This window comes from Peromyscus californicus, unplaced genomic scaffold (assembly GCF_007827085.1).
Source record: "Peromyscus californicus insignis strain IS unplaced genomic scaffold, ASM782708v3 Scaffold_8__1_contigs__length_139910024, whole genome shotgun sequence".
Taxonomy (NCBI): Eukaryota; Metazoa; Chordata; class Mammalia; order Rodentia; family Cricetidae; genus Peromyscus; species Peromyscus californicus.
The window spans coordinates 14,815,018-14,956,724 of record NW_026294606.1 but is presented as its reverse complement, the minus strand read 5'-3'; the positions used below and the strand labels follow the sequence as shown (position 1 = coordinate 14,956,724).

At 51.1% G+C, this 141,707-nt stretch overlaps 4 protein-coding genes across 17 annotated transcripts in view; 1 reads left to right on the top strand and 3 right to left on the bottom strand.

The window, feature by feature from the left end:
- Wnk2 (WNK lysine deficient protein kinase 2) overlaps nt 1–17,982 on the bottom strand; it is a 114,127-nt gene extending 96,145 nt beyond the window's left edge. For all 10 annotated transcript variants that reach the window (XM_052728368.1, XM_052728370.1, XM_052728361.1 and 7 more), the window contains exons 1-2: nt 17,867–17,982; nt 16,631–17,337 (exon numbers count right to left, since the gene is read on the bottom strand). In XM_052728368.1, the coding sequence (XP_052584328.1) occupies nt 16,631–17,335 (705 nt within the window). In that variant the 5' untranslated portion in view covers nt 17,336–17,337; nt 17,867–17,982. The remainder of the gene's footprint in view (nt 1–16,630; nt 17,338–17,866) is intronic.
- A 51,751-nt stretch (nt 17,983–69,733) lies between these two features.
- Nucleotides 69,734–79,284, top strand: Ninj1 (ninjurin 1). 2 transcript variants are annotated; one of them, XM_052727973.1, is made up of 4 exons: nt 69,734–69,899; nt 76,493–76,721; nt 77,877–78,048; nt 78,613–79,284. In XM_052727973.1, exons 1-3 carry the CDS (start codon nt 69,825–69,827, stop codon nt 78,029–78,031), a joined length of 459 nt encoding a protein of 152 aa, XP_052583933.1. In that variant the 5' UTR covers nt 69,734–69,824; the 3' UTR covers nt 78,032–78,048; nt 78,613–79,284. The 2 variants fall into 2 exon arrangements, with proteins under 2 accessions (XP_052583933.1, XP_052583932.1); XM_052727972.1 differs by having other exon boundaries at nt 69,736–69,899; nt 77,877–78,040.
- A 7,752-nt stretch (nt 79,285–87,036) lies between these two features.
- On the bottom strand, nt 87,037–101,784 carry Card19 (caspase recruitment domain family member 19). Of its 3 annotated transcripts, XM_052727970.1 has the most exons (6): nt 101,650–101,784; nt 93,206–93,348; nt 89,422–89,575; nt 88,112–88,171; nt 87,870–87,941; nt 87,037–87,336 (listed from the first exon to the last, which is right to left on the bottom strand). In XM_052727970.1, the coding sequence occupies exons 1-6, from the start codon at nt 101,654–101,656 to the stop codon at nt 87,221–87,223; spliced, it is 552 nt and encodes a 183-aa protein (XP_052583930.1). In that variant the 5' UTR covers nt 101,657–101,784; the 3' UTR covers nt 87,037–87,220. The 3 variants fall into 3 exon arrangements, with proteins under 3 accessions (XP_052583930.1, XP_052583929.1, XP_052583931.1); XM_052727969.1 differs by lacking the exon at nt 88,112–88,171 and having other exon boundaries at nt 87,870–88,069; nt 93,196–93,348; XM_052727971.1 differs by lacking the exon at nt 88,112–88,171.
- Nucleotides 101,785–113,477: 11,693 nt separating this feature from the next.
- On the bottom strand, nt 113,478–131,559 carry Susd3 (sushi domain containing 3). 2 transcript variants are annotated; one of them, XM_052729202.1, is made up of 5 exons: nt 131,453–131,559; nt 123,944–124,132; nt 122,328–122,475; nt 120,848–121,093; nt 113,478–113,982 (listed from the first exon to the last, which is right to left on the bottom strand). In XM_052729202.1, exons 1-5 carry the CDS (start codon nt 131,538–131,540, stop codon nt 113,787–113,789), a joined length of 867 nt encoding a protein of 288 aa, XP_052585162.1. In that variant the 5' UTR covers nt 131,541–131,559; the 3' UTR covers nt 113,478–113,786. The 2 variants fall into 2 exon arrangements, with proteins under 2 accessions (XP_052585162.1, XP_052585161.1); XM_052729201.1 differs by lacking the exon at nt 131,453–131,559 and adding an exon at nt 126,162–126,280.
- Nucleotides 131,560–141,707: the final 10,148 nt, after the last annotated feature.

The following is a 141,707-nucleotide window of genomic DNA, read 5'->3' as shown; positions in this document are numbered from 1 at the left end:
GGTGCCTCTTTTCACCAATATGCACCCATTTCTAGTGTCACCCAGGTCCTCTGACATATCTGGGGCCCAAGACCTGCTCTCCAAAATACACCCGTATCAACCTTGGAGGCCAGGTCTTCACAGGTGCCACAAAAAAGGACTCTAAGACCAGGTGCCTCAAAATCAAGATGCCTCCAGCACTGCCCCAGCTCTGTGGCACTCAGAGTAAAAGTCAACACCAAAGATAAAATAAAATCCCTCAGCAGTGCCAAAAATACCTCCCCACGGGATGAGACTCAGCGGGCGCCAGCTTCCACAGCAGCAACTGTTGCTATGGAGACCAGGCTCCAGACAGGCCGAAGGGAGGGCCAGAGGGACAGAGAGGAGGCTAGGGAGGGACAGAGAAGGACTGGTCAGAGCAGTTAGGGAATAGAGGGGGAGGAGAGTCAGCAGGCCTGACAGGGGCCGGAGAGGCCTGGACTCCGTAGCTGAAGAGGGTCAGAGAGGATGTCAATGGAGCACTATATGGAAAGGGAGCTAAAGGGTACAGAGGAGGCTGGCCCTCGGGCAGTCTCCCCAAGTGACAAGGGTTCTAGGCAGATCCTGAGTGTCAGCCTTGGTCCATCACAGTCGTCCTCTCTTCTTACAGAGGGCTTTGTCCACTCCATCTTCATCACAGCTACCCCACCTCCAGCCCCGGCAAGGCCAATGGGTGCAGTGGTCAGCCTGCACAACATGCTGAGAGCCTCTGACCCTGGAGAGGGTAGTCCTCACAGTGCCCCCTCAACCATGGCTCATATCTATCCCCTAAACACTGGCATAAATGATCTGCCAATGAAGCCATGGGGAATTGGCTCAGTATTAAATCCGATGGCCAAGTAGCAGGAGGGAGGAAGGATCTGGGGCTGGAGGGACCAGCACAATGTTCATCTGTCAGCACACTTCAGGCTGTAGCCTAGCAGGTCAGGCTTCTCTCAGACAGCCCTGCTTCCCTTACCCACCAAGCCTGGCCTAACCTATCCTGACCTGCTCCGATTTAACCTCAGCCTGAGGCAGGATCACAGCTCTGCAGCCCTGGGAGAGCTGCAAGGAAGGTGGGCTAAGCCAGCCAGCTCCTCAGCCCTGCAGCCCTGCTACCCTGGCCAGACAGACATAGCTGACACATGCCATGCCCTCCTGGTGGCACTCTCTGGGCCCTGACGTGCTGCCACTCGCAGCCCATGTCACAGAGCACATGCCGTCACCCACCATCACCTTCTCTGCTACACTCAGAGAAGGTACCTGCCTGCCTTCTGGGAGGTTACCTTGCTCTTGCAGCTTCCCCGTGCCAGGCCTTTGGTGCTTCCCACATACTTGATGGGCTAACAGGACTTTGTGCGCATTTATGTAGAGCCCTGAATCCTCAGGGAGCTAAGTTAGCAAAGGCCACTCTAGGCTCCCACCCCGAGTCAGATGGAAGCCCTGTACCCAACTACCCACCAGGGATACTGCTGCCCATGACCAGGCTGGGAAGACTTACGCCTCAGCCCCCACTCTAGCACTGTGCACTAGGACGTGGCCCTGACAGCTGCCATTTGAACACCAGCTTGGACACCTGGCAAATGCCATCAGAAACGGTCCTTGGAGACAAGGGCATAGTCTCCACAGGAACCCCACAAGGGCAGACCAGCCAAGAACTGTCCCTACCATAAGCCCCAACACTACTCAGCCTGCAGAATTGCAGCACTCCCTCCAACTGTGAGTGTCTGCCAAGAATAGCTTGCAAGCACCTTGATGTTCCCCAAACCCCAGGAAATCTTCCTGCCGGCTGCAGTGACCATTCACAATCACAGCTTTGACTCTTGTGATGCAGCCTCCACCAGGAAGCCTGCCAAAGCCCCACCCCCAGACGAGAGAAAATACGCAGAGGCTTTTGTCTAAAGGCTGTCAGCCGTGCAAATGTTCACCCTCCCATCACACAGCCCCAGGGCCCCCAAGTAGTTCCTGCTCCTCCCAAACACAGTGTCCCCTGGGCCCATGGGACAGGTGGCCCCTCCATAAAGCCTCCTCATTACCACGGAAGCACCCCAAGGCAGGACTGTTCCCAAGGAAGCTAAGCAGAGGATGTATACGTACATGTGTGCACATGTGCCCAAGCAGGGTTGTCTACACCCACAGGCACACAGGAGGCCAGGACAGGCCACAGAGCAAGGCGCCAAGGCCCCTGTATATCGCCAAGGGCCTGTGCTATGCTCAGGTCACCACTTCTTTTCCTAAGCCTGGCCCGGTGGCCAAGGTCAGACAGAGTCAGAGGGATGAGACCCCGAGCCAGACCCAGTCCCTCACCACCCAGTCAGCACTCCAGGTGGGAAGCTGGCAGCCACCACTGTTCACCCTGGCAGGCAGAGGGGCTCTCCTCTGTCCTGGAGTGAACAGACACAAAGAACCTGCCTGAAAACCATCCGCAAGCCATCGGGGAAGCAGCCAATGGGGCTGGAACGCTCCAATGTCACCATCTCCCTCTCCTGCAGGGAACAGAGCAGGTCTTTGTCTTCTATCACTGCGGTCATCAAATATTTACAGAGGCTGACAGGCCATTTCAGACAGGCCAGAAGTGAGCCTCACGGGCTCTTCCTAGGGCAAGGGGAGACCGAGCTGGGGGAGATGGGGAGCAGTAAACACAGAGATGCAGGCAGCCACTGGGAGGAGAAGGGGGGACTCCAGCAGGTGCTGGCTCTGGGCCTCAGCCAACATCTCACCTGGGGCTTAGGTCCTAGTTATCAGGAGAAGGTACTCAGGGCTATCAGCCAGCTGGGCAGGTATTCTGGCCCTGCTCCTGTGAGTTCTGCCACAGAACGGAAGTGACAAGGACATGAGCCACCTGCAGAGAGCACTCAGAGGGAGCACCCCAAAGGTTCCTGCAGCGCTTGCTCCCAATCTGTTACAGATGCCCTTTCTCTTCTAGGGAGGACCACCCTAGGGACACTTTTTTGGGGGGGGAGGGGAGAAGAGAGGGTCTTGTGTATCCCAAGTTGGCCTCATACTCATCATGTAGCCAAGAATGACCTTGAACTTCTGTCCACCTCTTAGGTGCTAGGATTACAGGTATATACACCACACCTGGTTTATTCCATGCTAGGAAATGAGCTCAGGGCTTCTCACATGCTAGCCAAACACTCTATCATCTGAATTATAGCCCCAGCACCTACCATTCACTTTCACCTTGAACTTCTAAAGATGAATTTTCACTTCCAGATGGGATAGGTTATGGGCCACCACCACACCTGTCTCCCCAACTCCACAAAGATGGGCAAATGGTATAGAAACCCCAGGACTTTAAACCCTTGATGGTGTCACAGTGAATAATACCTCCCAATACCTACCCCTACTACCTTAACTTGTCCACATGAGACTACCTATAAAATGCAGTATCACCTCCACTCCTGGACAGAGGCCCCTACACAGCACCTACCACACCCACTGGGCCAGTACAGCAGGCCACCAAGCAAAAAGAGGACCCTCTTCCCACCTCCAAGCACAGTGTTAGTGGACCCTGGCTTTCTGGAGACAAAGGTGCCCACACGGGCCCAGCAGGCAGCAGTCCTCAGCTTTCTTAGCCCAACAGCCTCTCGGTAGCTGCAGCAACCTCACTCAGCAATGACCTGTCTCCTCGGGCACTTGGCCAGCCCCTGACCCTGTGCCAGAGGCTTGGGGATCACAGGGCTTCTGAAACCCTACCCCAAGAGTGAGGAGGGCAGTGGCATATGCCCCTCCCCACCCCCTGCACAGCCTTGTGTTTTCCACGCTTCTTCCAAAAAGGCCAAACTCTCTCCTCTGCTGAAACTAACTACTGAAGAGAAGAAACACCCAGGCCTGTCTGAAGCGATGCTGGCACCTCGCTGCTGACTGGCCCAGCAAGATGGTCTCCTAATGTAAAGATGGAATGTCACCCCAAAATACTCTGACTGCTAGAAGTACAAACCCTGCTGCCAAAAGGGGGTGATGGGGCCCAAGGGTTAGGCTCAGACAGGAGAACAGGAGACACATTGAGACCCTGAAGGCATGAGAACAGCTGGGAGACACCTCACCCCAAACTCTAGACATCAGCCATCTTCTTGGAGGCATAGCCAGGTGGAAACCGTATGCCAGGACATGAGGAAATCCTCCTAGAGTCTCAGACTCAGACAAAGACAGTAGCTCCAGGCCCAGCCTGGAAGAGGACAGAAGTTTGGGCCAACTGGGAGGGCAGAGGTAGGGGCTAAGCAGAGTCTCTGCCCAACCCTGGCCCCCAGCAAAGTGACAACAGGTCAGGGGGGCCCAGGCACAATTTCCAATGCAGTGGACCCGCGCTCACATTGCTCAGCCAACCTCAGGTGGGAGGTGGGGCTAGGGTGGGTGGAGATGGCCCTGGGTAGTTTGTGAGACCTCCGCGTACATCAGCAAAGATGCAGTAAGCATGAACCTGAACCTGACAGACTTCCCAGGAGGATGACATCAGACAAACGGTCACCTCCGGGCAGGGGAGGAGGTCGTAGGCTCCATTCTATATCCCTCCCTAGAGAGAGCCCCTCTTGGTTGTCACCCCGTTAGGGTGTCATCCCAATGAAGCAGGTCCAGGGATGACAGAAGAGGAACAGCTCAGACATACTCTGCCCTGATTCAGGCAGGCCAGGCATCCTGTGAAGTCACAGGGGTTCTACCAGGAGTCAGTGGACAGGGGAGGGAGGGGGATAGGTGGATCTCTTATGCAGGCCTCCCAACCAGCAGCTCAGAGTGACAGGGGGCCAGGGAGTCCCTAGCAGCTCCAAGTCAACTTAGAACAGAATGGCCCCGGGACAGCAGCAGCCTACTGCCCAGTATCTTCAGGCTTCATCACAGTCCTGGGCTCGAGGCAGGTGCCTGAAGTAAGCCTGAGCAACCATCCCGATATCCCTCTGCTTCCTCCTCAGAAGGGAAAATGGAAGCCCTCCCTGATGGGAGCTGCTCAGTCTCCAGAGTACAGGGCGTCCAGGGGTGTCAGTCTATTTCTGGGCTAGAAGTACTCATGTCTCCGCAGGGACAGCAGCTTGGCCAGCCCTGTGACCTGCACGTGCAGCACCCCGTGGCAGCTGCTCCAGAGACGTACAATCCAATCCCACTGGGCAGAAACACCAGACAGAACCAGCGAAGTCTCTCTACAGACCACCGTCCGGAGTCTTGGAAGACAACACTGAAAGGTTAACTGCTGTTAATAAAGGGGCAAAGGGCTGTTCTACACCAGTGGTTCTCAATCTGTGAGTCGTGACCCTTTAGGGGTCAAACACCTTTCCACGGGGGCCACATATCAGCTATCATGCATATCAAACACTTACATTACAATTCATAACAGTGACAAAATTACAGTTATCAAGTAGCAACAAAATAATTTTATGGTTAGGGTCACCACACCACGAGGAACTGTATTGAAGGGTCGCAACATTAGGAAAGTTGAGGACCCCTGCTCTAGATTAAAATAGAGGCAACAAGGCAACAGTTCATTCACTGACAAGGTTCCAGGTGCAAACAGGGAACCCAGGGAGAACAATCGTGGGAATCACAAAGCCACACATCAGACACATCCAACAGATCCACCCACCGGGGCCCTGGGCGTGACCCTGCAGAGGCTCTGTGGGGACCTGTCCCTGTTCCTGTCAGGAGATGCTTGTTGAAGTATTCAGGGAGGAACCCAAAGTGGGTCAGATAAAACGCACACAAATGTAGCGATGGAGACAGAGCACTCAGCTCCTAACTCCACCCTGCTACCAACAAGGGATTTTCAAAAATTAAAAGTTTGAGGGAAGTGGAACCTGGACTGCTGGGAGGAGGAAAAAGCTGTAATGGGGCCCATATGGGGGTGAAGAGCAAGGAGCAGGACATTCGGGAAGGAGCAGCAGCCTCAGAGCCTGCAGATACCCACCCAGACCAGACGTGGATCAGGACAGACAGGCAAGCTAGCAGGTGGGCTGCTCTGTTTGGGACCTACCCAGGCAGATGAGGGCTCCTTTGCACATAGCACCAACACTCCCCTAGAGGGAGAAATTACTCCTGTCCCCCCCCCCCCCCATCCTGAGCATCCAGGGTACTCAGCCTCAGGTAAGAGATCAAAAGCAGTTATGTAAATCAAGCCTTTCCCAGACACCCCTGGAGCAGTGAAGGCTACAGATCCTCTTGCAGCCAGAAAGCTCAAAGAAAGTACCTATAAATATTTTCTTTCCAGAATTAAAACACAAGCCAGGCGTAGTGGCATGTGTGGTGGTGCACACCTTAAACCCCAGCACTCTGGAAGCAGAGGCAGGTGGAGCTCTGTAAGTTCAAGGCCAGCCTGGTCTACAAATCGAGTTCCAGGACAGCCAGGGCTGTTATGCAGAAAAACCCTGTCTCGAAAAACAAAAACAAAACAAAACAAAACAAAAAATGAATAGGGTCAACTTTCAAAGTGGATGAGGAGAGCTAAAGAGAAAAAAAAAAAAGTCTTAACCCCCTTCCAACACTGGTGAGCTGCCCCGGGACTCTTAATGTGGCTGTCTCTAGATTTCAGATTCCGGGCATGACCTCGGATTGGCACAGCTCACCACAGGTGGCTCACAGTTGAAAGTCTTCCCAACCCATTCACAAGCATACACACTGAGAGGCAGGCATGAAGGGACAGTGGAGGGAGGTGGTCCTTCCAGGACATCTGGCCTGAGACACCCAGCTTTCCACATCTAGCTTCACACACTGTTAACAGCACCACTGGCTTGTGCAGGACGACCCACCCTTGCAGAGATGCAGGGAAATAGCACAAGAATACCTCCAACACCAGCCCCCTCCACCAGTGCATACCTCCCCACCCTGGCCACGAGACACCCTACAGGGAAAGGAAAGCTTTCTCTGTAAAGGTAAGGTAAGCCACACTCTCCCACACAGCCCAGCACTTCAAAGCCCAGCAGGCATCTTAAAGGCTCTGAGAAGTTCCACAGTAGCCATGCCTGGCCGACCCAACACTTCCCAGGCCTCTCTCTGCAGCTGCACTTTGAACACATGCAAGACATTCAGGCAACAAAGATACCACGGGCCATGCCATCCAACACGGCTTTGCCAAATGACCTTTCACAGGATCCTTCCAGCTGAGCCTTTCTCTTCTCTGAAAAGAGAGTTTTCATGATTGATGGGCTCACAGGTGGGTCTCAGCACCCGAGGAAGTTCCCACCAAACCCAAGCCTTTCCTTCCTGACTATGGTATGTCCAGGTCCTGTAGGGCTGAGGCCTGGGCCAAGGGCTCCCTGCTAAAGAAACCCCTGGAGCTACCCTGAGCAACGCTTCCAGGACTGCGGGCCCTGAGCCTCTCATACCTTCTCTCACCCTCCAGTAGGGACTGTGCTCCTGGCCATAATAAGATGTCCAGAGCCTCTAGGACACAGCTGGCCCTCAAATATCGGGGTGAGGGTCACAGCTGCTTGAGAGCACCCCTGACCCAGGGCTGCCCTGCTGGTCCAAGGGGCCCAATCCTGTCCTTCCCTACCTCCCCAGAGAAGAGCTGAGCTACCCTCTCCGGAAACATCTCCTCAGGACTAGGACAGCATCCCTGAGCCAGGTGGAACCATGGAACGTCAGAAGCCCTTGACAGCAGCAAATCAAGAGGTACTTAACAGCTGTTACACCTGTATGCATGCAGGTAAAACACACAATCAAGGCAGTTGTGTTGGCTGGATAGTAGATGGCTTTTTATTTTTAGGACCTTTTTTTGGTGGAATGAGGCTCCTCTCTCTTCATAAGCCCTGTTTTGTGGAGAAGTTCTGGGTTCCAGAAGGATAGAGATCCCTGTGCTGGAAAATTTCACAGGTGTGGTACACTTACTGCAAGCAACAAGCCAAAATAGACATGTCATTATTCCCTGGAGACAATGGTCAAGGCTGCCAGTTCCCTTGGTACCGTACACCCTAGACGCTCGGCCAAGTGAAAGCCACCCACAGCCATCAGTGTCACACGGAATGGCCTGTGTTCTGGATGTCCCTCCCCAGCCCTGCTTTACATTTTTATTTTACCTCCATCCTCCATGACTTTGCCCTTTTTTTAAGTTTATATTTTTAATTGTATTTATTTATTTACTAGGCGGGGGCACACAGGAAGAATTCAGAGGTCAGAACTTTCAGGGGTCAGTTTTCTCCCTACATTTGGATGCCTTCACCTGCCGAGCCATCCTGCCAGCCTTGGTTTCACCTTTTAGAGCATGCATGCGGTTGATTCATTGAGCACAGCCACACCTACACTGGTGTGGCATATTCCTTAGATGTCAGTTTCTTCATTACTCATGTGCATTCAAGGTTCTTCCCTGTCTTTCACGGCTTGACGGCTCTGTTCTGTTTAGTGCGGAGTTATACTCCATTTTCTGGACGTACCATAAAATCCACTCGTCCACTGGAGGGTATCTCGGGTGCTTCTGTGTTTTAACCAACGTTCACGAGCAGGTTTTTAATGCGGGTGTGTAACTGTCAATGCTTCCAGGTAGAGTCGAGGCTAAGAGAAAGATTGCTGACCACCACTTTCCATTACCAGTCGTGACGAGGGGGCCCTCCAGCTGCCCCATGTCCTCATTAGCATGTGGTGGCGTCAGCTGTTCTGGCTTTGGCCGCTCTAATAGGGGTTCGGTGTGTTCTCACTGGGGCTTAAGTTTACATCTCCCTGGCCACACATGATGCTAAGCATAATCTCATGCTTACTGGCTACATGAACATCCTCTCAGGCAAGGTGTCTATTTAGACCTTTAGCCTACTTTTTCTTAGTTTTATTAATTCTTTAAGTTTATTTATTTATTTATTTTTTTTTTTTTTTTTTTGGTTTTTTGAGATAGAGTTTCTCTGTGTAGCCCTGGCTGTCCTGGAACTCACTCTGTAGACCAGGCTGGCCTTGAACTCACAGAGACCAGCCTGCCTCTCCCTCCGGAGTGCACCACCAACACCTGGCTATTACTTTTTTAAATCTGGTTATTTTCTTACTGCTGAGTTCTGAAACCATCTCTGTGTGCTTTGGATTCCTTTATCAGAGGTATTGGTCAATACTGTCCTCTTCCAGTCTGTGGCTGCTCTCTTCATCCTCTTGACTGTCTTTCACAGACAGGATTTTAACGTTAATGAAGCTCGGCTTATCAATTAGTTGGCATGGGCTGTGCCTTAGGTGCTGCATCTAAAAGGTCATCGTCAAAACCAAGGTCGCCTGGGTTTCTGCCTAGCTTCTGAGCATTTTAGACTTAGATGTGATCCTTTGTAGGTTATTCTCCAGAAGGGCATGTGTTCTGGGTCCTGCGTGGTCTGCTGTCGGTCTGAAAGGTGTGTGCTCTTTACCTTCTGTTTGTTTGTGTCTTTCTGCAGAGTGGAGAGGGATCCTAGCATGCGCTGTGCTGAGCCACGGCCCTGGGTTTGAAGGTCCACCTGTCCCACACTCTGTTGAAAAGCCTCTCACTCCTCCACTAAAAGAGCTCTCACCAGAGCCATGCCTTTCTTTGTGGGGGTCTTCTGGGCTCTCACCTCTATTCTTTTAACCTGTCTGCCCTTCTCCCAATACCACACTATCTTGATCACTTCTCTTTTATTCTTTTCCACAGTTCTAATGTATATTCGTTGTGGGACATTTGCACACTGGGTGAAGGTGTATTGCTGTGATTGGTGTAATAAAAAGCTAAACGGTCAATAGCTAGGCAGGAGGTATAGGCAGGACTTCCAGGCAGAGAGAGAAATGGGGAAGAATCATCTAAGCACGTGAGTTATACAAGCAAGACACCAACGAGCCATGGGAGTCGGACATACAGAATGAAAGAAAGGTAAAAAGCCACATGGTAAAACATAGATTAATAGAAGCAGGTTAATTTAAGTTAGAAGAGCTAGTGGGACAAGCCTAAGCTAAGGCCGGGCTTTCGTAATTAATAATAAGTCTCTGTGTCATTATTTGGGAGCTGGCTGGTGGGACAGAGAAAGACTTGCTACATATATTTAATGAATGCTCGCTTGGAAGTAGTAATCCAATAGTCTGGGAACCAGGAACAAAGCTGGACTTCAAAACACTGGGAAGCAGAAGTTTGCAACCATCCTCTACTCATCAAACCCTACCACCCCGCCTCTTAGGCAGAAGCCTTCAGCCCTGGGGTATCAGTGGCCATATCCAGGTCCTGACTTGCCTCTTCAAACTCCAGCTGCTGTGCTTCATGCCCTGGCCCTTATCTGCAACTTGGATGATAAGGCTGGTACAGCCCAGCGCCCCAGGCTCTGCTGCTCCCCTACCCCAAGGTGGGAACTGGGGCTCAGCCCTGCCAGCATCAACTCGCTCTCCACAACTACAAACTATTGTTTACTATGCAGGCGGAAAGATGGCCACTTCAGGTCCATCCGTATGCTCTATGGGATGCAATTCTGAGAGCTGGCATCCCCCTACCCCAAGGTAAAAACACTAAGGCTCTCAGTAGCAGGTACCCACCAGATGGCAGGGTCCCCCCCACATACACACGCAGTATCTATGTGTACAGGGCCAGAATCTTTGGCGGCATATCTTACCTGGCTATACATTCCCAAAGACCCCCTTGTACCACTGCTCAGTATAGCCCTTGCTGAGGCCCTAGAATCCACCTCAGCTCTTCAAAACAGACACAAGGGTTTTACCACAGCTGCTGGCCCAGCACAGACCACAAAGGAGACCAGACACACAGCCGAAACCTCCACTGGACCAGGTCAAGTTCTCCTCTATTACTGCAGTAACCTGGGCTCTGTGCACTCACATTGGACACATTGCAGCCTCGGCCCAAAGCCAGGTCCCAGCCACAAGTCCTGAGAGACACCCACAGGGCACAGAGGAACCACAAGTAAGACTGAGCTTTCTGGAAGGTGAGCAATCGGCTCTGAACACGCCAAACAGCCCAATACTGCTCAGACTGTGAACTTGTCTTGGACAGCTGGCTGGCAAAACAGAAGATACGAGAATGACAAGAGAGGTCACAGTATACTTCCTTATTGTGACTTAGCACATGAAGAGAGGAAACACTTTTCCCCACCTGACCTGGGGGAGCCACCTGGGGCTCTAGGGACCTCCCCTCTGGCCTGGCCTCCACTAGAACTCAGACCCCCCGACCTCACGCTCCGTGGGTGCATCCACACCTGAACTTCCCAAAGGCAAGTTCTGCCAGCAAAACTCTGTCCTGTGTCCTGCGGGCCCAAGTCCCTGTCATGCTCTTCTCCACCCTCAGATCGTGCACGCTCTAACACAATCAAGTACACCAGAGTTGACCCTCCTTCCCGCCCTTCTCTCCCAGCTGGCTCCCTGCCATGTACTCTTGTCCTCTCGTCTGCTCAGAACACCCCAGACAAAAGTCCTGACCACACCTCCAGGCTGCCCTTGAGGCCCATCTAACCACCTCACCATTGATACGAGGACTCCTCCACGCCGTTCTGGCTCCAACCTCAGGGCCTTTCCACAGGTGTCCAGTCCAAACGAGTCAGCTCCCTCCCACAAATCTTCTAAGTCCCCACCACAGCATTCTCAGATCTGCAGACATTTCTCTGTGTCTCCTAGGCTCATAACCTGATCCTTTCGCTGGAGTGCTCCCAGGCCTGGAACCAGGGGCCAGGCCGAACAATAGTCCATCTGACCAGTGCGTATGGTTACTTGCACTGCTGACCAGGGTCATCCAGACCCTTTAGAACAGTAGCTCTCAACCTTCCTAGTGCTGCAACCCTTTAATACAGTTAAAGGTTCGTGTTATGGTGAGCCCCAACCATAAAATTATTTCACTGCTATTTCGTAACTGCAATTTTGCTACTGTTATGAATCGTAACATAAATATCTGTTGTGTGACGGGGATCACAACCCACAGGCTGAGAACCACTGTTCTTGATCATCACCTTCCCTTTTCTTGATACTACCTTCTGGGTAGCAACTCATCCTCAGAGCTCTGCCCTACCTGGCACCCTAGAAACATGGACATTCAAAGCCTGCCCAGTCCTCACCCAGCCAAGTACTCAGGAGTCATCCTTGCCTAAGATGTCTCTCGACCCTGAAGCCACCAGCCTGATCCTTCACCACCAGCACACCCCCACCCAGGCTCTGGCTGTCTCCAGTCCAGGGCCCAGCCAATCTCACGTACCTTGAACTCCTCCAGCCCTCGGTGCCCCCTCCCCAAGTCCCCATCTGGCCTGTCTGCTACCCCAGTAACTACCCTTAAGTTACCTGGGCCTCAGTCTTACGCTCTGGACACCCTGCCCATGTTTAACATGAGGAAAATCCAGGGTGCGAGTGCTCAGCAAATGTCCTGCAGGGCTCATGCAGATAGAACATGGAGAGAGATGTGGCTATCTTCACAGAAAGTTCCAGGCCAACGCCATGGGAAGTAGATCTAGCTGCCTCACAGGCATCCGGGGAACCAGAGCTGTAGAAACACCAGCTCAAGGACAGCAGGTCAAACAAACCGCCTGTGTCACTTTCCCCTCATGTGTGAGACGGGTCCTCAATGGGGACTGGGAAAAGAAACGGCCGTCGTGCCTCAGTCACATGGAGATCTGGCCTTAAATCAGACTCAGCTGGGCACCTCCAAAGCCCTGGGCCTGTGAGAACACCCCTCAGGCTCACATTCATCTGTATGTAGAAGCACCTGCCTCTACGGGTGCCTGGCCTCCCCACACTCCAGGAGTGATAGCCGCAGCCTGGACAGCTACTCACCGTAGCCGACCACATGGCTCACCACACACACCTCACGACACCACTCAGGAGTGAGGATGGGGGGAGGGGCCCAAGTGCGGGTGCCCACATTCCTACACCTGATGGGAAAGCCATACCCACAGGCCACTCAGGCAGCCGGAGCCAACCTTTCCCACCAAGCAAACCAAGACTGTGGTCAGCATGCATGGAGGAGGAGAGCTCAGCGCTAACACGGACCAGTTGTCAATTATAGCTCTTTGAACGAAATTAGGCACTCAGGGGATTAAAAAACAAAAAGAGGAAGAAGGCCAGGTGACCGCCAGCCAAATCAGGCCACGCTGTCTCAGAGTGTCCTCTCCCCACAAGCACCATTGCCTGCTGGGACAGTGGCTCACTGCCTCCTGTCCCCACACCACAGGGCCAGGGATGAGAGCAGTAAGGTAGCAGCCAGGCTTTCTGCACAAGGTGATCACAGCCTGACTCCGGGGGCTCTCCCAGCCCTGGGCCTGGGACGTCCACCTCACCGAGATGCCACGAAGGCAGAGAGGACCCTCTGAAAAGTCTCAGGGGCGCTTGAGTTGCCTTCCAAGGCACAAGTCACACAGGATGACCCCTTGGGTGACACCTGCTCCCAGCACTGGCGGGGCACTGTACATCTGGCTAGAGCATGAGGTGGGAAGATCACTGCGCCCACAACACAGCAGCAGGACCCACTTAGTGACGGGAGGACCCTGAGGCTGTCTCCTCCGTGCTTAGCAAACAAGGCTTAGGCAGGGCTGAGACATGAAGCCTCCACCCACCACACTTCCTCCTTAGGCCTCATACCATTCTGCTAGGGGCAAGCTGGGCTTGCGGAGGATCAAGGACTGAGCACCTCCACCTCTTGGATGGACTCATCCCTGGCTGAGGGCCCCGCCTTGGAGACAGTCCCCTCCCTGCAACAGCAGCATGCAGCAGAACTTCTGTGGCAGACAGGCACAGAGCGGGGGACAGTGAGTCCCCTGAAAGCAGGGAGAAAGGATGAGGACGGAGGATTCTGGGCACGCTTTTGCTTCCTCTGTTGCCACTGTACGGAGCTCTGCTAGCAGGAGTTAACAGTGCGTTCAAAGGACAGAGGACAGGATGAAGTATTTTTAAATACCCCCCCTCACCCCCAGTTAAAAAAATAATAATAATCCAAGCTCCAGCTGGGCATGGCTACAATTGAGAAGGTGGGCCATCTTCCTGCCCTTGATGTGGAACCAGCACATACCGCTCTCCCTGTCAAACCCTTTCAACACAAGTCACTAAAGGGAACCCAGTGTCCTCTAAGCTGCTCACAAGGCCTGTGACTGTGTTGATTCTGCCCCTTGGCACAGAACCCTGGAAAGAGACTTCAAGCAGTTTACCACTGTGGAGGCCACACCAGGCCCACCACCGAGGGTGAGAAAAGGAAGGAGCCACTCAACAGGCACCTGAGTAAACAGACCAAAACTCTCTGGGTGTCCAGGGAGGGCAGTGGAGGCTAACTTCCCCCAGAGGAAAACCAAGTCCTGACAGACCCTCCCTTCACCATGCCATCCAGAATCCAGGAACCCTCCCCAACAGTTGGAAACACTGGAGACTGCAGAAGTTCGAGGGAACCCAGTCATGGTGGATAAACAAGGCTCCCTCTTGGATTCAAAGCCAGGAAATCTATAGCCCATACCCTGCTGGGGCCCTCTGCATACAATGGATGGGGATCACACCCCTACCCAGGACAAGGACTCTGGTTCCCCTCTCCTAGCCTGTGCCCTGATCTGGGTATCTATAGAATCCCTACTGCCTCACTATATCCTCAGCTCAGGACACCACATAGGGGCCTCTGGGTGGGCTTCTCCCAGGACCCAGTCAGGCTTCTGCCATCCTCCCAGATCCTGTGACATCCAGCCACCTCCTGGTTGGTATCAAGCAGTCACTCAATGATCCCATCATCAATATGACTTATGATGAGGAGGCACTCACCCAGAGGGCTCTAAGCTGGTCCAGGCCCCTGTCACGTGAACCTTCCCAGGGTGGACCAGATAGAGGAAGGTAACCCCATGTAATGCATTGCAGCCTGAGCCAAACATGAACAGCAGAACCTTTCAATGAAGGAGGTGTGAGGACAGTTTCTCTACCTACTGGGGGGTTCCAGTCTCCCCAAGCAAGAAACAGCACTAAAGTCCAGAAGCTACCCCATTTTTACCTAGAGCCAAGTATCCAAAGACCCCTGGCCACGTGCCAGGTCCCACCCTCTGCTGCCCCGCCCACAACAAGGTCAGACTGACTTGTCTTGCCTTAAAGGGAAGGGGAATTAATAAGAGTCCCAGGCCTCTGCAATGCCTCAGCCAGATAGACAGGCTTGAAAACTACGGAAGTCTATCTCACATCCAGCCTGCTGTAGCACCCCTGCTCTGTCCTCTACCCTCAGTGACATTCCATAGTAGCAGTACCAGCAGGTGCTCAGAGAGCCACACTGGTCATCTGGCAAGAGCAGGAAAGTGGGGAGCCAAGAATCGTGCCATTCCCCAGAATGGAGAATCATCTCCCCTTCCCAGATCCTCTCTCCTCTGTGCCTCTTCAGGTAGCAGGGGCACTGGGCACACTCCAGGATCCTGGGCCAGAAACCTTGCTCTTCGCCATCCACACCCATTCTGCACCATCAAGGCTGCCTCTCTGCAAGGTCTAGGACATGCCAGGCAAAAGACAGAGGTAATTCTCATAGGAACCATGAGGGAGAAAGAAAGTCAACTCCTGTTGAAAGTCCCCAAAAGACACCACTGACCCTCTCATGCAAAGCCACATTTTCATGACAGAACCAAAGGGCAGTGAGGAGACAAGACCTTTGTAGCTCTTTGTCTCAGGGCTGATGACAGGTCAACACCTCAGAAATGAGCCCAGCTGGTACACACATGCAGAGCACCCGGGAGGTGCAGAGAACACAGCATCTGAATCCCATTTCTGGGCCCAAAGTGCAGGCATCCCGCAGTAGATGGGAGCCCTGGCACCCAGTTCACCCAGGCTCGCCCAGGATGCATCAGCTCTGGAAGGCCAGCTAACTTTACAGGCCGATGGGGTAGGCTTACACCTCCAGCCAGCACTCTCCCAGTTGGCCCCTGCCTGACAGCTGCCCCTCCCTCCCAGCAAGGGAGGGCCTGTAAGCACCCCGGTGACAGGAGCTGCCTCCTCTTCCAAGGCTGGCCCCAGGACGGCTAGGGTTGCGGTTTATATAATCTTCAGGGCCAGGGCTGACACAGCGAACGTGAGGGCAAGGCTATGAAAAATGCATGCTGAGCCTCTGCTTCCAAAATGAAAGGGAAAAGAGAAGCAGAAACAGAGATAGAGACGGAAGGAATAAAGGGGGGTGGGGACGAGGGGGAGGGGGAAGGAGAGAGAGAAAAGACAGGCATTTTTCATGGTTTTCACTCACACACCTAATTCGTGAACAAACCGGGCTCTTAGAACACAAGGAGGCTGCCGACAGGGCTTCCAGGCCTTGGCAAGCAGGGCCCCGAGGGCCCACGAAGCACCACCACTCCTGAGTCAGAGGAAGCCCTTGCAGGCATCTGCAGCTATCACACCTACATCTCACAGGGCACAGGAAGATGCTAATTTGAGGACAGCTGGGAGCTTCCAAGCCACCTAGAAAAGGGCTCAGACACATTCTTCTCTCTCATAAGTGGGTTCTGAGGACCGACAAGGAGCAGGGGCTGACAGACACTGCCCACTCCGGTGCCTTTGTCACCGTGGGCACAACTGGGCACAGCACATACCCAGCCTTGACCTCCAAGATAACAAGCCTCAACCTGTGCACAGATCCAGGAACAGCACCGACAGGGTATCCATACACACGGCACACGTCCTGCGGGACACCCACACAGAGGGTGACACATCCCAGCCACCACCATCCCCAGGGCTGCCTAAAGCCCTGCGCAAGAGCAAGGACACACCCAAGGACGCATTTGCTGACAGCCCACCTGTGGGCACCGACCCTCACCTGCAGTTCACACCATGCCACCTCCACCCAGGTCTCCGTGTCCAGCCCCTTGTAGACCGTCTTGAAGGAGCCTCGGCCCAGCTCGATGTCGAACTTGAGAAAGCGGCCGTCCAGGGAGGTGGCCACGGCCTTGAGGTCGTCCTCATCGTCCTCCTCCACCTCAGGCTCATCCTTGCGTGCGCGCCCGGGCTCGGGCTTCGCCTCGCTGGCTCCAGCGTCCTCCGGTGTTGGGGCTGGCGCCTCCTCCTGCCGCGGGCCGCCGTCGGGGAGCGGCTCGGCTGCGGCTGAGGCGGTGGTGGGATCTGGGCTGGGCTCCTGCGTGCCAGCTCGCTCCGGACCGGGGTCCGAGGGGGCACCCGGAGAGCCGGGAGGCGCTGCGGGTGCGGCAGGCGCGGGCGCGGCGGCGGCGGCGGCGGCGGCGGCGGCGGGGCGGCCCCGGGCGCGCTCCGCGATGAGGCGGCGCGTCTTGCAGAGTAGAAGCACCCGGCGCTGCAGGGGCTGTGGGGGCTGCGCGCTCGGCGTCTCGGCCGCCTCCAGGCCCGGCGGCTCCTCCTGGTCCGACTCCACCACGCTGCGCCGCAGGAAGCGCTGGGGCCCGAGCCGCGCCGCCCTCGCCCGCGGCTCCGCCATGCCGGCCGACCCCGTGCCGCGCCCGGCCTCCATCAGCGCGCCGGGGGCGTCTCGGCGGCCGCCATCGCCGTCCATCTCTGCGGGCCAAGGACACACGGGCCCCGCGTGAGCGCCAGCCCCGCCGCACCTGCCTGGGCCCCGGGATGAGACAGCGCCGCCCCTGGGCTTGCGCCCTGCCCAGCCCCGCCGCAGAAGTGGCCTGCCGGGCGGTCCCCCGTGGGCTCCGAGGAGAGGGGCTGCAGACGGGACCCCGAGGCGAGGATGGCAAAGGGATGCCCTGCTCTTCTCAGCCTCGAGCCGCGAACATGGCCTGTTCCGAGCTATCCCGGGGACTCCAAGGGGGACGACCTGCTAGGTGTCCCTGAGGGCCCACAGGAGCTACAGAAGGGCTACGGAGGCTGGAGAAAGGGGTCAAGGCCAGCCTGGGAGCGACCCTGCAGAGGTGTCCCGCGGGCCGCTGCGGAGGGGACAGGGAGGCCCGGGGCGGGGGAAAGCACCGGATAAGAGCCGACTCCACAAAGGACGCGGGCCCGGGGCGCGCGGGGAGGGGGCTGCGGCGGCGCAGCGCGCACACAAAGGCGGCGGGCGGGAGGGCTCGATACTCACAGGGCGAGCGGGCGCTGTCCATGCCCGCAGCCCGGGGATCCGGGCGAGCGAGGCGGGCGAGGCCGCGCTCCGGGGCCGGAGTCCGCTCTCGAGGCCGCGTTGCGCTGGGGCGGGGTCCTCGCTAGGGCGGGGGTCGCCAGGCCGCTCTGCTCCTGCGTGCTGCTCCCTCGGGCCGGGCCGCTGCGGGGCCGCGCTCCCGCGTGCTCCTGCCGGCTCCGCGCGCCTCCGCTCCCGCACCGGCTCCGACCAAGAGCGCGGGGAGGGCGGGGCTTCCGTTCGTCCCACCCTCCCCAAGACCAGCGCGCGGGGCGGGGCCTGACACGCCCACCTGGCTGCGGCTGTGCGCCGCCACCTGCGGGATGCTCCCCATGGCCTCCACCTGCGGCTCCCGCCCCAGGCAGGCGCCTGGCCCTGGAGATCTTTGGAAATGGTCCGCAGGACTGTGGGCCTTGAGGGGCCCTATTCTCTCCGAAGGTGTCAGGCCACAGGCACTGTGACTTAGAGCGCCGAACCCTGGAACAGAACCAGGACTGAGCAGCCAGGCTCCAGAGTACCCTACTCTCAGGTACCAAGCCTCTGCTAAGTACGGTCACAAAACTGGAGTGTCTTCCTGGCCTTTCTGTACTTCCAGAATATGGGAGAGCCTCAAGTATCACTCACGGAGGCTGGTGCCAGTAAGCACTGTGTCCATTTTTTTTTCGATTAAGCAAATCCAGATCCCAAAGACAGAAGTTCTCTGCCCTGACCAGCGTGGTGACCCAAGCCTATAATCCCAACACCAGGAAAAGGAGGCAGGAGGATACTTGATCAGGGAGTTGCACCACCTTGAGCAACAAAGGACCTGTCTCAAAGATAGACGATAGACAGACAGATAGATAGATAAAAATAGAAAGGACTTCTCTGTCCTAAATCTCAGAGATCCGGAGTCCGTCCTGAGATGCCTCAGATGGAGACTTGAAGAGGTTTCCAGAAACCCCTTGACTCACCTCGCTGGTTGCCGCCTCTCCCGAGGAGTACACTGCTTCTTTCTCAGCCCCCTGAGCTAACTCAATTCCCAGGGACAAGCCTCTCTCCTGGGCACTTCTAAACATGACTGTAGGGGCCCTGTACTCAGAAATAACCTGATTTCTGAGCCCATGCCCTCTGCCTGCTTGAACCCACGGCTCACCTGCGCCCACTCTCCCGTGATGCGCAGTCATTGGGCCCACTTCACCTGAGGAAGCCAGTACAAAGGAAGACACCAGAAAGTTCCGACCTCTGTCCTCACCCTGCTGGTGTGGTACCCAGTCAGAGATGCATGTTACAAATACGAGGGGACGCCCAAAAGCTGCTGGCCCTGGAACCTTTGACACCAACCGCTCATGTGACATAAAAGTCAACAGAGGCCACGCCAGCCTTCGCCATTAGAAGGAAGCAAATGTTGACAATACTGTTACCCCCGTGGCAGGATGTCCTGGGCCCTGCTGGGGGCTGGCAGTGGGTGCCGAATCCAGTAACTTAGAAAGGCTTATGTTCAATCTCTTCTTAGCTGAGTTGGGTGGTGGCACACTGTCTCCTGAAATGGGGAATACTGGGACTACTTACACTATGAAAACTGAGAGCCATCTAAAGTCAGGACTCCACACGTATACCCCAGAGACCCACTGGTTAAATCATGTGCTTGGCACTAGGCTAGGCATTTGGCAGATGCCTGTTAATTTATATTATCTCATTTCTCATCTACCTTGGGAGTCAGGCATGAACACAAAGCCCACTCAACCCAAGTGGAAGCAGAGCGGCAGGTGCAAGCTCTGCAGGTCTGTGTCCCTGGAGATGGAGACCCAAGCTTCACCTGCCAGGCTGGTGCAGAGGGTGGATGAGGGCCTTTGCATCTTCCCTAAGGAGCCTTCCCTAAGGCTAAAGACCCCAGCATTGCCTCCCCTAACCTGAGCCTGCAGAATGGACTGGCCAATTCCTCCTGGACTGGGTTTATCCAGCAAAGGCCCTCTGGGTCCTGGCCTGTGCATAGAAGGTATATGCAAGGACTATGCAAGAGAAATCATGGTAGAAGGAGCTCAGCACACGCCAGGGTCAATGCTCACTAGTCTGCCTGTCTCCTGCTTCCAAAAGAACATAGGGAAAGCCTGTGGCATGTACCTGCTCAGTGACTAGCAATGAATGCAACCAGTCATTTACAACACGCAGTAAAAGCATAGTGGTGCATGCCTATAACCCTAGCACTCAGAAGGCAGAGACAGGAAGATCACTGCAAGTTTGAGGCCAGCCTGGGCTTCAGAGAGAGACCTTGGCCATACCTACAGCTGCTGCTCACACACACTCACAGGTGTATGTGAAGAATTATGACCCTACCCACAAACCTGGGGCCCAATCCAGGCTGAGACTGATCAGGGAGAGCCTGTGTCTGACTGGGCACCATGTGCTTTCTAACTCCTGAAGGTATTTTCACACAGCCCTGTTTATATACCTCCGATGATGAAGAACTCACTCCCTATGCCAGCCCTTGGTCTTCAGAGTCCATAGCTATGAAACTACTGGATAAAGCCATTAACCTCTTTGCAAGGAATCTCCAACTAGTGTGACTAAAAGGTCCTGGAATTCCAGCATACAGAACCAAGGAGTCCCCTGTATAGCATTTGGAAGCCAGGGACTCTCTTTGTGCCCTTATTCAGGTCACTGGACATTTCCGAGTCTCTGTCTCCCTGATCCTGAGCACTTCCCACTGCATGACCTGATTTCCTAAGGCTCACAAGCCAAGGCCATGAGGACACCCTGCAAAAACCATCAACCCAGGGCCCTAGATACAGCCTCTGCTTTCAGTGTTCAATAAAACTGTATCCAAGGTTCCCTCCACTTGGAGATGAGGATGCAGAGGCTGATCCCAGGCAGTATTCCACCTTTAGTCACTGCTCAAGACCCAAGAAGAATAGTGACTCTTCTCTGTAGTCCTCACCTAAGCCTCCTTAGGCCTCGCCTCCTCAGTACCTAAGAGCCTTCCGTGTGACCAGAGTCCCCAAGGCCATCACCTGAAGATGTATCTGCCCCATGCAGAAGACATATAATTTGCTCACCCATGGAAGAGTGCAGTGGTCATGTCCTACAATGTCAGCACACAGTAAGTGCTCTCAACAAACTTCAAAGAAGGGAAGGAGTGTAGGAGGACAGGCCAATCCGGCTGCCCTTTTCATGCCAGAGCCCATGAAGCCTTAGTTAGAAAGAGGAGTTGGTATTGCCAGTGGGAAGCTGGGCCCCAAGTACTGCTGTCTAGGTCAGGTCTCACTCTGCAGATGTAGCAGTTTGTCTAGAACTCAGGTCTAGCATAGGCAATTCTCATCACTAAGTCTTCCTTGGGACCATCCCAGAGGACACCCTGGTAGTTGCAGCAGATGGAAAGAGATAGTTCTGGAGAACAGATCCCAGAGAGGCAAAGCAATTGGCCAGGGATCACAGGAAGTCCTCCGTAGGATCTGAGGAAGGATGAAGCAGGACAAAGAACAGCCAACATTGAGTGGCCCCAAATGGGGGCAGGTAGGGGCCTCTCGGGAGGTGATAGCAGGGGCATGCTCAGACCACGGTGTTGTTCAGTCCTGCATCTCACTCTCCATGACAGGCATTCTTCCTGGGAAGAGCCTGGGGACATGGATCGGGTAGTACAGGGTGACCTAACACTTCTGGAATGATCTTACCATGTTACAGGAAGGAGGAAGGAATCGTGCTTCCTCTCAACAATGAGCACCCTTAGAATTCTCTGAACCGTGGGTTGAGGATGTGGCTCAGTTGGTAGATTGCTCACCTAACAGGAAACAAAGCAGTGATGGCTCATTTTGGTAGTCCACGGTGGGCAGTATCACTCCTGGGCAGCTAGTCCTGGGTTGTAGAAAGCAGGCTGAGCAAACAAGTGTTCCTTTGTGGCCTCTGCTTCGGTTCCTGCCTCCAGGTTTCCCCCTTGAGCTCCTGCCTTGGCTTCCCTCAATGTTGGACTGTGACCTATAAACCAGATAAACCGTTTCTTCCCCAGGTTGCTTTTTGATGGTGTTTGACGACTGCTGCAGAAAGCAACCTACTACTGCATTAACAGGTGACGCACACCTGTAATCCCAGCACTCAGGAGATGGAGGCACAGACCATCAGAAGTTCAAGGCTATTCTTTTTTTTTTTTTTTTTGGTTTTTCGAGACAGGGTTTCTCTGTGTAGCTTTGTGCCTTTCCTGGAACTCACTTGGTAGCCCAGGCCGACCTCGAACTCACAGAGGTCCGCCTGCCTCTGCCTCCTGAGTGCTGGGATTAAAGGCGTGCGCCACCACCGCCCGGCTCAAGGCTATTCTTAACTAACATAGCAAGTTGGAGAGCAGCCTGAGCTAAATGAGACCCCCTTCTCAAAAATCCAAAAAGAAACAGAGACAAAGAAAAATAAAGTTCTAGAATAAGACACATAAATCAGGAATTGACCCTAAAGTCTCCTGAGTAAATACTGATTACCGGGTAGAGCTGTCTTTGTGATCCTAGGGGCAAGTGAGTTTCAGATAACAGTTCTGGGAAGGCAGATGATACAGTTTAAAAGATAACTGTCAGGCATGGGGTGGAGCTCGGTGGTAGAATGCTTAGTTAATAAGCACAGGACCTGGGCTTGCTTGCTAGCACTGCAAAAACAATGAAGTGTACTGAACATGCTGAGAAAGAAATAGAAAAAGAATCCCATTCACAGTAGCCCCAAAGAAATAAAATACCTAGAAATGAACCCAACCAAGGAGGTGAAAGAATTCTATAATGCAAGCTTTAAAACATTGAAAAAAATGGCTATATTATCAAGGGACATCTACAGATTCAACATGATCCTCATCAAGGTTCCAGTGACATCCTTTCTTCACAGCAGTAGAAAAAAACACTCTTAAAGTTCATATAGAAGCATACTCACAAGCCAAAGCAATCCTAAGCAAAAAAAAATAATAGTGGGGATATCTTCAGACTTGATTTCAAACTATACCATAGAGCCAGAGTAACAAAAAAACAGCACAGTGCTGACATAAAACCAGAAATACAGACCAATGGAATAGAACAGAGGATCAGGAAACAAAGCCACATGGCCACAGTCACCCCATCATCTATAAAGTTGTCACAGGCATACACTGGAGAAAAAACAGTCTCTTCAACAAATGATACTGGGCAAATGGGATAGCCGCATGCAAAAAATAAATAAATAAAACTAGGTCTTTATCTTCCATCCTGTGTAAAAAATCAACTCAAAATGGATCAGAGACCTTACTCTGAGATGTGAAACTTTGAAACTACTACTGGAAAGTATATGGAAAGCACTTCAAGATACAAGCATAAGCCAAGGGCGGTGTACATGCCTCTAATCCCAGCATTCCAGAGGCTGAGGCAAAAGAGCTGTGTCTGAGCCTGGAGGAAAGAGTGAGCCCCAGAAGAAAGCAAGCTCTAGATGTATCACAGGGGAAAAGGATGTAAACCTGGCTTGGACTGGTTCTTGTGGATAGGGCAGCCGGTGGGTGGAGCCAGTGACTGGAGTCTAGAGGGAGAGAGAACATTCTAGAACAGGGGCTCATTTTTCTCCTTTTAAATGTAATTTAAAAAAAAAAAACGGGAGGGTTGGTAGAGTACTTATCTAGTATACACGTCTGATCCCCAGCAATGCATGGACCAGGTATACTGGTATACACCTGGGACCCCAGCATTCAGTAAGATCCGTAGTTCATAGTGAGTTGGAGGCTATCTTGGCTGCTGAAGACCATACCATCTCCCCCCCCCCAAACAAAAAAAATGAATGTCTTGGGAACTAGGAAAATGGCTCAGTGGTTAAAGCATTTGTTCTTCTTCCCAGCACTTACATGATGTCTCATAACCATCTGTAACTTCAGGTCTAGGGAATCTGATGCCCTCTTCTAGACTTCTGTGGGCACCAGGTATGCCCATGCTACACACACATACATTCAGGCAAAAGACTCACACACATAAAATAAATAAATCTAAAAAGAAGAATTTCCTCTTAACACATTAATTTTTTAAAGTAAGAGTATTATTCGGTGGGGGAGGGGGGAGAATGTGAAAGGGAAGGGAGATGTGTTAGGGGTGCCTGAGAAGAGTGGGAGGGAAGTGTTGGGGGTTCTCGGGGATTTGGAAGGGACTTCAGGGTACATGTGATCAAGATGCATTGTTTACATGTATGAAATTATAAAAACATAAGATTCTATTAAGAAAATAGCATCATTGACACACATGGTGCTTATGCATATACACATATAAAATAAGTAAAAATAAATACATAAATAATTTTAAAATAACATTATTGAGATATCATTCAGATACTACAAAGTTCACTCTTCATGCTTATACTTCAGTGGCTTTTAGTATATTTACAACGTCGAGTAGCCATACCCTGTTAGTAGTTGCCCTGTCCTACGCTACCTCCAGCCCTCAGCAACTTCAGCAAAGGCTGTCTCGAGGGATTTCTCTATTCTGGATACTTTAAATGGAATCACAAACATTTGGCCTCTTGCCCTTCCTTCGCTGAGCACGAAGTCATCAGGCTCATTAGTGTTGCAGTACTCATGGGCCCCCCTCTTTCCTTCCTGCTTGAACAGTACCCCGGGATAGTACTGTTCCAGTACCTAGGAACAGGTTGATTTTTAAAGATATTTATTTATTATTGCTGTGTATGTGTGTGTGTGGTGGTGGAGGCTCACATGCCAAAAGCACATGTATGGAGGTCAGGGGCACCACTCTGTGGCGTCCATTCTCTCTCCTTCCACCTTTAGGTAGGTTCCAGAGATGGAGTTCAGTTTGTCAGTGTCTTTATCCACTGAGCCATGTCGATGGCCCTCTGTTGATTTCCTTAAAAATGCATTCTGCTTATGTGTGTGTGCACATGCATGTGTGTACCCACCACGGCACACATGTAAGTGTCAGGGGAACAAGTTATGGAAGCCACGTCTCTTCTTCCACTACGAGTTAGTTCCACAGCTGGAACTCGGGCCCCCAGGATTGTTCTACAAGTGCCTGCTGGGCCATCTTTGTAATATATGTGTGGTGTGCCGATGTGGGGAGTATGTACACGTGAGTGAATGTGCCCTCAGAGCCCAGAAGAGGATGTCAGATCCCCTGGAACTGACAAGCAGCCCCATGAGGATGCTGGGAAGATCAGTGAGCACTCTTAACCACTGAGACATCCCTCCAGCCCTTGTCTAGATTTTTGTTTTTAAGAGCACATGCTCATTTATAGAAAATAAATAAAATAAAATGTTGTGGGGGGTGAAGTATAGTGGTAGACTATTAGCATGTGTGAAGTTCTGGGCTCCATTCCCCAGCACTTCGAAAATTTAAAAAAAAAAATAAAACATTTAAGTTGTGCACAGTGTCACTCTCCCCAAAGTGATCCCCACTGCATGGGCTCTGGTGGCCAGGGCACCTGAGGTATGGAGGGTACCATGGCCCCATCCCTCCACTTACTGTTCCCAGGATGCACCAGGCAGCTTCTTTTCCCAGGAACTGAATCCAGAGATCTTGAGCACAGGGAAGTGCTGAGAACCTAGTGGGTTCTCAGGGAATTCTGGAATTCAGGGAATTCTGCAGGGAATGAATAAATACAGCCAACATTTCCCAGGGCACTCAGACATACCAGGTGATGAACCAGTTTTTCTTTCTTTCTTTCTCTCTTTCTTTCTTTCTTTCTTTCTTTCTTTCTTTCTTTCTTTCTTTCTTTCTTTCTTTCTTTCTTTCTTTCCCCCCCCACCCCTCAGGAAAGCCCTCATGTCACCTTGAGGGTCACTTAGAGATGACATAGATATAAGGAGGGAGCAAGGCACTGAGTAGGTACCCAAGTACAAAGCACACCACCCCAGCAGGTGTGTACAGGACATGAGGGCTGAGGGCTTGCCACAATACCCTGAAGCTGTCAACGGGGCCATCCCCAGGCCTCTGAGAGAAAGCCTTAGCTCCCTGGAGGCTTTGAATTTGGTGCTCTGTCCTGCAGATAGGCAGATGAACCATGGCCCTCCCTCAGTCCCACCCTGAGCCCGAGGCAGCTCCATCTGCTCACTGCCCTTGAGAGCAAAGCACTGGTTTTATGTAAGTTTCCCCTTGTCCCTGATGCCTTACGCAGACCTAGCTTGTCATGTGGCCTCTGTCTTGTCCCCCACTGCCCTTAAAATGGAGGCAGCCGTGCAGACTGGCACAGGCTTTCTGGAAAACAGTTTATAGCTGGGGCAGCAGTCCATCTGAATACAGCTCTTACCGTTTAAGTCCGTAATTCCTTTTGCAGGATTTGCTCCAATGGAGTGACCTGTGATGCACAGTGATGTATGAAGGTATTCACAGGAGGATTATTTATAATAAGCACTAGAAATCACCAGGAGCCACAATCGGAAAATGGTTCACACGATCAAGTATATCCAAGTCCTATAAATGCTATCGGTGGATTTTTGTGATGGCAAGAGAAACTGGGAAGTGATCAGCATGGGATGGGAAGCCAGGAGGGATTCCAACAGCACACTGCCCACCAATGCTTCCGATCACCGCAGCTTTCCACACTTTGGGCCAAAGCAGCACTAGTCTGTGTCTTGAGAAAAGGAGGATTTGACCTCTCACTGGATGTGAGATGAAGTAGGGTGGTCTATAAGGAGCAGCAGATGCAGAGAAGACTGGAGTGGAGGCTCATGGATCAGATACTACTGGGCACCTCCCCTTGGCTGTGACTCTGGATTTATTCATTAATTTCTCTGAACTTCTGTTTTCCTCATTAATCAGGAGGACAACTGAGGTACCTGCCTTACAGAGTTGTGAGTGGTCCTACCCCAACCCCCTGGAATTCTGACCTGCTCCTAAAGTGGTCAAACATGATGGAGGGACTGACTGGGGTATGTGACTTTGTTGGTAAGTGCTTACCTTGCAAGTGCAAGGACCTGAGTTCAACTCCCCAGCACCCCCATAAAATGCCAGACGTGGTGGTTTATTATCCCAGTGCCGGGAGGTGGAGAGAAGAGGATCCCTTGAACTCACTGGCCAGTCAGTCTAGCCTAAACGGTGAGCTCCAAGCCAATGAGAGGTCCTTTCTCAAAGAGGTAGGCAATGTTTCTTTATGTTGTATCTCTGATTTCCACATGTGCAAACACACACACATGCACTCATTCCCAGCCCCCTACGCACAAAGAAAGAAAGAATAATTTTTACTGTTGCTGAGAAGGCATCCTGTGTGAGGGGGACAGCATGGAGGCTCACAGCAGCAGGCTTTCTTTTGGGCACCAACCAGCTCCCAAATCATGACACAGATATGTTAATAGTTATGAATGCTTCTCTCATCTACATTTTGCATCAGAGCTTTTTACCTTTCTTTCATTCTGTATGTCTCACTTTCCTGTTTCCTCCACATCTAGCTTCTGGCAGCTGCTTGGCTTCTGGCCCAAGTGTCTCCCTCTTTTTCTCCCTCATTCTCTCTTCTCCTCTCCCCCTCTCCCCTCTTCTCCTCCCCTCTCCTCCCCTCCCCTCTCCCCTCTTCTCCTCTCCTCTCCCCTCCCCTCCCCTCTCCTCTCCTCCCCTCCCCTCCCCTCTCTCTCCCCTCCCCCTCCCCTCCCCCTCTCACCTCTCCTCCCCTCCCCTCCCCTCCCCCTCCCCTCCCCCCTCACCCCTCCCCCTCTCACCTCTCCTCCCTCTCCTCCTCCCTCTCCTCCCCTCCCCTCTCTCCCTCCCCTCCCCTCTCCTCTCCTCCCCTCCCCTCCTCCCCTCTCCTCCCCTCTCCTCTCCTCCCCTCCCCTCTCCCCTCCCCTCCCCTCTCCTCCCCTCCCCCTCCCCTCTCCTCCCCTCCCCTCTCACCTCTCCTCCCCTCCCCTCCCCTCTCCTCCCCTCCCCTCCTCTCCCCTCCCCTCCCCCTCTCCTCTCCTCCCCTCCCCTCTCCTCCCCTCCCCTCTCACCTCTCCTCCCGTCCCCTCCCCTCTCCTCTCCTCCCCTCCCCTCTCCCCTCACCCCCGCCCCCCTCTCTCCCCTCTCTCCCTCCCTCCCCTCCCTCTCTCTCTCTCTCTCTCTCTCTCTCTCTCTCTCTCTCTCTCCCTCCTAGCTTCCCCCTCCTATTTATTCTCTCTGCCAGCCAGCCCTGCCTATCCCTTCACTGCCTAGCTATTGGCTGTTCAGCTTTTTATTAGATCAATCAGGTGCCTTAGACAGGCAAGGTGAAACAGCAACACATCTTTACATAATTAAACAAATGCAGCATAAACAAATGTAACACGCCCTCTACATAGTTAAAGTAATATTCCACAGCAGACCATGTTTACTGAGTTGAACTCATTTGACCTATCAAACTCCTACCTTGGCAAGGCACGCTGGTTCTCTTCCCCTCATCTTGTTGGCCAGGTCTACTCACGGAGGATTAGTCACCAATTGAAAAGAACTATCTAATATGCCAGGGACAAATCTTTATCTTCCTTGTTCTGGAAGATGTGGAGGTCCATGGAGACTCGGTGGTAGGCATGGTCATCACAAAGCCACAGTGTGTATGCACAAAGTAGAAAAGGCCAGGCAGCAGCTAGTCTCCACACCTCCTACATGGCAATGACAAGGTCTGTTAATCCCACCGGGCAAGAATAAGATCACTACCACAAGTTTTGAGCCAAATTTGAAGCAAGCTTTATTAAAAACTAGCCAGGATGATGGACACTGAGCAGGTCCATACTCGGGATTCCCAGAGAATGGTCATGAATTACAATTAGTCTGGTGCTTATAAATGTAAAACCCACAAGGCTATGTATTCCCTGCCTTCATCCAATCAAGGCAAGCATACATGCTGACATACTTCCTGCAAATGTACCCCCCACTCCCACCCCCCCCACCCCCACTCCATGTGATCAAGCACATCCTGTACACCTGGGGCAACCAACCTTGTTTACAGAAATGAAAACATGTGACTTGTTATCTTACATGAGCAACAGCCCCCAACATTGCAGGAAGTTATCTGTCCTTGGGCAAGTGGGGCTTACAGGTTAAAGGCATTTTTGTTTTATAAATATCTTTTTGTTTTGTTTTGGTTTTGGTTTTTCGAGACAAGGTTTCTCTGTGTAGCTTTGTGCCTTTCCTGGACCTCACTCTGTAGACCAAGCTAGCCTCGAACTCACAGAGATCCGCCTGCCTCTTGCCTCCCGAGTGCTGGGATTAAAGGCGTACGCCACCACCGCCCGGCTATAAATCTCTTAAGCACAGTAGTAAAACTTAAAACATAACTTTAGCCCTCACAGGTCCTCTAAGCATAGCCTGTGCTTACTGTCCAGGGCAGTTTTGCTCAGGGCCACAGACAAGCTGTCACCCCAGCTGTGAAAGGCTGATTCAGACCTGTACCAGCAGGAGTTTCTCAACCCAAGTTTCCAATTTGCATCCAGCAGGGCCCTGGTCTGTCTAAAGTCCCCATGAGACCTCCGAGGGCTGCATCCTCCTCCTTAAGAAAGCAGAGGGGTTTTTCCACTTAGCATGTGTGCAGTTTGCCTGGCTTCTGGTGTTTTTCCAGCAGGCTCACTTGGAGTGCCTGTGCCTCTCTCTGGGAGCACCCAGCTCCCTCAGCTAAAGATGTGTGAACACCAGGCCCTTGTCAGACACCAACAGGCCTCCGATGCACCTGACCCAGAGCTCACAAAAGTAAATGAATGGGTCACATGACTAATTACTCAATGGCCATCCTTTGCCTGGGGCAGCAGAGGTGCTGCCCAGAGGAGATCTGGGGGCCCCAGATTAGGAGACAGCGGACGATACAAAAAGTTGTCCTTTTCTAAAGGATCTAAGTGCAAAGATGGAGGAAATGGCTCAGCAGTTAAGAGCACTGGCTGCTCTTCCAGAGGACCTGGGACCCACATGGCAGCTCACAACCATTTGTAACTCTAGTTCTAGGGGGCCTATCACTCTTTTTTGGCCTCCAAGGGCACTGCACATGTTTGGTGTACAGGCATACATGCAGGCAAGTACTAATAAAACAAATAATAATTAAAAAATGTGGAGGATGTGACTCAGTCAGTAGAATGTTTTGCTAGCACATGTGAAGCCCTGAGTTTGATCCCTGGTAAATGCATGGGGTAAATGGGGAGAGCACACAGCTGTATCATACAGCATGTGGGAGATGGAGGCAGAAAGATCAAGAATTCAAGGTCATCCTCAGCTACACAGGTAGTTACAGGCCAATCTGAACTATGGCTAAAGTTATGTTTTAAGTTTTTTGTTTTTGGGGTTTTTTTTTTTAATGGTTTTTCGAGACAGGGTTTCTCTGTGTAGCTTTGCGCCTTTCCTGAAACTCATTTTGTAGACCAGGCTGGCCTCGAACTCACAGAGATCCACCTGGCTCTGCCTCCCGAGTGCTGGGATTAAAGGCGTGCACCACCAACGCCCAGCTATGTTTTAAGTTTTAATTACTATGCTTAAGAGACTTGTAAAACAAAAATACCTCTACGCATCTCTGTGAGTTCTAGGCCAGTCTGGTCTACAGAGCGAGTTCCAGGAGCTACACAGAGAAACCTTGTCTTGAACTACCCCCCACCCCTACCCCCCAAAAAGGTGAAAAATGCCTCTAACCTGTAAGCCCCACTTGCCCAAGGACAGATAACTTCCTGCAATGTTGGGAGCTGTTGTTCACATAAGATAACAAGCCCAGTATTTTCACTTCTGTAGACAAGGTTGGTTGCCCCAACTGCAGAGGATGTGCTTGATCACATGTAGGCTCAAGAGGTACATGGGCAGGAAGTATGTCAGGATGTGTGCTTGCTCTCGATTGGATGAAGGCAGGAAATACGTAACCTTGTGGGTTTTACCTTTATAAGCACTGGACTAATGTAATTCAAGGCCATTCTCTGGGAATCCCAGGTATGGGCCTGGCCAGTGTCAATTGTCCTGGCAAGTATTTAATAAAGCTTGCTTCAAACTTGACTCAAAAATTGTGGTAGTGGTCTTACTCTCACCCAGTGAGATTAACACTGTCTCAGAGAGTTAGATAGGATGGAGAGAGAGAATTGATGGGATATGAGAGGCTCCTAAATGTGGACGTTTTAAAAAGTACAACTTTAATCATGAAAGGAAAGTTACACACTAAAACTATAGTGGGTGTCTCTGTGATGCTGTGTTCTAACTGTAGTGTTGAGCAGAAAGAGCACACTGGGAGACCTGGCTGGGAGATGCCCATCCTTTACTGGGAGTGATGAGGGGCAGGAGTCACCCATGAATGTTGAAAGTCACAAATGCACCTGGCCTTCAAGGGTCCCATCGTTGAAAAGTATGCTCTGGAATCTGCATATCTGGGCTCAGTGGAGTATTCTACTCCAAATCTTTCCCTGCCTCATCTTGTCCCAGGCCTCATCTGGTTCTTTGAGTTCTACATTTGGGGCTTACCTGGTTTTCAGATCTCACTCTCCATGCTCTGCTCCATTCTCAGTGACAAAATACCCAAACTGGGGTACTTTAAAAGGAAGTATACTTACCTCACAGTTTTGGAGGCAGGGATATTAGAGGGCATGACACCCAGAGATGCTAGCCTTGCTGTGTCAAAACATGTGGCAAGACTGAGCAAGCTGGCAAAGGAGAGAGTGCTTTTCTAACAAAGCCACACCTCTGGCAACCCAGTCGCCATTAATCCCAGAGTGATTAAACCTCATGTAAACCAAAGCCCTCAGGATCCTTTCCATCCGGAAAGCCCCATTCTTCCCGATGCACTGGAGACTAAGTTTCCAGCTCCCAGACTTTGGGGACACATGCTAACTTTGGTGTCTGGGCAGCAAGGTCCCCAGCATTTGACTTGTGGGGTAGAGCTAACACATTCCCCTCAGACAGCCTTACCCACCCATCTGGGAGTCTCTAGTGGAGAGTGGGGTCCAATGACCCCGAGGGAACCACAGGTGCGGGGGTGGGACTGGTTCCAGAAAGAGGCTTTTTCACTATGAGCTCATTGCCCTGAGGCCGGGGTAGGGTGTGCCCTTTTCCAACCAAATGCAGAGTGATAGGATCTAACTCCTCCCACCTAGCTCTGCATGTTCATCAGGGAGAGTTCATACAGGTGCTCTGCCACCCAACCTGGAGGTCTCAGTCAGATGCCAGGTCGTAGGGGGTGTTCTTCTAATGTCCAGCAGGTCCTGACCAGCACCATCTGGTCCAGGACAGCCCAGATCTGGCTCCTGGGCTGACCTAAAGTCCCACAAAACCCACATGAAGTAGAACCTCATCTCTGCATTCTAGATGTGACAACAAGGCCAGATTATGTGACAACCCATCACCACCCAGGTCACCTGCTGGCACCCGGGGAGCAGACAAAAGCTGAGGGCATGGCTCTGGGCCAGGCTCTACAGGTCACCTAGCTCCTTGGGCCTCACAGGTTGGGGAACTGAGCTCTGACAAGCCAGGGCTGCTTAAGGGTGGCTGGCAGTATGGAGGAGGGCTGCTGGAATAGCAGCACCCCGGCACCCAACAAGATTCTGTACTGTTAGCCAAGATGAGACGGAGCCACAGAACTGATGCTTTACTTCTGTTTTCCTCAGCCTTCATTTGGAAGTGTTTCAAACCCACAAGAAAAGTTGCAGGTTGGGAAGAGATGGCTCACTGCTTAAGAGTGTGCGCTGTTCTTGTTTCCCAGCACCCACTCAGGTTGTTCACAATTGTCTGCAACTCCAGCTCCAGGGGATCCAATGCCCTCTTCTGGACTCTGCAGACACCTGCATGTGCGCACACACACACCCACACACACACCCACACACACACACACACACACACACACACACACACACACAGAGTAATAATAATAATAATAATAATAATAATAATAATAATAATAATAATAATTGTTGTTGTGGAATATTACTTTAGGCAAAGATGTGTTATATTTGTTTATGCTGCATTTGTTTAACTATGTAAAGATATGTTGCTTTGCCTGCCTAAGGCACCTGATTGGCCTAATAAAAGCTGAATGGCCAGTAGCTAGGCAGTAGAGGGATAGATAGGCAGGGCTGGCAGGCAGAGAGAATAAGTAGGAGGAATCTAGGCTCAGGGGGGAGAGAACAAGAGACAGGGAGAGAGGGAGATGTCAGGGGCAAGCCAGACGGACAGACATGGAGAAAGCAGGAAAGCAGGACATACAGAATGAAAGAAAGGTAAAAAAGCCCTGAGGCAAAACGTAGTTGAAGAGAAACAGGTTATAAGGTTTAAGTTATAAGAGTTAGTGGGATAAGCATAAGGTAAGGCTTAGCATTCATAACTAATAATAAGTCTCCATGTCTTTATTTGGGAGCTGGCTGGTGGTCCAAGAGAAAGTCTGCTACAAATAATAATAATAAATTTCTTTTCAAGAGATTTTGCAAGATATTTAGCCCTTTTGCTTTCTTTTTCCAAGTTACTCTGTATCCTGCAATATTGTAGCAGCCTACTGAACTATAGTTACGCTGTCTCATGGAAGAATTCCTAAGAATACCTTAAGCACTAAGACTGTCTTGGGTAAAACTGATCTCTGGTCACTTAGCCCAGCCCTAAATTCCTAAGGTAAACTGGTCTAGTTCCTGTGCAATGTGGCCCTGAGCTAAAGGTTAACTGCCTGACCATGGAAGTGTTATCTTTCAGCTTCAGTAAATAACACTTGCCTGTTGCAATTGTCCAGAGCTGCCTTTCTGTACATGTTACAATTACATCTTTTTCTTTTTTTCTTTTCCTTTTCCCCTTAAAAACTAAAACAAACTGGAGGTCCAAGCTACTCCTGCTAATCTGCTTGGGACAGCCCCTCCGCTGCCAGTTAATAAAGACTCCATTCAACTTACTCAGGCCTCTTGGGAGTTTTTCTCTTTAGGAACCCTGTCACAATATCATGACTACTTTCGGGTGTCTCTGCCTCTGTCCACTTGTGTCTCCAGCTGGCCTCGGTTGTTCCTCCGATGGAGACGATGGAGACGTGACTGAGTCAATGTTGTGCCCTTCTTCAAAGGGCTTTCGTCTCGGGATACTCACTTGCATATGACAAAATACTGGCCCAAACCAGCCGAAGCTAAAAGGGAAAGTTACTGACTCATAGAGTAATGCCTCTAGGAAGCTGCACTTTCAGGAATAGCTGGATCCAGGCACCTAAGTGTAGCTCCCGTAGTTCCTAGATTCTGCCTTTCCTTCTCTCTGCTCCAGTTTCTTTTGCAAAAGGGTTCTGTCCCATTGACTCTTCCTAGAGACAAGTCTCACAAATGCCCCTCGATTGGTCATGCAGCAGAGTAGCCCTGACAGAGTTCTTCCACTGACTTAGATTAAGTGACCATCCCTGAGTCAATCAAAATAAGCAAGTGTCCACTACTTTGATTGGAAGACTGGCTCATGTGTGCTGAGATGGCTCAGGGCTCAAGAGTGGATATTGCTCTTGCAGAGGATCCAAGCAGTTCTCAGGACCCACATTGCTTGTCTCACAACTATATGTGACTTCAGTTCCAGAGGGATCTGATGCTCCTTTCTGGCCTCTGCAGGGGAAGGAAGGGGTGGGAAAGGGTAAGCAATACTACAGGCCTATAGTTTAGGTGAATCCATGGAAAATGGAATGCCCGATGAAGGACATGCACGGACAAGTCCCACAGCCACGGTGTCCTGGAGACAGCACTGAGGTCTCACAGCCCTATGGTCTCACCAGGTGCTGCTCTGGGGCCAGGCAGCTCCTCGGTGTCTTCACCTATGGACCCAGCATCTTGTTCTAACAGGGCCAGGAGCTACCTCAGGCATGCAAGTTCATTAGGAGAGCCTTTTGGCAACAGCCACACCTTCTGCTCTTTCCTTCATCTTTAGAAATTTACCTCAGAGAAGGCAAAGATGTAATCGTAAGGTGGTGAAACTAAGTTATTCAAAAGGCTGGAAGGGTGGGAGTTGTTCCTGCTCCAGGGAAAGGGCGGGTTGTCACATTCCATATCAGCTGGAACACAGGACCTCTTTGAGAAGTTCTAACGGCCGGAAAAAATGGTCAGAGCACAAGCGGTTTGTGATTTAAAGAGAGGTAACATGTTGTACTTTCTGCTCACTGAGGTAGGTCATAGAGTGGCTGACTGCCCTGCCTCCAGGGGCTTATTTATTCTACCTTGTCATCTACCCCTAAGCTGTGCTTCTCTGAGGAAGATGTTCCTCACCCCCCCCACACACACACACTATTAATACCCTCTCCGTCCTCTATGATCTGACCATCGGAGGCTGCGCACCCAGCCTACAACAGCTTCTGACATCATTGGCGTTTATCTCGGCCCCTGTACTCAGACTGGGCTCTGGGGGGGGACGGTACGAGGACAGAGGGTGGCTGTCACACTGACCCCTCAGTAAACTGTTCTCGTCCTCATCCTAAGTCGTGTGGTGTGTGTGTGTGTGTGTGTGTGTGTGTGTGTGTGTGTGTGTGTGTGTGTGTGTGGTGTGTGTGTGTGTGTGTGGTGTGTGTGTGTGTGTGTGTGGTGTGTGTGTGTGTGTGTGTGTGTGGTGTGTGTGTGTGTGGTATGTGTTAGTTTTTCGGCTGCGTTGTGTTCTTACCCTGCAAGGAAATGCCACGAAACACGACAGAATCCGCTAACAAGAGTTTTATTAAAGGGACAGAGAGTGAACAGGCCTGCGGGAAACACGTGTGTGGAGAAGAAGGAGGAAGAAGAAGAAGAAGGAACCGGGAACATGGCGCTGGATTTTAAAGGCTGGGCGTGGACAGATCAGCGTCACTACTACACGCAAGCGCGTAGATCACATGGCCACGTTGCGCGCCTACGTAGCCAATGGAACGTCACGGATCTTGGTCACGCGAGATGCCCTGACCCGGAAATGGCTATCCTGACCTGGAACTGGCTAGGTGGAAGTGTCTGTTGGGCATATGAGAACACGCCCGACCGTGGGGGCGTGTTGTAAACCTTTCATCCCTGACTCTTCCTTTTTTAAAAAAGAAAAAAATTGTGGTTGCCTGGGTATGGGGGCGACGTTTCTCTCAAAGACTGCTTCCAGCTGAATAGTGGGCGTTGGTTGGCTCTTGGGGGGCAGGGGGATGAGAGGGTATCTTGTGAAGTCCTGGGATGTTGGTGGGCAGGTCCTGGAATGAAGTTCTGCCGTCCCCTCGTTCTGCGGCTGTCCATCCGTGCTGTGGCTGGGAACCCTCCGTGCTGTGGCTAAGAACCTTCTGTTTGACAAGATACTGTTGACATAGAAAAGGCGCCTGGATATTTTTGATGGTCCTTTTTGCCTCCGGCTCTGTGTGTCTACCTGAGAGACTGTGTCTACCTGAGAGACTGGTAGGGGAAAGGAATTGTTAGAGTCAGGAGAGTGAGTGGCTAGGAGGAGAAGTAAAGGAGCTGCTGGCGCGTCTGGGATGAGGCGAATGTGTGGAGCGAAAGAAATGGACGCTCCTACCTTAGCTAGAAGATCCCTCCCCATTAAAGGTACAGGGCAGCTTGGCACCACTAAGAACGTGTGTGTGAGAGGGATGCCTCTGAAAATGCAATTGAGTGGTGGTGTCTGATGAGGTAGATAAGGCTGTCCCCAACCCCGACAATAGGGAGACGAGCAGGAGAGGTGGGCCTCCAAAACTCTCTCAGGACAGAGTAGGTAGCTCCGGTGTCCAAAAGGAACGAGATGGGTCACCCATTGACCTTTATAATTACCCTAGGTTCCCTGTGTGAGATGGGAGTGGCCGGGGCAGAAACCAGGCAGCAGCAGTCCTCACTGTAAGCCAAGCCTACAAAGTCAGCTGGAGGGTGATCTTCATCTGGCATTCCTATGTCGCTTGGGACATTAGGACAGTCAGCTGACCAGTGACCCTTTCGGCAACACTTTGGACAAGGCTTTGTCGGTGCCCTTCATGGGCCGGTGGTGCAAGCCTGGGCCCAATGGCCTTCTCTCCCACACTTGAAGCAGGGACCAGATGGCTTTCGGGGAGCCGGTCGGGCAGTGCTTGCCAGCATCTGGCAGCTCCTTTTATGGGCTTTTTCATCTCTACCATGGAACACCTTAAACGCTATCACCAGCACATCTGCCTGTGGAGTCAGAGGGCCGTTCTCCAAACGTTTAAGTTTATCCCTAATGTTAGGGAAGCTCTGTGAGACAAACTGGGTTATTAGCAGCTGCCTGCCCTCAGGGCTCTCTGGGTCTAAGCTAGTGAACTGAAGTAGAGCCTTGGTGAGCTGCTCTAGGAAATGAGACGGATTTTCGTCCTTATCTTGATTAACCATTTTTAGTTTTTCATAGTTTACTGGTTTTAGGGCAGCCTTACGGAGACCTGTCAGGAGACAGATAATAAACCTATCTCTGGCTAGACAGCCACCCTGGGTGTTATAATCCCAGTGTGGCTCTCGGTCAGGAACCGCCTCAGCTCCTGGAGGGTGTGAGAGGTTAGTTTGATGAATTTTGTCTGTGTGAATCCTAGCCTGCTCCCAAACCCACCTGCGCTCCTCAGGAAGTAAGTTATTAGAAAGTATCATGAATATATCATGAAAGGTGAGACTATAAGATTGAGTTATATATTGAAACTGTTTAATAAAGGCAGCAGAATTAAAAGTATAAGAACCCAGCTTACTTTCTATCTGAGAGAGTTCTGCTAGAGAGAATGGAACATGAACTTTAATCAGTCCATCCACACCAGCCACCTCTCGCAAAGGGAGAACAGTGGAAGGTTTTGGATGGCTGGTATCCGGCAATTTAGCAGCCCGAGAGTGGGTGGTAGGAGGAGTGAAGTTTGGAGCTAGGGCAGGGCCTTTGGAACCGGCCGCTGCCGAGGAAGGAGCAGCTTTAGAAGAAGAAGAATCCGGAAGGGGAGCGGAAGGAACGGTTTTCTAGGAGTTGGAGCTGGAGGTCGAATAGGTGGAGGTTCGTTAGCAGGATCTAGAGTCAGAGATTCCGGAGTCAGAGACTCCTCCGGTTCAGGCATAGCCAGGAGCATATGAGCAGGAGAGAAGGAATCCAGAAGAGACGGTTTAGCACTGAGAAAGAAAAATGCTATGACATAGGGCAACTCTTTCCATCTGCCTGAGCGCTGACAGTAATTAGATAACTCCCGTAAGATATCGGGATCTAAGGAGCCGCTCGGCGGCCATTTTTTGTTGTTTTCTAAAGCATACTTTGGCCATTTTTTAGAACATAGACGAGTTATCTTAGGAATCTTTATGTAAGGCATTAAACTAAGAGGTTTTAAAGCTTCAACAAGACAGCCTAACGGAGAGGAAGGACTAACAGGGTTGGAAGCCTTGTTTCCCATGTCTGCAGCGGAGAGGCAGAAAAATAAAAAAGATAAAAAAACAAACTTGATCCGGAGCCAAGGCCCCAGGCGTCCCCAAGGCCAAGGACGGATCCCGGGCACAAGCCGCTCCTTGGCTCGTCAGCCACAGAAGCGGGGGCCCCTGCCACGTGAGGAAAGGATTCCCCGGGAATCGGGACAGCGTCTGCCGCTTCGTCAAGTCGGATGAACGTGTCGGCCCCACGTGGCCCCCAGGACGCACCCAACGGCGGTGGTCCCAACGCGAGAAATATCTCAGGCTGCAGACGTGGGAGAGGGCTAGAAATCTGAGGCCTGCGATAGGGGCCGACTGTAGCCAATGAAGACCGTGGCCGGGGGTTCCCCCGGTCTCAAGAATACTTGTGAGGTACCGGTTGTTCTCACAGATCCAGGAAACCGTTTACACTGGCCGAAAAATGGGGGGACTCACCAATCGGAGAAAGCGGTGTTGCATGGAATTTCTGCGGTCAGGCAAAATGGAGAGCGGTCTGTCGCGTACGGAGCAGAGTGTTGCAGTCCCCGGTTTACGGGTTTCCAGGCGCAGGGTGCCCAGAAGCGCCCGCTCGGTTTCGGCACCAAAATGTTAGTTTTTCGGCTGCGTTGTGTTCTTACCCTGCAAGGAAATGCCACGAAACACGACAGAATCCGCTAACAAGAGTTTTATTAAAGGTAAAGGGACAGAGAGTGAACAGGCCTGCAGGAAACACGTGTGTGGAGAAGAAGGAGGAAGAAGAAGAAGAAGGAACCGGGAACATGGCGCTGGATTTTAAAGGCTGGGCGTGGACAGATCAGCGTCACTACTACACGCAAGCGCGTAGATCACATGGCCACGTTGCGCGCCTACGTAGCCAATGGAACGTCACGGATCTTGGTCACGCGAGATGCCCTGACCCGGAAATGGCTATCCTGACCTGGAACTGGCTAGGTGGAAGTGTCTGTTGGGCATATGAGAACACGCCCGACCGTGGGGGCGTGTTGTAAACCTTTCAGTATGTGTGTGTATGGTGTGTGTGTGGTGTGTATAATGTATGTGTGTGTGGTGTGTGTGTGTAGTGTGTGTATGGTGTGTGTCTGTGTGTGGTGTGTGTATGGTGTGTGCGGTGTGTGTGTGTGGTGTGTGTATGGTGTGTGCGGTGTGTGTGTGTGGTGTGTGTATGGTGTGGTGTGTGTATGGTGTATGTGGTGTGTGTGTGGTGTATGTGGTGTGTGTGTGACATTTATTACACAGCGAACACTAACTGATACACTCTGAGGCTCCACGCGCTACAAGAAAAGCTCCATGGATGGAAAAAAAATCAAAGGGGCAGATGAAACAAAAATGATCTCAGGCCAGTTGTAGTGGTGCACACTTTTCATCCCAGCACTCAGGAGGCAGAGGCAGGTGGACCTCTGAGTTCAAGGCCAGCCTGGTCTACAGAGTGAGTCCCAGAACAGCCAAGACTACATAGTGAGTGAGACCCTGTCTTGAAAAAACAAAAAATAAAAGAAATAAAATGACCTCAAGGCTGGAAAGTTCGCTCAGCTGTTCAGGGTGTTTACTGCTCTTTCAGTGGACAGGAGCTCAGACCCCAGCACTCACATCAGGTATGTAGATGCCTGTTAGTCTTGTTTCTGGGATTTGACACTCTTCTGGCTTCCATGGGTACCTGCACACAGGCATGGCATATACAGACACAGATGAAATAAAATGAATATTTTAAAAAGGAATGATCTCCGAGAAAAGCGCTATAAGACAATGCACTGGGCGTCCTGTTTGTGTGGATTCTATTTCCTTCCCGTGTGCTATTCTGGTATTGACAGTCAGACTGCACAGCTGCACTTGGTGCTGTGTGCTAATAAACGGCACTGAACATCTGCTACACGACTTCCCAGAGTCCAAGAGAGGCTGTAAGAATCTTCCAATTATTACTTTCACTGACGTTAAATTTCTAATAGACATTGATAGCTCCTATGACTCAAAGACAATGTATAAAAAAGTGTAATAGAGATTTCTTTCTGGCACCCTCCACCCAGCTTGCCACTATATATCCATTGGCAGACAGCACCAATTCTGTTTTTTTGTTTGTTTTTGTTTGTTTGTTTTTTGCTTTTCGAGGCAGGGTTTCTCTGTGTAGCTTTGTGCCTTTCCTGGAACTCACTCTGTAGTCCAGGCTGGCTTTGAACTCACAGAGATCCGCCTGGCTCTGCCTCCCGAGTGCTGGGATTAAAGGCGTGCACCACCACCACCCGCAATTCTGTTTTTTTGTTGTTGCTTTGTTTGTTTGTTTGTTTGTTTAAGACTTTTTTGTGGTTACTGGGTCTCACTTTGTAAGCTGCCTGTCCTAAAACTCTGTATGTAGACCAGGCTGGCCTTGAACTCACAGAGATCTGCCTACCTCTGCCTCCGGAGTGCCTACCAGGACTTACATTATTTTTTTGTAGGAGAGGGCGTCAGATTCCCTGGAACAGGAGTTACAGACAGTTGAGGGCTGCCTCACACGGATGCTGGGAACTGAACTCCAGTCCTCTGCAAGGGTAGCAAGTTCTCTTTTCGGCCCCCACCTCTGGTTCTTAATTGCCTCCTTTTGTTTATGTGAGAAACAGGCAGAATCCTTGGCTTGTCCTCATGTTATGTTCTCCGCTGTAGATCTCAGTTCTTTGGATGACAGAGAACATTCTGCTGTCCAGAAAGACAGTGGATTAAGTCACCTGCTGTCTGCAGTGATTCTGTGGCTTGGTTTAAGTCACCTGCCTGTCTGCAGTGACTCTGTGGCTTACTTGTGCTGAGCCTGCTGAAGAATTCTCAGAGACAGGGTTATTGAGCTGAAAGCAGAGCAGCATGAGTGACATACTGAGATGCATCTGTAATTTTGATAGATTTCCCCAAATCGCCCTTTGGGAGAGGTTATACCAATTGACACTTGTGCCAGCGAGGCAGGGAGTATCCGTCCCCACAGTACTGCCCACAGAACTCGATAATTGAATTTGGGATTAGGAGAGGAGCGGCAATTTCCACACCAGGGTCCACCGCAAGCAATTTCCCGGTCAGGGGCTCTTCCTACATCCCTTCCCAGCCAACTGCTCATGCAAACTAACCTGTCTCCACCCTGCCCTGAGCTCTGGACTCCAGCAAAAGTCCCCGCCATATCAGGGGAGGGTAACCACTAGAACGCAGAAGTTCACACTGGACAGCATCTTCCCACAGGACAGGTGGCAGCTGTAAATGAAGGTCATGCTCCCTCCTCAGGTGCTGAGGATGCAACCCATGGTCACTCCTGATTGGAGGAGGGGGGAAGGGAGGTTTTGGGGTACATATGGCTAGTCTTGGCCTCCCATCTCTCCACACCGGATGGGCCCCTTTCCCGCCCCTGTTATGTGGTACAGGAAAGCTAGACACTAAGGGTGTTGCTTGAACCTTGAACCTATCCCTCTCTCTCCTCTCAAAGCCCTCCCTGCTTGTTGCCTCAAAAGCTACCTCCCACAAAGAAGTTCCCTCAAGGATCCCCTGTGACCTCTTTGGACAAAGCCTTGATCCCATCCCCTCACCACTACCACAGAAACACGATGGTGCCCCGGGCCAAGCCAAATCAAGACAGAGCACCTAAACCCAGATACTTGAGCCAACCAAAGGCAAATCGCTCTGGGTCCACCTCCCTGGGTCTCAGATATGTGGAGACCTGGCTGGCTTTTCAGATGGCCCCTGAGCCTAAGTCAGGGTCAAGGGGTGGCCATCCATCATGTGCCCTCCCTCTGGGACCAATGGCCCTGATCTAAGTCCTAACTTGGAGCCAGGCCAAGCTAGGAAGAGATGCCAGTTTACCCTCTGTTTGTAGGGCCTGGGCTCTGCTCACACACAAAGAGCAAAGCAATGTCTGCAGAGCTCGGGGGCCAGTGACTCAGGCCAGGCTATAGCCTCAGCCATCGCATCTCCATGGAGCCAGGACCCCAGTTCCTTGGCAGTTCCTCCCTACTCTGTACCCAGACAGCTGAGTACGTGAGCTGTGTTGACCACTCCTTCCTTCCTTGTCCTCTGGGCCACAGTGATGGAAGAGGACTTGAGGGCCTCTTAGTCCCCATCGGCCACCGCCCTGCTCTACTGGCTACCAGGCACTTTCTAAGGGTCCAACACCAAGCAGCAGGCAGCAGGGGACTCAAGCGTGCCTGCATCCATCTCCATGTTCCTCAAGGCCAGCACTAGTGGCAGAGACCACAGGCTCTCCCATCTCATGGACCAGTGCCAATGGAGAGTACATATGGGTCCAGGTATTCTCAGGGTATCTCAAGGCTCCTGTGGGTGCTGGGGGCTAGCCTAGTGTCATGGTGCAATAATACCACAGTTCCCAGAATGCATGGTCCGCAACTGTCCTCTCATGGTAGCCTTTAAAGCGGCGGGGGGGGGGGGGGGGGGGCGCAGGCATTATTGCCCCATAGGAGATGAGTAGCTAGCTATCTTAGACAACACACCAGAGACAGTGTGCTGGCCACTTTGTGTGTCAACTTGATGTAAGCTAGAGTCATCAGAGAGAAAGGAATCTCAGTATCTCAGTTGAGGAAATGCCTCCATGATTCCCAGCTGTAAGACATTTTCTCAATTAGTGATCAATTGCGGAGGACCCAGCCCATGGTGAGTAGTGCCATCCCTGGACCGGTGGTCCTGGGTTCTGTATGAAAGCAGGTTGAGCAAGCCAGGTGAAGCAAGCCAGTAAGCAGCACCCCTCCATGGCCTCTGCATCAGCTCCTGCCTCCAGGTTCCTGCCCTGTTTGAGTTCCTGTCCTGACTTTCTTTGGTGATGAACAGCAATGCTGAAGTGTAAGCAGAATAAACCCTTTCCTCCCCAACTTACTTTTTGGTCATGGTGTTTTGCCGCAGCATCAGAAACCCTAACTAAATAGACAGTCCTGGCCATGCTAAAGCATGAACTCGGGAGCTGGGGGGATGGCTGAGGGTGCTGTGCTGAAGGAGGCAGGGGCATGGATGTTTCAGTTACCACAGTTACACGGTCTGACCGTGCAGCCCAGGCCATCTCATAGTTACGTTCCCAACTTGCTGCCTGACCGCTCTAGAACAAAACGGGAGAGCTGACCCAGCCCCCTGTACTCATACCTCCCTGAGTGGGGAGGCCTCACCCACCACAATGGGGAGAGCCCCTCCTCATGCGCAGGGCAGGACCTGACAGAATGAAAGGGACCAGTAGCCTGCTGAGGGACAGAAGACAGAGAGAAGAGGGGAGGGGAGGGACCAGAGCAGCATGAGTGACACACTGAGATGCGCTGGGGGCCCAGCCCAGATGCCAGCAACTTCTCTCATCTCCTTCCTCCACCTGTGAGGCTCGAGCCCTGGAACACTATTACAGCATGCTATCTTCATGGCCTCGGTCCCCAGGACTAGTCTTCACAGGCTTCTCTTTGCCATGGAGAGGGTCATGCCAGCGATGAGGCAAAACCCAGCAAAGCTGCTGAAAGCTGGTATCTTGGGTGGGCCTGCAGAAGGGCAGGCTGCAACATGGGGCTTCATTCCTTTTTGGGGTTTGCTTTTTCCGGCAGTGCTCAAGCATGCATATGCACTCTGCCGCTGAGCCCCCACCCTAGGCTGTTAGTCAGTGGAGTATAGTCATGCTCCAAGGCACGCTCTGAAATGCTGGAGTTCTAAGAACCTGCCCATGTTGGGCTGAGGAGACGGTGCAGTGGGTAAAAGAACTTTCTGTGAGAGTGCGAGGACCTGAGCTCGAATCCCCAGACCCATGGAAAAGCTGGGTACCGAAGCATGTATCTGATCCAAGCACCCATGCATGGAAATGTTAGGCAAAAACAGGAGAATTCCTGAAGTGCCAGGGTCAGCTAGCCTGAACTACACAGCACAGCAGCAGAACAGCCGAGAGACCCTGCTTCAAACAAGGCGCAAGGGGAGGACCGCCACCCACGGTTGACCTCTGACCTCCACAAGCATGCCATGGCACACATACCTACCCCTTCCCAACACACACACACACACACACACACACACCACACACACACACACACACACACAGTGACAGAGACAGAGACAGAGAATGAACATGCCTGTGTCATGTGAGCATGGTGGAGGTTTTCAACCTGTGAGTTGTGACCCCTTTGGGGGTTGAATGGCCCTTTCACAGGGGCCACCTAAGACCATTGGAAAACACAGATATTTACACTATGATTCATAACCATAGCAAAATTAGTTTTGAGGTAACAACGAAATAATTTTATGGTTGGGGTCACCACAACATGAGGAACTGCGTTAAAGGGTCGCAGCATCAGGAAGGTTGAGAACCACTGCTCTAACAGGTATGGGAAGCCCCTCTCAGACCCTAACACACAACTGCCCAGATGATCTTCCTGTGTGACTATCCCACATCACAGCCCTAAGACAGGGAATGACCCCGTTCCAGATGCCCTACCAGCCCCTGGCCGCAGCCTCGCACACTGCAGAGAACAGGCGTCAGCTGGGAAGAGGAACAGGTCTGGAAATTGGGCAGAAATGCTGACCATCGTACTAGAGTTTGCCAGAAGTCCAGTGTGGCCAGGAAATGAGCCAACATGCTCTCACGTTAAACAAGTCTTTTTAGAATTGTGACATAATTCAGACATCATAAAATATACCTGACAGTGAAGACTTGCTATGTAGGCCAGGCTGGTCTCTAAACCAAAATCCTCTTGTCTCAGTCTCCCAATCCCTGGGATTATAAACATGCACAGCCACACCTGGCAGGCTGTGTCTTTCAAATAAAGCAATTCACTGGGTTGTATGACATTCACAATGTTGAGCAACTATCACCACTTTTTAAGACCAAAGCACGTCATCACCCCAAAAGAAGACCCTGTAACTAGTAGGCCTCCCTCCCCTCTGACAGCCATCTCCTACTTCCTTAATGGAACTCCCAGTCTTGAACATTCCTCTAAACAGACCACACAACATAGTTTTTTGTGTCTGGTTTCTGCTAGGTCTCAGACCCAGGACAAATGGTTAATGGAGGTACCATTAACATATCAAAGTGGACACTGGCCACCAGGTTCTCCCAACATCCCTCAGCCCCTACCTGTTACAGGGTACGGCTGGCATATCCCATCCTCTACCCTAAACTTCTCCAGCCCAGGGGCCCGACTGCCCTTCCCTACAAAATCCAGCCATTTTGGTTACCTGGCCTTTGTCTACCCTTCCTTAGCCCTCCTCCTCTCCCTCCTCGCCACTCTCCTCACCCAGCTCCAGGTCATGAACACTCTGGACTCTCCCAGATGTCCCTGCCTCTGGCTATGTGCTCCTTCATATCTACATTAAACCTTCTCCTCCACCACACCTAGGAGCAGTCGTGCACTTCCTTTATTTATTTATTTATTTTTATTCAGTTTCTTTCAGCTCACGTGGTTTCAAGACACCCATATTCACCAATAAAACATCAGAATATTTGTATTTTTCATGGTCGAATAATATTTTAAGGACTGGATATGCCACAGTTTGTGCATCCATTCACCAGAGGACGGAGATTTTGAGTTGTTCCTATTCCTTTCATGATGCCTTATGAACAAAGCTGCAATAATTTTTTGCTTTTGTTTTTCGAGATGGGGTTTCTTTGTGTAGCCCTGGCTGTCCTGGAACTTGCCCAGTAGACCAGGCTGGCCTCGAACTCAGAGATCCACCTGCCTCTGGCTCCCAAGTGCTGGGATTAAAGGTGTGTGCCACCACTGCCCGGCTGCAATGAATATTTTCATACCTTGTTTTTGTGTAAACTTAAGCAGATACTTGAAGCATTTGAGGAACTTGCAGGCTGTATTACATACTGTGAAGCTGCACCATTGTACGCCCACACAGCAATGCCAAGGGCTGTTTCCTCTCACTCTCACCAGCACACACTTTTATTTATTTTTTTTGTTTTGTTTTTGATTTTGATTTTTTTGAGACAGGGTTTTTCTGTGTAACAGACCTGGCTGTCCTGGAACTCCCTTTGTAAACTAGGCTGGCCTCGAACTCACAGAGATCCACTTGCCTCTGCCTCCTGAGTGCTGGGATTAAAGGCACACGCCACCACTGCCTGGCTTTATTTACATTTTTATTCTGGCCACTCTGCCATCTATGAAGTGGTAGCATTGTGGTTTTGTGTTGTTTGTTCTGTGACTAATGATACCCAGCTTCTTCTTTCCACTACACCCTAAGCTGATTCAATTCACATATCTTTACTGGAGCCATTTTTATTCAGATCCTCTGTTCACAAGTAGATTTGGTTCTTGAAGGGTATGTGTGCGCACATGTGTCTGTATGTATGTGCATGAGTGTGTATGCATGTATGAGTGTGTGTGTGTGCATGAGTGTGTGTGCATGTGCATGAGTATGTGTGTATGTGTACATGTGCATGAATGTATGTGTATGTGTGCATGTGCATCAGTGTGTGTGTGTGTGTTTCCATGCACGAATTGCGTGTTTCATTAGTTCAGATACCATTAGTTTATTATGAGAGGAATGGAAGTTATTTACATGATGAAAGATTTCAGAACGTCAGCAGAATGAGCAGCTTCCTATGATGCCATTTCAACAGTGAACTCTGTCTACATACTCTCCGACAATGTCCCCAGCTCTAAATGAGAGACAGTCCCTGTATGGTTGGTCAGATGACTCAGCAGCGAAAGGTGCTTGCTGCCAAACCTAAAGACCTGCGTTTGATCCCTGGGACCCACATAGTGGAAGAAGTGAAGTGGCCCTGCAAATTGTCTTCTGGCAGTCACATGTGCACCAAGTGGCATGCAATGTGGCCCCATCCCTCAAAAAAGAAATGCCTTTTTTTTTTGGATCTCACTCTGTAGACCAGGCAGGCCTCGAACTCACAGAGATCCTCCTGGCTCTGCCTCCTGAGTGCTGGGATTAAAGGCGTGTGCTACTGCCTCCCGGCAAGAAATGTCATTTTTAATTTAAAAAAAAAAAATGTCATTTAGGAACACTCAGGCACCTCTCTGTTCTGGAAGAACTTTGCCTCCAGCTCTACAGTAACAGATTAACTTGCTCCACCTTCCCTTTGAGGCTGATCCATGGTTACAATGTTGCTTGTGATACTTTCCTGACAACTTTCCCGGAATCACAAAGCCAGCTTGGCCACAGTTTCTGTTGCACTCTTATATTCAACCAATATTCGGTCAAACAGCGAAGAAACTTTGTAACCGCTCCTGTGCCCTTCAACTCTGCTGCCCAGCTATCCAGGTGTTGAGTCTTCTGAGTTCCTTGTAAACCCTGCTTTGAATCCCTTATCGGATATTAGATTTGCAAATACTGTCACCCTTCTGTGGGTTTCTCTTTTAAACGTCTTGAGTTTTGATGGCGTTCAGTTTATTCCCCCCACTGTGATTGCTTGTGCTTGATCAGCCTTTGGCCTCATTTCTCCCGCCCCTCTGCCCTTCCTCCTTTTCAAACTTAGGCTGAGGCCGCCCGCCCGTGAGTCCTCAGGGCCCGATGCGCCGCGACCCCTGCTGGCAGTTACGGGTATCGCAGACCCTGCCGTCACATCCTCGGAGGTGGGGCCTGGCCTCCTGCCCCAGCCAGTCTATAACAGGGCCGCCTAGCTTAAGGCCATTCAGGTTAGGACTTGACAATGTGGCCTCTGTGCTCCCAGATGGGAAAGAAAAGAAACAGTGTGAACTGTATGCGACGCCCCCAGGCCACCCCCAGGCCGTTTCGCATATCATGTCCCCATTCTACAGAGGAAGCTAAGACTCAGGAAAGTTAAATGCCTACAGTCCCAGAAGTACTAAATGGGACTGAGGGTTTCATTCACTTATCCACTCAACAAACGTTTGTGAGGATGCACACAGACAGACCTCTGCTGAGGAAAGAAAGACGGAGACACTGCCCTAGTGGGTTCCTGGGCTGGGTCAGACAGAGTCCAGCCTGAGACCCTCACTCCGACATGTGGGTCAGGGGTTTGAAGGATCAAGGGAGGGGAAATGGCAGTCACCCTTCTACAGCAGCCAGCTGGGAGCTGAAAGCTAAGGAAAACGGAAGAGGGGGCTAGGAGCCACCTGGTCCCATCCCAGTGAGCAGGACCTGCAGGGTCCACCCAGGTAGCCATGAAACCAGAGGCATACAGGAAGGATGCAAAATTCAGGAGTGTGAGGAAGGCCTTCCCTTCATCCATGCACATGGAAAGAACATTCCTCTGTGTGTTTGATTCACACATTTGCAAAGAGAGACTCGGGAAGAAACAGACCTGAGTACAAAAATAAGAGTGCTTGCATGGGGGAGGTGGGGGTGAGCAGGTGGAGCCATTTTAGAATCTAAACAGTCACTTGACATGGCTTATTCCAAAAATGAAATTGAATCGGAAGATGCTGAACACATCCTGCAACTACTGACAGACACAGCTCAGTGGGAACGCTGAAAACCATGAAAATGGACGCTCTTCGTGGGTGGACTGTGTGCCATGTGAATTCTACTGCAACTCCGCTATTAGAGAAAAAGGAAGGGGTGGGAGCATGGCTCAGTGGTAGAGCACCTGCTTAAAAGCCCCCAGTGAGGGGCTGGCTATGCCTCGGCAATAGGGTATCTGCCCAGAAACCCCCGCCTCCAGAGAGGAATTGGGGTGTAGTTCAGTGGTAGAGCACCTACCTAAAATCACTCAGTGAGGGGCTGGGGTATGGTTCCACAGTAGGGTGCTTCCCTAGTATGCACCACTGGGTCCCCAATACTGCAAGCAGGAAAGAGAAGGAAGAAAGAGAGATAAGGCAGGGAGGGGAGGGGGACCCCTTTGGGCTGAGTGTTATTTAGTGGGACAGTTGAGGCAGATGGCAATGGATCCCATGGTGTGATGGGAACAGAGACCTGGAGGATGGATCAGATTGGCCCTGGGCAGACCAGAGTTCTCAAGCATCAGTCAGAGCTGGAGCCCCTGAAGACCACTGCTGAGCACACACCCAGCTTTCCAAATCCAGATTTCTGGGGCAGAACACATTTTGAACACACTCCCAGCGCTGGTAACCCCGGGTCCACTTGGTGACCCACTGCCCTCCACAGCCTCTGGTAGCACTGGGGACATCAGGAGCAGGGTGACAGTTTCACAATACACCACTGAATTTCATGCTGTATAATTACACTATAATGGTATATATGTAAGATACAGGCTTTAGAAGTTACTAGAACTTGTTAAAAACAGCTCTATGTCATAGAGATGATTCAATGGCTTTCCCTCATCTTGATTCTTCCCAATATATAGAAAACCTAAACTTTATTTGAAAACATGACTGTAATAGAAACATCTCCCAAATCCTCCTGCAGCTAGGTGGAACCACCAGGGGACAGTCTGGCCATTGGATGTAAGTAAAGTCCTCTAGAAAGTTCCAAGAAGCTCCAAGAGTGGGGGTGTGCCCTTCCTTCTGAAAGTTTGATGGCTGGAACAGAAGCAGCTATGTGGGGGCAGGAGGTGAGGGCTATGTATTGAGACTAGCCAAGCAGAAAGAACAGAGGAAAGTGGGTTCATGAGGATGTGGAGTTCCCACCCAGGCCTGTTCTGAACCTAAGAATGGTGTTCATGCCGGGGAAGAAATGCCTGTCATACAAAGAACCGGTGCTTTGGGTCTGTGGGACCTACAGTCACACTTGGCCCTCAGTGGCAAAATGTATGCAGTACAATGTATTCCTGGGCTGGGGCCTGGCTTGTCCAGTGTGCCAGCTGAGCATCTGGCCAAGTCACACAGCTATGACCCGGGCTGGGGAGGGTTGAATTTAGGCTGCATCTCTGGGACTCCTGGGAGCCCAGGACACAAAGTGACAAGGAAACATAAAATCCTACATGGCCCCAGCTGCAGCCCGGGCCTTGTGGGGTCATGGGCTATCGACCTTCAAAGGCCACGCTGCCCACACAACGACAGTCTCAGCTGGCACAGGGTATTACCTAGCAAGATGCCATGTGTCAGCCACACGCCTTTCTGACCACAGAGTCTGCCAATTGCCTTGGTTTTTCCTGTGGTGATGTGAGCACCAGCCCCCCTTTCCTGGCCATCTGCTGTTTGGGTGGCAGGCAAGCCCTCTGGGTGCCAACGGAATGGCAGCCAGTGATGGGAACAGCTCCACAGGAAAATGGGCTATGTGTGGGAGGCCCATGTTGGATGGCTGCCTCCAGGGTAGACAAGGTGCCTGGTGTGGGGACTGGAGGCCCCCCAGCTTCCCAGACCAGGGTCTGAGCCTTAGACGGGCTCTTAGAGTGAGTTCTTTGTAAAAATAGGTTTATACCAACCAGGAATGGAGAGACATTTGAGAGAGGAGATAGGAGCCTGGAGCACAGAGGCACAGCCTGATGCCACCCCAGGCCAGCACCAGCAACCTTCAAACCAAAGCCCATGGCTTCTAAATATGTGTGTACAGGCTCTGGAAGGTTCCATTCCCAGTCACTCTGTCGTATGCCGAGTAGGTGCCAGGCAGTAAGCCCTCACTGTCACCTCTGCACTCACTGAAATATCATGTCTTGTCCACCCATGTTCACAGACTCACGTGCCCATCAGCCCACGACGAGGTGAGCAATACGTCTATCCATGTGACAGAAAGCTACTTATCCCTGAACAGGATGGAAGCTCAGGCATCCACTCTGACATGATGGCTGTGAAGACGCTGCAGGGGTTGAGGAGAGTAAGTCAGTTCCAGGAGGACCACACTGATGCGAAACCTGGAGTGCTCAGAACCAGGGAAACAGAAGGTAGATTGGGGCTGTTGCCTGCTTCTGATTAACGGGGAAGATGAAAGGGTCTAGAGATTGGCTTCATAAAAATGGTTAAAATGGTAAAATCAATCAATCAATCAATCAATCACTGATAAGTGGCAAAGCGCATCCGACATGGAGCCTCACGGAGAGGCCACTTAGGGGCAGGCAGGCTGTGGAGGTGTCGTCCCCCCCCCCCGTCCCCCCCCCCCCCCCCCCCCCCCCCCGCCCCCGAGGTTCCCAGCCAGAGGAGGCTGCAGCCAGCCAGGAAGTCACCGAGCATCTCTGAGCATGGAAGACCTGGGAAAGGCCCCAGCCTAGCGTCCCGCAGCGCCCCAGCGCCCTCTGCTGGTTGAGCCTTGCGAAGCTCTCAGCAGGAAGAAACTGTGGTACCCTGGAGCCTCCAGCCTCCGGAAGGGACTTGGGCCAAGAGGCCTGGAACTGAGCCACCAGCGGGGGAAAGAGGCCTCTGGAAAGTGCAATTTTGAACTGTGGTTAACTGGACGTCATAAAATTCAAGCCTCAGGTTATCAAAAACCACCATTAAGAAAATGAGAGAAGGGAGGCAAGCCTGTGTCAGCCTCTGGGGAAAGGAGGGTGGGATTAGGAAGGATACAGAACTGGAAAAAGACATGTCCGTAATGTAAAGGCTTGAAAAAAACATCAACACAGAAAAGATGGAAAACCAAGCTTTTAGACTTAGGCACCACAAAGAGATGTGAAAGTTAGGCCTGTGGCAAACACCTGTAATCCCAGCTACAAGAAAGCAGGAAGATGATGAGCTCAAGAGAGACCTGGACAATTTGATAAGAACTGCCTCAAAACAAGAGTTGGGAGGTGGACTGGGGATATAGCTCAGTGATACAGCCCTTGTCTAGCACATAGGAGACTCTGGGTTCAATCCCTAGTACCAAAAAGGAGGGAGTGGATGGGGGGAGAGGAAAAAGAAGAGAGAGAAAAGGAGAAAAATGAGGAGGAGTAGAGAAAGAAGAGGAAGAGGAGAGATGCAGCAGCTGTAAGAACAGCTAATGGGGCCGAGAGCACTGGCTGCTCTTCCAGAGGACCCAGGTTCAGTTCCCAGCACCCACATGTCAGCTTACAGCCATCTATAACTCCAGTTCCAGGGGATCCAATGCTCTCTCAAGGGTGTTGCAGGCACTAGAAATGCACGGGTTGCAAAGACTTGCATACAGACAAAACACTCACATACACTAAAACAAACAAATCTAATGACCAAGGCTTGGTGTTGCCCTCATCAGGGAAGTGCTAACTGATGCTCAGCTCCTCGTGCCAACCACATTCTAAGGAGATGTCAATGTCATGTACAGCAATGGGGACATGCCTTCCTTGAGGCTTTACATTGGTGTGGCCACTTTGGAAAGTGGCCTGACAATTTTTTATAAAACTAAAGACTTATTTCCTATTTAACCAAGAACTGTTACTCCATTTACCCAGGAGAAATGGAAATCTATGTGGTGTGACTGTGAAATGTGCCCCTGGGACATGGAACCTTTAGGCAGTGGAGGAAGTGTCACCAGGGACAGGCCTTACGGTGTGATAGCCAGGCCTCACTTCCTGCCCATTCTCTGCATGTGGCCATGATGTCCAGCCACAATGGACTGTATACTTAAGCTGTAGGCTTAAATTAACCCTCCCTCTCTTGAGTTGCTTGTCTGGTACTAATACACTGTTTGCATATGCACTTACACACAGGTGTCTTAAAACATGATGTTGGGACTGGCCTTACATGCATGATGACCTGAGTTTGGTTCCCAGCAGGCATGTAAAAAGCTGAGCATAGTGGCACATTCTTGCTCACATGGAGGTCTGAGCAAGAACCGCAGCCATCTCCCAGGAAGTCACTGAGCCCAGGTTCCTTCCACCTTGTTGCTCTGCCTCCTATCTCACAGCTTCTATCTCATTGTCCCAGATGGCTGGCTTTGATCCTGTGCTGCATCTTCCTGGCAGTCAAAGAAAGAAGGAAGGGCAATGAAGGTTGGACATCATTTCTGTTCACATGTATTAGCAGAATTTAGTCACATGTACATGCCTGGCTGAAATAGAGACAAAGAAATGTCGTATGAATTTGGGGCAACCATCAACACAGATAAATTTTAGAATATAGTTAGTAAAATCAAGAGAGGAAGATGATCAAGGGGTTGTGGGAGAATCCACTGCCACAGGAGTGTCTGCAGGAGCCATCTCCAGCCCTTCACTATGGAGGGCAATGGACCAGTCCAGGAGGCCTCATTTGCTTGGGAGTTTGTGGCCACCAGGAAGGAGGCAAACACTATTCTACAGAGTAACGGGTCCCTACCTGAGGAGGAGGTGACCTAGACCCTCCTGTCCTTTTCTCTTCCCTCTTCCCCTCCCCAACTCCACATTTTCTTATTTTCATTCTCCTCCACAAAAACTTCACAGATCCTTTTTGTCTTAGACCAAGAAGATGGCTTGATGGGTAGAGATGCTTGTGATCAAGTCTGGTGACCTAAGTTCCATCCCCAGCTCTTACACGGTGGAAGGAGAAAATGACTCCACAGAGCTGTCTTCTGATCTCCACACCCACTCTGTGGTATGAGTACACTCACGAAGGTGCACATACATACATGGATAGATAGATAGATAGATAGATAGATAGATAGATAGATAGATAGATACATGGGATGTCTTAGGGTTTTATTGCTGTGAAGAGACACTATAACTATGGCAACTCTTAGAAAGGAAAACATTTAATTGGGGCTGGCTTACAGTTCCAAAGGTTTAGTCCATTATCATGGTGGGAGGCATGGTGGCATGCAGGCAGACACGGTGCCGGAGAAGGAACTGAGGGTTCTACATCCTGATCAGCAGGCAGCAGGATGAGATTGAGACACACTGGCTAGGCTTGAGTATCTGAGACCTCAAAGGCCACCCCTAGTGACACACTTCCTCTAACAAGGCCATGCCTCCTGATAGTGCTACTCCCTCTGGGCCTATGGGGGACATTTTCTTGCAAACCACCACCTGGAACAAATAAAAGATCTATTTTCTTAGCGTCCTTGACAGCAAATGCAGGTAGTGACAGAGGTGGTAACAACAGTTGTGTGTGTGTGTGTGTGTGTGTGTGTGTGTGTGTGTGTGTGTGTGCAGGGGACATGTAGACACCTGCCTACGCAGTGAGCAGGTTATGGACACAACCCAGCAGGAAAAGGGTCCAGCCGCTGATGGAAGGCCCTGAGCAGGAGGTCCACCTCTGCCTCCAGCTTCCCCTGGGGATGGGGGCAAGTTCAGAGAGCTGCTGCACAGTCACCAGTCTGCACCCGCTCCCACCCCTCAGCTACCTGGGCAGAGCTGCTAGTTAGCAGAGACAGCTCTTCACCCCAGCCTGTCTCTCTGGGTCCTTCCCAGGATGCTGCAATGGCCGGAATCCCACCAGCAGCAGCAGCCACAGGGCAGTAGCGAGTGTCTGGACTCCAGGCTACTGAGGGAGCATACATATCCACGTTGAAGTCTTAAGGATGAGCAAGGAAGCCCTCTCACACATGCTATGACCCACGGGTCACATGGCCCTTGCCATTTCACTCACCAAGAGTCTAGATTTGCTGGCACCACAGCTGACTTGGCTTCCTTCCACCCCCACACCCACTGCTTTCATTATCTATTGCTGAACACTCTTTGAAACCATAATCAATTACCACCTCTAACCCTTTCTGTGGGTTGGGAGTTTTGGAGAGACTCGGTTCAATAGCTTTGGCTGGAGTCCCACGGAGGCCGCAGTCAGACAGCGCTGGGCTGAGCACCTGCCTCCACAGGAACTCTTCATCAGGATAAGTTAGTGCTGCTGCTGGTCCCCGCTCCTGTTCTACCCAGGAGTGCCTCCTCAGGGCTGCCTGAGTCTCTTCCCAACATGCCAACTCATCCTGCCAGCTCCAGTGACTCAGTAAAGGAAAGCAGACACTGCAGTGCCCTTCACGGCCCAGCCTCATGGGTCACTCATGGGCACCTCTGTTGTAATGTGTTGACCACACAGACCAGCCCCGAGTTACCCCAAGGGGAGATGCTCCTGGGTGTGAACACAGTAGCAAGGACACTGATCACCCATTCAAAAATCTGCTGTTAGAAATTAATTCTTAAAACAGTCAAGGATGTGCACAAAGAGTTAGCTACCAGAAGAAGATGGCCACTACATCATTTTCAAAAGACAAACAAGATACAAAGAGACGCTAACAATGACAATCAGGTTGGATAAGCCAGGAAATGACCATAAAATAGAGTCGTCTGTGGTTGTACGTCACAAAAGAGTCCCTCTGAGAGGATGAGGCCAGTGGGTTGGATCTTGAGTTTGACGTCTGCTTTGGCTACATAGTGAGATCCTGTCTCAAAAAATAAATGTTATGGCTTGGAAAGGTGCAGCCATATGACGTGGTTTAGGAGACAGGGGCATCTACGGAAGGACTCTGGTGCTGCAACAGATCCTCATAGGAAGGCATAGGAAATGGGTGGGAAAACGTGTTTCCGGGTTTGGTGGCAGATCAGCCAGTGTCCATACCCTGCCCCTTGCCCTATGGGGAATGGCTTTCTCAGCTCACTGGTCTTTCTGTATCAGCTGAAAGTGGGCAACAGTGTTTGTGGCTGGTCCCCAGCTGTGACTACACACATGCTCTGCTATGTTTCTGGGAGCTTCTGTTCCCCACTGTGGGCAGAACATGGCTGGGATGCTGTGGTACCAGGAGCAGGAGGAGCCACCTGAAAAGCAGCAACCAAGCGAACAAGCGGCGTGGGGCCTGGTGCACCAAGATCAGCCCCATGCTGGCCAAGCCACAGTGCAGGAGTCAGACGTAAACATTGCCGAGGATGCCTCCCAGGCCCAGGTGGTGGTTACTGAATGAGGACATTTGTTATTTCTGGGCAGGAGTATTCTTTTTCCCTCATTCACTTCTGTTTTCTAAATATAAATCAAGCTCCAGGAAAGTTTATAAAGAAGAGAAGGCGGGGGTGGGAGCTGAGGAGAGACAGCTCGAGTGGATGAAGCAGTCGACTCACAAGTGTCGCGATCTGTGGTTGGATCTCCAGAATCCATCTAAGGTCAGCAGGCTGCAGCTCAAGTCTGTGATCCTAGTGCTACTATGGCAAGACGGGACGCAGAGGTGAGACTCCCAGGAAGGTCAAGAGCCTGCTAGCCCGATGTGTGCAGCAATAAACATGCAACAGACCTCGCCTCAAGCAAGTTAAAGGTGAGGACCAACATTCAAGGTTTTCCTCTTATGCTCTGTGGTGTACATGGGCCCCCAAACACACACACATGTTATAAAAATACACACAAATAGAAAGAACGAAAACTTGGCCAGGTTTGGTAGAAAGAGGCTGAGGCAGGAGGATGGTGAGTTTGAGGCCAGCCTAGGCCACATAATGAGATCCCATCTCAAAAAAGATAGATGGATAAACAGTCCATTGATAGGTAAATGACAGATAGGTGGAACATATAGATAGGTGATAGACAGATAGACAGATGATAGATAGATAGATAGATAGATAGATAGATAGATAGATAGATAGATGATAGATAGACAGATGATAGATAGATGATTGATAGGTACATGATGGATGGATGGAGTAGGTAGATAGATAGACAGACAGACAGATAGATAGGTAGATGCTAGGTAGATGGATAGATAGTAGACAGACAGATAGATGGATGATCTATTGAAAACCCTTGTCCTGCCCATTCTCAGCCTCACACAGACATTCTGTAACGCAGCAATAACCACAGGAGCGTGCATAGCCGTCTTTTCTCTGGAGCCTTTTTGTAAACAGTCATCTACATTGGCACTTGTCCTCAGTGGCCAGCATTTACAGTGACTGTCATAACATCCCACTGAGGGACTATAACATATAATTCAGGGTGCTTGTGTCACGCCCACCCTTGGAAACCTAAATTATTCCTTGGTTGTTATGCCTAAGGCTGCCCTGAGGGCAGAAGTTAGACTCTACAGAAGCAGAGAGAAGAGCCCAAACTTGGAAGAGGCTTATCACAAACATCGGTTTGTGTTGAAGAAAAAGACAATCTGTCCAGCTAAGCCTTTAAGTTTTCAATCTCTGTTTCTAACGACGTGGTAACTTACTCTTTTCTCAGGGCACTGTACTGGGGCACTGTATCAGGACACACACTGCATCAGGACACTGTATCAGGACACACACTGCATCAGGACACACACTGCATCAGGACACACACTGCATCAGGACACACACTGCATCAGGACACTGTATCAGGACACACACTGCATCAGGACACACACTGCATCAGGACACTGTATCAGGACACACACTGCATCAGGACACACACTGCATCAGGACACACACTACACTGGGACACACACTACATCGGGACACACACTACATCAGGGCATACACTGCATCAGGACACTGTATCAGAACACACACTGCATCAGGACACTGTATTAGGACACACACTGTATCAGGACACACACTGCATCAGGACACTGTATCAGGACACACACTGCATCAGGAACACTGTATCAGGACACACACTGCATCAGGACACACACTGCATCAGGACACACACTGCATCAGGACACTGTATTAGGACACACACATTACATCAGGACATACATTGTATCAGGACACACACATTACATCAGGACATACACTGTATCAGGACACACACATTACATCAGGACATACACTGTATCAGGACACTGCATCAGGACACACACATTGCATCAGGACATACACTGTATCAGGACACACACTGTATCAGGACACACACTGTACCAGGACACTGCATCAGGACACACACATTGCATCAGGACACACACTGCATCAGGAAACACACATTGCATCAGGACACACACTGCATCAGGACACATACTGCATCAGGACACACACACTGCATCAGGACACATACTGTATCAGGACACACACACCGTATCAGGACACATGCTGTATCAGGACACACACTGCATCAGGACACACATTGCATCAAGACCTGTTTCATCACACAGGTGTTACAAAATTCCTACAGATGGACTATGGCTATGGTTGGAATGTGTTCCTGGGTTGTGTGTGTTGAGATCTAATTGTCATTGTGTGGTATTATTAAGAGTGGAAAGGAGCCTGGGGACATAGTTCAGTTGGTAAAGTGCTTGCCTTGTGAGAACCGGGACCTGAGTTTGATCCCCAGAACCCAAGTAAAAAAAGCCAGTGGTGGTAGGATGGATTTATAATCCCAGCATTGAGGAGGCAGAGACATATGGATCCCTGGCTCAATGGTCAGCCAGCCTAGCTCCTCAGCAAGGTCCAGGCAAGTGAGAGATCTTTCTCAAAATAATAATAATAATAATAATAATAATAATAATAATAATAATAATGTGGATAGCTCCTGAGCAATGACACATGAATTTGACCTCTGGCCTCCATAAGCATGTTCACACATATGTATACATGCACATACATACGTCCACATAAATATACACATAGGGGGTGGAAACTCAATCCAACCCTAGTGGCTAGAGGCATGGCCTTTGAGAAGTGATGATCAGTCTGGAAGTTCATCAGAGTGGAGTCTCGTCTCCCACACACACACACCAAATAATCTTGGTAGTTTCTAAGAAGAGGACAGAGGACAGAATACACACACACACACACACACACACACACACACACACACACACACACACACCTGCTTCCTGCCTCTACTGTGATGTCCCAGCCTCCTCAGAACTCTACTAGCAAGAAAGCCACCACCAGAGGCATCCCTATGACCTTGAACCAGAACCTTGAACCCCTTTTCTGAACCCCATTTCTTCCCAGCTTTCTAAGTCTGTGGCATTGTTACCAATAGATGGCATTAAAGAGAACGTCATTCTTTTGGGATGTGCTCAGAGGGACAATAGATGTAGAAGAGGTAACCCAGGCCAAGTTGGACCTCTAGAGAAGCTAGCACTATCAGGGACTCAGAAGTCACACCGACTGTGAAACACCCATTCCCAGTTTAGTGAGAGGAGAGGTGAAGTAAGGCAGAGGCCCTCTGTCACAGGCCAGACCAAAGTGATTTGTGTCATGAGGAACCACTGAAGCATAGTGTCTCAGAAGAGATGTGACCTGGGTCCTGTCCCTCTCCCCTCCCTTTCTCTCATTTGTTTCCTCTATCCCCCTCCTTTCTCTGCACCCTCCCCCATTCCAGCAGATGATGTCCTGGAGTCCCCTGCCCAGGGCCAGGTATCTCACGAGTGACCCCAGACAGGCTGTTCAGCCTGGAGAAGGAGCTGGAAATCTGCCCCTGTCCAGGGCAGGCGAGCCCAGCCTTGCTGCTGCTCTGTGAAAGGCTATTTCTGTCCTCCCTGTGTTCACGTGGAGACATGCCATCCCTGTCCATAAATGCCCCTTTGTGCTAGAAGGTTCTTATCCACTCGGGAGATGCCCAGCAACAGGCCTGCTGGGCCAGGCTCCCTGCCAGCCGACGCCATCTGAGCCAAGGACAGGAAACGTGGTCTTTGGGGAGCCGCCCAGTGGCAGCGGGTTCTACAGAGCACAGGCAACACCCACAGGCTGGATGGGCAGTGCTCAGGCCTGCTCTGTACCCTCCTGAGCTGCAGGGGTACACCTTGCCTCCTCTCTGGGAACTCTTTCTTAAGGCCTGGGGCCCCAAAGCCTCCGTTCGTATTCACTTCTTCCGAGCTGGTCAACTCCCAAGTCTTCTTTTAGCCTTGGGGTGAGGGAAAAAAAAATGAGACAGGAACTACTGAGCTATGAGCATTCAGACTATAGTGAGCAGGCCAGTTGTGATACCAAGGTCACTGGGCAGAGGGCACAGTGACAATCAAGCTCCCTGTTCCTCGCCCATCCGGCCGGCATGTTCTCAATCCATACAGTATTCCAGGATGGCTCCCCCCACCCATGACAGGGCAGTCACTGCCTGTTGACTAGACTAAATGTCCCATCAGCCTGAGACGTAACACCACTGCAGACTCGTCCTGGTTACACCAACTTGCCTTCAAGGTGCCAGTCAACCTGTGTCGCTTAGGATGGGGGCCTTTCCTTAGGCTTTCCCCCTTCTCAAATCTAACGCAGTAAGGGAATCAAAAATGGCACTTTCACAGCTGTTCATCTAGAACAGGCCACACCCACGAATCCTGACTGTCCTGTAAACACCTGCCTCCTCTACAGCATCAGACAAGGATGGTCTGCTGCATAGAGCACAGCCCTGCCCAAGCCATAGAACCAGAGATGACCCTTCCCCCACTCGGTCCCTGGGCCCTGCCTCCACTTTGGGGCTGCTGAGGCCTTGCACTTGCTCCAAGTGACAGTTCCAACCTGGACTGAGTATGACTGCTGGGCTGGGCCTGGTGTGCAGCCACCACCCCCGGCAGTGTGGGGTCTTCTGCTTCTGATGTACGTCTGAGTTTAGAAACCGCAGACCACATCAGAGGCAGGTTAAGAAAGATACAGCCTGCAGGCAAAGGGCTGATGCTGTTCCCATGGTGCATAAAACACACAGCTCACCCCTACCTTGTCCTTGCCACAGCACAGGGTGGAGGGTGGCAGTAGGGGTCCACAGCCTTGGATCAAAGCCCTATCTTACTGGGGGCTCTGTGGGAGCATGAAACTGGACGTCCTCAGGGCTGAGATGGGTTTCAGGTCATCAGGGGAGGCAGAAAGAACTGGAAGGTGGATCCAAGCAACTGAATATGGTAGGCAGGGAATGCCCAGAATAGACTGAAGGCACTGGTCTCAATCTCGGTCTCAGGTCTCAGTTTCCCCCTTCTATAGGCATAACCATCCCAAGCAAAGGATCTGACCTTGTGATCATCCCAACCCCTCCATGGCGAGGGACACAGGCCAGGCCTGGACCTCTCACCTCTCGTTCATTTTGCAGGGGAAGGCTGTTATAGTGTGGACACTCCGCAGCTGCAGCCAGGCAAGAACATGTCCCTTCATCCTCCTGCATATCTGTGGAAGGGGTCTCAGTGATACAGGATTGATGGAAAAATAGGTGCTTTGAGAGCTGAAGGACCTGAGTTTGGGGAGTACAGAATGCAGAGAGGCAAGCCCAGGTACCCACACTTCTCTGGGAATGTTCTTGGGGACAGCTGACTAAGGCTTCCCTATTGGTGTCTGACACAGCTCTTGTGGGTCCCCAGTGACTGGGTCATCCCTGAACACTTACTTAGACGCTGTTTACTAAGGAGACACTACCTCCTCATGGCCCATCTGGGCCCCCAGGCTGGCCAGCTCCCAGACAGGCTGACTCCAACGGCTAACACCCAGCTCAACCTGCACCATTGGAAGGTGCAGGGAGAGATGACCTGCCTGAAGATATCCTTTGCCAAGCCACAGACCACCTACCCCAGCCGGCCTGCTTGCCCTCACTCCCCACACTCGGACCAGTGGCTTGGTGACCTGAGTACAGTCCATGTCAGGGCCAAGAATAAGGAGCCCAGGCAGGCCGTCATTAGTGGTTTGCTGATCACAGCCTGGGCCAAGGGACACCTGGCGCCATGCCTGGGGGCTGAACGGAGGATGTAGCAAGGCCATGCCCTAGGCAGACACCAGACGGTGGACAGTCAGCATCTGAACTCTTAGATGCCTTCCCTCCCAGGCTGTGGCCAGACACTGGCTGGCCAGGATGGGACACACACAACACTTGCACAACACACAGATACAGTGTTTTCAGGCCCATACCCAGGTGCAGGGCGGTCCCCAGGGAACAGGTGCATGGCCGTCAGGTGACAGCCAGCCATTGGAGACTGGGCAGGAGAACAATGGCCCTCAGGTTGAAAGGTCTCAAAGGAACAAAAGGAAGAGCAGGGAGAGGAGGGCATACTCAGAGGTGAAGGCCTTCCCAGCAAGCCTTCAGAGGGCGCTGACTTGTCTTTTTGGTTTTTATTTGTTTTTTAAGACAAGATCTCATGTATCCCAGACTGGCCTTTATAATCTTCCTGCCTGTGCCTTCTGGGATTACAGGCATGAACTATTGGTTTTAACCACTACTCCTGGTTTTAATGATGCTAGGATCGAACTCAAGGCCTCATGCATGCTAAGGACGTACTCTACCATCCCAAGCCAGTGTTAAGATTTTAAAACTATAGTTGAGTTCAGTCAATGAGTGTCAAAAGAAGACTAAATCACAGTAGCTTCAAAACAAGATAATGTTTTTTTCTCCATACAGTAAGAAGTCTGGAAAGGGGAAGCCCAGAAGAGCCTGCGCTCCAATTTTTGAGAACACAGGCTGCTTCCCTCTTTTTTTTTTTTTTTTTTTTTGAGACAGGGTTTCTCCTTGTAGCCCTGCCTGTCCTGGAACTCACTCTGTAGACCAGGCTGGCCTCGAACTCAGAGATCCCTGGCCTCTGCCTCCTGAATGCTGGGGTTAAAGGCATGTACCACCACTGTCCGATGCTGCTTCCATCTTCTCTGCTATCCAAGGCTCCCCTGCTCAAGACATACTCAAGGTCCCACATGGCTGTTATTAAGTTCATTTCTCAGTTGGCAGGAAGGAAGAGTTCATGAATGATGTTAAATTCAGCAGTGTGGGGCTGAGGACCAAGCGATACTCCCCTGCCTCTGTGCCCTGACAGCCTCAGCAGGGGCAGAAACAGTACCACTAGGGCACGCCACATCCACTCTTGACCTCGTTCTCTCCCTGTGAGATGGAATGGCACTCCTGCTCTTGGAGACTGGAGTGTGGGGGTGCTTCCCAGTCTCCCTGCTGTGGAGACATGGCCTGTCCCACAGATGTCTTCACTGTGCCCTCACTAGTCAAGCCACACCTCTATCCTCCATGGGGGCCTAGAACACAGCATTTCACCCGGGTTCCTGGGGTACGTGATTAAGAGGGAAGGCCCCAACTTTCCCTGAAAAGGCCTCTGTGGCGTAGTGCAGTGACATGTAAGGCCTGTGGGTGGGCTACCCATCTCCCCCATGTTATTTGGCCCAAATAACATGGGGGAGATGGGTAGCCCACCCACAGCTAGCATGGTGGGACCTTGGCCTTAGCATGGTGGTCTCTGGACCACCAAGGATAACAGCCATCCTATTTCCACATTGCAATGTCACCCCTGGGCTTGTTCATTGTGACAATGCCTGTGCCTAGGGCCTCAGGTGCCAGCAACCTTTATGTTGAGATGGGATTTCTCACCAGCCTAAAGCTCATCAAGTAGGCCAGATTGACAGGCTACCTAGGGACCCCAGGAACCCACATGTCACCACATCTCCAGTGCGGGGATTACAAATGTAACTGTGCCCGGTTTTGTTTTTTTTTTTACCTTTTTTTTTTTTTTTGATGATTCCTTTCTATTTTTTATGTCCACTGATGTTTTCCTTGCATGTATGTATGTGTGAGGGTATTGGATCCCCTGGAACTGGAGTTACAGACAGTTGTGAGCTGCCATGTGGGTGCTGGGAATTGAACTTGGGTCCTCTGGAAGAGCAGCCAGTACTCTTTACCTCTGAGCCATCTCTCCAGCCCCCTGTGCCCAGCTTTTAAAATGTGGATTCTGGGGACTGAACTCAGGTCCTCATGTTGGCAAGGAGAGCATTTTACTGAAGGAACCATCACCCCAGCCCTGAGGCCCCTTTTTCAGGTAGGAGGATAGAGCTGCTAGCTGGAAGGAGTACCATTGGGAGGGGCTGAAAACAAAACCTTCAGGGCCCACACATGCCCTCTTCAGGGCATTTCTGCTTTACAGACCACGATAGAACCCTAAACTCCACAGTTCAGAGTGGGGGTGTGTAAACTGGACTCAACACGGACTCTCCTGCTTCTACCGGCCCTGAGTGACACAGGAGAGTCTCCCAGCACTAGGGATATAGCCTGAGACACTGGCCTTGAACTACTTGGCAAAGACTCAATGCCCTCATGCAAACAAATGCAGATGTGTTTCTGTGTGGGGCTCTTGTATACACAGGGCTCAGTCACGTTTCTCTGGGTCCCTTTCCTGTTCTGATTCTCTCCTGAAGACACTTCCAATGGTCACTTTCAGATGGACCATCAGCTCAGGGCAGCATCTAGGAAATGGCTGTGGATTTCTTACCCACTTAGCATTTCCAGCAGACCTTGAAAGCAGATGGGGAACAGAGGCACAATGGATGCTGTCCCTTTAAGACTTGTCCTGGGTCAGATCCAGCAGAGAAAAGTCTGGTAAACATCCCTGAGCCCAGAGGGAAGAGCAACATGTTATAGGCATGAAAGGATGACACAGCAGACATGGAAACCCCTCTTCAGACTCACTTAGAAGGGCAGCCAGCTAACAAAGCTCTGCATGTCTCAGCCTTTCCTCTACCCCACTGACAGATGAGGAAACTGAGGCTGAGGGAGAAGAAGCCCCGCCCAAGGCCATGGGTGGCTCACTGACTAACTGCACAAACACAGAGAGATTGCTCAAATGCCCTACCACAGTCCTCCTGTATTCCTCTGCAATAGGACTCAGGACCCTCAGCTGGAGTTGCCCAGGGGGCTCGAAGGACAGAACAGGTTCCAATGGTGCCTCGGAGGCCTGCCTGCCTGCCTGCCACCTGCAGCCTGCCAGAACACATACCCCACCCCACCCTGCCTCCTGGAGGGCCACAAAGGTAGGAAGGGGCTGGTCCCATACACTGACTAGAGATGGCTGCTCATGGCTGGTGTCCACATTATAGATTTGGATTTCCAGCAGGGCTGGCCATATAATCCAATGCAGAGTACTTGCCGAACACCCACAAGGCTGCAGGTTTGCTCCGTGTGTGTGCACACACACTGCAGATTTTCAGTACTAGCGGACATTCAGTGAGGTGTCAGTGACCTCAGTGGTGAGCAGTAACCTGAGAGAACACCTCAGGCAATACTGAGACTGTAACAATCAATCTCTCCGGACTTTAATATACCCAGCTATAAAGTAAGTATGGTGATGTGGTATGGAATGTCCCTCAGGAACTCCATTGTTGAAGTACTGGTCCCCAGATGGTGGATCTAAGCACTGAGAGGTGACTGGATCCCAGGACTCTGATTTAATCAATGGATTCATAATCTGAGGGCATTACTCGGAGGTGGCAGAAATTATATAAGGCCTAGTTAGAGGAGGTGGGCCTCTGGAGTGTGCCTCTGAAGGTTACACCTTTCCCTAGACCCTTTATTTGTCTGTCTGTCTGCTTCCTGGCCACTATAAGGTGAGCAGCTTTCCCCTACCATACCCTTCTGTCTTTAGCCTCACCTCAGGCCTACCATGATGGAGCCAAATGAAGCCAGCTGGCCACAGACTAAAACCTCTGAAACAGTGAGCCTCCAGATTCTCTCCTTGAAGCTGCTTTGCTTGGTTTCTCTGTCATAGAAACAAACTGTCCAACACAATGGGCCAAAATGGCCTCCATGGTTTTGTCCCATGAGGCATGCCAGGGTGTTGGCTAGGGTACCATAGCCAAGCACTGTCCTGGCTGCCCTTTCATGCCCTCCCTTCCCACCTCCTGATCCAGTGTTGGGTCCAGCCCAACAGGGACTCGGCAGGATGACCTGTGGGCTGAGGAACTTCTAAGCTGTAGTCAGTGTATGAGCCCCTTGCCTCCCAGGGCAGGCGCTGTGCTGTTAAACTCCAGGACTCCCAGACGGGCAAAGCATTGAGAAGGCAACATATGGGAGAGCCAGATGCCAAGCAATCAGCCTCAGTCAGGGAACCAGAGAGGGTCGAGTTAGAGTCTGCCCCCCCGCCCCCCGTGCTGCCCTCCGTCTCTGCCCTCAGCCCCCCTCCCCCGTGACCTCAGGTGACACAGGGGTACAGAGCGTCAAGCGCAGGGCCTGCAGCTGGGTGAGTGGGAAACCTCACGTTCTAATAAACACCTTGGGCTGACTCACACTCTCTCTGCCTGCAGCTTCACTTCCTAAACTCACCGGAAGAGTTGAGCATCCTGGTTCCTGCATGTGGAGCAAGCACTGGTCTCCAATGCCCTTGGGAAGAACACTGTTCAGCTTGGAAATATTCCCTGAGGCAGGGGACAGGGCAGACAGGCCACTACATTTGTGCCCCTAGGAGTTCCAAGTATGGCCTGCTGGTCTGAGAGCTCTTGACTGAACCTTTCCCAGGAGTGGAGGAAATATGCCTCCCAGGGCTGTTCCTGTGCGTGCGCAGACGCCCAAGTATGAAGAGGACAAAAAACAAGCCTAGGTGTCATTCCTTGGGTACTGTACACCTTTTTGTTTGTTTTGTTTTTGTTTTTTGAGATAGGGTTTCTCTGTATAGTGTGGTGATATTGTGTTCCCCAAAATATTGTGTACCCTAATAAACTTATCTGGGGTCAGAGAACAGAACAGCCACTAGATTTAGAGGCCACATACTTTTAATCCTAACACTTGGGAGGCAGAGATCCATCTGGATCTCTGTGAGTTTAAAGCCACACTGGAAACAGCCAGGCATGGTGACTCACACCTTTAATCCCAGGAAGTGAGCCTTTAATCCCAGGAAGTGATGGCAGAAAGCAGAAAGGTATAGAAGGCGTGAAAACCAGGAACTAGAGCTGGTTAAGCTTTTATGTTTTTGAGCAGCAGTTCAGCTGAGATTCATTCTGGACGAGGACTCAGAGGCTTCCAGTCTGAGGAAACAGGAACAGCTGAGGAACTGATAAGGTGAGGTAGCTGTGGCTTATTCTACTTCTCTGGTCTTCCAGCATTCACCCCAAAACCTGGACCCAGGTTTGTTTTTATTAATAAGACCTTTTAAGATTCATGCAACAGTATAGTTTTGGTGCCTGTCCTGGATCTCGCTCTGTAGACCAGGCTGGTCTCGAACTCACAGAGATCTGCCTGGCTCTGCCTCCCAAGTGCTGGGATTAAAGGTGTGCACCACCACTGCCCGGCACACCTTTTGTTTGAGACAGGGGCTCTTATTTGCCTGAAATTCATCAAGGTTAGGCTAGCTAGCCATGAGCTCCAGGGATACACCTGTTTCTCTGCTCCTATCTTGCCATCACTGGAATCACAAACACACATCTGAGTGCAGGCATTTTAGGTGGTTTCGGAAGATCAAAATCAGGTCCTCACACTTGAAGCATTTACTTCCCCACCTGGGTTGTCTCTGCAGCCTCTTCTTACGTATGTATGTATAAAGTTGTGCCAGGCATGGCGGCTCATGCCTTTAGTGCCAGCACTCAGGAGGCAGGTGGATCTCTGAGTATGAGGCCAACCTGATGTACATAGTGAGTTCCAAGATTGACAGAGCTACACAGTGAGACCCTGTGTCAAAAAAAAAAGTAAATAAATTGTTAAATAATTGTTATTTATTAAATAAGTAAATAAATCGCACATCAATGCATGTGCAAAAGAAGGTGTTGGATCCCTTGGAGTTGGAATTACTGGTGTTTGTGAGCCATCCAATGTGGTGCTGGAAACCAAACTGGTCCTCTGTAAGAACAACAGGGTTCTTAACTACTGAGCCATCTCTCTAGCTCTCCTCATCCCTTAGTCCTGTTCTTACGAAGTAATGGTACCAGGCTTCACAAAGTGCTGTCCTCTACACCTCTTACTTAGTGTCTGACTCCATCTGCGCCCCAGGGGAGGTAGGCTTCCACCGCACCTGCACCAGGACCTGGCATACTGGCAACCTTGGACACCATTTCCTTCTTTCTCTTCTTAAATAATTTTTAAATTTTAATTTTACTTTATGTGGATGGGTGTTTTGCCTGCATGTATGTCCATGCATCACATTGTCACACACACACACACACACACACACACACACACACACACACACACCCCGCACCACCAGAAGGAAGATGAGGGTTGGAGAAGTTAAGAAATGGTGCTTGGCCTGTGGTGGTGGCACAGGCCTTTATTTTTTATTTTTGGGTTTGTTTGTTTGTTTGTTTGTTTGTACCCACAGAAGCCAGAAGAGAATGTTGGACCCCATGGACCAGGAATTAGAGATGGTTGTGAGCTATCATTGTGTGTGCTGGGAATCAAACTCTGGTCCTCTGGAAGAGCAGCCAACGATCTTGACTACTGACCCATCTCTTCAGCATAAACACCATTTCCTTTTCTTTTTTCTTTTTCAGTTTTCCCAGTCAGGGTTTTTCCATGTAGCCCTAGCTGTCCTGGAACTCACTCTGTAGACCAGGCTGGTCTCGAACTCAACAGTGATCCGCCTGCCTCAGCTGGGATTAAAGGCCTGCGCCAAGCTGGGCGGTGGTGGTGCACGCCTTTAATCCCAGCACTCGGGAGGCAGAGGCAGGCAGATCTCTGCGAGTTCGAGGCCAGCCTGGGCTATAGAGCGAGATTCGGGACAAGCACCAAAACGCCACCACCACCACAGGCCAAGCACCATTTCTTAACCTCTCCAACCCTCATCTTCCTTCTGGTGGTGCGGGGTGTGTGTGTGTGTGTGTGTGTGTGTGTGTGTGTGTGTGTGTGTGTGTGTCGGACAACAACAGGACAATGACCAACAGGCTTACTTGGCCTTGAGCAAACTCCAGCCTTATGCTACAACACAAGCTGGAAGGTGCATAGAGAGGGGGAGCCACTCCGCCGCAGAATGCTAGTTCTGGGCCCACCACTCTTTCCCAAGAGTCCCATGGCCTGCTTACTCCTTCTGAGAGGCCAGGGGAGGGAGGTATCAACAAACACTAGTCGAGAATGCAAAGAGAAGTGGGGCCTGAGAACAAGGTCAAGGTCAGGAGAAAGAAGAAACAGCAGCTGGCCATTAACCTCAACTCCCTCATCTGGTGTCTCCTTGGAAGACAACATTCTCTCACCTCCACACTCCACCTGGCTTCCTAGGCTAGGAGAACTCTCAGGACATGCTGCTAGGACACAAGGATCCACTCAGCCAAAGCCTGAAGTAGTCTAACAGCTCCTTCTACCCTTGGAGGACACAGTGCCAGGTCCAGGCAGGACCATGATGCCAGCTCCCTCTGGACACTGAGGCTGCTACATTACTGATCCCCTCTGCTTCCTGAAAGGACCAAGCAGACGCCATAATAGGCTGCTCAGTCTTCTCTCAGAGATCAGGCCTCAATTTCAGTTTCCTAAGACTTGAGCAAGCAGTTTCTGGGAGGGCTGTGAACAAAAGACAGTCCTTACAGTAGCTTCCTATCTGCTCAAGGTTCAGCCAGTTGTCTCACCAATTAGAGCTACGTGCATGGGTCAATGTGTTCATGGGTCAGTGTGAACGTGCAAGGCCAGCCAGCCCCCACGGCAGCTCAAGGACAAAGCCTCAAAGCCTGGGACTTGTCCAGGCCCGCTCAAAAATGATAACTGTAACCCCCTACCAGTAAATTCAAAAGTTATACACCCTCACACAATCATATGATGCCAAGGCTTGTACCACCCTGCTTACGGTTTTTCCCTTTAAAAACCCCTCACCCCGAGAGCTCAGGGCCGTCCTCCTTCACCTAGTTAGCCAATGTGTTGGACACGGATCAAGCCGGGGCTTGCTTGTTATCAATAAACCCCTTTGTGTTTTGCATCAGATATCGGCTCTGTGGTGGTCTTGCTGGGGGGGGGGGGGGTGTCTCTTGACCCGGCCACAACACTTCCCTTGGGCCTTTAGAATGTGCAGAAGGCACTTACTCATATGTCCATGCTCCAGGCAAAAAAAAGCTGAGGCCCCTGGAGTGGAAAGTGCTAAGGTGGCCTAGAGTAACTGTTGACACCCTTTTCCTGGGTTGAGTGCTTAGCAAATACTGGGACTTTACTGCCTCAGGGAGCGCCCTGCCCAGGGGAAAACCAGTGGGGCAGCAACGGGCGCGCCTTTAGCCCCCACTTTATAAAGATGAAGTGCTCACGTTCAAAGCTCAGAGCGGGGGGCGGCTTGATCAGAGGCGTTGAGACGGGGGTCCCTGGGGACTCTCTGATGCCATCGCGAGGACAGACGCCGGGCTACCTGCCTCAGCCATCCAGAAAGAGCCTGAGAATTGGGGACATCAAGACCAGAGAGGGATTATCCTGGACCAACGCGATCGCATCATCAGGCTTCTAGGCCCGGGCCCGCCCCGGTGGAGGGCGGAGTCTGGGGGCGGCCGAGCTCGGGGGGGCGTGTCGGGGCGGGCCGGGGGCGGGCGCTCAACCCTAGCCCGCGGCGGAGGCGCAGGGCGCGCTCAGGCCGTGTGCTAGGCGGCCCGGTGGCCGCACCATGGAGTCGGGCGCCGAGGAGCATGAGCTCAACGGCGACCTGCGCCCGGACTTCCCCGGTTCCCCCGACGCCTCGGTAAGATCCCAGCACCCCCGGCCCCGCCGCTGTGTGACCTTGGCCGGCGCCGCCCTCTCTGGGCCCGGCTCAGCAGCGAGCACCTGTGGGTGTCGGGCCGGGTGTGCGCGGCGTCCGCACTGCGGGGTGGTGGTGGTGGTGGTGGCCGCTGCTCCCGGGTAAAGTCGTGCTTGACCTGTCCCGAGAGCAAGTGGTGGGTCTGGGGCCAGTACAGCAGGTGGGCAGAGGCGCCAGGAGGTCTAGCGTGCTGCCGTCGCCCCGCTGTACAGAGTCCGCGTCTGGCTGGCACCACTCCTCGGGTGGAGGTGGTTGGCATCCCCCTCTCCCGGACTCTCCTTCCTCCCACACCACCCTCCAACTTCCAGCGCCCCGGAGCTGTCTCCTGCGTGCCCTGGGGTGGGCGGGAGAGGGAGTCACCGCCTCCTGGTTGGAGGCCAGCACCAGGCAGACAGCTACGTCACCACACGGTGACCACACAGTTGCATGCAGCAGTGATAGGGGAAACCCGAGGCTGTGCCCCTGCTGCGGTCACCTGCCTATGAAAAACAGAACGTCACCCTCTCAGCCTTCAGGGTGTCCACTCTAGGACTGAAAGGACCTGCTCAGAGTTTGCTCTGCCAAGGCCACAGCAGTGGTCGGATACCCATGTTGAGGGATCATCCTTCCTCACCCCTCACCTCATAGTCTACCTCCAGGGCAAGGACTGAGCATGCCAGGGCCCAGCCTTCACTAGTACCACCCCGCATGGCCCTCTGGCCCTCTGTGACTTGTTGACTTTGGACATTCCTTCTTTTTCCGAACACCCCCCCCCATCCCCCCCGCTCGGGGATGGGGGTGGGGAATTGCACCAGGCTGGGATTTTCCACAAGACCTCATGATGCAAAATAGACTGGAACAGAGACTTTCTGCCCAGATCCAGGCCCATACCGTGGGAACAGGGTTGTTCAGGGAGTAGGGACCAGAGGAGCAAGAGGTGGAAGCATGGGTGTCTGTCCCTGGATGAGAGGAGAAAACAGCACTAGAAGAGCCTTGGACTCGTTCAGGTGTGCCAGCTGAGACCTGTGGGCTCTGTCAAAGTCTGTGAGCACTCTGGAAGCAGTGGGCAAGGGACACCCTGGCTGTGTTCTTGGGGAGGGCTCTCCATCTCTCTGAGCCTTTTTTTTTTTTTTTTTTTAATGTCGTTTTAAAAGGAAGAACCAATGATCTCTCTCGGCCTTTAAGGACAGGGGATGCAGATCAGGAGCAGATGGGCAGGTGGTTTAGAAGCTGGTCTGAAGCGGGACTCTGCCTGTCTCCAGCCCTTGGCCTTGCCTAGCTGTGTCTTTCCTTCAGTACTGTCTGTTCAGCTCTGCAGACAGCTGGATGAGTTGTGCCTCCCAAGGGAAGTCTGAGCATATCCACAGGAGAGATTGGGGGTGTGTGGGGGGGGGGTGTGTGTGGCGGGGGGGGGGGGGTGCTCAGGAGTCACTGTCTTGGCTCTGGGAACAAGAGAGAGGGAGATTGATCCCCACCACTTCTTTGAAGATCACGGGTAGGAGAATGAAAGCAACAATGTAGGCTTCTCAGGGGTATGCAGGGTTGCCTGACGTGGTGGTTGGTAGTGAGCAGAGGCCAGGGAAGGCTCCTCTGTGGTGGAGTTGTTTGCATTGGCTTGATGGAGGGACACGGATCTGGCCCTCTGGTTGAGTGGGAGAACACCAAGGCAGAGGAAACCGTGCAAGTGGAGACCAGAGGCTGGACTACTGAGGACATCCAGGGCTGGGTGGGAGGTTTTGTCTAGGGTCACTGGGGACAGCGTGCTTCCCTGGGGTGTGGCCAGCCTTGAAGGCTGCCCTGCTCAATGCCCAGCCCCCCTTCCCAACCTTCAACTTTCTATGGCATGGCACGTCAGCACTCTGTGCCTCAGTTTATCATCTGTGAAATGCTGTGGTAACAGTGCTTCTAAGTTAAAACTATGGCTGCTGTAAAGGAAATGCTTGCAGCAGAGTACAGTACAGGGTGGTGTTCGCTATGGAGACACTCTCATGGTGACACCCACAGAGGTTTGGGAAGGACAGCACCGTCCCCAGGGTGGAACCCCAAGGGAAACTCAGTTAACCCTCTGGAAAAGGGGGCGCCACAACCTCCCAGGTGGCTGAGGCTCAGCAGAGTTGCCCTGCTGGGTCCTCTTAAGCACAGCACGAGGGAAGCTCTCTCTGCCCATGCCCTCCAAATGCTAGGTGCCCCAGAGCCGATTATCTAAAGGCCTCGCTAATGTCCACAGACTGAGGCGGTTTTTGTGAGTCGGCCCACTTTTACCTGGCAGCTGAGAAACAGTAAACACCAGTTCAGTGTGGAAATGCCGTGCCCGTGTGATGATGCTGGGCTTCATGTCAGGCACTGCAGGAGGGAGGTGGCTGAGATGGAGCTGGGCCATAGCCCTGTGGTGCCTGCCCTGCTCTCTTAACTCTCACTGAACCCAGGCTGAGGTATCAGTGGTCATATCTTAGGTCTCCAGGCCATGACATTGTACACTGCTATTCCCTCTGCCCGGCCTCAGCTGCTTGGGGAAGCTTCCTATTTTCCTCATTTCTGCTTGCCTGGCAGATCCTGGGACAGTCAGATCTTAGCCAAGTTCTAAAGGCCACCCTAGTGGGCCTCAGGGTCACTCCTGGTCAGTTCTGAGCCACAAGAAGTGAGTCTGCTGTGGGGACCCCGCCTCCCATGCTTCCTGCTGCCTCACTGGGGTTTCCTGCCTGGAATGCATATGTGGAACCAGGAGACACTTCTGTCTTGCTTCTTAGGCTCCCTGGGCAAGGGCAGTGTAGCCTGGGGCACAGAAGTCTGGACTTTAGATTCCGACAGGGACAGGTGGCGTCCTGCTGGAGCTGGCCTAGGGGTGGGTCCCCAGCTCCTGCCCCCATGCCACAGTAACCCCCACCGTCTACTGGTGTGTGACAGGGCCTCTGAGCAGTGCAGGTTGGGGCCATCCAGGATCTACCTAGACTTGGACCTCTGGGTCACCTAGGACAGCATTTTGGCCTCATGGAGAGTCTGTGTGCCTGGCCTGGCCTTTCTTGTTTCTGTTTTTGTTCGTATGCTGATATTGCTCATTGACTGAAGTCTGTCACTGGGGAGAGCCATACATTGAGTAAAGGTACATCCTGGCACTGCCACTAGATGCAGCATGTCCCAACAGGTCACAGGCCTCTGAAACCATGGTATGAAATTCCCTGAATTTTCCTGTTTATTTTCCTGATAAGCAGTCACCCTGCTGGCCATTGGTGTGGTGAGATTGGGAATGTCAGGGTGTGTGTATAAAGGACAGCATCTTGCTCTATGGGTCAAGCTGATGGGCATAGATCCCCATCCAAGCTTTGGGGGGTCCGTAGTACCCATTGTGCTATGACTAAGCCAGCCCTTAGGTACCCTCTCCCTTCCCACCTCAGCCACGAACCATCAGGTGACCCCAGGCCATTTGACCAGGCCCTCACTAGTACAGCCCCTGTACGTGCTGACTACTCCACAATGTTCCTTCTTGGTGTTTAGAGGAAAACAGCCTGTTTCATGTCAGTCCCCAGCTGCCGCTGAGGTTTCAGGGAACTCCTGCCAGCCTTGGGACATATTAACCAGTATGTTTTCTCCCTGATCTGCCCAGGTCACTGGCACAGGCATGGAAGGGTTTCCTAGCATGCTCAGGCAGCTAGTTAGGGCCACAGGGCTCCCTGATCTGTGGCTTGTGGCCCAGCAACCCTTGGATCCATCCTACTGTACGTCCTGGGAGAGGCCTGTGTAGCAGTCACCAGCATAACTTAGGATCAGACCCCAGGAGTAGGCTCCTTCCCAGTTGCGTGAAACCTCAGAGGCCCTTGCCAGAGTGGACACCAATGGTATGTGTGCAGGTACAGCCCTAGGTGTAGAGCTTACATCCTGGGTTTGAATTTGAATCTCCCTCTCCCTGGAGGTATCCTACAAGGCCCCTGAAACCTCCATATCCTGATCCCCAGAGAATAGTGTATCCTATTACTTAGTGGCAGACAGGTTTCCAGAGGGCATCCCCAGATGTGAAGGTGGGGAGACCTGCAGCTTGTGGGGGACACAGTGCCAGGCTGTGGGAAGTAGAGTTTAACACCAGGCAAAGGCCTGCTTTGCCCGTGGGCCTGTCCCTCGGCCTGAGGCCCTTATCATCATCTTACAGGCTGAGAGGGAAGCAGATGGCTGGTGGGTTGTAGCCTCTGTTCGTCCCAAGGGCTCTGAGCCATCTCAGGGTATTAAGTCCACAAGCCCTATGGCATATTCAAGATAAAGACTGAGCAAGACTAGCTGTCCTGAACTAGAGAGAGAGAGAGAGAGAGAGAGAGAGAGAGAGAGAGAGAGAGAGAGAGAGAGAGAGCCCCCTTGAGAACTGTCTCCTTGGAGTGTCAGCTGCCAGGGCTCTGAGCCCCAAAGCATGAGTTCAAATTGTCGCCCAGCTCCCACTTGCTGTGTGGCTTTGGAAAGGAGCTTCCGACACAGAGCCTAGGTCGCCCTTTGAGTGAGGCCAGCAGGGGCTTAGGCATTTGTGACTCAGTGCTGAGGGCAGAGAGTGAGGTTAGGGACGTGAGGCAGTTCATTCATATCTGGTCCTTGTGACCATGTGGTCACGAAGTATTTAAATGGTTCAGAATCAAAAGAAATTCTTCCTGCTGCTCAGCAAGCTTAGCCTGGGGTTATTTATGGCTTCACCTCATCCATTCTCTGGAGTTGGTGGAGTTCTCTCCTCCACCAACTAAGTGATCAAAAGTTCCACTTTCTGTGTTTATGTATGCGTACATGCGTAGGCATATTTATCTGTATGTGTTTATGTGAAGATACTTATATGTATGTGTTATATGGCATGCGGGCTTGTGCACACACATGCATGCACAGTACTTTGATCATGTAAGCATACCTATGTACATCCATGCATTTGTAACTTCTACAATACATACAACTTCATATACACATAAAATTATACACAAATACCCACACACAGTCTCACACACTAGGAATGTGCTCTTGAGTAAGAATTTTGACCAAAGGGAGCTTGCTATTCAAAGTGCAGTTTACGTTGAAAGCAGGGGTCAGGGTGGGGGTTGGTATGTTCCAGCCCAGGTTCAGGCAGCAGAGTGCACCTGTGCCTCCCACCCACCACACTGCCTTCCTTCTTGAATACATGACTTCAGAAGAAATTTCAGGTTAAAGATACACACACCGTCCAAGTGAAGGCCTGCCCTCTGTCAGCTCAGTGGCCCCTGCTTTGGGCTTTCCAGCCTGCAACAGTCACCTGAGTACAGTGGACGCCTTCCCCGCAGCCCTGCAGCACAGCCTCCATTCCCTGCATCTTTCATGAGTCTAGAAACAGGATCTTGCAAGGTGGCCCCAGGTGGCTGGCCGCCAATAGCCGGCCCTGGTCACCTCTTTCAGCTCCATGCCCACTCCCTGGAGGCTATAATTCAGGACTTGATGGCTCAGGGGCACCAGTGGACAAAGGGCTGAGCCTAGATCTGCTGAGATTTTCCTAGGTAGCTGAGAAGGGGCCCAACCAGGGCAGCTTGAGAGAGCTGACTGGCTCTGTGGAAAGAGAAAACCAGCCACTTAGAGTGAAGCAAGCCAGCTAGAGAGGTGACCTCTTGTGACAGGAGGAGCCAGGTCCTACCAGGGGGACCAGGGGAGGTACACTGGAAGCAGAGGCCTCCAGAAAGAACCTCAGAGCATGGGGGTATCTGGAAGGGGAAGACCCTGTGGGTAGAGAGACCTACAGGGTCCCTTGTGACTGGCAATGTAAGAGGTGGGTGGTGACCTAGGAAGTCGCCTCCAGGGAGGGGCAGGGACTGAGACTAGCCCTAAGAGAAGAGAGGATGCCATCAAGGGTTGCCTACCCTGAAAAGAGCTTGGAATTATATCTCTGTCATTACTATGAAAATTCAGGAAACAGACATCCTGCTCTACTGCATACAGGATGGTGGGACATCTATTGAGCACCTGCTGTGTGCTCTTGGTGACACATATCCATGAGTAGCTGCAGCTAAACAGGGTGACCAGACCATCCTGTAGGGTGATGCTGAAGCTGGAGGTGTTGTCTGTGTGTGGGGTCCCACTAAGGGGGGTGAGGCTGGGGCTGGGAGGTGAGCCAAGGCAGGGTTGACCAGACCTTTGGGCTCAGCCCAGGGAAGGTTAGTTCAAGCCCGGGCCAGCATGCAGGGACCTGTCTACTCCCACCTCATTCCTCTTCCTGATACCAGGCAGGAACCTAGACTCTGGGGGAGGGGAGGCCCAGGGTTCACAGGCAAGGAGGACTACCTTCTGCACGGGATAGTGAGGGCCATGGTCTTTCTCAGCTGGAGGCCCATATGTATGTGTGTGTGTGCTGAGGTTGGTGTTCTGGTTTCCTTCTCTCCAGAACTTTACCCCAGGGAATTTCCTTAGAGTAACAAGCACTTGCCAGGGTTGGGGCATCAGAAGCCCTACCTGCAGGGGCCTTGACAACTCCCTGCAGCCCCAGGGAGACCCAGAATCCCTTCCTGACCTCTCCCTGTAGCTCTCTCCAGAGCCCCAAGTTGACCCTGCCCTACTGATCACTTTGCTCCCCACAGCCACCTCGCTGGGGCTGGAGGAACCGGCCCATCAATGTAAACCATTATGCCAACAAGAAGAGCGCGGCGGAGAGCATGCTGGACATCGCGCTGCTCATGGCCAACGCATCGCAGCTGAAGGCCGTGGTGGAGCAGGGTCATGACTTTGCCTTCTTCGTGCCCCTCGTGGCCCTCATCTCCATCTCTCTCGTGCTGCAGATCGGAGTGGGCGTGCTTCTCATCTTCCTGGGTAGGGCCCATGGCTGCTCGAACAGCCCCAAGGATGGACAGGGAGATACGTGGGGGGTGGGGGTTGGGGGGTGGGGGGGTTTGTAGTGGTTTTACCTCAAATACTTGGCCCTCAGGTAGCCAGGCTTGTGGTCCAGGCTGTGGCTCCTCCCCTCTGACCCTGCCCCTTGAAAGCAGAGCTTTGGGTCCTCAGGGTCTGGAAGGTGGGGTAGTGCAAGGGAAGGAGGAATCGGGTACCTGCTTCCTTGGGTCCCTGTGGTAGCTTCTGCTAGCCAGTCCTCCCTGCTTAGACCAGTTCAGGCCTGACTCTGCTGCCTGTGTCCAGTGACAAAGAGCAGCCAAGTTCCCTAGGTGACAAAGAAGAAACCCTTATCTAGGAAGCAAGGAGGAGACCTTGGGTCAAGATGTGATGAGGGGGATCCTGGGGCAGGAGGTAAAGAGGGGACTCTGGAATAAAGAATGGAGAGACTCAGCAGTTCTGGAGATAAGATGATTCTGGGTCCAGAAGGTGACCTTGGACCTGGACCACTGTCTCCATGGACAGGATGCCCAACTCTTCCTTCTGATTCCGAGTGAAAATCCAAAATGTTGGGATATAACCACTAATTCCCAAACTGAGTCACTGTCCCCTCAGCAGATGACCCACTGCCTTGGGTAGGCATAGATGGATGGTAGATGGGAACGTGGGCTGGGGTTGCCAGGGCAACCTTGGTGCCTGTTCAGAGTGGAAGATGCCATCAGGAACAGGGAGGGCCCAGATTTTCTTTCTGGCAATATGACCTTGGGCTAATGAGGGGACCCTCTGGGACTTCACGGTCTGTACCTGTGAAATGGGTATAGTAGCAGAGCCTAAGGTATAGCGGAGGGTCTGTAAACTAAAGCTCTGGAGTTCAGCACTTTTGCCTTTGTAACGAAACCTGGCCTGACTCAGCATCCAGAAGTGCTGTCACCTCTGCACATAGCCTGCCTGGAGAAAGTGGAGCATATAGAAGGTAGGGACACCCATGCTTAATTTGAGCAAAACAGGCAATTTTTCAATGGGGAACAAAATCCTAAATATGGCCAAGAACCCTATACGTTCCACTCAGCACACTGCCTAGACACTTTCATCCAGGCCAGGCTTCTCTGGGCAGCATCTTCTCCCTCTCGCCCACAGTCAGGTACGACCTTAACAACCCAGCCAAGCATGCCAAGCTGGACTTCCTTAACAACCTGGCCACAGGACTAGTATTCATCATCGTGGTGGTCAACATCTTCATTACGGCCTTTGGGGTCCAGAAGCCTGTAATGGACGTGGCACCCCGGCAGTAGGACACCCAGGTGAGTTGGTAAGGGAGGCTGAGACCTGCTGCTGTCACCACTGTGGGAGGCTCATTGGGTGTGGTGGGTTCTGGGCTGGCTATCCCCTCACATGTGGCATGACCAGCCCACTTACTATACCTAAATGTAGTCCTTGATGCTTCCTGAGTACGTAGGTCATCTGGCCAGGAAGAGGGTACCAGGGCCTGTGGGAACATAGTCCCAGCCCTCCCGGCCTCAACTCTTCATGAGTGTCTCCAGAGCTGCCTCCAGAGGCTTCAAGTATTTGGTGATGGCATGGTCTGCTGCTGCTGACAGCTGGAGTAGTGGCTTTTACTAGGTGGGTGGCCATGGTCACTACTGACTGGCTCTTGACACCATGATGGGCCTGGCCTTTAAGTCCTGACAGAGACCCAGGAATATTGTATTCAGTGTGACAGGGGCTATAGCCCCTTGTCCATGGTGGACAGTTCCCTACACCTGACTGAGTAGCCCTGATGCCCACGAGCCCCGGCATGGCCTCAGCACCCACTCTAGCCTGGGGCCCTGTTAGTTGGCCTAGCAGCACTCACATGTCTCTTGTGTCTTTCCAGAGTCCTTAAAGTTACCTGATCACAGCCCAGCTGTCCAGACCCCTGCAACTGCCGTGCCCTTAAGGCATCTCTCTCCTTGTGCATCACTCCCCTAAACCACCAGAGCCCATGCTGGCCACCGCTGGACCATGGTCAGAGATGGACTTCCATCCAACTGTGACTATTGTGTGGGTGGCTGCTTGAGGCATGTGGGAACTGGATGCAAGACTATGAAGATTAGAACTGGACAGCCCCACAGAAACCCATGCCCAGAGAACGGTCACTGCCCACCAAGGACATGCAGCAAGTCCATGATTGGGCTCAATGAGGGGCCAGCGCTGGCCGACGTCTCAGGACATTCCAGAAGGACCAGGATCTGCGCCTCCCTTTGCTGATACATCAGTGTCTCTATTTCCTATGGAGCCTGCACGGGTCACCCTGGAGACTGCCTCTGCTGTTTCCTAGCCCAGGGACCTTGGACAGCTGTCAGTGCCTGTCAGCTCCAGTAGTGGCCACTGGTTCCAGCCTCAGTGCCTAGGCTTGGCAGCCAGTAAGAGGCAGCCATGCCCATGGGGGCCACAGGTCATGCCGATACCTTCTGCCAGCAGTGACCTGGGAAGAGCCCTAGCCCCCTACCCAGGGGTTTAGGCCCCACTTTTCTAATCAGGAATGACAATAAAGCTTATGTGCTTCCCTGCTGGGCTCCATGTGCCACCCTCCTCCTGGGCACCATCCTCCACTCCCAGGCATCTCCTCCCTGCAGGGGCATCAGCACATTCTAGCCAGGGCACCCTCTTTGGAATACCTGATTGAACTCTCAGCCTTCCTTCTGTCCAGGGGTAGGTTTTAAGGCAGAAGTTGGCATCTGAGGCTCAACAGCCTTTATGCATAGAGAAGTTTCAAGAGAGGCTGGCAAGATGGCTCAGTGGTAAAGTCTTACAAGTCGCACAAGTACAAGGACCCAAATTTAAATCCCCAGCACCCACGTAAAATTCCAGGTGCAGTGGATTATCAGTGCTGGGGTGGACGGTGGGGTGGCCAGTGGGGTGGCTTGAAGAGCCCTGTTGTTCACTGGCCAGCTAGCTAGAAGTAAGACCTGGTTTTGACCTCTGGCCTCTACACATGCATGCCACACAATGCCATACGTATATATTGCACATACGCACACACAAGTTGCAAGAATAGTTCAGAGAACTCCCTTACATACTGAATGTCTTACCAGGCATGTTCTGTGCTGTACTGGAGCCTGCCCTGTTGGCCTCCTCAGGATTTGGGAGGAATACAGGTTCCTGGGCCCCAGCCGCTACGTGATGAGAGACTGGGGTGTGCCATCCTCCTGGGTACAAGGTTGGAAGGATACTGCAACTCTCTGTACTTCGACCGCCCAGTGTTGGCATGCCAAGTACTGGAAACCGCTGGCCTTCCGAAACCCGCACAGCATCCCGATGTAGCCAATGACTGCACTGCAGACCTCAGTCCCATGCCCAGGGCCTCTGCCATTTGTAGCAAAATAAGACAAAACCCCACTCGGGACTCCACATGCCCCTGCTACCTCTCCAAGTTCAGGGGGTGTCCCTCAGGCCTGCTCAAGCGAAGGAGCTCACCTAGGTACCACTTGCAGGGCTGGAAGGCGGCATGCACCGAGGCCGCCCAAGCATTTGTTAATGGCATCTGTGAGGCTGTCTCTGGCTGTGCTGTACCGGGGAAAGGCAGCTTGTGTGAGGCTGGGAAGCAGCCATGTTCTTGTCTCTAGTTGCCAGCTGTGGCCTCGATGGGGTCACATGTACTCTCTACCCACTCTAGCACTTCCTGTTTGAAGCTGGCCCACCCGGCTGGCACTTAGACACATCTCTGTCCTGACTGTTGGACCCTGTGCGAGTCCAGCTCCCACCTTTTGAAGGGTTCTCAGCTGGAGGAGAGAGGAATTAAGAAATGATAGATAGAGAGACCTAGATGACGAGAAGAAACACAGGATAGCTTCGGAGGGCCTGGGTCAATACCCAACAGCTAGTCCTTTATTGAAAAGGGCTTTTTATAACAGTGCCAAGTGGAGGGGCAAAAGACCTCCCCCTTGCAAGATCAAAGCACACCGCACAGCCAAGTGCAGACCCTTCCAAACACCTGGTAACCACGCCCGTGGTTAGATCATCCCCTTATGCAGCCCCGCTGGGTAAAGCAAGCTCAGATTCTCTGACCCTGAGTAAATTCTCACTAGGAAGCCTCTGTGGGTTCCCACAGGACACCTTCTCCAAAGTGGCATCCGGCTCTGCCCATGGTCAGCAGGGACCCTCTCATTGGGAGGAGATGACCTGAGAGTCTGTCTTACCTAGAGGTCTCCCTCCCAGCAGATGCTCCTCCCAGGCCGTCCTCTCCTCTGCTTTGTTCTCACTGTACCTTCCAAGCCCCAGCCCTCCATCTGTCCCACTTCCTCCCATTGGGCCTGTGCTCTGAGGCGTAAGACCCACCCATACATGATCCCCTCCAGCCAACCTCTGCCCGCTCTAAGCATCCTTCCCAATTCAGAGAATGAGGGACCAGGGCTTCCCTCAAAACCCCCACTTCCTATCTGTCCCTCACTTATATGACCAGTATGCCCCTTTAGAAACTAGGGCCCTAAGACATCCCAGAAGCCCCTGCAACCTTGGGTGCAGCTGACCAGTCAGGAACCCAAAGTGATGGATGAGAGAAAGCACCCGTGGGGGGAAATGGTCAGATCCCTTTTAAATACTCCAGGAAAAACAGTGTTATGATGCATGCCTGTAGTTCCACTTAGCCAGTTTCCTCCACCCTCTGGGCCTGTCCTACTACAAGCAGGAAGATCAGAAGTCCAAGGTTATCCTCAGCTACCTAGTTAGTTTGAGGTTAGCTTGTGTTATAGGAAACTCTGTCTTTAAGAAAAAAGCTCCAGGGGAAATCTGGGTACAGGGGTACATGTTTAGTCACAGCTATTCAAGAAATTGAGGCAAGAAGATTGAGTCCAGAACTTAAACTCGAAACTGTGGGGCACACAAAGTAAAGGGCTGCTGAGTGTAAACAATAGAGTCCTGTGCAGATGGCCTGGGTCTGACCAGACCTGGCTTAGGGCCATGCCTCCTGGCACTGTCCCTAGTGTGCCCTCCAACTTGTGGACTGGCCAGCAGCCACCTGCATGCCTGGACTCAGCAGCCGGATGTTGACCAACACATGGTTTAGTTCCTTCTTCATCAAAAGAGGAAACCCCCAGATGGGACTAGAGGGGCTCAGAAGTGGCCTCACTGAGGCTAGGCTGTTATCCAAGCCAGATTCCCTGGTCAGGGTGGCTCAGAGTGAGCATGTAGCTCTCTCCACCATGGACCTGTGCTCAGAGCTCACCTTTGATCACCTTGACGCCCATGGTAGAAGAGGACCCCTCACAGCCTGATCTCCTGATGGGTGTGTCCCTGTCCCCCAGCCCCATCCCTTGGTGTGTGCTTCCTGTTCCCCACAGCTCTGTCCTCAGATGACTCCCTCACACTCAGACACCCATGCCAACTGCCCCCACCAGCACTTAACCTGATGCAATGCCAACATTGGCACCCAGAGAATGAGTCCTGCTGCCTGCTGGGTCTCCTGAGGGCCACGGGGCTCTGCTGGAGCTGGGAGAAATGGGTATACCCAGTTCTGTGCTTTTTACTCTGTGTGTGTGTGTGTGTGTGTGTGTGTGTGTGTGTGTGTGTGTGTGTGTGTGTATACACACACATGTGGAGGTCAGAGGTTCACATTGGGTGTCTTCTTCAACCACTCTCCACCTTATTTTTTGAGACAGAGTTCCTCAGTGATCCCAGAACTCACTGATTCCATTAGACTGGCCATCAGGCTCCGGGGATCCTCCTGTCTCCACCTTCTCAGCGCTGGAATCCTAGGCACACCCAGCCATGCCAAGCTTTGCATGGGGTTTTGGGGATCGGGTCCTCATGCTTGCACAACTGAGCATCTCCCCAGCTCCCTTGCTTCTCTTGTTGATGAAGCCTTGGTCTGGCCCAGCCCTCCACCCGCCATTGCCCACTAGAGCCAGTGGCAAAAGCTGGCTGTGTCTAAGCTTTGCTAGGTTTACAAGCTGTTGCTGCAGCATTTCTGTCCCCACCATGTGTCCTTTAAGAACCGCTGTGGGCAGTGGGGCTGGGCTGGGAGGAGCGCCTGTTCGGAATGTTGAGATGGTCCTGGACTACATGTGTCTCCTTCTCCCCACACCCGTCACACTCAGCCTACCCCGTGTCCAATTTCCCAGATACCTTCTCTTCCCTCCTGATTTCATTAGGGACACATTTCCATTTCCAACCTCCCTGCTTTCATGACTTTCTGTTATTCCTTCCAAAATACTGAATTTTGGGAAAACACTGACTTTGGTGCTACTGATCTGGGAGGGTCTCCAGGAAGGACTCTAGCTGCTGACTTCTGCCAGTGGGTGCCACCACCCACTCTCAGGCCAGGGTAAACCTCCATCACACTCATGGTACCTGCCAGGTCGACTGTAAAGTGGGACTTGAGGGTCCTTGAAACACAACCTCACTCATTGTTGTCCACAAAACCCCCTTGCTGCCCTGGATCCCCAGCAAGATAGTACCAGAATCTTGATTTGTTGTCAGATTAAGCCGGGTGGTGGTGGCACACACCTTTGGTCCCAATACTTGGGAGGCAGAGGCAGGCAGATCTCAATGAGTTCAATGCCAACCTGGTCTACATAGCAAATTCCAGGCCTACACAGTGAGACCCTGTCTCAAAATACCAAAAAACAAAACAACAAAAACCAAAAACTACAAAAAACAAACCTCGACAAAAACAAAACAAAACAAAAACCCTGTAGGGCACGACAGTGATTTAATCAGTGCCTCCCTGAGCTAGGCCATGTCCTAAAACCCTCCTGCTGTCTAAATGGGCTCCCATTCTCTCACCCACCGTAGAGACAGACAGAGAATTGAGCAGTGATGGGATAGAGCAGCGTCCCTCAGCTCTCCATCTCCCTGCGTGTCCTTCAGGTGCTAAAGCCAGTGGGAAGTACACAGGTCTACCTGTCCCACATCCTCATCTGGTCAGGACCCACCCACGTGAGCCATGGTCTGTGGCTGATTGGGCTTGTGGCTAAGGGACCTTGGCAGGGCCCCACAAGCCATCTGCAAAGGGGAGATGGCCTAGCCCGCAGGTGCTGACCCAGCAGAACTAGAAATAATGACACCACACAAAAGCAGAGTCAGCGCACCCCAAAATCATCAGCTTGGGTTGTGTAAGATGCAGATGTATTTCTGGGCTCCAACTTCATGTGTCCCTGTGTCCCCACTGGCCTGTGTGCAGCTTGCTCAGCACTCCATCACATTCTATCCACTCTGCTCCAGAAACCCCTCCACTGGCTCCTTCACCTCAAACTTCTTGTGTTGGGGGGCTCCTCCATTCTCCACTACTCCCACTAGCCCCTTCCCTTCTGGGGATACTGCCCAAGGAGCAGACCCTGTTTTCACTTGAGCGTCCAAGACAGCCTAGAGGAGTCAGTGACATCCTACCTAGGACCCAAAGGATGCATTGGAGGATAGATGACAAGGGGCGCTCACAGACCCAGCTGTCCTGTGTTGCAAGGGGCAACAGTGAGTGAGTGGCCAGTTGTGGCCCTTGCCCCTTGTGGACTTAACTCATTCCAGGTCACAAGCACCAGGTGACGAGATGGCTGGAAGGAAGGACAGGGCCTGATGGGGATACTGAGGTCCAGGCAGGGAGTTCCTGAACTTTCTCCTCCATGGGATTCAGCTTGAGAAGTCCTGTGGAGAACCAGCCTGGCAGAAGCCAGCAGCTAAAATCCAGGATGTTGAAAACCTCAGCCACAGGCTTTGAATTCAGCTACAGAATAGGGCTCAGGTGGCTGGGACACTCTTGGAGGGGCATTCATGGACAGCCTGTGTCCAGGGGTTGTCAGGCTAAGGGCCTCAGGGTAGGCCCTAAGAAGTCATGGGTAGAAGTCAGCAATCCTGGGAGGTTGAGCAGGCCTACATAAGGGTATTGAACTCCTGTACAGCCAGAGGACCGGGGCTCACAGGTCTTCGAGGCATCTCTAAGGAAGGCCATCAGCAGGGGTGTCAAATGGGGACCAGGCCCAGGACCTTCCCAGACACCATTCCCAGCCTTTGCTGACAGGAGCTAGGATTCCAGTGCCCCTTGAGACCCTCCTTCACTTTCTAGGGCCAAGTTGAGCCTGCCCACACAATTGACTCGTCTGCCACTTCTGCCCAGGTATCTGTCACCTTTACTGTGTCACGTATTGGGCAACCCTCCAACAAAGTAGTCAGTTCATCCAACACTCTCTGTGGCCATGGTTCTTGAGCAGGGGGTTCATCCATGGAGCTGGGCTCATAATGGGTGCCCAGAGTAGGGCTCCTGTGTTTACAGGGTGCAAACTGAGCTTGGACACTAGTAAGTTCATTCTTGCTCCTGCAGCTCTGAGGTGGGGCAGTGAGATGGTAATTGGGCACTGTCCCCAAAGCCACACGTTCTCACTGGGCACAGTGTGTCCTGGAAGATGGAAAGGCCCTGAAGAAACAGCTTTCCTTCGCCTTCGCCTGCAGGTCTCCAGTGGAGTGTGGCACTATGCCTGCAAGGCACCCAGCCTGAGGGCCGGGGTGAGCCGGTCAGCAGGGTGGCGACCAGAGCCCTCTTTATGGTTGCTGTCCTCACGTCCTCTACGAGCCTGGGACTTGAATGGAACCTCTCCCTGGGAGTCACGCCCACCTCATCTCACGTTTGGGTCACCTCAGCCTGAGCCTGCCTGGGTAATTTCCAAGATATCACATGTGACTCCAGAAGCTCAAAGACTCCAGAAAACACAGACTCATGATGACTCTGTGAGTTGACAATGTTGTTTCCTCAAAAAAGCCTGGTTTTGAGGAACTGGTTGGGAGGAGGACACTCAACAACAAGCCCTTCTAACACCCTGACCCAGGCCCATCAGGTGTCCTGGCTCACATCTTGTGCCTGGTGTCTTGCGTGTGTGAGTATGAATGCAAATGGACCTGCGTATCTGCACATGCAGTATACATGTGAGTGCATATGTACACAGCATGAGTATCTATGTACATGTATGTAAGTTTGTATGTATGTATGTTGCTGTACAGGACTATCTTCTGAGCCAATCTGCCCCCATCTTCAATAGTCTGGCTGAGCCTGCTCACAAAGGATCAGCTGGGCTTGTTGACTGTTCACTTCCCTCACGGAAGGGGCGAGAAGAGTCACGGTACCCACCCCTGAGTACACAGCCACCCCTCCCAACCAGATGTATGCAATTCTGCCTAATTGCCGGTGGTCTCAGGTGGGCTGGGTGTGGCTGGAGACCAGTGCCGAGGACCTCAAATGTACCATGGCTTTTTTCATCTCTAACAGACCTAGAAAGTTCTATGAACCACTTGTTTTCAGTCTAGATGCTCTTCCACCTGGGCAGGGTGGCTCCTGTGGGTCAGTGACAAGGACTGTGTTTCCTATAGTGTCACACACAGCTGAGGCCTGGTCTCCGGCCACACCCAGCCCATCTGTGGCAGTACTGACCCCATCCCCACACTTGATATTGAATAGTATCTGGGCTCAAGGGCCCAGCTCCATTAAGACTTTACTTTCCAGGGCATGGAGGAGCTGAGACTTGGTGGCTGGACAGTGACCACCAGCCAGGCAGAGGGCAGGAACCATGGGGAGGGTGGGACCATGGAGCTTCCTTAGCCACAGGAAAGGACAAGGTGGACTGAGCTCAGACCTGACCTAATGCCCATCTCCCTTTCTCCTGGCTGGGTTATAATGGCCAATGGCTCACTTCCTTAAGGGAAAAGTGAGGATAAAGGTCTACACTTTCTGAGGCTTTCAATGGAAGTGGTGTTTCTGAGTGCTGGCGCTCCTGGACTCTCGTCACCTACCGCTATCCCAACCACCAGTGGCTAGGCCGGGATTCAGTCAGCAACAGAGAGAGACTGCCATTTTCCCCACAGTGGCCTGTGGGCCTGAGAGCAAGACCAGGTGATGGGGCCACCAAGGGCATCCAGACAGGAAGAACCAGGGAGGCTGAGATACGGCAAGGGAGGGACTGTGCAGAGGAGCGTGTGTGGTAAAGGGGTGGGGTGGGACATCTTGAGAAGATGATGGTTGACTCAAAGAGAAGGAATGGTGGGGATGTGGGGAGAGGATGGTGTGGGACATCTCCAGTGTGTGGATGATGGGGCAGAGGGCACAACGGTAGGACATCTGATGCTGGAGGGATGGGGGGACGTGGAGGAGGCACTCAGCCAAGGCTGGACTCAAGCCAGGAAGGAGCATCTGGGCCAGTCCTAGGTGAACAGTCATTGTTAGAACATTAACACACACACACACACACACACACACACACACACACACACACACACACACACACAAATACACACACACACACACCAACACACACACAGAAAACCAACTCAAGAAGAGGACTTCAGAGAGGCAGAGACAGCCGGGACATTTAATATTAAGCACCTTGTAGAGTGAAGGTGATGTGTTCTCGTAGAAATTATAAATAATGAAAAATAGGTATTTAGAAAAAGAAGTGTGGACCCCGCAGTGGGCGGCCAGGGGGTTCTTTGGTTAAGCAGCAGGTAAGGCCCAGGGTCTGGGTTCGTCAGAACCCTCCGAGGTCCTCTGCCAGGAAGGCCAACAGGTAGCGGCTGACATGCCTGTCAATGATGACGGGCGAGAAGGCAAGGACGCGACGAGTCCCGGGCAGCACTTTGGGGTCTAGGAGACAAAGGCGAGAAGTGACAACCCAAGGACCAGCCATGAAGGGGAACCCAGTTCTGGGAGAGCTGGGGCAGGCGGGACACGGCCCTGTCCCTACCTCCTACTCACACACAGTCTTCGTTTTCAGGTTGAAAGATCCGCACGGGGTCTGACCCCAGAGACCACTAGCTCCTGCCTGGGTGACCCCCAAGCTTCAGTGTATACGGCTGTACGAGCCCATACCCGGCCCTATCCCCAAAGGCCTTCCCGGATGGCAGACTCAGGCATCGTGAGGGGGTGGAGAGGGGGGGGGTGGGGGTGGAGGGGTAGAGCAGGCGAGGCTGGCTGCAAGCCCCAGGCCTCAGTGGGTTTAGGCTTGTAAGGCCTGTGATACCACAGGGGGAGACCAAGTCTCTCGAGAGACGACTCCAAGAGACAGACGTGGCAGGGCTCTCTGACTTTGGACTCTGCTGGCTGCCCACTACATTGATGAGCTGTCACTCTCCAGTTCCCACAATCTGCTCAGGGCCCTGGGGGCAGCCCGCACTCACCTGGAGGGCAGCAGTAGAGGAGGAGGGCCAGGCCCGCGGCCAGGCCTAGGCCTGCCAGGAAGCTCATGGGTCCTGGAGAGAAAGGAGGGGGGGGTGGCCTGTAACAGCTGGCGAGCACTACAGGGGGCCTGCCCCCCAACAGAAAGCCAGGAAGAAACCCCGATGTGGGATGGAGAAGCCCCCGGGACACAGACAGAGCCCTGAGGGAAAAGGGAGAGAGAAAGGAGGTGGCGGGGTGTTACCCCTGTCACTCAGCTCACGGCTGTCACTGTCCCAGTCCAGCTCTCTGCAATCTGAGTTTTCTGGAAACAAAATTACAGAGCATGGTTAGTAGAGGGCTGAGCTGAGCGCGGGGTTGTCCCCGCCTCTGCCTCCTGAAGGTGCTGGGCTCACACGTTTCCTCAATGGCCACTGCAGTGGGTGCCCTGGGCGGGCCCAGTGGGTCACATAGTGAGGTCAACTCTCCAGAGAACACTGCATAAATTTGGGGTTCCTTTGGTCTAGTTTCTGTGATGTCACAGGTGTGGAGTAGGCCACTGAGTCCTGTTTGCCACAAGTCATCAAAGCCAGGACAAACATCCACTATCAAGACTCAACTGCTCACATCACCGGGGCTGCCATACCAGACGCAGCAGGCCAGAGCTTTTCCCTAGACTCCCCCATGGGGTTAGCAGGCAGCTGGCGTGCCACACGGACCCCGGGGCACCTCTGAACCACAGAAGGTGCTTCATTTCCTGTAGGGATGTGGCTTGGATCCAGCTGGGTGCTAAAGGACTCAGTGAAGCAGTTTCTGTAGAGCTGAGGAAGAAAGCCTTTTCACTCTGTCCTCAACTGTCCACACTGTGTTCTGTGAGGTTTGGGGAAGACTCCTTGGGATCAGAGACACCAGCGCAGAGTCCAAGCACAGCGCATGGACAGAGTCACCTCATCTTCCTGTCTGCAGCAACAGAACCTCCTCTCAGGCCCCTAAGCACAGAACCTTGGAACTGAGTCGCCACACTGGCCTTACTGTGACCTTCCAGATCCCAGCAGCCCCAGTGACCCCAGACCTTTGGGACCTACCTATCACCTACAGCTCTAGATCACATCTCTCACCAACCATCCACACCGACACCCAAGGACGCCCTACAGAAGCCCCACATGAGCAGACTGGTGATAGAAAAAGTAGACACGGCCTTAGGGTCCACTGTGGGCTTGGTAACTCCCTGCTGGGATGACCCAGGCGCAGCACTGGGCTGTGAGAATGAAGCTGCTATGTACTGAGCCGTGGGAAACGAGGGGAGGCAGGCGGGATACGTGGGGCGCCGGCTTCTGTACGAAAACTGGCCCGGGGAAGGGAAGCGACAGAGAGGGAGAGGGATAGACTGATATGCCAGCCTGTGCTAGTCTCTCTGGGCGGTCTCTGAGGAGGGACCAGATGGAAGAGATGCCCAGGCTGGGCTGCTGTAGACTCAGATGGGCACAGAGGTCCGCCACGCTGCTAGCAGTTGGCGCCCTCCCTGGTGAGTGTGGGGTGCTGCACGGGGCGGGGGCGGGGGGGGGCAGGACTTACGAAGGGTGTAGCGGCTGGGCAGGTGGTTGTGCAGGGGCTGGGCATGGATGTAGAGCGCTCGGTAGAATTCCTGACAGTGCCGCTCCCCACGCTGCTGTAGGTGGCTCAGGAGGTCGCAGAGCCGCACACGCAGGGACGCCTTGGGGTTCCGGAACTGGGGGCAGAAGGAAGGGTGGGCTGGAGGGGGCAGCTGTGACGTGGTGCGCTCAGGACCCCAGCCTCAGTGCCACAGACTTCAGAACCCTCACCACCTCTCACACAGCCGTGTGGCACCCAACCCTGGAGCAGTTAGTAGCCGGCTAAGTCTTGGCTAATACTTGTGTTTCCAGGACAACAGGCTGGGAGAGGTCACCAAGGAAGCAGGGCGTGAGGGACATCACCCTAAGTGTAGCTTCTCCCCGTGTGGCCTCAGTGAGTCACTTCAGCCCTCTGAGACACGGGTTTTGTAAAAAGGAAATAATCCCACGTGGTGGGGTTGTTACAGAGCGCGAATGACGGCATACGTGATAGTTGCTATTACTTTTCAGTCTGTGGGAACATGAGGCTAGTATCTCAAAAGCCACTGAGAAAAGAACAGTTTCTTCCGACGTGGTTGTGAAGGTCAGTGGACAGACCACTTGGCACTGAGTCCAGACCCAGGAGGCTGTGGTCTGGTGCTGCCCCCTGGTGGCTACGGGAGAAAACTGACCAGAGATAACAGAAGCCTGGGGGGCCTGTGCGAGGACATCCCCCTCGGGGTATAAACATCTCAAGTTTATGTATTAGACTTCTTACTGCAACACGGGGGCGAATTTGAGCCTGTCTCTTTTTCAGATCACACTGTGGGGCTCACACTGTGTCTGAGCTGACTCTGCTTCTCTTCCGCCCAACTCTGCCGGCTCTGAGACGACCTCCCAGAAAGGGAATCATCTGTGGTACCCAGAAGAGGTGACCAGGAGCAGGATCTGAAATGGACCCTCAAAGGTCTAGTGGGTCTCTGTCACTCACTGTCCTATCCAGTACCTCCAATCTTGGTGACACTGCCAGGGGCCTGTGCTGAAACTTGGGGAAGGCCAGGCCCAACTCATCCTTGTCCCCGAAACCTGGGGCTTGTTGGGGTCCCCTTCTCAGGCCTGGAGGAATTAGGCAGGATTAACCTTTGTGACACAAAGCCCAGGGACTACATCTGAAGTGCCATCTCCGGAGAACTGTTATGGTGTCTGCAGCTGTGAGGCCTTTCAGGCCTCAGTAGTCCCCTCTGTAAAATGGGGTGATGACTTCAGCTATTTGTAGGGCTGTGGGTGAGAACCCGAGATGTCCAGAGTTCACCTAGCTCAGGTGGACCAGGCCACATTCCAGTCTCTGAGCCAAGTGGGATAGCATGCTTGTTTCACAGACGCTGAAGCTCCCAGTGGGACCGGCCTCCATCAAGTCTGCTGAGCAGGCAGGCCAAGCTGGGCTGTGGGTTAGGGGCAGCCTCCACTGCTCATCTATTATAGGTTGGCCTTTTGGCCTTATAAACACAAGGAAGAATGACAAGGAAAAAGCAGTGAACCTTCACTTACTTTGACCCTCTGGAAGAGCCATAGTTCCAGGGTACCAACAGGTCCAGACTTCTGGTGTGTGTGTATGTATGTGTGTGTATGGTCTGTGTGTCTGCATGTCTACATATGTGTAGTGTGGTGTGTGTGCATGTGTGTGGTGTGTGTGTGTGTCTGCATGTCTACACATGTGTAGTGTGGTGTGTGTGTATGGTATAGTGTGAATGTGCATATGTGTCTGTGTCTATGTGCATATGGTGTAGGTGTGTGTGTGTGGTATGTGTCTGTGTGTCTACATGTCTACATATGTGTGGTGTGGTATGTATGTGTGTGTGTGTGTGTGTGAGTGTGCATATGTGTCTGTGTCTGTGTGTATATGGTATAGGGGTGTGTGTGTGTGTCTGTGTGTCTGTGTGTGAGGGTGTGTGGGGGGGGGGGGGTGCCCATGCACGTGGGTGCACGTAGAGGCCAGGGGTTGATATCAGGATTCTTTCCTCAATGGCTCTGTACTGTGGTGGTATTGTGTCCCCCAAAATATTGTGCACCCTAATAAACTTATCTGGGATCAGAGAACAGAACAGCCACTAGATACAAAGGCTAGAAAATGGTGGCACTCACACCTTTAATCCTAGCACTCCCTCTGGATCTCTGTGAGTTCAAGGCCACATTGGAAACAGCCAGGCATGGTGACTCACGCCTTTAATCCCAAGAAGTGAGCCTTTAATCCCAGGAAGTGATGGCAAAAACAGAAAGATATATAAGGCACGAGGACTAGAAACTAGAAGCATTTGGCTGATTAAGCTTTTAGGTTTTGAGCAGCACAGTTCAGCTGAGAGCCATTCGGATATGAGGACACAGAGGCTTCCAGTCTGAGGAAACAAGATCATCTGAGAAGTTGGCCAGGTGAGATTAGCTGTGGCTTGTTCTGTCTCTCTGATCTTCTAGTGTTCACCCCAATAACTGGCCTCAGATTTGATTTAATTAATAAGACCCTTTAAGATTCCTGCTACACTGTACCCTACTTTTTTGAGGCAGAGTCTCTCACTGAACCTGGAGTTCACCATTTTGGCTAAACTGGTTGGCCAGCAAGGCCCTGGGATCTACTGTCTCCGTGTCTGCTGAGGTTACAGTTGGGGATCCAACTCAAGTCTCATATTCACACAGAAAGCATTTTACCAACTGAGCTATATACCCAAATTCCAGGTCTGGACTTCTGATCTCGCCTTCCTCGGCCCTCCTTTTATTCTTGTGTTGTGTGTTGTCATGTGTGATGGCTAATTTTATGTCAACTTGACACATTTAGAGTCATCTGAGAGGAGGGAATCTCAGTTAAGAAAATGCCTCTATAAGAGTGGGCTGTAGGCAACCCTGTAGAGCACTGATGGGGAAGGCCCTGTTCATTGTGGGTAGTGCCATCCCTGGGCTGATGGTCCTGGATTCTGTAAGAAACCAGGTCGAGCAAACCATGATGATCAAGCCAGTAAGCAGCACTCCTCGATGGCCTCTGCATCAGCTCCTTCCTCTAGGTTTCTGCCCTGTTTGGATTCTTGTCCTGACTTCCTTCAGTTACGGACTATGGATGTGGAAGCATAAGCCAAATAAACCCTTTCTTCCCCAATTTGACTTTGGTCATGGTGTTTTATCCTAGCAATAGTAACTCTAACTAAGACACCATGTATCACCTCCTGCAATCTTCTCATAATTCTGGAAGGGGCTAGCAGCCACAAGAACATTTGGAGAAACTGAGGCATAAAGATCTGATGATGTAAGGCCATGTGGATCTGCCCAAGTCCAGGTGTGACTCCCATTCCTGAGAAGACAACTCAAGGCCTATGACAGCTTCTTCCAGTTCAGAGAGGGGTCTTGTGAGATATTTGATTACACTGTGTAAAAATAAACCACTGTGATTGGTTTAATAAAAAGCTAAATGGCCAATAGCTAGGCAGGAGGTATGGGCAGGACTTCCAGACAGAGAGAGAACTCTAGGAAAAAGAAAGGGGGAGTCGCCAGCTGGACACAGAGGAAGCAGGACATGTAGGAGAGGTAAAAGTCACAAGCCACATGGCAGCATGTAGATGAACAGAAATGAGCTAATTTAAGTTATAAGAGCTAATTAGAAACAGCCTAAGCTAAGGCTGAGCTTTCATAATTAATAAAAAGTCTCTGTGTTATTATTTGAGAGCTGGCTAGAGGGACAGAGAAAGACTCTAATTACAGAGGGGAGACACCCAAGAGGTACCCTTGCCCTGCTCACCCCTCAGCACCTTTTCGGCCTCCTTGTTGGTAAGGATTTGTGGGTAGTAGCGGTTCAGCTGGAGGATGATCCTGTCCACTTGTTGCTCGCTCAGGCGACCCTGTCCTGTCAGGAAAGGTGTGTCCTGTACCAGCCGGTCACAGTAGGTCTGATCTGGAACACATGTGGATAGCATGAGGGGTAAGCCGGCACAGCCTCCAAAGGGACCCAAGATGGCACCCCTGTGCTGACCACAGGAGACCACACCTGCTGGAAGGGCAAGAGTCTCTCTGGAGGGTGCATCTGGAATTTCCATGTTAACCATGAAGACGGTATCTATAGACTACACATAAAGTAAATAAAAGAATCAAAATGTTACCACAAAAATATTAACTATATACAAAGGAAATCAGCCAAGGTAGAAACAAGGGCTGAAAAAGCTAAAAGACCTACAAAACACAAACAGCAGAGACAAATCTTTCTTTCTCAACAATTACTTTAAATGTAAGTAGGATAAACTCTCTAATCAAAAGGCAGAGATTGGAAGAAGGGCATAAAAAAAATATGCCCCAACTAACTACTCCAAGACACTCACTAAAGAGCTAAAGACACAAATAGGTTGAAACTGAGAGGGGGAAAAGGGCAGTCCACTTAGGTGTGTCCAGTCTTCTGACATTTGAGCATGGGAAGTTGTCATCTACAAATGTTATGTTCAAGAACAGTTTCATAATGTTTTAAGTAAGTTTACAGTTCTGTGTTGGGCTACATTCACAGCTGTCCTCAGTCCCATCCAGCCCCATGTGGCCCACAGGCAGCAGGTTGAACACACTTGATTGTAAACAGAAACCAAACCAGAAACAGGAGTGGCTGGATTAGTATTAGACAAAATAGACCTTAAGTCAAAACTGGTACAAGAGATTTAAAAAAACAAAAACAAAACAGCATATGTAAATAAAAGGTTTATTCATCAGGAACATGTAACAACTATAAACACATCTGCACCAAGTATCAGAGCCCCAGATGAGGAAATATTGGTGGAACTGAAGGGAGGCAGACAGCTCTATAACATTTAAAGATGTTAATGCACCACTTTAAACAACAGACCAGCTGTAAGATCAATAAGGAAATGCAAGACTTGAGCAATACTTTAAACTGTACCTAAAAGTCACACACAAAACACACTACCCAGTAACAAAAAAAAGCCCCACACTTTTCCCAAGTGCACATGAACATACTCTAGATCACAAAACATGCAGATCCTCAGTCACAAATAAGTCTCAATATATTTACAAGCATTTAAATCAAAGGCTCTTTTTGGATCATGTTACATGAACCTAGAGATCAATACCACCAGAGTTCACAAATCTGTAGGAATCAAACAACTAATACAGCGGTTCTCAACCGTCCTAATGCTGTGGCTCTTTTAATACAGTTCCTCATTTTGTGGTGACCCCCTAAGCATAAATTATTTTCATTGCTACTTCATAACTGTAATTTTGCTACTGCCATGAATAGTAATACAGATATCTGTGTTTTCTGATGGTCTTAGGCGACCCCTGCGAAAGGGTAGTTTGACCCGCAAAGGGGTCACACCCCACAGGTTGAGAACCACTAAACTAACAGGTCAAAATGAAACCACAAAATAAACCGAAAACAACCTTGAGTCAAATGAGAAACAAACACACCAAAATCTAAGGGATGGAGCCAGCACACCTCTGAGAGGCAGAAGCAAGAGCCATAAACTCACACACTTTAAAAAAGAGCGAGCTTGGGTCCAGTGTGGCACATGCTTTACTCCTACCACTCTGGAGGAGAGGCAGGGAGAGTTCTATGGGTCTGAGGACACCCTGATCCATGTAGAGTCCAGGCTCGCTGGAGTTACACAGTGCATAGTGAAACCTTGTCTCAAAAAAAAAAAAAAAAAAAAAAAAAAGCTAAAATGAATGGCCTAACACGACCGACACCTCCCCAACTTTTACAAAGGCAGCTCACTTGGAAGGGAAGGAAGGAGAGAGGGGCTAGAAGAACCAGACAAGTCAGACACAAAGCTAACGGAAAGAGGGGACTGGCGCAGAGTAGAGTGGAGATAACCCGGAGAAGACAACAGTTACAAAAGAGAAAAGTCAACAAAACCCAAGTGTATTCACTGAAAAGGTCAGCAAAATTAACAGGGACTTAAACAGACTGACAAAAATGACTCAAATTCCTAACATCAGAAATGACAACAGGGTGGCCGAGTACGGTGATGTACATCTGTAATTTTAGCACTCGGAATGCTGAGGCAGGAGGATTATAAGTTCAAGCACTCGGAATGCTGAGGCAGGAGGATTATAAGTTCAAGGCAAGTCTAGGCTACATAATGTGAGACCAAAAAACAAAAACAAAACAAAAATAAACAAATAAATAAAACAAACACACCGGGTGTTGGTGGCGCACGCCTTTAATCCCAGCTCTTGGGAGGCAGAGGCAGGTGGATCTTTGTGAGTTCAAGGCCAGCCTGGTCTACAGAGCGAGATCCAGGAAAGCTACACAGAGAAACCCTATCCCGAAAAACCAAAATAAATAAATAAATAAATAAAATAAAATAAAAAATAAAACAAACACAAAAGAGGTCAGGAAGAAGATGGCTCAGTCAGGCTTGGAGCTGTGCACAGGTGTGGGGACCTGAGAAATTCCTCTGAACTCACACAAACCAAGGAGCATCGGCATAGCCCTGTAATCCCAGCACTGAGGTTAAGGCGGGCAGATCCCTAGAGCTTCCTAGACAGAGAGTCTAGCTGAACTGGTGAACTCTAGGGACCCTGCCTCAAGAACTGAGGTGGGGACAGGAATCCCCAGCCGCTCATGAGCCGCTAGCTTGGCATACATGTCACAGTAAACAAGAGAAGAGAGACCGTCTCAAACAAGGTAGGTGAGGACTGACACCTGAGGCTGTCCTCTGATTTCTGGATGTGTGCTATGGCATGTGCTCACCCTCACACACACATGCACACACATCACAAGATATGGGTGGAAAGATGAGCCAAGCTGAGACAGAAGGACCCCAGCTTCAAGGCCTATTGGAGCAACTTAGTGAGGCCTTGTATCAAAATAAAAATTTTAAAGATACATTTCAGTGGTATCTTTCCTAGCATGCACAAGGTCCTAGGTTCAGTCCTCAGTACTGCAAAGGATAAATAAACTAGTGACATGAAAAGCTGTGGAGGAGCCTTCAACACACAGTACTAAGTGAAAGAGCCTGTCTGAAAAAGCCCCATACCGTATGGGTCTAATTACACCACAGTGCAGAAAAGGCAATACCAAGGAGACAATAAAATCAGGGGTTGCCAGGCATGGGGAGGGAGGGAGGGATGAGTAAGCAGGCACAGAGGAGTGTTAGGCACTGAAACTATTCTGTGTTATGGCATAAAGCATTTGTCAAAGCTCACTGAATGTCCAATACAAGGAGGGAATGCTAATGCAGATTCTGGGCTCCAGCTACTAACAAATTGATAGAAAATGGTAATGATATAAGGGAGGGAAGGGGAGTCCATTTCCTCAATCTCTGCACTATCTGTTCAATCTCCAGGCAGTTGTTCCCCAAATAAAGGCCAGAGCCAGGCAGTATACACCAGGCAGTATACACCCAGGCAGTATACACCAGACAGTATACACTCAGGGAGTATACACTCAGGCAGTATACACTTAGGGAGTATACACCCAGGCAATATACAAGCAGTATACACCAGGCAGTATACACCCAGGCAGTATACACCCAGGCAGTATACACCCAGGCAGTATACACCAGGCAGTATATACCAGGCAGTATACACCCAGGCAGTATACACCAGACAGTATACACTCAGGGAGTATACACTCAGGCAGTATACACCCAGGCAGTATACACCTAGGCAGTATACACCAGGCAGTAAACACCCAGGCAGTAAACACCAGGCAGTAAACACCCAGGCAGTAAACACCAGGCAGTAAACACCCAGGTAGTATACACCCAGGCAGTATACACCAGGCAGTATATACCCAGGCAGTATACACCAGGAAGGAAGTATACACCAAGGCAGTATACACTTGAAGTCCTAGCTACTGGAAAGGCTGCAGCTGCTGGACAACAAAGAGAGACTTTGACTCAAAATAAATTAAACAAATAAGTAAAGTCTATTAAAAAAACTTATTTGGAAATTTCCATTGTTGATGTTTATGGGAAAACTGGGGGCAGGATGGGGAATTCTGGAAAGCAGAGCAACCCTGAGTAGGAATAGATTACTTGAGAAGGAGCCCAAAGAATCTTCCTGAGTCACAGAAATGTCTAGATGCTATCTGGTTTGTGCTTACACAGGTGCAGGCATTTGTCAGAATGTATCAAACTGTTTTTTAAAAGCAAATGCAGGGGCCGGAGAGACAGCTTAGAGGTTAAGGCACATGTTGCTCTTGGAGGACATAAGGTCACTCTCAATGGTCTGTAACTCCAAATCCAATGGGTTGCGATGGCTTCTTCTGACCTTCTTGGCACCAGGCACACACACGGTGCACATATATGCATGTATGCAAAATATTCGTAGACAGAAAATAAATCTAAAAGCAAGTGTATCTGCTTGCAATTGGATTAGACCTCTATAAGGTAGGTTGGCTTTTTACAAAATAGGGTCATCATGTTGAGAAAAGTGAGCTGGGTCCCTGGCTTGGTCCCTGGCTTCATCCCTGGGTATGGAATCAACAGGCTACCTTCCTCACACCTCCTGGCTGGTCTGTCTTCTGACTCCTGTTGGGGAATATTATTTTAAGGTTTGTTACTTTTATTTATTTATTTATTTTTTTGGTTTTTCGAGACAGGGTTTCTCTGTGTAGCTTTGCGCCTTTCCTGGAACTCACTTGGTAGTCCAGGCTGGCCTCGAACTCACAGAGATCCGCCTGGCTCTGCCTCCCGAGTGCTGGGATTAAAGGCATGCACCACCACCACCGCCCGGCTAAGGTTTGTTACTTTTGTTTATATTGTATTTGCTTATTTAACTCTGTGAAGCTGTGATACTGTGCCTATCTAAAACACCTGATGGTCTAATAAAGAGCTGAACGGCCAATAGTGAGGCAGGAGAAAGGATAGGCAGGGCTGGCAGGCAGAGAGAATATATAGAAGGAGGAATTTGGAAGAAGAGGAGAATTAGGAGCCAGAGGAGGAGGAGGGTATCATGGGCCAGCCACCCAGCTAGCTACACAGTAAGAGTAAGATTTACAGAAGTAAGAGAACGGGAAAAGCCCAGAGGCAAAAGATAGACAGGATAATTTAAGTTAAGGAAAGCTGGCAAGAAAAAAGCCAAGCTTAAGGCCAGGCATTCCTAATTAAGAATAAGCCTCCGTGAGTGATTTATTTGAGAGCTGGGTGGTGGGTCCCCAGAAAGACCAAAGACCAACCAACAACAGACTCCTTCACCCTCTCTTCCCTGATGGTGGCTTTGGGGAGTCCTTCCTTACGCAGGTGGGCACAGCCTATCAGCATGCCCACCCTATGCCAGGAACTTGGGGTGTCTTCCAGTTCAGTGTAACAGTGGGGCTGCATTCACCAAGGACCCATAAACACATCCTCAGCCCAGAAGCCTGCTCTCAGAGACTAGGGATAGGCCTGTCCTGGTTGACAGACATTGCTCCCCCAAGGCCCATACTTCGGCTCATCAGCCATTCCACCCCTGTCTGAGGCCATCAGCACCACCCAGTCATGGCAGCTGGGGACTGGGAATATTGGCCGAGCCCCTGACAATCTACATAGAAGACAGACTTACCAACAGCCCAGGGATACCCAGTGACTTGCCACATTACCAGGTGCATTAGGTAGAGGCTGGCTTCAGTACCTGCAGCATCTTATTAAAGAGTTCAGATGAACACTGAGCCAACGCACAAAACAATCCACAGGCCAGACACTTTGTGGTTCTATTTACACCTACCTACAACCTCCATCCTCCCACCAGCTCTGCAGCTGCCACGCTCTCAGATAGGGAAATGAAGGCATGGTAAAGTTACAAGACTGCCATCAGCCTGGAGGTAACATAGCCATGCTGCAGCTGCCTGTTCTGTCATTAACACATGGATCACTGTGAATTCAGGGGTCTGCTCTCTTCCAGACAGGAGCAGGCCAAGGCTGTCTGTCTCCATATTGTGCCAATGTATACAGGGCTGCACATACAGTAGGCACTCATTAAAGAGTTCTGGAATGAATGGGCTCCAGTCCAAGGTCCAAAGGCGAGGTCTGCTGGTAGACAGTGGCCAGTGCCTCATAGCGGCCTCCTCCCACCCTGAGAGCCGCTAGCAAGATGGGCCTCTGCTGCCCACAGGCATGAGTCACAGGAGCCCTGAGTCACCTGGCACGGATGGCCCAGCCCAGGAGCTGAAGCCAGCAGCTCTAGAGCAAGGCACTTCCTGTGCTTCCTGTGGCTCTTGTAAGCTATGCATGCAACCACAAACAGGCAGCCACTGGGTATCATGCAGACTCGGGCAAGGCTCTGCCTGGATACCCTGTAAACAAGGCCAGGAATGCCTTTACTAGATAAAAGAAGATGAATCACTCTGTGCAGAGTCCATGAGCCTTTGCCTGTATTTCCCTCCCTGCCAGCTGGTACCAGGAGCATGGCCCTGTCACCTCATCTTGAACTTCTGCAGCCCAGACCTAAGTCCTTATTCTGGCATTTGGGACCCTGAAGCAGTGGGCCCCACCTGCCCTTACTCTGCCCATAGGGGTCCCAAAGCCTTCCTGTCTGCAGCTCACAACCATGGAGTCAGAACCCGGGCAATAGACTGAGAAAATCGAGTTGATTCATGCCCAGCTTACTTAGGCCCCTTACAAGAATTCACCAATCACTCTCCTGGGGTGTACAACTTGGGCATCAACTCCCCCCTGAATCTCTCCCAGAAGCTCTTGTCATCACTCCACGGTACCTGTTCGTGAAGAGACACTCTCAGTGTTCTATAGCCATACACACAGAGGCAGCAAAGATTAATCTGTATGGCAGACCCCCAGCTGGTGCACTAGGGCACTGAGCCAAGAACCGAGGCCCCAGGGCTGTCCATCCAACCCTGTCAGGCTTCTACTGTCTCCATCTCCTACCAGAAAAAGGAAGGGTGCTGAGGTGTCCAAAAGTCAGCAAGTAGACGGCAGATAGAAAAGAGTGTGTGTTGTTGCCACAGTCGGGGGCTGGCTGTGTCCTCCCAGCTAAAAGTGACTACCCACCTGCCGCCCCCCCCCCCACTGCCTGTTTTCCTGGAGCTGGGATGCCCCATTGTCCCCGAGTATCCTGTCTTTGCAATGGGCCCTTGGAGACCAACACAGCTGAGATCTGTCCCACACATCCTGATGAGCTTACCAGAGGATCTGGAAAGTCAGAGTCAGAGGCAGGGCAGGGCGCAGCATGAATACTGAGACCACGCCTCCCATTCTGCTCCTACCTCTGACCAGCAGAGTGGTCTGGGGGCACTTACCCAACCTAAGATTTTATCCTACACAGGCATAATAATCCTTATGTCTCCACACAGACATTCTGAACAAGAGTGCATATTAGGGACTCATTCAGGGCTCTACACATAGGTAGTGCTCAGAAATTGCAGCCACAAACAAGAAGGGCCTGGAGGGACTACAAAGGAGAAAGTGGTAGCTGAGGTTTCCTCTAGCCTGTTTTGGAAGTCCCCAGGTTCTAGCTCATAAGGTCTTATTTTTGTGCACCACCAATGCTGACTCCAATTTAGAAACCCTTGGGTACTTCTGGGGCTATCCTAACTTCCCTGGGCCATCCCAGATGACCTCTGCCACATGATGCTTAAGAAAGAGTGAGACTCCCAGAAACCGAGTGCGGCATCTGGGAGCCACCACATTCCCCGGGCTCTCTGCCAGAGGGGGTCCCTCGCTGACTCATCCTATGGCATTCTTTCACAGGGAAAACTCAGCACAGCAATGTCACTGTGTCCGGCTGGGATCAGAAATGAAGCGGGCGAGTCCCCAGAGCAAAGGGTTGGGCTGGGGCTACCAAGCCTAGAGAACAGGAATCCAGTTGCTGGCTCCGAATTCCCTAGACTCATCTAGTAAGGGGACGTCGCTGGAGTCTCGCAGGCCCCCCGGAGCAAGCGGGAAGCATGGGCGTCTCACTGGTACCACAGGCTGCCCAGGAGCGCAGCGCTGGTCCCGCCTCCGAGGGGGTGAGTGCAATCGCCGCTCTAGAGTGGCGGTGAGCACCATTTCCCTCTCTCAGATCCATCCCGCCCCGGGACGCCGCCCCGCTCCGCAGGTGCAGCCTGTGCGGTGCACCGCGTGGGCGCTCACCTGCTGTTCTGTCTCCTCAGTCCACGACGGCCCCCCACTCTGCACCCGAGACCCCCAGCGCCCCCGGCCCGCCACGCAGAGCCCGGGACACCCCGCCACCGCGCGCCGCTACGCCCGCGTCATCGGCGCCAGCTAACGCCAAGGTCACTCGGCTCCCGTCGCCCGCCTGGCCCTGCGCCCACCTGTCATGGCGGAGGACACGGCGCCGCCCCGCGGTCCTCGGCTGTCCGCCGCCCGGCCCGACGGCTCCGGTGACCGCCGCCGCAGGCCGGGCCCTAAGCCCCGCCTCTTCCCTCTAGGCCCCGCCCAGCGACGGCGACAGCGTCTCCGGCCCCAAGCCCATCCCTCCAACTAGCCACGCCCCCTTCCCGTACGGAGCTCTGGGGCTGCGTCAGCAGTGGGCGGGGCTGGGGCGCTAAACACTACCCACTACTATAAGCCACGCCCCTCACCGAAACCCGCCCTCTGTCATCCTAAACTCAGGCTTTCCCTGGAGCTCTAAACTACGCGCCCCAGTGAGCCCCGCCCCTGGGGAGTTTAGGCTGTAGCGGTGACCAGAGTCCCGCCCCCTCCAGCTTAAGCGACCCAGCCGAGGAGCCCAGTACTGCCCGGGCCCCAGTACGGACCTGAGAACTCGAGCCCCGCCCCACGCACACCCTCTCCAATAGTTCCTGGGGTCTGCGCCCCTTAGTTTAGACCCCGCCCTTCCTCTGGGCCGGGTGCCTGCTGTTCTCCGAGGTTAGTAAGTAGGTGTGTGCTTCTCGGCTCAGTTTTCCTTTGCTGCGCCCTGGCCGCCCCACCCCCATCTCCGGGATGAAGAAACTGAGTCTTAAAAGAGACGTGAATTACCCAGAGTCACGTAGCAGGTCAGGCCTGGCAAAAAAGGCCGGTAGGCGTTCACTGGCACCCAGGAATTGAGACTTAACAGGAAGCTTGGTTGGACAACTTTTTATCAAGTCCCCTATTTACAAAAGGGGACAAGTGCCTGGCATTGCAACCTAATTAGGGAAGTCATTTAGTCTGATTAAGCCTCAGTTTCCCTAATTATAAAATGCGCAGCCTCAGGCAAATCTTTCCACCTCCTCACTTGTTTCTCTTCTGTTGTAGGTAGGCATGGCTCTTCCAGCTCAGTGCTCACCACAGGAAGCCCAGCTAGGAAATGGAGGTCTGTGGGGGTGAGAGAAGCAGACCCTCACAACCAGCAATGGCTGCAGGCACCAGATTTTACCTGTCTCTGCTGGTGTGCTAGTGGAGCAAATTTTAGAGCTGTAACTTGAGACATTGGAACCAGACCGGGAATGAGGGCCCCGGGACAGTCCCTGGATCCCTGAGCCCTCCATCTCTGCCTCAGTTCCCCCCAGGGGTGCAACCTCTGCTCTAGGAGATGGGAGGCTCAAAAGGCATCTGGAGATTGACTTGCAAGGTCACTGGGAATTGGGAACTCTTGGTTGGACCCAGTAGAAGTGGTCGATACACTCCGGCCCCTTGCTAAACACCGCAGAAAGTGAAGTTTGCTCAGTTTCCCCAGGCCAGGCAGGTGGAGAACAGGTTGGCAGTTGCCCTCAGCACCAGTCTGCACAGGCAGAGAGACAGACAGCATGGACAGACCTTGTTCCAGGGCAGTGGAGAATGTGCACTTGACCTACATGTGTGCTTGGGCAAGTGTGGGCTAAATCCAGGAGTTACATCCTGCAGAAGCCCTGCTAGGACCACACTGGGACCGTTCTGAAGGGCCTCTGAGGTATAGCTTAACCACATCAGGAAGGCCAGCATTCCACCTTTACATCTCCTGCACCCGACCTCACTTGGTCCCATGAGGGAAACTGAGGCCCAGAGCAGAGTTCCTCACCCCAGGTCTAGCAGCCTGATGTGGCCTTCCAACTGCAGACTGTTTGCTCCTTGGCACTTCAGAGTTTGTACAACATTCGGTCCAAGGACGCCACCCACCTCACAGGAGTTCTACATCCTAGACCATACAGGAGGCACCCCCACCCCCAAGCCTGCAGGGACAGAAGGCCTTAGTCTATGGCAGGACAGCTACAGGTACACAAGGGGCTACAAACCACACCTGATGTCCACACCAGGATCTGCAAGAGATGCAAGGCACTCCCTAGGCCTAGGGATAGGCCCTGAGTACTCCCACCTCTTCCCTAGGGCAGGGAGGGGGAGATGGGCACAGGCTGCTGCTCCCCCTCTGGCAGGACCTGTGGACTTGAGATATTTGAATGTGGAAAGTCTGTGCAGACTTCTAGGGTGCCAACTGATGTTACACCTGGCCTCCTGCAAAGCAGCTGGAATCCCTTTTTCTTAGACATAGCCAGAGCAAAGCCAGAGCTGGCCAGAGTCTCAGCCTGGGAGACCAGAGTTACTCAGGACCATTGTAGTAGATGGAAAGAATAAAAGCTAGGTGCAGAAGATAACTATTCTGAATATGGTAAGAACAGTATGGGGTTTACAGCCAAGGAGCAGGTGGTAGAGGATTGGCAGATAAAAAGTTGAGAGACACCAAGAGGCTGAGGCTCAGTTGGTAGAGTACTTGCTTGCCTGGCACACACGAAGCCCTGAGTTAGATCTCCAGCACAAATAAAATAGGCATGACAGTGCACACCTGTAACCTCAGTACTCAGGGGGCAGAGGCAGGTAGGTCAGAAATTCAAAGTCGTTCTTGGCTACATAGTTCAAGGTTAGCCTGGGATAGATGAGACTCTCTCAAAAATTAAAATAAAAAGGCAACATCTGGCGTAAGGGAAGGAATGGGACTGGGGAGATGGGATTAGTCAGCCTGTCCCACAAGCATGAGGACCTGAGTTCAGATCCACAGCACACATATAAGAGGCTGGGAACAGCAGCAGGTGCCTGTAACCCGAATGCAAATTCTGGTCTCCACCTGCACCCATAGACTCACATAAGTACATACACAAACATGTACACACACAAACCCGAAAAGCATAAGGGAGACTCTGACTAAACCAACTGCTAGGGTTTGAATTTCACAGCTCAAACTCATGCAGATTAAGCCACACAATGAGGTGTGACCAGGTTGGACTGCCAGGAGGTGATTAGGGCTCTGCCCTCTCAAATGGATTAATCCATGTGTGAATTAATGGATTAGGGGATTTGTGGGTTATGGGGAATGGCTTTGTAATGAAGGAAAGCTTGCTGCCTCTCACTGTGTCCTCCACTGAGCCGCCCAGCAGGAAGATCCTTGCCAGGGGCCCGGGAGATGCTGGCACCATGCGCTAGACATGTAAACTAAATTCATTCTTCATCAGCTCTTCCATCTGCGGTGTACAGTTGCAGCAAGAGAAAGCGGGCTGAGACCTTGACCTGCAGTATTCTTGCTGAGGGCCGGCCAGGGTGATCAGACAGCACAGGGGTGGGGCAGGGATGGGGAGCTCGGCCTCTCCTAACTGAACCAAGCAGCTGATGTAACTCTCCTAAGGTATGGATCGTTCGCTTCGGCTGCCTTCTGACACCACCATATCCAACTCCAAATATTAGAGTCTGCCTCCTCAGCTGCTGCTTCTGTCCATCTTCTCTTTCCTGGTACTCGAGTGTCACCTTGGAGTCGCCTGCTCTGGCTCTGTTGGCTTCTGGAAACTACTACTGCTGCAGGAGTTGCCCCGGTACAGCAGGCAGTACCCACCACATGGAAAGGGAGGCCTCTCCTTTGTGATGTGAGACATTTCTCTCTGACAAGTCTCTTGGTTTGCTTGGGGACATCCCAGATTGGAATTCTTGTCACCAGGACACTTACTCTTCTCTCTCCTATCCTTGATCTTCCTCTCCTCGTTCACTCCTGGAGCTCACTCTGCTCTTGGCTGCTTCCTCGGTAGCCCCGTCTCTCAGTTCCCTCCTGGAACTTTCTCTGCCCCTGACCAGGGCTAACCACGAGTTTCTCTTCACCTCCCTCTGTCTCCCTAAATGGCTCCCCGGAGCCTGCTGTTTAAGTCCCCCAGGTACATCAGGCAACTTCTCTACGCCCTCCTGGGTCTCGAAGATGTTGCTTCCTCCCTCTGGCAGAGTTCCTGTTTGTGGCCCTTTTCCCTAAACCTCTCCCACCTCCTCTTCACTTTTTTTTTTTTTTTTTTTGGTTTGTTTGTTTGTTTTCCGAGACAGGGTTTCTCTGTGTAGTTTTGGAGCCTGTCCTGGATCTCGCTCTGTAGACCACGCTGGCCTCAAACTCACAGAGATCCGCCTGCCTCTGCCTCCCGAGTGCTGGGATTACCGCGTGCGCCACCACCGCCCGACTCTTCACTCTTTTTCTAAAGGATGTCTTGCTCCATTCTCAGTTGACTCCTGTCTGTAACCATGGGCTCTTCCCATTCATAATACTCACCTGTCTTCTCTAATCTCTTTTCCTCTTTGGACTCAGAGGCTCCATTAAGTCTCACTGTCTTACTGTAAATGGCTTGGCTTCAGTACAGCCCAGTGGCCAGAGACGGCACACTAGATTTCCAAATTCTCACAGACTGTAACAACTTCTACGCAAATGATCCCAAAGTCTCTTCTCTCTAAATTTTATCTGCTCTCCACTCTGAAAAATGTCTTATCTCTAAAGCCTCCGTGCTCTGCTTGCTCATTTCTCCCTCTGATTGTTAAACTCAGTTCTACAGAGATTCAAATGTAGATAATATTAAAATTTCATTTTATGTTGTTCTATAAAAAAGTGGGGGGGGGGGCGCTGGAGAGATGGCTCAGCAGTCAAGAGCACTGACTGCTCTTCCAGAGGACCTGAGTTCAATTCCCAGCAACCACATGGTGGCTCACAACCATCTGTAATGAGATCTGGCGCCCTCTTCTGGCCTGCAGGGACACATGCAGGCAGAACACTGTATAAATAATAAATAAATAAATCTTAAAAAAAAAAAAAAGAAAAAGAACGAAAGTTGGGTTATGGCCTTCTCTCTCCAGACCCAAGCATGCTTGTTTCAAAGTTTCCTCCAAAAATCTCTGTCCTGTATCAGGTGGGTCACCTGACTCTTTGCAGGGAGGAGAACAAAAGGTAACATCACAGGAAAAGACAGTATGTACTTAAAACAGCTCAAAAGTAAACTGTTCCCAATAGGAATCACAGCTGCTTGTCCCACACTCCTTTTCTTGGTTCTGTCTAATTCTCTAAATACTCCCCTTTCTAAAACTTTTGCTAAAGTATAAACCTTATCTCAAGATTTGTAAGATTATTGTGTAAATTCTCTTTATATCAAGATTTGTAAATTGGGTGTGGATTAAAAATATCTGTAAAATCTAACAAAAAAGTCATCTTAAATCTTGTAACAAAAATGTTAATAGTTTTTTTTTAAATCTTCACATGGGTAATCTTAATTTGCTACAGTATACTGTATATGTAACTTGAATTCAACTCTTGTTTATGGAAAATAGAATTTAAACAAATGTCTGATTAAAGTTTGTAAATTCCTAAGGTTATAAACATCTACTAAGGTTACAGAAACTGACTTAAAGATGTATGTCTAACCACTTATGTCTTTGCTAACTGTGGTCAACACCAGGCTTCTAGAAAATTTTAGATAAGGAACAATGTATGTTTGATGAATAAGATATGTTTGATAAATATGGTTTATAAATTCCTAAGGTCTATTCAGAGCTGGCAGAAATTGACTTGAAAATGTACATATAGCCTCTTTGTCTTTGCTAACTTTGTTAAGCTTTAGCTATTTGAGTAAACTAAGTTATACAAGAAACTGATATTCTATAATGGTACATTATGAAAGGATCAGGAAATTTAAGGTTCCCTGTCTCTCAGTGGACTATATTTATGGTTTAAAGCTTTATCTTGATGCTAAAGGATCTTCAACTCAAAAATTTAAAACTCGGCTGGGCGGTGGTGGCGCACGCCTTTAATCCCAGCACTCGGGAGGCAGAGCCAGGCGGATCTCTGTGAGTTCACGGCCAGCCTGGGCTACCAAGTGAGTCCCAGGAAAGGCACAAAGCTACACAGAGAAACCCTGTCTCGAAAAACCAAAAAAAAAAAAAAAAAATTTAAAACTCTTAACAGGGATAAAACTGTAAAATCCTAATCTTATAAAAGCTACCAACTTGTTGTAAACTGTTAGCATGTAAGTTAATGGTCAGTCACCTTATAAATGATCAAATTCTTTAACGTGCTCAGAACTATGCTTGTAGTTGTGCTAAGTACAAATGTAATTCATTTACAGGGACAAACTTTAGCCTTCTGTATATGCTGTCAAGGTTAAGCCTGAAGAAGGTAACTAAAAACAAAGATTTGTTTAAAACTAGGTATACTTAATAGATTAGATGATGTCCCTCAAGCCCCCCAGAGAATATGATGAATATGGCATTTAAAGTGTTTAATGACCAAGGCTTCCCCTAACAGACAGAATTACCAGCTTCTGGTAGCAGCAGCTGAGGCCATCTTCAAAGAAGATGGGCAGCAATGGACTCTACCTGGAGTTTACTTCAATTGTGGTAATGCTGACCACCGGGCAAAGAACTGCCCCATGCCTCGTCTGCTGCAAGGGCCCTGCCCAAACTGTGGACACACTGGATTTACTGCTTTACTCTACCTTACCAAGGTAGGTCAGTTTTCCCAAGTTCCTCCTCCAGAGAAAACTCCCTCAGACCTTCTGGGTCTGGTGGCTGAAGGCTGATGCTGTGATGGTGCTGATGGTGAGCTGTAGCTTTATCAGTTTAGCAGCAGCAAGCAGACTTTAGCCAGATGGTTTCTCCCGCAAAGGCTGCAGCTGCCCGCAAAGGTCCATTTCATATGTAAAACTCAGGCCTTGTTCTTTCTAGAGCTACTACGAGATCTCCTGAGAAAGGCAGACTCAGACAGGTTTACCGGGCGGTGGAGGCGCACGCCTTTAAACCCAGCACTTGGGAGACAGAGGCAGGTGGATCTCTGTGAGTTTGAGGCCAGCCTGGGCTACAGAGCAAGTTCCAGGACAGGCTCCAAAGCTACACAGAGAAACCCTGTCTCGAAAAATCAAAAAAAAAAAAAAAAAAAAAACAAAAAACAAAAGCCAGACAGGTTTACCTTGCTAACAGGCCTCACACTGAAAAAGAAACACGTAAAATGGGTTTCAATGTAAAAACAAACTGAAGCTATTATGCTGCTATCACTAACTAAAATTTTATTTTTTACTATTCCTTTATTGAAAGGAACTTGCTTTTCAATGACTTCTCTCAATAACCAACTGCTTATGTCTTTGAGGTAAATGATTGAATGGAAGAAAGGTTTAAAGTTTATGTAAGTTGTGAGGGTCTAAGAAAGTGGTTAAGGTATGTGGGGAAGAAAGAGACTTAAAGATGATACATGATATTAAGACTTCAAAAGTTCAGAGTTTAACATATTAATCAATGTAGTGCTGATAAACTATTCATCTAGCCTTGGTAAAGTTCTGTCTACTATTATCATAATCACAGGCTCAAATTTTTAAATTTCCTTTAGTTGCTTTCTAAATACAGACTTAAAAGTCCTTCCCATGATGCTGAAAACATATATCCAGCCCTCTATACAGAGCAAAGAGTGTTCATGCTTTTAACCCAGAACCATCATTTTGGGGCCTCAAGCTTTTGCCACCTCAAAGGTGTGAGTCTATTCCAGCTGTTTACAGACATTGTTAACTGCCTTTTCTACAACGAGGATTTCAGTGCAGATTACAGACAGTGGTCATGCTAATATGTCTAAAACTTTCATCTTCTTTTGTAAACATTAAAATCTCATACAAGCTTCAGGGAGTCATGACTTGGATCCACCTGTCACGGGTCAAATGACTCCAGGGAAGTTCTTCTGTCAGCAGTGTAAGCTTTCCCACCTACTGCCTGTCCCTGAGGGGACCCTTTCATACCCGCAACTACTGGAACCACAGTACACACCTGAGATAAAGATTTTCCTCTAAGGCGCTGGAGAGATAGCTCAGTGGTTAAGAACACTGACTGCTCTTCCAGAGGGCCCAGGTTCAATTCCCAGCACCCACATGGCAGCTCAAAACTTCTCCAAATCCAAGATCTGACACCCTCATACAGACATACATGTAGGCAAAACACCAATGCAAATACAATAAACTAAAAAAAAAAAAAATTCCCCCTAAGCTCCTTAACTTTACCTTCAGTCCCTATAGTGTATGTCTATCCCAGCAAATTTCCACTCAGCTGACAGACAGCATCCAGGAATCTACTGTGGCCTAAAAACTGTTCCAAAATGGCCTGCCCGCAGCATGTCAGCCCCAGGCGTGAACTGACAACCCCTGGACTTGCTGAAAGCCTGTGTGAAAACCAGTCTAGCCAATGCGACGGTTCCCTATCTCCTCAGATTGGGTTCTCTTCAGGTTGGGTCAGCAAATGAGATGCTTCTGACCAATGTCCCCTGCCATAGCCTGCATCCCCTCCCCCTACCAGCCTTTGACTCCCATTCCAGCCTTCCTGGGCCCCAACACCGTCCTAATTTCAGCTATGAAGCAGTTGCAGAAGAGACTACATCACCCCTTTTCATTAACAAAAGGCTAGAATGGTTGTACCAAAGGAAACTCCAGACTCTAACAGGTAGCCAGCCCAGTTAACTTAACCTGGACTATAGGAGGATTTTTGATGGTGAGATAAAAGCCAGCATTTCTCAGGAACTTGTGCAGCTAGTTCCCATCTACCAAAAGGAGCCATCTCCCTTACCTCTGGCAGAAGGAAGATATGGCTATCCATGGTGCCTATTAGCATCTCGAAGCTCCTGCTGGCCTCCAGGCTCCTTCAGTACCATAAGTGCCTGTTACACATTTCAAAGTCCTTGCCAGTTAGTATCCTAGCCCTTCTCTCCCCCTACCCTGCTCAAAACTCCATCCAGCTCATGGGCTTCCCTCCCACAGCTCCTCATCCTCCATATGAGCCTTCTATTTCTCACTATGGGCACACGTTCACAGCAGCATCGCACGCAGTAACGGAGGCTGAGGGCCATTTACAGGTAATCAGTGGATGACGGCAGCTCACACCAGTGTTCACAGCAGCAACGGAGGCTGAGGCCATTCACAGGTAATCAGTGGATGACGGCAGCTCACACCGGTGTTCACAGCAGTAACTGAGGCTGAGGCCATTCACAGGTAACCAGTGGATGACAGCGGCTCATCCAGATGGTGTGATATTTTCAGCCTTTAAAGGGAAGCAGAGAGCTGAGGATGTATGTGGCCCATTAACAGAGTGTTTGCCGGGCTGGAGAGATGGTTCAGAGGTTAAGGGCACTGCTTATTCTTTCAAAGGTCCTGAGTTCAATTCCCAGCAACCACATGGTGGCTCACAACCATCTGTAATGAGATCTGATGCCCTCTTCTGGCCTGCAGGTATATGTGCAGGCAGAACACTATACATAATAAATAAATAACTCTTTAAAAAAACAAACAGCCGGGTGGTGGTGGCTCACGCCTTTAATCCCAGCACTCGGGAGGCAGAGACAGGCGGATCTCTGTGAGTTCGAGGCCAGCCTGGACTACCAAGTGAGTTCCAGAAAAGGCACAAAGCTACACAGAGAAACCCTGTCTCGAAAAACCAAAAAAAAAAATAAATAAATAAATAAAAAATAAAAAAACAAGGAAAAAAAAAGACCAGAGTGTACTAGGCCTAGCAAGACCCTAGTATTGGTCCCTAGCAATACATAAACTGGATGTGATAGTGTATGCCTGTGATTGTAGCACTGGGAAGTGGAGGCAGGAGGATCAGGAGTTCAGGGTCATCTGCAGTGCAGGGCTGCCTGGGGCTTGAGGAAACCCAGTCTCAAAAAAAAAAAAAACAAAACCCATAAATAAATAAAGGAGGGGAGGCGGAGAGCTGGCCTAGCTGGTGTTGGCACACAAGTGAGGGTAGGGCCAGCTACTTTGTAGACTGAAGCAGGACAGTCTCCTGAGCACACAAAATGGAGGCCAGCCTGAGTAAGGCAGTAAGATCCCCTATCTCAAAAACAAACTAAAAACCAAACAGTAAGATCCCTGGTGACTTGTGACTCATACCAGCCATTTGAGAAACTGAGGAAGGAGGATTTAAATGCAAGGCTAGAAAACCACTTAGTGAAACAATGTCTTCAACTAAAAAGTAAAGAGGCTGGGACCAGAGGTATGGCTCAGCAGTTAGAGCACTTGCTGCTCTTGCAGAGAACATGGGTTCAGTTCCTGGCACCCACATAGTTCACAACTGTAAATTTGCTCCAGGGGGACCCGATCTCTTCTGGTTTCTGTAGGCACCAGGTACACATTTGGTACATTCACATACATGCAGACAATACGCTCATACACGTTAAAAAAAACAACTAAATCTTTTTAAAAAGATTTTATGCACCAAATTGCAGGGGTGTCCAGCTTCTGCCATCTTGATTACTACCAGGAGATAAGAACTGGAACTTAGCGGGACCCAGAGCCTTTTGCTGTTTATCCAAACCCAAGTTGGTGGACTGAAGTTCTGAGAAAAGCTGAGCTGTTTCTGACCAATATCAAGATCCACTGTAGCAAAGCAGACCTGACCTGAAGCTTAGGCCACAGGACCCTCAAAACACTGCTATCCACAACAGAGCAGGGAGAGCGCTTCTGACCCTGCCAGCCTACATGCCACTGGCTTGAATTCTGACCCTGGAATCTACAGAAGACGAGGACATCAGGACACAGGTGTGCACAGATGGGACACCTGAGAATGTAAAACACCTAGTGTCCTTTTAGCTGGGATATATTTACATTTTATATATATATATATATGTGTGTGTGTGTGTGTATGTATATGTATATATATATGTGTGTGTGTGTCTACAAAGTAGTTGGTACTACCCTCATTTGTGTGCCAACACCAGCTAGGCCAGTTCTCCCCTCCCCTCCTTTTTAATTTATTTATGGTTTTTTTTTCTTTTTTTGAGACTGGGTTTCCTCAAGCCCCAGGCAGCCCTGCACTGCAGATAACCCTGAACTCCTGATCCTCCTGCCTCCACTTCCGAGTGCTACAATCACAGGCCTATACCATCACATCCAGTTTATGTATTGACCAATACTAGGGTCTTGCTAGACAAACACTCTGTTAATGAGCCACATACATCCTCAGCTCTCTGCTTCCCTTTTAAGGTTGAAAAAAAATATATGATGTAAATTATTGGCCATTCATCAGAGGGACAGTGTGACTTCTACCAGGTGTACATGTGGTTATTGTTTATGTAAGAAAATATACCCATGGTTTCAGCAGACAAGGATCAACTGCTCCAGCTTCCTCTTGCCTACTTCTTCAGGTTCTTACTCAGGGTTCCAATATGTCTTTGTTCCTCCAGGAAGGATACAGGACACAGTTAACTTTTCTCAATGGCTGGAGACAGGCCATATCTCAAATTGTGGGAGGCTACAAGTATGTCTAATTTTTTTAAAATTATGTGTATGTACACATGATACAAGTGCCCATAGGAACCAGAAAAGTGACTTTGAAGACAGAAGGCTGAAAGGCAAGAGCCTCCACCAGGAGCTCACAGGACACTCGTCTTGGAAATCAGCCTCCAGGCTATGAGGAAACTGGGGGGCTGGGAAGGGAGACCCAGAAGGTCCCCACTGACTGCCAGCAGCAAACCCAGACCTGTGAGTAACCAGCGCTCAACATGACTCCCATGTACCCAGCAGCTTACAAGTTGTAAGAGACTCCGAGTCTCCAACAAGCTCAGAGCTCCAGGGGCTGAGAACACATGATAGGTTTTATGACAACAGGGTTTGAGATTCTGTTGAGATGGGCAACTGGGACAGTGGTTTCTACCTTAAAGTGTCAGAGCCTCCTGTAGCCCGGGCTAGCCTTGAGCTTAGTATGCAGTTGACGATGATCTAGAAATTCACCTCCTTCTTCTACGATGCCTGGTTTGTGTGGTGCTAGGGGTTGAAGCCTCCTTGTTCTGCGTGCTAGACAGGCATTTTGTCAACTGAGCCGCACCTGCATCTGCACCCCCACCCCCACCCCTGCTTGTGTTATTTTTCTCACCTGTAATTTACAGATGAAAGTCCTGGGGGTCCCTGCTCCAGGCCATGATGAGGTGGCTACCTGCATTGCTCAAAATACTTTATTAACATTATCACAGTCTACTATGCAAAACTATATCTGCTAAAATTTCTCAGTTTCTTTAAAAGAACTCTGGTCATGGCGCAGCTTCTTTGGGACCTCATCCCAGGAGCAGTTCAATGAGCAGGTCCTGTAACAGCTACAGAGGTCTCCTCCAGGACAGACAGTTCCCTGCTGGGGCCCCAGCCTTTGATGTCAGCTGGCTCCCAAGGGCTCTCTATACATGGAGGTGACTGCCCTGGCCCTTCTCCAGTTGGGCAAGTGTTGAGGTGCAGGCCTCTGGCTGGTGGGGTCACCCTGGAAGGTACACTTTGGGCCTCATGGGCATTCCAGGGGCCGGCCCTGCAGAGTTCCTTGGGTGGACCATCACATAAGTGCATGGAGAGCTGGAGGAGCCACCAGGGCTCGGAGTTCCCATCCTGAAAGTCCAGGGGTCCTTGTCTGTGCTGCGGGTCACACCAGCCTGCTCTCTCATGTCGCTGAGGTCTCTGTGGGAAGAAGAGGATGGGTTGGTTTTTTTCCCCCCCTGGGGGAAGAGAAGGATCGGGTTTTTTTCTGGACTCATCCAGGACCTTAATAGGTTCAGGCTAGACTACTGCCCAAGATGCCATCTCCTTCTACTAGAAGTGCCCCTCCCAAAGCCCTGCCACAGGAGCAACGTCTTCCTGGACCTCAGCTCTCTCATGCCCAGCTCCCAGAGAAAAGGAACTTTCTGAGGCTGCTTCAGAGTATGGAGAACCACAGGAGCCCAGCTGCCTGACTAGGAACTGGGGGTATCCCAGGCAGGAAAAAGATGTCACACCTCTCCTTCTGGGCTTGTCCCCTTTGGGGGCCTGGAGCTGGGCCACCTACCTTCTATAGCCTCAATCCCTTTCAGCTCCCTCATTCCCCAAACACAAGCCAATTCTCTAGGCCAGATAGAGCTGGCCCCGTCCACCTGTTGGCCTGGTTCCCATCTCCAGCTTCTATACTTGAGGCTCTCTTCAGGTTGCCTGGCTGCCTCCTCTTCCACCATATGCCCCTTTCTTACGGTTCTGTCTCCCTCTCCTCCCCACAGATGGACTCTCCTGAGCAGTTACTTTTAGCATTACCTCCCAGAAACATTTCCAGATCAGTGTTCTACCTTTACCTCCCTACCAGGAAAACTATAGGGAGCAGAAATTAAGCAGTGATCTAGTGGTTTTGTGAATAAGTGAAGGAAATAATTAAGTACTAGGATTATAGGCGTGTGGTAGCAAGCCCAGTTTATGCAGTATTGGGAATTGAACCCAGGGCTTCATGCATGCTAGGCAAGCCCTCTGCCAGCTCAGCTATTATAATTCATTCCCAACGCCCAGCACGAGTTTCTTTCTTTCTTTCGTTCTTTTCTTTTTTTTTTCTTTTTTTCTTTTTTTTTCTTTTTTGGTGTTTTTGAGACAGGACATCTCTAAGTAGCCCTGGATGTTTGGAGCTAGATATGTAGACCAGGCTGACTTCAAACTCACAGAGATCCTTTTGCCTAAGGAGTGCTAGGATTAAAGGTGTGTGCCACCATGCCCAGCCAACGTATGTTTTTTAACCTTATAATAAATGGGGAAAATTCAGCACCTTCACTTAGGAAGGCAGCAAGCATCTGGAAGAATTTAGGACAGCATCACACATCTTGGCAATGCTGGTCATAGTGTATGTGCCAACAGCAAGATTTTGTGGCTCAATACTCACGCAATATGGCCCCAGGCCCAGAGCACCCTTCTTCTTGGGAACCCAAGGCCAGGGGCTTTGAGGATCAGGGCTATGAGTCTCCTCCATGCTAGGTGCCTGGCCAGATAGAGCCCTTTCTGAGCCCCACTACTGGGCTGAGAGCTCCAGGAAGGTCCCACCTGCCTCAGCATCACTAGAGCTGACTCTTGGAGTGGCCCCCAAGCCAGCATCCTCTATCTCATGATGGTTCCCTCCAGGTAGGGTATTCATGTCACCCAGGGCTTTTCCACTCCCTGGGAGCATTGTGTAACAGTCTGGGACTGAAGCATTCCACCCTGCAGGGAAGTCCTTAAGTTGGAAGGTAAACAAACAACTCAAAAGAGCTTCAGGAAGTCCCTGAAACTGACAAGATCCACTAGGCCCCTCCCTGCCAGAGTAAACAATAAAAGCTGAGAGAACCCCTCAGAAAGAAGGAAGGTGAACTGCAAAGATTCTCAGAAAAGAAAAGTTGCAAAGAAGATTCTGAGACAAGACCAGCTGTCTGGAAGAAGCAGAAACCAGCTGAGCTTCTGGGAAGAGGTTTAGACCAGATCACTTGGAAAGGACTCTCAGCCTATTAAAGTCCCTGCAGGCTGTGCAGTGTGCTCCAGGTTCCCAGCTTTTGTGAGCTGTCACCCATGTGGGCCTTGGTGATGCAGCTGCCTTTGAGTCATTTCTGTTCCTGTAAGTAACCCCAATAAAACTCACTGGTTCACCAAATTGGACTTTGGTGGTATCTGTACTTTGGTCCGTCATGGGATCCTATCTGGTTTGAGTAGATGTGTGTTGTTTCTTCCCAGGAAGTTTTGTCACACAACAGGGAGGTGAACATAACTCCCTACACAGCTCTGTGACCACCCTTATGTACTGAGCATTTGTAGTAAAATCTCCAAGGACTAATAGCTGGTGTCCATGAAGGAAGGACAAGTAGACATGTGGCCCCAGAAGCATCCCCAGGAGTTCCAGGGCCTCACAGTTCAGCCAATGAAACTGCAGGCGTCTGGTCCAGAATACCAGGTCCCTCCACCCCCAAACAGCATCTCGGTTTTCCCATCCCACATGAGGATCTAATAACAGCGCTCCTGAAGGGACTCTGGCCAGCTTGAACGTGGCGAGCATGGCTCTGGTAGGCCTTGCCCTTCTCCCTATTCCCTGTACCTTGCTAAAAACTGTTAGATTACATTTCTAAAGTTATCCAACAAAGTCTGTTCCCTGATTTGGCTACTTCCTTCTCCTGAGACTGACTACGAAATCAGTAATCAATAGCCCCCTTTGGTTCACCCAATTAACACACCCAATTAAAATTAAACACCTCATCCTAACACAGGTTTTCCCCTTTACCTTTATAAGTCGCATTTGCCTATGTGCCACATCTGTCTCCCTTCTATCCAGAGGCGGTCCTTTGTCCCCCTGGGACAAACATTCCTTCACCCTTTTCCTTGTCCTTATCTCCTTTATCACCACATCCTAGCCCATTCTAACACAGACCTCCCCTTCCCCTCCTCTTAAAAATTACACCTGCAAGGTCATTCGCTGCTGTTTTCTGCCTGAGTCGGAAAGCAGCCACTTTAACTTTTCTTCCCTGCTTAATAAAGGATCTCTCTGTGAAAACAGGTGTTTGGGTGTGGTTTGTGCCTGATCCAGGGTCCAGGAGGAAGCCCCCTGTTTGAGGGTCTCCTTCAACTATAATGCAGAGGGAATGCCACAAGGTAGGAGCAACAGAGACTTCTGGAAGCCAGCCTAGGCAACCGGACTATATAAAAGGAAATGCATTAGCCCTCACAGTCTCAACCAAACCACTTATCATTAGTTCCTGAGATCTACAGTCCTCTCAAGAATTGGCTGATCTAATTTGTGAGGGACAAAGACTCAAACCATTCAGACTACTTGACCTTACATAATCCACTCTTAGGATTAGCCCAAAGATGTGGCCTCAGAAAGATAACCAAGCAGGCACACAGCTATAGTTCTAGCTATTCAGGGGGCTGAGTCAGGGGGAATACCTTAAGCCCAGGAATTAAAAAACAGCCTGCCAAACAGCAGAACTCTAAGCCAGACAAAGAATCAAGAATAAGACTCAAAGTCAGCCAGGTGGTGGTGGCGCACACCTTTAATCCCAGCACTCGGGAGGCAGAGCCAGGCGGATCTCTGTGAGTTCGAGGCCAGAATGGGCTACCAAGTGAGTCCCAGGAAAGGCGCAAAGCTACACAGAGAAACCCTGTCTCGAAAAAAACCAAAAACCAAAACAAAAAAAAAAAAAAAAAAAAAAAGACTCAAAGTCCCCAGAACACCATGGTGAACAGGACTGTCATCGGATGGAAAGCCTGAAGGCACAGCCAGTTTCTGACATGACGTGATGAGACAGGAAAATGGATACTGTCTGTGTAAGTATCAGGCTTGATACATCATATGGGACATGGAACCATAGAGGTGGCCATCTCCGTGCCCATTTCCTCTCCTACACAAGAAGGATAAGATGTAATAATAACAGTGATGGCCAGTATTGGCTGAGCTCTCCAATGAGCCCAGGGCAGTCACAGACCTGGAATCGGGTCATCTAAACAGTGTGGGATTGATTCCTTGATTCCTGCAGGACACACAAGGCCGCTGAGGTGCGGAGAAGCCCCGACCCCACACGGAAGCCAAGAGGCCAGAGGCAGGGGCCCTGCTGCCTCAGGTGAGCTGTGGGATGATGAACTGCACCAAGTGTCCAGAGTGCAGATGAGCTCAAAGAACATCAGAAGGTAGCCGGGTGGCGGTGGCGCACGCTTTTAATCCCAGCACTCGGGAGGCAGAGGCAGGCTGATCTCTGAGTTCAAGGCCAGCCTGCTCTACAGAGCGAGATCCAGGACAGGCACCAAAACAACACAGAGAAAAAAAAACAATAACAAAAAAGCATCAGAAGGAACTGAACACAGTGAGTCAGGGCTCCTTCTGCCAAGTAAGTCACCAGAGCCAAGAAGGGAAGGGAAGGGAAGGGAAGGGGAGGGGAGGGGAGAGGAGGGCAGAGGGTGGCCCTCTGGGACATGTTGTGTATTCGTTAAATTTTCTTGCTGGGTGTGGTGCTAAATGCCTATATTCCTTGCACTTGGGAGGTAAAGGCAGATGAATCCAGAGTTCAGATTCGTGATCAGCCACATAGTGAGTTTGAGGGTAGCTTGGGTTATGAGAATTTGAGTTCACTATGAAACTATAGCAATGAAATTAACACAGAAAGAAGAATTAAGAGCCGCTGTGGCTCCTCTGCAAGACACACTGGACTCGCAAGTCAATGAGCAAAGTCACTCTTCTGGTGGCCCCCACATCACAGCAGATCCAGGGGATCACTGTGGCCTCTGAGCTCATAGGTCGGAACCCCTTCATGCCCTGATGATAGAGGGACCTAGAGGACTCACCCTCAGCTCAGAGACCACAGGCTCCTCCCTGGCAGTCTGTGTCCCTCTGCTGCAGTGGTTCTCAACCCTTTAACACAGCTCCTCATGCTGTGGTGACCCCCAACCATAAAGTTATTTTCATTGCTACTTCATATCTGTCATTTTGCTACTGTTGTGAATTGTAATGCAAACATCTGTGTTTTTTGATAGTCTTAAGTGACCCCGTGAAAGGGTCATTGGATCCCCAGGGGTGTTGTGACCCACAGGTTGAGAACTGCTGCTCTGGCGGTTTGAATGGGCAGTGTCCCGGACTGTATTCGAACACTTAGTGCCCAGTAGGTGGCGCTGTTTGGAGGGTATGGAACCTTTGGAAGTGCAGCCTTGCTGGAGGAGGTTCTGACCGGTTACAGCCTCTCCCCACTTCAGTCTGTCCTCTGCTTGCCATGTGCGGTTGAGAGGTGACCTCTCAGCTTCTTATTCTGGCTGCCTCTGGTGTCGAATTCTCTTCTTGAAGTTGCTTTTGATCATGGTATTTTTAATCACAGCAACAGAAAAGTAACTGACTTAACCCTGCATGGAAGACCCCCGTGAGAATTCACAATTCAGTGTGGAGACACCAAAGGGAGAATGTGTCTGTGCTGGTTAACTGTGTTTTTGTTTTGTTTTTCCATCCAGGGTTCTCTGTGTAGTCCTAGTTGTCCTGGTACTCACTTTGTACCCTGCAGACCAGGCTGGCCTCTGCCTCCCAAGTGCTGGGATAAAGGTGTGCGCCACCATGCTAGGCTTGTACTGCCTAATTTTATGTCAACTTGACATAAGTTAGAGTTATCTGAAAGGAGGGAGCCTCAACTGAGAAAATTCTTTCATAAGATCTTGGCTGTAAGGCATTTTCTTAATTAGTAATTGATGTAGGAGGGCCCAGCCCATTGTGGGTGGTGCCATCCCTGGACTGGTGGTTCTGGGTTCTATAAGAAAGCAGGCTGAGTAAGCCATGGGGCGCAAGCCAGTAAGCCACACCCCTCCATGGCCTGTGCATCAGCTCCCGCCTCCAGGTTCCTGCCCTGTTTGAGTTCCTGTCCTGACTTCCTTCAGTGATGGACTATAATGTGAAAGTGTAAGCCAAATAAACCCTTTCCTCCACAACCTGCTTTCTGACCATGTTTCACCACAGTAATAAACCATACTTAGGACAGGGTGTCTATATGAGACCTCCAGCCTGAACCTCAGGAGTCCATAGCACAAAGGACAGAAGCCTGTCTGTTTAAAGCGCCCAGAGGCCAGATGCTGAGTGCAAAGGCAGACACACCAATACCAACAGCACCCCTGGGGGTGTTTTCTACTCCACCTACCATCAAGGTAGCCAGATTCTAGAGTCAGAAAAGGCATGTCTCAGGGCTGGGGACATGGCTAAGTTGAGAAGAGTACTCACCCAGCATGCACAAAGCCTGAATTCAATCCCTAGCATTTGCACAGACCAAGTACGGTGGGGCCTATGGGGGACATTGCTCATTCAAACCACCAGAACAGCAGTTCTCAACCTGGGGGTCACAGGGGTCACTTAAGACCATCAAAACCCAGGTATTTATATTACAGTTCACAACAGCAGCAAAATTCCAGTATTTGGAAGGTGAAGATAGGCAGACTAGGAGTTCAAGGTCATCCTCAGCTACACAGCAAGCCTGCAGTCAGCCTAGGCTACATGAGTGTGTGTGTGTGTGTGTGTGTGTGTGTGTGTGTGTGTGTGTGTGTGGTGTGTGTGTGTGTGTGTGTGAGAGAGAGAGAGACAGAGAGACAGAGAGACAGAGAGAGACAGAGAGACAGACTGACAGACAGACAGAAGGACTGTCCTTTTACTAGTTCATTAAAAAATATAAAGTGTGTCAAGAGAGAAAGAGCCACAGCTGCTGCCTGCCGGGCACTAGGAGAAAGAGAAAGTGAGGGAATGTGGAGACCCGAGAGGAAGGAGACCAGTAACTCTGGCAGAGCAGAAAGCACAGTGGGAGGGCACAGGATCTTTGCCAGCTTCCTCATCCCATTTAAACTCAAGGTGATCACACCAGATAGAGCAACTGGGAGGGCTAGGATGTCAGTCAGTGCAGAGCGCTGGAACAGCTTTGGGGTTGGGAGTTGAGGCACCAGAGAAATAGGTACATCTGGGTCCCCAGAATGTAGTGTGGCCAATGTCCCAGGACCTGGCAGAGCTTGGGTTGGGGAAAGGGTACCCCTAAGCACACCCCCAGCCCGTGACCTGGGAACCCACGTGGTGAAGCTGTGGTTGTCATGGGCCTGGCTGTGCCGAATCCCTGGCTTGCTGCCACCACCGCCACCGCTGCCACCACCGCCGCCGCCACCACCACCGGAGCCACCACCACTGGAGCCACCACCGCCACCACGGCCAACGCCGATGCTGCTGCTGTTATTGTAGTTGTGTCCCTTGAGGCCCAGGTAGGCGGCTTGTACCGTCTCCAGGTCCTCGCCTCTCAGCTGGTACCAAAGCTGTGCCGACCTGGAGGAGAGAGTTCAGGATGAAGAGCCTGGGGGGCCCCTCATCTCCCAGCTGTGCACATGCAGAAATACCTCTACACGGCCATCTGGGCTCGGGGTGGCAGTGGCCCAGTGAACACAGCAGGACACTTTAGGCGTGGGAGCGGGACACCTGTGCTGTTGGATGTGACAGCCAGGGACGGGAAAAGCATGTAGGCTCCAGCGAGAAGCAACTTAGCAAACACGAGGTGGAAATTTCTAGCCTGAGGCGGTGCTGACTGCTGAACACTGCATGCTACACAACGGCACTGCTTTTAAAAAATTAGTTTGTTATTCATTATTTTTGCAGTGCTGAACAGCATATACAGGGTCTTAATTTTTTAAATTACGTTTTTATTTTGTGGTGGGAGGTACAGGTACCACAAGCCACATGTGGAGGTCAGAGGACAACGTGTGGGTCAGTTCTTTCCCTTCCATCGTGTGGGTTCCAGGAACAGAACTCAGGTCCTCAGACTTGACAACAGGGCCTTTCACCCATGCGCTGTCGCACCTACCCCAGTAGCACCCTTAACAGTGAGTAATTTATGCTTTAACACCATGAAACAATGTGAACAAGGAGTCAATTACTGCCAGGTGTGGTGGTGCACACCTGTAATCCTAGACCCACAGTCTGCGAAGACAGTGATGCCCACCTGATGTGTGGAGCATCTATCTGTGGCAGCCCAAAATGTCACTAACACAATAGACAATATGTGTGTGCAGGGTCACTAAGTACCCCCTGTATGTAGACAGGGAAATGGCTCAGCGAGGAAAAACATTTGCCGTGCAACATGAGGACATGAGTTCAAATCCCCAGAACTCTTGTAAAAAGCTGGACATGTAATGTGAATGTCTGTAATCCCAGCATTCCTATAGGGAGACGAGAGGTACAGAAAGGAGAATCTTTGACAGACGCCCAAGGTTGTCCTGTGACTTCCTCATGCATGCACCACGTTCATCCATGACCAACTGCACATGCACACAGACATAAATACAGAAAGACCACGCACACACACACATACACATGCACAATGTCCCATGTCTTCACAGATCGGCTATATGCCTTAGAATCCCAACAGCCACATACTGTGGCTGTACCCACGAGGACAGAAGGGGCCTGTGGGACCCTCAGACACTGCCCCAGGGTGCCTGGCGGGCGTGGTAAGCAACCCTAACCCAGGCCCACCCCCTGGAAGGAAGGACAGCTGCCCCTGTACCTGTCGGCACGGTGCTGCTCATTCTTCTTCACACACTTGAGGAGGCAGCAGGTGAGGAAGGCCATGGACATGAGCAGGATGATGGCGCAGCTCACAATGGAGGAGATCACTGCCACCTTGAAGCCAAAGGTCTCATGTGATGGTACGGCTAGAGGGAGAAAAGCATCAGCTCCTGGCACAGTGGACCCTGACCTGCCAGGCCCAGGGAAGTGAGGGTGGGGCCTACAGTGAGCTCCGTTTTGGGGGAAGGTAGTCAAGGCTCCAGTGGCTAAGGCAAAGATTTGCAAAGAATATATTTAAAGGGATTTATCAGGGAAGACATTCTCAAGAAGGGGGTGTTTGGGCTGGGTTTGGCAGGGTGCAGAGCAGTTCTCAGAACAGTAAACTGGGTACATTCTAACAAGGAGGACAATCTGGAGGCCCCCACCCCACCCACTGCAGCCATGCCTACAGAAGGCACCAGCAGAGGCCACATCAGTTTTTACAATGTGCAAGGAAAAACTCTGCAGGGGCCTTCTCAGCTCATCTTCCCGAAAGGGGAAAGACAATGGAAATGGCTTACACAGGGTCAGCTGTGTGACCTCAGCGGTCACTGAGGACATGTTCCACTAGATCATCAGGAATATTCTTTGAAAAAGACCTCAAGATCATAATTGGAACATACAAATAACTGTATAAACTGTATATGCATAATATACCCACAGCTGGCCTAGCCCAGGTCCCCAGGCCAACCTCAGTCCCCTGACTGGATGCTGACCATCTAGAATTTCAACTCTAGCTCTCAGAGACAGGCCATGTTCTGGTCAATGGTAGATAAAGAGCTGTGATATGGAGCACAACAGCTAAGAATCATCCACACGATGCAAGAGTGTGCCCTTTGCCACAGGGGCCTAACCCCATAGAGCTCATTCCTGGGACACCTTGCCACCACCTGGGTTATGACGTTGACAGGTTAGCCCTGCCATTTTGGGTTCTCAGTCTCTCTTCCAGGCACCCTCATTTCAAGAGACTGAGCCAATACTAGGACATTAAGGGCTCTGAGAAGTCCTGCAACATATACACACACGAGCAGCAAACTAATTCGATTCAGGGCTCTAATATAACACACCAGCCTTCACTTAGGAAAAGGCCACCGGGGGCACTGGACAGTCAAAACAGGTTCTGTCTGTGCTACACAGCAACTAGATAACTAGAAAGTGTGTCTGCCTTCCCTGAGACAGGATCCAGAGCTGGCACAATCCTGGCTCTCTGCACTCCCAATTCCTAGAATTCTTGGCACCTAGAACACCCTTCAGGGGTTGCCTGAGGCATTCATGAAGAAAGGGAGAGTGGGTAAGGAAGTGGGTAGGATTTGTTTCCCCATTTCACAGATGACAGTGAGTAGTGACCGCTTCACTACTGACCAATCAGGGGCCAGGGCAGCAGCAGGATTGAAGGCAGCCCTGGGTCTGATATCGGTCCTCAGTCGTCACAGCATGCAACAGTGGGAAGAGAATCCTCTATGTGGAACAGCCTATGACTGGACACCAACTCCCCTCAATGTGACAGTGTTTGGGGTCCTCATCTCACCACCCCACCAGCAGCTGACCTGGGGCATCTCTGGGGTGGGGGCTTACCTTTGCACACAGGGCTTCCTGAAGACCAATCAGCGATGCTCCCATTCCAGGCGCAAGTGAGGAGGCCAGACCCCACCATCTGGTGTCCAGAGGGACAGTGGAACATGAGCACAGTCCCCAGTGAGGTGCCATCTCCACGGACAACTTGCAAGGTGCCTCGAGGGGGCGGATGGAGCTGAGCACAGGTGCCTGGAGAAAGAGGTGTCTGTGAGGCTGGGGTGCGGTCAGCAGAAGGCAAAGAGGCACTACCACAGCCCCCCCCCCCCAGGAGGCCCTCTAGAGCTGGGCTGACCTTAAGAGAATAAAATCTATAGGGTCTGAGGATTGTGACAAGACAATATGACAATACACAACGATTAGATAAGCATTGTTCCAAAGGCAGGAGGGGGAGGGAGGAGGAGGAGAGAGACAGACATGAAAAGTGATGCGTTACCTCTTAATAACAGAAAGATAAACATTAACTCAGATAAACAAAATTAGGAAAGATACTTAGGAAGTAAACACTCCAAACTCTTTGATTTGCAAAGAGATCTTCCCAAATGAGAGTTAAACATATAATTTTCTTTTCAAATTGAGCTAATGTGTAAGCAAGGAATACCAGAGATACAATGGCTAGCAGCCACAAAACATGCTCACCACACAGCAAGCCAAGAAACCTGAATGACAACTCATCTTTCCCTCAGCGAGGTGGCTAAGATTTATTTTTTCAGAAATCCTTTTGTTTGTTTGTTTTTCAAGACAGGGTTTCTCTGTGTAGCCTTGGCTGTCCTGGAACTCACTCTGTAGACCAGGTTGGCCTTGAACTCACAGAGAACCGTTCTGCCTCTGCCTCTCAAGTGCTGGGATTAAAAGTGTGAGCCACCAGGCCCAGCTGCAAGTGCTGTTAACCACAGTGTCAGCTCTCCAGCACCAAGGTGGCTGAGATTAAAAGAAAAAATGAGATAAGGCTGTCACTTTGTGGTACAGCACTTGCCTAACATCAAGGCTCTGGGTTCCATCACAGCATGCTACAACTAATGCTGCTGCTGCTGCTGATGAAAACCTCTATCTCTTGAGGTAGAAAAGGGAGTCCCCAGGTTGTAGTGATAGCCAAGCCTTCTTAGATGGAGTCTGGTAAGTGTGAGGGCTTATGTGGTACACCACGATGCTACTTCCATTCCTGTAAGCAGAATGTTCACCTCAGAGCTTGGTGGGGCAGCAAGAATCTGGAAAGCATCCACATCTCTAGCAAGAAGCAGAGATTCACCCATCAAAGTATAAACAAATGTGCTAATGCACAGCCACAAATTATAGCAAAAGGCTATGAAGCAGGGACAGCAATGTTGTCCTTAAATAGGGACACGGAGGCCCGTGAGAAGCTGGCTCAGTTGGTAAAATGCTTGTCACCAAAGCATGAAGACCAGCAACCCTGAGCTAGCTCTCACTGGCTTTGGTCATGTGGCTGTCACTGGTACAGCCATAATTTGATTTGTTTATTTTTTCGAGACAGGGTTTCTCTGTGCAGCCCTGGCTGTCCCAGAACTCACTCTGTAGACCAGGCTGGCCTCAGACTCACAGAGATTCACCTGCCTCTGCCTCCCGAGTGCTGGGACTGATGTGTGCCACAACCACCTGGCCATAATTTGAACTCTTGGTTCCAGGGTCTTGTCTCTCTTCATGAAGCACCAGCTGTCTCCACAGACATCAGGGTAGGACTGAAGGAAGCTGACTTCACAGATTAATCATGCTCCACACTCCCCCTTTGCCTTTTCAGAATTCTGGAATGTGGACATACACTATCCCCCTGGCCAGGGAAGTGGACATGGGGTTTTGGAGCTGTGGTAGACATGGCTGGGCAGACATTGACCAGCCCCAGAGCTCTTCCCCAGGATGCCAGGCAGCCAACACTTCCCAGTCCTCAATTTAGAGTCACAACTTCTGCATTCTGCAGCTGAGCTGGCAGAGCGGAAGCCCACCCTCACCACCTGCCACCAGCCTGGTCGCAGATAGACAGAGAGTGGGTGGGCAGGGGCTAGCAGCACCCACAGTGGCCCACCAGCACAGGGCTTTACTAAACTAGAACTTCATCACAAAGGGTCCTGGCTGGTAGGGGTGGCCAGAAGCAGAAGTTATCTGCCACATAGGATTGGCCATGACAGACTGCAGCCTTCCATGTACCCAAGTCAGGCCAGCCCTGGCTGTGGAGCCAGGGGACCTAGTTCAGGGGTGCCTTCATTACCTGGGGACTTCTTATCCTGGATGCGTGTCATCGCCTGCAAATGGAACACCAGGCAGCGAGGCGAGGACTGGATGAACAAAGGTCTGTGGCCCATCAAGGAAACCACCCGTGGTCCACTTCCCCTAAACATGTCTTAACTGCAGAGCAGGCAGGCGGGCGGGGCACCACAATGTCCCCACTTGGTTCACACTATGTCTGTCAACAGCCACATCCGGTGCTCTGGGGAGGGCTCTGCAGGGATGGGGTGCCTGTCCTCAGCTAGTGACTGTAGGCCTTAGTATGCCTCCTAGTCAGGCAGTCACGAATCTTAAAGGGCAGATTTCCTGCCCTGTCATTGAGCCTCATAACCGTGGGGGGGGGGGGGGGGGTTGAAGTCACAAGGAAAGAGAGCCAGCTAGCCCTGCCACACTGGCTGTCAGAAGCTCAGGAGCTTCCATCAATCTACAGAGCTAAAGAAAAGCAGAGAAACAAATGCTTCTAGTGCACGGCCTACAAGAGGGACGGCAGCCCCAGGGCAGAAGATGTGAAGAAGGCAGGGTGGAGAGAGCAGCCTGATGACAGACTTGGGGAGACTCGGGAGAGGGGCTTCCAGTGCAGTCCTGGTCCCAAACACGGCGTTTCTAGCCGGCCGTCTAGGGAACTCACAGGGTGTAGAGCCCAGCCTCCTAACTATCGTCCTTCCATTTTAAAAGTTAAATAGAGGAGTTTGGATAGGCAAAGGACAGAGGTGGACAGTGGGGATAAGTCCTCCTTCCTTGTGTTCTTCAAGGAGATTTCCAGCCAGGGCGGACCGACTCCTTTAAACAGAGCTGAAAGAAGCACAGAGAAAGTGGCCCTGGCTGGGAGTGTCTCCCCAACACAAGCCCCCAGACCCCCCCCCCCTCATAATAGGGCAGGGAAAAACACATGGGCTCCTGGATCTGATCCAGCAGGAAGCTCCAGCCTACATTCCACACTGGCTTCCCCAGACTTGCCCATCTGCAAAATGGGTATTCTGCCCTACTGGGTGGGCCACAGGGAGAGTGGGGCTGCCTGGTAGAGACACTGAGGCAGGGCTGGTTCACAGAATTAGTGCCTAGGTGGAACCTGAGCCAGCTTTCATGTACTCCAGCTGCCTTGAATTTATGATGTAGCTAATCAACTCCTAATCCTCTTGTTTCTACCTCCCCAGTGAGAGGATTACAGGTGTCCACCATCACATTGGGTCTATCCACCATGCCAGGGTTAGAATCCAGGGCTTTATGCATGCTAGGCAAGTAAGTGCTCCACCAACAGAACTACATCCCTCAGGTAAGACTTTAAGCCATGTCTCAAGCACTCCAGACCACGGTGGCACTAAAACATGCATGAGCAGCGTATGCGCGCATGCTCATGGACATGGACACACACACACTCATACACACACACACTCTCACACAGTCTCCATTCTCCCAAGTCCACAGCACAAGGGACCTCCACTCCCTGACGGGGGTCTCTTTCACCCATCCCTGGGCCTGCAGGGCCAGTAGATTCTACTCTGGGGTAAACTCATCTTCTAGGTGAGGAGGCTGAGGCCCACAGATCTGCTCAAGGCAAACACCAGGGTGGGCGCCTAGGTGTCCTCAGCCTGAGGTGGCCTTTAAATGAATGCGCTAACAGCACTGGGCAGGCACAGAGATGCTGTCCGAGGCCTGCAACCCTCGGAGTGCAGCGGCACAAGCTCTCAGGAGGCTGAAGCAGGGCAGAGAGCCCACGGCCAGCAGGAGCGACACAAGGAGACTGCTTCAAGGTATTACCACGAGCCAGGCATGGTGGTGCATGCCTTTCGATCCAGCACTTGGGAGGAGACAGAGGCAGGCAGATCTCTGGTCTACAGAGCAAGTTCAAGGACAGCCAAGGCTACATAGAGACCCTGTCCTTTTTTTTTTTTTTTTTTTAAAGGTACTTAGAAAGAAACTCCCCAACTCAACCTACAGTCCCCCAGTTACTCCCCATTGACACTCCACAGACTCCCTGTGTCTGGCATCTAAGAATCAAGCCCACCTGCCTCCATTGCTCAAAATGTCCCACCGAACCCAGGTCCAGCAGGTACACTCTACTTCCTAACTGAACTTGAAGACACCCCACGTTCCCGGGACAGCACCCAGCTGAGTGATGACAGGTGTCTTTCAGGCCTCTCTGGGCACTACCTCCAGACACTGGACACAGCATGTCCTACAGTCCTTCATTGTGTCCATGCACCTGACCCTTTGTCATCTGAGCAGTTCTGGTACAGCTTTTACTTCAGTATCGCTGGGGGTCACTTTTTGGTTCCATGTAAAAGTAAACAGAAAAAAAAGAAGCAAATGGGATTAATTCTAACATGAAACCACACATGACCCAGCCTGGTCCTCCAGGCTTGGGGTAGAGCAGAGGACAGATGGGCACAGCAAGGTGACCCTCCCAGCCCATGAGGGTCTCTAGCCTGTCCCACCTGACATCTCAACCCCGTCGACTTGCAGTAGCTTGTGTTCCCAGGTCCTTTCACCCTGAGGTGCACATGGCTAGATCTGGGAGGAGCCCCTCCCCTCCTCCCCGAGTCCTTGAGGCCAGCCGGATGCCTGGGAAAGAGCTTGTTTGTTAATCTTTTATCTGGAACCTTGGACCACAGGCAGGGGCCAGCATCTTCTGTCCTTCCTGGGGCCCATGCCCTCCTCACCCTGACCTTCTTAATAAGTTCCCTTTTATATTGGCAGAGGCTGTGTGAGTAGTACAGGGAAAGGGAAGGCAGGCCTCTGGGCACAGCGTTACCAGGACTTAGTAACCAGGCTTGTGTTCTACCTGCCAGTGAGTCCTTATGTAATTTTGCTCTGGGTCTGATCTCTCCAAATGCCAAATGTGAATCATGGTTGGGGCAGGGGGTGGGTTCAAAGTTCTTAGAGATGACTGACTTATGCATACACAGGCACTCTGACAGCAGGGCCCCCTAGACACCAGCAGCCAGGGTAACATGTGGGTCTAACATTGAGTATGTAAGTCCCACAGCCTAGCTGTGTATCCCCTGGGAAGCCATCTGTCCCTTCTGAGGCTATCTTTCCATGCCCCTGAACTGTGGGCCAACTAGGCTGGGCTCCATATCATTGGCTATGTGCTTCCTTCCACGGCAGGACAGAGATTATTCTAACCAAGGAAAATGTATCCCTTGAATTTTCTGGGGGAGTATATGGCAAGGGGAGGGGAGCCTCATGCTGATTCACACTGGCTATCACTGGGCCTCAGTTTACCCTATATACTATGGGCACAGCAGGCTTCAAGGATGAAGCCAAGAGCACACTCAAAAGGCCCACCTGCACCTACCCATTGAGCTTCTTTTTGCACTTTTCAAGGTCCCTTCCGGAGTTAGCAGGAGGTGGCTTCCAGCCACTGGAACCCCGTGTTCCTGGAAAACCTCCCGGACTAGGGAGTTTGGGAGCTGCCCTGGGAGCAGAGCCAAAACCCTCCATCTAGTCCAGATAGGAGACCCTGGCTGGGGGATGGGAGGGTGGATGCTGCCAACACTTAGTCATGCTCTGAGCCAGCCTCTCCTACCCACAGGAGACCACAGACCTCCAGGAGGCCTCTGGCCCACTCAGTAATGGGCCCATTCTACAGATTGTGGGAACCACACACCTCAAGTACTATTTTACATCCCAATTATTGTGGGTTTTTTGTTGTTGTTGTTTTGTTTTTGTTTTTTGGGTTTTTTTGACAACACCAAACTATCTCCATGTAGCTTCAGGCCCCTTCTTTTGCCTTCCCAGCCTATTAAACAAAACAGGACAGGCTGAGGAAGTCCCAGGTACTGCATTGTTCAAGGACAAGAACTCTCTTTGTAGTCTGTTAGTCCTGCCCACAGCCCCTAGAGGCAGGAACACAGCACTCACCTTGTGTCTCAGAAGGGAACTGAGGCACAGGGGTAGGACTCATCCCCACTTTGAGGGGACTACAACCAAAACTCCAACAAGGGGCCTTGTGTCTGGGATCCGCTTGGACACACTGCAAGGACACCAATCTTTCCTGAAGCCAGGGAGGACAAGGGACAACCAAGACGCTGGACTCTCAGACCTTATCCTGAGATTCCTATGCAAATAGCCTTCTGTATGCAAACTCTGCTGGGCCTCAGGCCACCCTAGGGCCATGGGCTAACCTTGGGCAAGGCCAGCTACCTCTTCTAGCTGGTGACACCTATTCCTCCAGGCTGCTGTGCAGAAGGTGCTCCCAGGAGAGCCCCCTTTCTCCAGCATTACCAGGCCCAGGGTTGGCCTCCTCAAACACAAAGGTACTCCAGTGGAGTAACAATAAGAAGCTAAAACTAGCGACACCTGTGGGGCCGACAATAGCCTGACACTGTGGGATGGTATAAAACAACTCAAACCCACTAGGGCAGCAATTCTCAACCTGTGTAGGGACACCTTTGGGGGTCGCCTTAGACTATCAGAAAACACAGATGTTTACATTACGATTCATAACAGTAGCAAAATTACAGTTACAAAGTAGCAACAGAATTATTGTACGGTTCTGGTGTCACCTCAACATGAGGAACTGTAATGAAAGGGTCGCTTGGGCATTAGGAAGATTGAGAACCACTGCCCTTCCATGAGGGCAAGGCTACCTCCAGCGCAATGGGGCCAAGCCCTCCTCAGAGACACCTCCTGGCTGCACAGGATTGAGCTCTTGGAGAAATGCGGGGTTCAGTGTTGGTTGTGTTTCTAAGAGTTATCAAAGCTGACATTAGAACAGTCTTCAGCACATTTTAGAAACTACACACTTAAAATCACTTTCCCTCCTTCCAAAGACCCTTGACCTCTGACAGCCTAGGCGCAACCCGGCTCCCGGCTGCTGGATGGCCTCAGTCTCTCCGATCTCACAGGCTCACTTTCCCGTTTTGTAAAGTAAAGTTGGAGTAGTCATCAAAGAACTCCAAAGATAACACCTTCCTCCGGCCCAGAGATCACCCCAGCAGCTCCCTCCGCCCCCGGGCCGCGCACACCGCCAGGTGAAGCCGGTTCCGACTTCCGCAGGCGTCCGGGACGGCGGTGGGGCCGACTATCGCCAAACTCGTGCAAACGCTAAGAGGTGCCCGCCACCTAGTTCCGAGTCGCTCGCCGCCCGGTTTCGGCTCAGTTGGGGTCGCCTGTTGGATCGGTGGGAAGTCGGAAAAGTTCGTTCTCAAGGAGGCCTTAGCGGTGCAACGCACGCCCCTTCCTGGACATGGTCCCCATAACGGCAGCCCCTCGCCCCTCCGCTTCTCCGTCTGTGAAAAGGGCGCTGAGACCCTCGACCCCAGCCCTCACCTGTCCGGTTCCCTGGGACCGGCGTCGCGTTCCCGGCCCGCCCCCGGGGCCTCGCCCTGCCGCGGAGGGTCGCAGACACCCGGCGCATCCTGAGCGCTCTGCAGCTGTCAGCGAAGTCTGTCTAGGTGGAGGCGGGGCCTAACGGAGGGGCGGGTCATTGGGAGGCGGGGCTGTCTCTAGCCACACCCAGAGCACGCCCTCCAAGACACTAGTTTTGAACTTTAGTCAGGTCCCGCCTACGCCTTGGGGTGGGGCTAGGCTGACTGAGCTGGGGTCTGGACACCTGGTGGGGCAGACTTTGAGGAGCCCCAGGCTGATCGCCTAGAAGTCAGCCCTTGAGCTAGAGTCCCTCTGGTAGTCTGTCTGCACACCTTTCCTCTCCCGGCCCTCCTCTGGACAAGAGGGCTTAAGCAGGTGATCTTGGAGAGTGCATGTCCTGTTAGATCACAGAACCGGATTCCAGCCAGGCAGGCTCTCCAGCCTCTGCTTTCTGAGCAGTGAGAGAATGCCTTCTCATTCTCCTCTGGAGTCAGGGTTGGTTACACCCACTAATATCCCCTTTCCACTTGATCTTGTGGGTCACACGTGATGGCTTTCTTCAATTTCCTTGTATCGAAATCTAGCTTATGTTCATTCTGCCACATCGTGAAAGGCAGGTCCATCCGCAGACCCCACTGTGACACCGACCCCCCCTACCACCTTCTCCGGAGCACACTCTGAGACATCAGTGTTCCCTGTCAAATAGCCAGAGATCTCACTGCCCTGTGTGGGCCCCTCTCTGCCTGTAGAATCATGAGTGGGACTTACGGGGATCTAAAGTGCCCCTGGTTTGCGGATGGGAGGCGTAACAGATGTGAAAACGTGACCCACCACCATGTGTAGCTCAGGCCTCCAGGTGTCCAGAAGTGCTGGCCAACAGACTATTTAGGTCAAAATGTTTCCCTAGGCCCGCAGAACAAAGCGCTACAGATAGAGCTCCACACAGAACAACAGAACGGTGTTATCTCATCATACAGGAGGTGGGAAGCCAGAGATGGGGTCTGGGCAAGACCAGAGCTCTCCGAAGTCTCGAGGGAGCATGTTACTTTTTTCTTTAGATTTATTTTATTTTCTGTGTACGAGTGTTTGGCCCACATGTATGTGCACCTTGTGCATGCCAATGTTCAGTTGTGCGTCACCAGGTGGGTGCTGGGAACCAAACTCAATCACATTCCAAGAACAGCAGGTGCTCTTAACTACTGAGCTATACTTCCAGCTCCCGTTTTCCTGATTTTTTTTATTCTAGTTTCTACTCAATTAAAAAAATGAGAATTTCGCCGGGCGGTGGTGGCGCACGCCTTTAATCCCAGCACTCGGGAGGCAGAGGCAGACAGATCTTTGTGAGTTCGAGGCCAGCCTGGGCTACAGCGTGAGTTCCAGGAAAGGTGCAAAGCTACACAGAGAAACCCTGTCTTGAAAACAAACAAACAAACAAAAAACCCAAAACCAGGAAACAAATACTCAAAGAGGGGGAGGGAGGGAATAAAAAAAATGTAGAGATGCCAGAAGACAGCACCAGATCCCTGGAAGCTGGAGTCACAGGCAGTGGTGAGCCGCCTGATGTACGTGCGTTGGAAACCAGACTCAGGTCCTCTGGAATAGAGCACAAGTGCTCTTAATTGCTGAACCATAACTCCAGTTCCAGATAACGGATATCTGTCAAAGCTTCATACTCGTAAACAATCTCAAACACACCCAAGGCCTTTGTGCTTCGTAGCTGTCAGAAAAGACGTGGGCTAGTTGATCATGGTGGCCCACGCCCGTCACCCAACACTTGGGAGGTGGAGGCAGGAGGATAAGGAGATCTAGGCCAGCCTGTACCTGCGACCTTATCTCAAAAACCAAAATGAGGGGCTGGACAGATGGCTCAGCGGTCAGGAGCACTGTCTGCTCTTCTAGAGGTCCTGGGTTCGGTTCCCAGCAACCACATGGTGGTTCACAACCATCCGTAGTTCTATCTGGTGCCCTCATCTGGCCTGTAGGCATGTGTGTGGACAGAATACTGTATACATAATGAATAAATAAATATTTAAAAAAAAACACCAAAATGAAAACCAAAGCCAGAAGTAAAAGAAACAGGAAAGAAAAGAAGGAAGGAAGGAAGGAAGGAAGGAAGGAAGGAAGGAAGGAAGGGAGGAAGGGAGGGAGGGAGGGGGAGGGGGAAGGGAGGGAGGGAGGGAGGGAGGGAGGGGGAGGGGGAAGGAAGACGGGGAGGGAGGCAGAAGGAGGAGGGGGAGGGAGGAAGGAAAGGTATGAGATGATGTTCCTTCTACAGATGGGGAAACCAAGGCTCAGAGAAGGATCCACGTGGCCCAAGGTCACTTGGCTGCTAGGATTAGCATCATTATGGCGATCTGAAGAGTTCCCTTCTAAGCATACCTTCCAGAGGCAGTGTAGTGTTTTCCTTAGCAAGAGGCTGCTCCCAGATAAGCTGGGTGGTAAGAAGGTGACCCGGTAGCTCAAGGGTGACCAGAGGCTTAGTACTCAGGGGCCCATTAAGCTTCTTTGATACCTAGCACCCACACAGTGAGAAGGGCGGGCCTCTAGGGCCTGGGCTCCAGACAAGTGTGACAGCCCTGCCCTCCCTCCCTCCCTCCCTTCCTCCCTCCCTCCCTCCCCCATGATGCCCTCACGCATGCTAGAGCAGCAGCTGCTTAGTCTTTAGCAACTGTGGGGTTCCTGTGCCTCAGTTCTGACTCTTCCTGTCTCTGCTGAGCCTGGCCTCTGGGGGCCCTCGGTAAGCCTCCACCCTTTGGGGCCTCCTGTCTCTTTCTCCAAGTCTCAGTGAAAAGGAGTGACAGTTTATGGGGTGCCAAGCACTCCAGTGAAGGGATTCTTTTTTGTGACCCAGTGAGTTTCATTAGGGTTTGCTTACAGGAGCATAGGCACATGACTAGTGGCTACATCATAGGAGAGGATGTTTCTCAGTGCGGGGAGGGGCCTGTAAGTTCCTCTCCTTCTGGGGGAGAGGTGGTGATTCTTGACTCCTCCAGGGTAGGAATTCCAGAAAGGTGTCTCAATATCCTCTAAGACTGTCCAGGGCTCATCCAAATGGGCACATAAGAATGACTGACCCTGGAACTTACTTGAAGATCTCCCACTCCACCAAGGCCTGAAGCACCAGTGAGGATCTGCCCTGAACAACACAGCTCATCCCAGATCCTCCAAAACGGTAGGCCAAAATAGCCTTTTATTCTTCGTAAGTTAACTACCTTGGGTATTTTGTTATAGTTGTAGAAGAGATGATGATTGGAGAGTAATTTGGTCCAAGGTAAATCTGAACCCTTGCAACAAGTTCCACTAGGAGTTACAGTCTTGGAGCAATCCCCCATGGCCTGATGCTCTGTCCCCTGAGTCCATGGTAGTGACCCTGCTCACTGGGGCCTTGGTAGCAACTAACCGTCTGCTTTCTCCAGCTTGCCTCTGCAGCCCTCCAAGCTCTGGCTCATTCACCTCACCCATCTATGCCTCCCAGTCCAAGCTAGCCATGTTTCTCCTGTTGTGACAGTCTCAGGAAACCTGTCAGTGTCCCGAGTAATGCATGGACGCCCTCCGGCAAGAGCCCCTGCCTCTAGATATTTCTAGATCTCCTCTCTGTTCTCGGACTCTGAGATGAACCATTACTCATGGGCCATACCCTCATTTCCTCAACAAGTAATGGCCAACACGTTCAGCATTGTGTTCAGACCACTCTTTCTTTTTTCTTTTTACCCCAAGACAGGGTTTCTTTGTGCATCTCTGGCTGTCCTGGATCTCGCTCTGTAGACCAGGCTGGCTTCGAACTCACAGAGATCTGCCTGCCTCTGACTCCCCAGTGCTGGGACTAAAGGCGTGCGCCACCCTTTCTCAACAAGGCATTTCCTAATTTTAGCAATCTGGACAGGCTGTGGACCCACCCAATCACTCCTTTCCTCAGCTTCTCTCTCTCCTCTTGTCTGTTTCCTCTGAGATTGAAATATTCCATCCTGCAGGGAAGCTCCTCAAGCAGGTAGATACACAACTCAAAATAGCTTCAGGAAGTCCATGAAACTGATCAGATTCACCAGGCCCCTGCCTGCCAGTGTAAGCAGTGAAAGCTGAGAGTCTCTTCAGCTCAAAGGAAGCTGAGCTACAAAGAAGACTCTCAGAGGAGCTGCCAAGACTCTGAGACCAGCCGAGCTGCCTGGAAGAAGTTTGGATGAGTCACTTGGAAAAGACACTCTCCAGCCTCCTGAAGTCCCCGCAGGCTGTGCAGGGAGCTCCAGGTTTCCCAGCTTTGTGAGCTGTCATGCATGCTGGGGTGGGCCTTGGTCATGCAGCTGTCTTTGAGTCATTTCTTCTCCAGTAAGTGACCCCAATAAAACTCACTGGTTCACTAAGTTGGACTTTGGTGGTCTGTCGTGGGATCCCTGTCTGCGGGGAGTAGACATGTGTGTTGCATCTTCCCATGAAGCTTTGTCACACATCAGTGTGATTACTTACTGCCCAGCGATTACTACAAGCGGCCAGGAGAACCTAGGCCACATCATCCACACCTTGCCCGAAGCACGCACTCCTTGGTTAGACGTCCAACTTCACCGCTCATGAGTTCTGCTTTCCTTCTGCCCGCCCAGCTTTCCACCACTCTAGAAAGCGCCTTCAGGACAGCCAGCGCCTGCTACATTCCTTCTAGGGCCCCGCAGGCTCGATGCATCTTGGCATTTCTGCTAACATTCGCTTCCAGGCAGATGCATCCAAGAGCTTTCTCGTTTCTTCTGAGTCCTCACCAGAAACACTTTAAAATAAATGTCCACATTTCTACAGCAATCACTTCTTAACCCTTAAAAAAAACCCTTAAACATAATTATTAAAAAGTAGAAAAAAAAAATCACACAACATACCAGGCAGTGGTGGCGCACGCCTTAATCCCAGCACTTGGGAGGCAGAGGCGGGCGGATCTCTGTGAGTTCGAGGCCAGCCTGGACTACAAAGTGAGTTCCAGGAAAGGTGCCAAAGCTACACAGAGAAACCCTGTCTCGAAAAAAAGAAAAAAAAATGTTTAAAAAAAATCACACAACAAAATTAACCTGATCCAAAGACTTAACAAATCTCTATGCAGTTAGAACAACCATTCTGAAGCTGTGATGTTGCACTGGATTTTATACTTTCAGTATGAGTGTGTTTTTATACACTTATCCACCATGAAAACAAACAAAAATCAATGACAAAGTTAGAACTGGAAAAATCATTAGCTTTTTATCCTCTTTAGTAACTTGCATGCCTTATCTACACTTAGTTCTTCCTCACCTCTAACATCTAGGCTTTCTTGTTCTCTTATCTTTCTATTATACTGTGCCCACATGTACATTTGTTTATATATCTATTACTGGCTGGATTCTGCATAGGAAGGAGAACACACAGTTTTCTTTCTGAGATTATGTAACTTTGCTTAATATTATCCATCCATTTTCCTGAAAATTTTGTGATTTCATTTTTATTTAGAGCTGAATAGCATTTTCCACTTTATATGTATTACCAAATTCTCATTGTCCATTAATCTGTTGATGGGCAAGCAGATTGGTTCCAGTTCTCTGCTGTAGTGAAAAGGGCAGCAATAAATGTGAGGTGCAAATATCTCTAGGATATGGTATGTAGTTCTCTGGGTATATGCCTAGGGGTGGAATAACTGGGTTATATGGTAGTACTATTTTTAATTTTTTGAGAAATATCCAAACCGATTTCTACAATGGATGTATTAATTAATTGGCACCTTACCAAAAATGAATAAGAGTTTCTTTCTCTCCACATCCTGTCTAACTTTTATTGTCAGATTTATTGGTGATGGCCATTCTAATTAGAGTGAGGAGGTACCACAAAGTAGTTTTAATTTCAATTTTCCTGATGGCTAAGGATATTGAATACTTTTAAATGCAGTTTTGGCCATTTGGCTACAAGAATCATTTGAAGGCAATTGGTGTGTTTCTTACTCCATTTTGTGTTACTGTAACAGAATAACACAAGCTGAGTAATTTATAAACAGTGGTGTAGTTCTCATGGCTCTGGAGACTTGAAAGTCAACACTCAGGTGCTGGCATCTGACAAGGACCTTCTACCTGCATGGGAAAGTGGTTAACAAATCACATGGTGGAAGGGAGGGCCTTACTTCACATCTGCCTCTTGAGTGCTGGAATTCAAGGTCTCAACACAGTTGAAATTGTCGTTAAATCTCCAACACGCTGTTGGGGACACACATTTATCTTAGTTGCTTTTCTGTTGTTGTGACAAAACACCATGACCAAGGCAACTTATAAAAGAAAGCGTTTAATTGGGCTTCTGGTTTCAGAGGGTCAGAGTCCATGGGGGTGGAGCAAAGGCGTGAGTGGCAGCAGGAACAGCTGAGAGCTCACTCACATCTTGATCCACAGGTAGGAGGCAGGAGGACACTGGGAATGACGTGAGTCTTTTGAAATCTCAAAGTGACGTTCTTCCTCCAGCAAGGCCTTAACCTCCTAATCCTCCACAAACAGCCACTAAGTGGAGACCAAATATTCAAATACCAGAGACTTAAAGTGGGCAGGTCATTCAGGCCACACCCTTCAAGCCATAGCTCTAGGAGTTTCTAAGCTCCTTGTATTAGTGCATTTTGTCCTGTTATATGAAAAAGAAAAAATCCAAAGTAGGTGAATTTTATGAAGAAGAGAGGTTCATTCAACTCTGGAGATTCAAGGACATGATGTCTGCGTCAGCCTAGGTCTTGGGAAGACCAATGGTAAGTGTGTACACGGGAGGAGGCAGTGGTTCTCAATCTTCCTAATGCTGAGGCCCTCTAATACAGTTCCTCATATTATGGTGACTCCCAATCATTAATTTATTTTGTTGCTACTTCATAGCTGTAATTTTCCTACTGTTATGAATTGTAAATATCTAATTTGCAGGATATCTGATATGTGACCGATGTGAAAGGGGTCATTTGAACAACAAAAGGGTCACAACCCAGAGGTTGAGAACCACGGGAAGAGGTCACTTCTCAAAACAGAGAGACTAGGGTCCCACAGTCTTTTCCCAGGAGACGCCCCAGTGAGGTAAAGACCTCCCACCAGGATCTACCTCTTTTTTTTTTTTTTTTTTTGGTTTTTCGAGACAGGGTTTCTCTGTGTAGCTTTGCGCCTTTCCTGGAACTCGCTTTGGAGACCAGGCTGGCCTCGAACTCACAGAGATCCGCCTGGCTCTGCCTCCCGAGTGCTGGGATTAAAGGCGTGCGCCACCACCGCCCGGCTAGGATCTACCTCTTAAAGGTCCCACCCTTGGCACTGTACTGAGGACTAGGCCTTCAGTAAGTGAGCTTTTGGGGGAATTGCCGATGTCCACATTATAGCACCCCTTGAAATTCTCCTGGCCTCCAACACTACCTAGCCCCCAAGCTACGCTCACACTCTCAAGCACTTGTGACAGCAACACATCACCCCTGCCCCCACCCCCACCACGCTTGTAACACAATCAACAGCAGTATGTAGTGCTGCTGTGCCCCATTACCAAAACTGACAGCTTAGGATCATGGGAGCTTACTCTCTCCCTTAGAGGCCACAAGTCTAACATTGAGGCTTCTGCTTGGGCACACTCTGAAACCTTCAAGAATGATTCTTCCTGTGTCTTCCTAGTTTCTGTTGACTCCAGGAAACCCTCTGTAGTCCTTGGCTTGTGGTCCCATCACACCACTCTTTGCTTCTGTTGTCCAATGGCCTCCATTCTATATTTCTACATGCCCTCTTTTTTTCTTTTTTTTAAACAAAATTTCTATATTGATTCTTTGGGAATTTCACATCATACACTCTAATTCTGCTCACCTTCCAGTCCCCCCATATCCTCCGCTCGCCCCTGTAGCACCCCCCAAAAGAGAACTTAAAAAAAAAACAACCAAAACTAAATAAGCAAGCAAACAAACAAACAAAAACAAGAACAAAACAAAACATAAAAACCTCTTCGTGTCTCCATTTTTCCCGCCTCTCCAACCCCTCTTCATTAGTCCTGGTGGCACTGGGAGCTGCAGTGTGTCACATGGTACACTTTTGTCCTATCAGCTTTACTTGCAAATGTTCATTGCAATGTGTCCTTGGTCTGGTTCAAGGCCTCTGGTTTCTGGTACACCATCCTCACTAGATCCTCACCGGAACTCCTCTGGGATCTCCCGTGGCCACCCTGAGTCATGGAAATCCTGCAGGTATCGTTCCACAGGACCAGTTCCTTCAGGAGTTCTAGCAGGTCCTAGATGGGGTAGATGTTAGAGTAGGCCAACCCAAGGCCCAGCTGTGGGCCTGGGTAGTAGCTGAGCTGGTCAGTCCCAGTCATCAGGGTCAGTTTTCCCTTGACTGTGGTGAGGGGTAGGACCATCTCTCCTGAGTGCAAGGACCAACTCTTTTGCCGCAGTGTCCGGTGAGAGGTGGGGCTGGCTCAGCATGACCCTCTGATTTCATCATGCATTGTTCCTATGGTCCCCTGAGGCTACACAGGCCACAGACATCAACATAGATCCCGATTGCAGCTGGACCATGGACCTAGATATGGCCCTTGGCAGCAGCTCAGGCCCAGACGACATCCTGGCTCTGAGTGGAAACACTGTCCACTCAGATCAGTATGGCTCTGGTGGTAGCATGGCTCCCAGATACCAACAAGGCCACAGGTTGTGGTCCCAACACTGGTCTTCTATGTGACCTTTGGTGACAACACGGGCCTTGAACTTCAACACAGACCCCACCCACAGTAGGACCACGGACCCAGACATGGTCCTTGGCAGCAGCTGGGTCTGGATGTCACCATTGCCCCATGTGGCAGTGCAGGTCACTCAGATGGGCATGGCCCTAGTGGTAGCATGGCCCTCAGACACTATTAAAGTCCCAGACCTCAAGCGTGCACATGGCCTTTGATGGTAACAGAAGTCTTGGACATCAACATAGACCCTGGCTGCAATAGAGACCCAGACCCAGACATGGCCCTCAGCTGCAGCTCTGGCCTGGATGTCACCATGGCATTAGGTAGCAGCTCAGGCCACTGAAATCTGTATGGCTCCAGCTGCAGCATGGCCCTTGGACACCAGCATGGACTCAGGTGGCTGACCTGACCCTGGACATCCACACGGCCCTTGGTGGCAACAGGAGCCACAGACATCAACACAGACCTTGGCTGCAGTAGGGCCATGGTGTTCTGTTTTTGAAAAACACAAACCATTGGATTTAAGGATCTTTCTAATCAGTATTGCGTCTGTCTGTCTGTCTGTCTGTCTGTCTGTCTGTCTCTCTCTCTCTCTCTCTCTCTCTCTCTCTCTCTCTCTCTCACTCACTCTCTTTCTCTAATGTTATGCAGCCCAGCCTAGCCTTGAATTTATTACACAATAGAGACCAGCTTTGGATTTCTTATCCTCCTGCCTCTGCTTCCTGAGTGTTGTTGGGGTTACTGGCATGGTCGTCTGGTTTATGCCACAAGAACTCTACCAGCTAAGCTATAGGCCCGGTCCTCCCATGTTGGTAGCTATCCTTTGCCCTGTCCGGGCTCAGACAATGGGACCTGCACCTTTGGAGGCATTCATCCCTCAGTTCCTCCTTTAGACAGATAAGGCCCTTCGGCCACTTCTCTGGCCCTGACAGTTGCAATGGTCCATCCTCACTGTCAACTTGACTAGATGAGGAATCACCATTGGAACACACCTCTGATTTGTCCACTCCAAATGTCAGTCACACCATCCCATGGCCTGGGGTCCTGAACTCAATAAAAAGGAGAAAGTGAGCTGAGCACCGGCCTTCATGCTCCGGCTGCCACAACTTCCCCACCATGACAGGCTGTACCCTTAAAGCCGAGTCAGAATAAACCCTTCCTCCTTTAACTTGCCCTTGTCAGGTATTTTGACCCAAATGTGACAGCCTCACCCGAGTCCCTGGCACTTAGCCCTATGAGACCTTCAAATGAGCCCATCTAGTGTTTCAGGAGACTCTCCTCTACAGCACTGTGGGCCCCGGCAAAGACACAGGTCCCAAATGCTCTCTTCTTCCCTCTGGCCCTGTAAGATGCGCTACTCTCTGGGCTCTGTAATAAACTTTGTCTTTTTGCCGTTCTGGTCCAAGTATCCCCAACCATCCTGGGCCTCACTGAAGCCCCACACCTCACAAATCACGGCAGTGACTTCTTCTGAGGTTCCAGGATGACAGGAGTCGGAGGGCACCATTCAACACTTTACACCTGTGTTAGCGCTGGTCCTTCTCCGCCTTGC

Excerpts from the sequence above, each read along its gene's own strand:
- Ninj1 (XM_052727973.1), top strand. The coding sequence starts at position 69,825 with ATGGAGTCGGGCGCCGAGGAGCATGAGCTCAACGGCGACCTGCGCCCG. Across the intron at positions 69,900-76,492 it reads CCGGTTCCCCCGACGCCTCG|CCACCTCGCTGGGGCTGGAG; the intron begins GTAAGATCCCAG and ends TGCTCCCCACAG. Across the intron at positions 76,722-77,876 it reads CGTGCTTCTCATCTTCCTGG|TCAGGTACGACCTTAACAAC; the intron begins GTAGGGCCCATG and ends TCTCGCCCACAG.
- Card19 (XM_052727969.1), bottom strand. Across the intron at positions 89,576-93,195 it reads GGCCGAAAAGGTGCTGAGGG|TTCCGGAACCCCAAGGCGTC; the intron begins GTGAGCAGGGCA and ends TTCTGCCCCCAG. Across the intron at positions 88,070-89,421 it reads GCCCAGCCGCTACACCCTTC|GGCTCTGTCTGTGTCCCGGG; the intron begins GTAAGTCCTGCC and ends CTTTTCCCTCAG.
- Susd3 (XM_052729201.1), bottom strand. The coding sequence starts at position 126,255 with ATGGGCCACAGACCTTTGTTCATCCAGTCCTCGCCTCGCTGCCTGGTG. Across the intron at positions 122,476-123,943 it reads AGGAAGCCCTGTGTGCAAAG|CCGTACCATCACATGAGACC; the intron begins GTAAGCCCCCAC and ends TTCTCCCTCTAG. Across the intron at positions 113,983-120,847 it reads GACAACCACAGCTTCACCAC|AGACCTCAGCGACATGAGAG; the intron begins GTGGGTTCCCAG and ends TTCTTCCCACAG.